Consider the following 144179-nt stretch of genomic DNA (forward strand, 5'->3'; position numbering starts at 1 on the left):
TCCAAGAAAGAGGACTACAAATAACTTAAAGAAGATCGATATAATCAAGTCAGGACTCCTACTACTACTAAAAGTTATCAAAGTAGTCCCTGAAAGAGATCTGACAAAAATCCAAGAAAGAGGACTACAAATATAACTTGGAAATAGACTGCGAAAACAACTCGGAGACCAACTTGAAGGAATCGGTTACGAATCGTCAGAAATAAACCAGAGCGAGAACGAACCAAAAAATTCTTTGTTAGACCTACCTAGCTACAACCACAAAGGATTCAAAATACAAAATACAAAAGCAATCCAAAAGAGGTTAAGCTGTAAGGTTTCAACATTCACAGAAAAAGAAACACCAAGTCAAGCACAAAGACAAAGTTATCATCCACAAGGTTAAAAAGCCTCGGAGGCAACCAAAACCTACCACAAAAAGTAGAAGCATGCTACCATTTTGTTTTTATAAAAAAACAAAAGTTGCTAGGCAAGCAACAAGAAAGTATCAGCAAAACATAAAGAGTTTAAAAAAGCCCACAAGCCGGGCCAACTACATGTCCAGAATAAAAATAAAAAGCTAAGAGTCAGAAGATTTTTTAGCAGCATCAGGCCGAGGAGACGGAGGCCGAGTCTGGAGAGGAACGGCATCTACAGTACCGTCATCCCGATTCAAAATCTGGCAGTCGGGATCAGAAACAGGAGGACCAACCTCGGCAGGGGCAGCAGAAGTTGACACCTTGGTAGAGGTTACAGGGGGAGGATCGACATCATCCTCATACTCGTCATCAGGGACAACCTTGCCATCCCTGACAATGTTCTCCAAACTAAAGAGGCTCAGGTCAGCCTCGGGAGCAATAACCCGAACTTGTTCCTTCAGGTTCTCATAGGCAGCAGTTACACTGCCAACAAGGTGACCTTGGAGTTCGGAATAATTCTCCTGGGCACTCTCCAATTCTTCTCTTAGACGCAACACCTCCCGGTAAGATATCAAATAACTATCCTTATGCCGCATAGCCGTGTCCTCGGCCAGTTTCAGAGAGCCAGCCAAGGAAGTAGAAATAGCTTTTTCATTTTCCAAATCTTTCTCCAACCTGGCCACCCTTACTTCAAGCTCCCCCTTCAAATCCTTCATCCGATCAAACTCCTATTTGGCCTCCTCCATAAAAGCTTTAGTGGCATGGAGAGGAAGACTTTGAGCAGTCCGATATAGGGCCACCCCCATGTGTGCCAACTTGATACCACTCCGGGTAATATAATCAAAATGATGAAAAATCGACACGTCGTCCATAGGAAGAACACCATAAGGGCCGATTTGTTGATCTACAAACTCAACTGCATCAAAGTCAGGAGCATCAAGGTTGAAAGGTTCAGTTGTTCTTTGCTTCTTACTTGGAGGGGGACCGGAAGCAGCAATGGAAGATTGGGGAGGATCGACCTGACGGACCTGAGGAGTAGGAATTGCTCTCCTCGGCCCGGGAGAACTCGGTATAGGAGGTTTAACTAGAGGCTAAGAAGACCCCTCTCCGGCCGCTTTGGCCGAGAGGTTTAGTGCTGCGGTCGCCTTCTTCGCCTTCTTATAGGCTCTCATAGAATCGTTATTCTTCGACATCTCTGAAAAACACAAAAAACAAAGACAAGTTACAACACAGGAGAAACAAAGCCCGGCAGCAAGTATAAAAACAAATCAGGCAGTACCCAAAGCAGCTCGAACTAAAGATGGATCACTCAAAAATCTCTTGGTGTCCAGGCGGGGTGGCTTCCCCCACAAATCTTCAAGAACGACCACAAAGGCCCGCTCAACCTCACTAAGCATTTCCCACGTGTAACGTGGCACTCTTACATTCTTTTGCCACTCCAGAGGAAAAGCAGGTTCATCATTTTCATCAAGAAAAAATGGGCGAACCCCCTCAATGGCACAGACTCGGAAGAAATAGTTCTTAAAATCTTTAAACGACTCATCATACATGGCAAAAACTTTATGCCCCTGGGCCGACCTGAAAGAAACCCAGGAAGCTTTCTTTTTGGAGGAACCCCCAGGTTTGGCCGAGACAAAAATATAAAGAAAAAGAGTTTCAGAAGGTGTTATATCCAACTCCTGACAAAGAATTTGAAATATTTTGATAAAACCCCAGGAGTTTGGATGCAGCTGGGATGGGGCAATGTTGCAGGACCACAACAAATCATTTTCAAAGGCAGTAAAAGGGAAAGTAACGTTCAATTGGCTGAAAAAGTATTCATAAGCATAGAAAGAGGGGCGCTCCCCCTCGATGGAAGTCGGAAAACAAACTCTCTCATCAGAATCAGGAGCAACAAGCTCATAATCACCCTCGCAGGAACTGTTAGCACAAATCCTATGGCGCTTCTTCAGCTCTGTGCAAAATTCAGCATCCACAATAGAAACACACAACAAAATAAGGGAGTCCAGCCAATCAGACATCCCCTCGGGAACTCTGGAAGACATCTCTACAATGTTATTGCGAGAAGACATGAGGCCAACTAAATCCTACAAATAAGAAAAGAAGAGGGGATTACTAAAAACATCTCAGACAAGGGAGAAAACAACTCAATACGATGCAGGAGATCACGCAGAAAAGGAAAAACCCCAAGACTCAAACCAAAATCTTGGGGCATCCTTTGGAGGCAATAATCAGGAAAAGTTTCCAGGAAAAATCTACAGCTCGCACCCCAGCATCTCTCAGAAAGAAAACAAAAGAAAGCGAAAATACAAAAAGGATCACCCTCATACAGTTTTTCAGAAGAAAGCACTATTTCTACAGTTTAGTAAAAATGGCCAAGCGGAAAGGCGCAAACTTTTTTCGAAATCAAACAAAAAGCAAGCACCAACACCGAGCATACCAGACAAGAAATCATCAAAGACACCAGCCTTTTTTCCAGAATCAAACGCATTACCATCAAAAGCACAAACGAGAAATAACATGCAGAAGCCCTAAAGCACTAGGAAAGGCGAAAAAGATTCAGAGCACGCATTACGACTATAACCAGGCACAGTAGAAGTAGAAAGATCCAAACTTCCCTCAAAGCAAAAATCGCAACTTAATCACAAAAAGCCAAAAGCAGCGAAAAAGAAAGAAAATGCGAATAGAACTCACCTGGAGAAGAGAAAAGCTTCAAAGGAAAGAAGGAGATGTAAGTTGTCCCGAGAATCGCCAAGCAACGCCGCCACGAAGGAAAAGAAGAGACAAAAACAGAGAACGAGAAAAACAGAGGAAAATGGTGAAGAAGTTACGAAAGAGTAAAGAAGAGAAACCGTCTCTAAGCTTTCAAAAATCAAAATAAAGAGCCAAAGGAAAAACGGAGCAATTAATACTAATTAATTAGGGTATTAAACCCTCGCACGTTCCCCAGGACAAAGCGCTAATACAAAAGGGCGCGCTTTTAGAGGAAAACGTTTCTACATTCAAAAAAGCTTCTGCAAAGGAATCGACAAAATGCTTGAGTTCGGCTTCACTAAAGAAGGACCAAAGTCGAGAACTCGACCCCAAAAGGAAGACCAAGCTCAAGCAGGGGCACTGTTCATACCCGGGGTCGAGCTGTCCGAACCGGGATGTTCAGTAGCGAAGCGACCGACATGTTCAGGTCAAGCGGACCGACTTCTTTACGAAGAACTCGACCAAATCGACAGCAAAGCCCAATAAAAGGGCCCAAATAGAGGAACACGACCCAGAATCCACAGGCAATCCCAGCCTATAGAGATAAAGGCGGTTCCCTTGAAGATAAGCTGACTTCACTCAAGATAAGATAAGATAAGATAAGATAACTAACTTATCTTATCAGAAAGGTCAGCCCATGCTACTATAAATACACTGGAGCACCCAGGTATAACTCATACTCTAATTTTACATAAAAAGCCTGCTTAATACCCGTGCTAACTTAAGCATCGGAGTCTCTTGCAGGTACCCCCCACCCTCCGGTGGCCAAGGATCAACAGTGCAGCAAGTCCAACGAGTCGGACCCAACAGCTCCGGCCGTCATCAGTCAGCCGGACACGTCATCTCCGACCAGTACAGAAGATCTCATCCGAGATCGACCTCCAGTTTCAAGTAACCCTCGGAACACTTTCCCTTCCTTATTATGTGATATATGTGAAAAACATGTTTTCTATGCTTTGAAAATAATTACTTTAATTACCTTTTATTACCATTCAATGCCGTGATTTGTGTGTTGAGTAGTTTCAGATCTTTTAAGGCAGGAATGACTTAAAGGATGGAAAAGGAAACATACAAAAATGGAAGGAAAGCACAAAATGGAGTTTTTAAAGAAACTTGTGATGCCAGGGCATTTTGGCCAGTTTTACTGACCTTTTCTTTATTGTTTTAGGGTAGTTTCATGCACTTTCTTAGGAAATAAGCAAGTTTTAGATAAATAATCACTTACATCTTGATTCAAGCAAACATTGTGAATTTTATATGATTTTATGAGAATTATGCATGAATTGAATGATAAAATGAATGATACATGATCTCATGGGTTAGAACCTAGCTTTGATGCACTTTATTTGCTTGATTTCAAGACAGAGGAAGCAAGGAAGAGCCACATTAGTAGTCACGTTAGTCTAACTAACATGACCACTAACGTGGAATGGGAGCTAGCTTGCAACGTTAATGAGAAAAGTGATCGCCAATAACGCCTTCGTGAGCCATCATAGCCCACGTTAGTTGCCACATTAACTACGTTAACGTAGAAGCTAATGTGGAAGAGAAGTAAAACTCCAACGTTAGTGGTAAAAGTGAATGCCACTAACGTTCGAAAAAGGGGCACACCTAGCCACGTTAAGAGTCACGTTAAGTACATTAACGTGAGCTCTAACGTGGAAGGAACAAAGAAGTGCCAACGTTAGTGACACTCACCTTTGTCACTAACGTTGGACTAAGCCACTATTAGCCATGTTAGTTGCCACGTTAATTGCATTAACGTGGAAACTAACGTGGAGGAAAGGAATGATGAGCCAACGTTAGTGACACCCACCTTTGTCACTAACGTTGGAGATGGCTACCACTACCACATTAGAAGTTACGTTAACCTAAGTAACGTGAACTCTAACGTGGGAAGAAGGGGTGTTTGGAGCGTTAGTGACAAAGGTAAGTGTCACTAACGCTCTCGAGGCTAAGGCATGCCCACGTTAAGAGCCACGTTAGTTATACTAACGTGGACTCTAACGTGAGAAAAGGGGGCTAAGAGCAACGTTATTGAAAAAGGTAAACCCCAATAACGTTCACGAAGGATCAAGAGGCAACATTAGTGGTCACGTTAGTGCCACTAACGTTGAAGTTAACGTGAACCATCTTGGGCTAGAAACGTTAGTGAAAAAGGTGATTGTCACTAACATTCTCGAACCCACATTTCACTTAAACGTTAACACCACTAACGTCCTAGCTAAAATACATGCCTACTTCACACTTTCTCTGCAAGTAAAGCTGAGCCCACTGAAGACTCCAAGCTGCTTCAACTCAAGATCCAAAGGCCCATATTCAAGACTTGAAGAGCCAACTAGAAGAGCAGAAGAGTAGTATATATAGGAGTAGTTTTGAACTAGAGGAAAACTTTTGGGATTGGGAGAACCACTCTCTGTAAAATTTTACTTTCTCTACAACTTCTATTTTTACTTTCAGAATGCATTCTTCATCTTTGTTTTCCATTCCCAGAGCTATGATCTCCTAAACCCAATGACTTCCCCATTTCTGATCTCACCCATTTTCTTTAATTTCTGCAATTTACTTTTATGCTCATCTTCCCAAATCCCCATTTAACATTCTGCAATTTACTTTCTGCCATTTACATTCATCTCTTTATTTCCAGTATTTACATTCTATGCTATTTACTTTCCCGCCATTTAATTTTCTGCAACTCTCACATCAAATTCTGCTTAGCTCAACTAGAACATTCCTCTAATTATAGTTGATTGACCAATCAATCCCTGTGGGATTCGACCTCACTCTATTGTGAGTTTTTACTTGACGACAATTCGGTATACTTGCCGAGGGAAATTGTTGAGAGACAAGTTTCCGTGCATCAAGTTTATGGCGCCGTTGCCGGGGATAGATTTTGTATCAACAATGATTAAATTGGTGGATAACTAGATTGAGCATTCTTTGTTTTGTTTGATTTAATTTCATTTGAGTAATTCACTTTCAGTTTAGCTGTTTTCTTCCTTTTCCCCTACCCTTTTCTTAGTTGTTTACAATTCAGCTCACTAACCCACTAACTATTTGATATATTGCATCATTCACACTAACAGCATTTCTAACAAGAATACTCTCTGCATCTAACCCCTTTTTGCTTTTGCCTTGTTGGTTGTATGACAAGTAGAAGAAGTGGGACTTCAACTTCCTTTGATTCTGAACCTGAGAGGACCTTCCTTAGATTAAGGAGGGAAGCAAGAGGAAAGAGAGTAGTTGGTACGGAGAAAGAAGAGGAGTATTTTGAACCAGACATGGATGAGAATATGGAGAACCATCATGAAGAAGAAGCTCATAACCATGGCAGAGAAGGCCCAGTGCATCATGCTGGGCAAGAGAGAAGAGTTCTGGGATCTTACATCAATCCAAACCTAGGAAACTGTGGAAGTAGCATCCAAAAGCCAACCAGACATGTCAATAACTTTGAACTTAAGCCACAGCTCATCACCCTTGTTCAGAACAACTGTTCGTTCGGAGGAGGTGTCCAAGAAGACCCCAATCAATATCTAACCACCTTCCTGAGGATCTATGATACTGTGAAGTCTAATGGTGTTCATCCTGAAACCTATAGATTGCTCCTATTCCCCTTCTCATTCAAGGACAATGCATCTAAATGGCTGGAATCCTTCCCGAAGGAGAGCTTAACAACCTGAGAAGATGTGGTGAACAAATTCTTGGCGAGATTCTATCCTCCTCAAAGAATCAACAGGTTGAGAGCTGAGGTTCAAACTTTCAGGCAACAAGATGGTGAGACTCTCTACGAAGCATGGGAGAGGTTTAAGGATCTGACAAGAAGGTGCCACCAGATATGTTCAATGAATGGGTATAGTTACACATTTTTTATGAAGGCCTTTCTTATGAATCAAAGAAGGCAGAAGACCACTCATCTGGGGGATCTCTGAACAAGAAGAAAACCATTGAAGAAGCCATAGATGTCATTAAGACTGTAGTCGAGAATGACTACTTCTATGCCTCTGAAAGAGGCAACACAAGATGAGTAATGGAGCTAATCAACGTGGATGCACTGCTGGCCCAGAACAAGCTGATTACCAAGCAGCTGGCTAACCTTACCAAGAAGATGGAGAGGAACCAAGTAGCAGCAATCACCACCTCATCAGCAACTCAAGAAGGAGTAAATGCAGAGGTAGAGGGTGATCAGGAACAATTGTGATCATCAATGAGGCCAATAACTTGGTACGCACAGTTGTAATCTCAACTCTTTATCACAACTTCACACAACTAACCAGCAAGTGCACTGGGTCGTCCAAGTAATAAACCTTACGTGAGTAAGGGTCGATCCCACGGAGATTGTCGGCTTGAAGCAAGCTATGGTCACCTTATAAATCTCAGTCAGGTGGATTCAGCTAGTTATGGAGATTTGATAATTAAAACATAATTGAAATATAAACTAGGATAGAGATACTTATGTAATTCATTGGTGAGAATTTCAGATAAGCGTATAGAGATGCCTTTCGTTCCTCTGAACCTCTGCTTTCCTACTGTCTTTATCCAATCATTCCTACTCCTTTCCATGGCAAGCTTTATGTAGGGCATCACCATTGTCAATGGCTACATCCCATCCTCTCTGTGAAAATGGTCCAATGCGCTGTCACTGCATGGCTAATCATCTGTCGGTTCTCGATCATACTGGAATAGGATTTACTATCCTTTTGTGTCTATCACTATATCCAACACTCGCGAGTTTGAAGCTCGTCACAGCCATCCCTTCACAGATCCTACTCGGAATACCACAGACAAGGTTTAGACTTTTCGGATCTCAGGAATGGCCATCCATGGGTTCTAACTTATACCATGAAGATTCTAATATCTCGGACTCGGTCCTCTGTATTAGATATCTAAGAGATACTCATTCTAGCTTGTTTGCATGTAGAACGGAAGAGTTTGTCAGGCACGCGTTCATAGGTGAGAATGATGATGAGCGTCACATAATCATCACATTCATCATGTTCTTGGGTGCGAATGGATATCTTAGAGAAGGAATAAGCTTGAATTGAATAGAAAAATAGTAGTACTTTGTATTAATTCATGAGGAACAACAGAGCTCCACACCTTAATCTATAGAGTGTAGAAACTCTACCGTTGAAAATACATAAGTGATAAGGTCCAGGCATGGCCAAATGGCCAGCCCCCTAAACGTGATCAAAGGATCAAAAGGTAATCCAAAAATGATCCAAAGATGATCCAAAGATGTAAATACAATAGTAAAAAGTCCTATTTATACTAAACTAGTTACTAGGGTTTACAGAAATAAGTAAATGATGCAGAAATCCACTTCTGGGGCCCACTTGGTTTGTGCTTGGGTTGAGCATTGAGCTTTACACGTGTAGAGGCTTCTCTTGGAGTTGAACGCTAATTTGTAACCTGTTTCTGGCGTTTAACTCCACTTTGCAACCTGTTTCTGGCGTTTGACTCCAGAATGCAGCATGGAACTGGAGTTGAACGCCAGTTTGCGTCATTAAAACTCGGGCAAAGTATGGACTATTATTTATTGATGGAAATCCCTGGATGTCTACTTTCCAACGCAATTGAGAGCGTATCATTTGAAGTTTTGTAGCTCCAGAAAATCCACTTTGAGTGCAGAGAGGTCAGAATCCAACAGCATCTGTAGTCCTTTTTCTGCCTGAATCTGATTTTTTCTCAAGTCCCTCAATTTCAGCCAGAAATTACCTGAAATCACAAAAAAACACATAAACTCATAGTAAAGTCCAGAAATGTGATTTTTTGTTAAACACTAATAAAAGTATAATAAAAACTAACTAAATCATACTAAAAACTATGTAAAAACAATGCCAAAAGGCGTATAAATTATCCGCTCATCACAACACCAAACTTAAATTGTTGCTTGTCCCCAAGCAACTAAAAATCAAATGGGATAAAAAGAAGAGAATATACTATAAATTCCAAAATATCAATGAAACTTAGCTCCAATCAGATGAGCGGGACTAGTAGCTTTTTGCCTCTTGAATAGTTTTGGCATCTCACTTTATCCATTGAAGTTCAGAATGATTGGCATCTATAGGAACTCAGAGTTCAGATAGTGTTATTGATTCTCCTAGTTCAGTATGTTGATTCTTGAACACAGCTACTTTATGAGTCTTGGCCGTGGCCCTAAGCACTTTGTTTTCCAGTATTACCACCGGATACATAAATGCCACAGACACATAACTGGGTGAACCTTTTCAGATTGTGACTCAGCTTTGCTAAAGTCCCCAATTTGAGTTGTCCAGGGTTCTTAAGCACACTCTTCTTTTGCTTTAGACCTTGACTTTAACCACTCAGTCTCAAGTTTTCACTTGACACCTTCACGCCACAAGCACATGGTTAGGGACAGCTTGGTTTAGCCGCTTAGGCTAGGATTTTATTCCTTTAGGCCCTCCTATCCACTGATGCTCAAAGCCTTGGATCCTTTTCATTACCCTTGCCTTTTGGTTTTAAGGGCTATTGGCTTTTTGCTCTTGCCTTTTGGTTTAAAGAGCTTTTGGCTTTTTCTGCTTGCTTTTTCTTTTTCTTTCTTTCATTTTTTTCGCCAATTTTCTTTTCTTTTTTTTTTTTTTTGCAAGCTTTTGTATTCACTACTTTTTCTTGCTTCAAGAATCATTTTTATGATTTTTCAAATTATCAAATAACATGTTTCCTTTTTCCTTATTCTTCAAGAGCCAACATATTTAACATTCATAAACATCAACTTCAAAAGACATATGCACTGTTCAAGCATTCATTCAGAAAACAAAAAGTATTGTCACCACATCAAAATAATTAAACTAGTTTCAAGGATGAATTCGAAACCATGTACTTCTTGTTCTTTTGTAATTAAAACATTTTTCATTTAAGAGAGGTGATGGATTCAGGGGACATTCATAACTTTAAGGCATAGACACTTAGACACTAATGATCATATAGTGAAGACACAAACATAAATAAAACATAAAGTATAATAAATGAAAAATAGGAAAATAAGAACAAAGAGATTAAGGAACGGGTCCACCTTAGTGAGGGTGGCGTCTTCTTCTTCTTGAAGAACCAATGGTGCTCTTGAGCTCCTCTATGTCTCTTCCTTGCCTTTGTTGCTCCTCCCTCATAGCTCTTTGATCTTCTCTAATCTCATGAAGGATGATGGAGTGCTCTTGGTGTTCCACCCTTAGTTGTACCATGTTGGAACTTAATTCTCCTAGGGAGGTGTTGATTTTCTCCAAATAGTTTTGTGGAGGGGAAGTGTATCCCTTGAGGCATTAGTGGTTATGGAAAAACAAAAAAGCAATGCTTTTTCCACACTAAACTTAAAATGTTTGCTCGTCCTCGAGCAAAAGAAGAAAGAAAGGATGAGAAGAAGAAGAGATGGAGGAGATGGAGGTGTGTGAATGGTTCGGCCACTGGGGGTTTAAGGTGGTTATGATGTGTGAAAAGGAAGGAGTGATAGTTTGAATTTGAGTGGGTGGGTGTAGGTGGGTGTATGATGGTTTTGGAGGGGAATTGGAGGTGATTGGTGGAGGTTATTTTGGGGAAGAGAGTTATGAAAAGGTGTGAAGAATAGAGAAGAAAATGTGGGGATCCTGTGGGGTCCACAGATCCTGAGGGGATCCTGTGGGGTCCATAGATCCTGAGGGGATCCTGTAGGGTTCACAGATCAAGTGGGGTCAAGGACTTAACATCCCTGCTCCAATTAGGAGTGTAAAACGCTCTTGCTGTGCAATCCTGGCGTTTAACGCCAGACTGCTGCCTGTTTCTGGCGTTAAACGCCAAAATGTAGCTTGTTTCTGGTGTTTAACACCAGGTAGATGCTTGTTTCTGGCATTAAACGCCAGCTTGGTGCTTGTTTCTGGCGTTAAATGCCAGACAGATGCTTGTTTCTGGCGTTTCACGCCAGCATGCCTCTCCTCCAGGGTGTGCTATTTTCAATGCTGTTTTTCATTCTGTTTTTGATTTTTCAGTAGTTTTTGTGACTCCACATGATCATCAACCTAATAAAACACGAAATAACAAAAAGAAAATAAAATAGATATGATTAAATAACATTGGGTTGCCTCCCAACAAGCGCTTCTTTAATGTCAATAGCTTGACAGTGAGCTCTCATGGAGCCTCACAGATAATCAGAGCAAGGTTGGAACCTTCCAACACCAAACTTAGAGTTTGAATGTGGGGGTTCAACACCAAACCTAGAGTTTGGTTGTGGCCTCCCAACACCAAACTTAGAGATTGACTGTGGGGCTTTGGTTGACTCTGCAGTGAGAGAAGCTTTTCATGCTTCCTCTCCATGGTTACAAAAGGAGATCCTTGAGTTTTAAACATAAGGTTGTCCTCATTCAGTTGAAGGATCAATTCTCCTCTGTCCACATCAATCACAGCTCTTGCTATGGCTAGGAAGGGTCTTCCAAGGATGATGGATTCATCCTCATCCTTCCCAATGTCTAGGATTATGAAATCAGCAGGGATGTAAAGGCCTTTAACCTTTACTAGCACGTCCTCTACTTGTTCATAAGCCTGTTTTCTTGAGTTGTCTGCCATCTCTAATGAGATTCTGGCAGCTTGCACCTCAAAGATTCCCAATTTCTCCATTACAGAGAGTGGCATGAGGTTTATCCCTGACCCAAGGTCACATAGAGCCTTCTCAAAGGTCATGGTGCCTATGGTACAAGGTATTAAGAACTTTCCAGGATCCTGTTTCTTCTGAGGCTATGTCAGTTGATCCAGATCACTCAGTTCATTGATGAGCAAGGGAGATTCATCTTCCCAAGTCTCATTACCAAATAATTTGGCATTCAGCTTCATGATTGCACCAAGGTACTTGGCAACTTGTTCTTCAGTAACATCTTCATTCTCTTCAAAAGAAGAATACTCATCAGAGCTCATGAATGGCATAAGGAGGTTCAATGGAATCTCTATGGTCTCTAGATGAGCCTCAGATTCCTTCAGGTCCTCAGAAGGAAACTCCTTGTTGATCACTGGACGTCCCAGGAGGTCTTCCTCACTGGGATTCACGTCTTCTCCCTCCTTTGTAGGTTCGGACATGATGGTTAAATCAATGGCCTTGCACTCTCTTTTTGGATTCTCTTCTGTATTGCTTGGGAGAGTACTAGGAGGAGTTTCAGTGACTCTTTTACTCAGCTGGCCCACTTGTGCCTCCAAATTTCTAATGGAGGACCTTGTTTCATTCATGAAACTTAGAGTGGCCTTAGATAGATCAGAGACTATGTTTGCTAAGCTAGATGGATCCTGCTCAGAATTCTCTGTCTGTTACTAAGTGGATGATGGAAAAGGTTTGCTATTGCTAAACCTGTTTCTTCCACCATTATTAAAGCCTTGTTGAGGCTTTTGTTGATCCTTCCATGAGAAATTTAGATGATTCCTCCATGAGAGATTATAGGTGTTTCCATAGGGTTCACCCATGTAATTCACCTCTGCTATTGCAGGATTCTCAGGATCATAAGCTTCTTCTTCAGAAGATGCCTCTTTAGTACTGTTGGATGATTCCTTCAATCCATTCAGAATCTAAGAGATCATATTGACTTGCTGAGTCAATATTTTATTCTGAGCCAATATGGCATTCAGAGTATCAATGTCAAGAACTCCCTTCCTCATAGGCGTCCCATTATTCACAGGATTCCTTTCAGAAGTGTACATAAACTGGTTATTTGCAACCATGTCAATGAGTTCTTGAGCTTCTGCAGGCGTTTTCTTTAGGTGAATGGATCCACCTGCAGAATGGTCCAGTGACATCTTTGATAGCTCAGACAGACCATCATAGAATATATCCAGGATGGTCCATTCTGAAAGCATGTCAGAAGGATACTTTTTGGTCAGTTCCTTGTATCTCTCCCAAGCTTCATAGAGGGATTCACCTTCCTTCTGTCTAAAGGTTGAACATCCACTCTAAGCTTACTAAGCTTTTGAGGAGGAAAGAACTTGGCTAAGAAAGCCGTGACCAGCTTATCCCAAGAATTCAGGCTATCTTTAGGTTGAGAGTCCAACCATACTCTAGCTTTATCTCTTACAGCAAACGGGAAAAGCATAAGCATGTGTAGACCTCGGGATCAACCCCATTGGTCTTAAAAGTATTACAGATCTGCAAGAATTTAGTTAAGAACTAAAAAGGATCTTCTGATGGAAGTCCATGAAACTTGCAATTCTGTTGCATCAGAGAAACTAATTGAGGTTTAAGCTCAAAATTATTTGTTCCAATGGCAGGGATTGAGATGCTTCTTCCATGTAAATTGGAATTTGGTGCAGTAAAGTCACCAAGCATCTTCCTTGCATTGTTATTATTTTCGGCCATGCCTCCTTCTTTTTTGAAAATTTCTGTCAGATTTTCTCCAGAGAGTTGTGCTTTGGCTTCCCTTAGCTTCCTCTTCAGAGTCCTTTCAGGTTCAGGATCAGTTTCAACAAGAATATTCTTATCCTTTTTCCTGCTCATATGAAAAAGAAGAAAACAGAAAAGAAAATATGGAATCCTCTATGTCACATTATAGAGATTCCTGTATGTGAGTATAAGAATAGAAGAATAGAAGAAGAGAAATTCGAACACCAAGAGGAAGTGAGGGTTTGAATTTTGAGGTGAAGAGAAGTGTTAGTAAATAAATAAATAATTAGAAGGAGATGAGAGAGAGGGAATTTCGAAAATTAATTAAATTAAAAATAAAATTTAAAGTTAAATTTCGAAAATTAAAATTGAAATCAAATTAAATTAAAAATTAAAACAATTAGTTAATAAAAAGAAATAATTTTGAAAAAGATGGAAGGGATTTTCGAAAATTAGAAGGAGAGAGTTAGTTAGGTAGTTTTGAAAAAGATATGATTGAAACAAAAAGATAAGATTGATTGAAAAAGATTTGAAAATTATTTTTGAAAAAGATAAGAAGTTAGAAAAGATTTTGAAATTGATTTTGAAAAAGATATGATTGAGAGATATGATTGAAAATCATTTTGAAAAGGATTTGAAAAGGAAATTAAAAATATTTGATTTTGAAAATTAAAGTTGATTACTTGACTAACAAGAAACTAAAAAGATATGATTTTAAAATTTAAAGATTGAACCTTTCTTACTAGGTAAGTAACAAACTTAACATTTTTGAATCAATCACATTAATTGTTAGCATTAAATTCGAAAATATGAAACAAAAATAAGAAAAAGATTTCTGAAAATCATTTTGAAATTTTCGAAAATCATAAAAGAAAAATGAGAAAGATTTGAAATTTTTTTTTGAAAAGATTTGAAAAAGATAGAATTTTTAAATTGAAAATTTGATTTGACTCATAAGAAAAAGCTAAATTTTAAAAAGTTTTGAAAAAGTCAACTCAAATTTTCGAATTTGATGAGGAAAAAAAGGAAAAGATATTTTTTTGATTTTTGAATTTTTAATGATGAAAGAGAAAAACATCAAAAAGACTCAATGCATGAAAATTTTGGATCAAAACATGTGATGCATGCAAGAACACTATGAATGTCAAGATGAACACCAAGAACACTTTGAATGTCAAGATGAACACCAAGAACTTATTTTTGAAAAATTTTCCAGAAAAGAAAACATGCAAGACACCAAACTTAAAAATTTTTATTCTTTAGACATTAATGTTTCAAGAATGCGTATGAAAAATAAGAAAAGACACAAAACAAGAAAATATGAAGATCAAACAAGAAGACTGGCCAAGAACAACTTGAAGATCATGAGGAATGCAATGCATGAAATTTTCGAAAATAAATTTTTTAGAAAATTAATAAGATGTAATTGACACCAAACTTAAAACTTGACTCTAGACTCAAACAAGAAACACAAAAATATTTTTGATATTTATGATTTTATAAATTTTTTTTGGATTTTTCAAAAATAAGAATAATAAAAACAAAAAGGTTAAAATTAAAATAAAGTTACCTAATCTGAGCAACAAGATGAACCGTCAGTTGTCCAAACTCGAACAATCCCCGGCAACGGCGCCAAAAACTTGGTGCACGAAATTGTGATCATCAATGGCGCCAACAACTTGGTACGCACAATTGTAATCTCAACTCTTTATCACAACTTCGCACAACTAACCAGCAAGTGCACTGGGTCATCCAAGTAATAAACCTTACGTGAGTAAGGGTCGATCCCACGGAGATTGTCGGCTTGAAGCAAGCTATGGTCACCTTGTAAATCTCAGTCAAGCGGATTCAGATAGTTATGGAGATTTGATAATTAAAACATAATTGAAATATAAACTAGAATAGAGATACTTATGTAATTCATTGGTGAGAATTTCAGATAAGCGTATAGAGATGCCTTTCGTTCCTCTGAACCTCTGCTTTCCTGCTGTCTTCATCCAATCATTCCTACTCCTTTCCATGGCAAGCTTTATGTAGGGCATCACCGTTGTCAATGGCTACATCCCATCCTCCCTGTGAAAATGGTCCAATGCGCTGTCACTGCATGGCTAATCATCTGTCGGTTCTCGATCATACTGGAATAGCATTTACTATCCTTTTGCATCTGTCACTACGCCCAGCACTCGCGAGTTTGAAGCTCGTCACAACCATCCCTTCCCATATCCTACTCGGAATACCACAGACAAGGTTTAGACTTTTCGGATCTCAGGAATGGCCATCCATGGGTTCTAACTTATACCACGAAGATTCTAATATCTCGAACTCGGTCCTCTGTATTAGATATCTAAGAGATACTCATTCTAGCTTATTTGCATGTAGAACGGAAGTGTTTGTCAGGCACGCGTTCATAGGTGAGAATGATGATGAGCGTCACATAATTGTCACATTCATCATGTTCTTGGGTGCGAATGGATATCTTAGAGAAGGAATAAGCTTGAATTGAATAAAAAAAGAGTAGTACTTTGTATTAATTCATGAGGAACAACAGAGCTCCACACCTTAATCTATGGAGTGTAGAAACTCTACCGTTGAAAATACATAAGTGATAAGGTCCAGGCATGGCCGAATGGCCAGCCCCCTAAACGTGATCAAAGGATCAAAAGGTAATCCAAAGATGATTCAAAGATGATCCAAAGATGTAAATACAATAGTAAAAAGTCCTATTTATACTAAACTAGTTACTAGGGTTTACAGAAATAAGTAAATGATGCAGAAATCCACTTCCGGGGCCCACGTGGTGTGTGCTTGGACTGAGCATTGAGCTTTACACGTGTAGAGGCTTCTCTTGGAGTTGAACGCCAGTTTGTAACCTGTTTCTGGCGTTTAACTCCACTTTGCAACCTATTTCTGGCGTTTGACTCCAGAATGCAGCATGGAACTGGCGTTGAATGCCAGTTTGCGTCATTAAAACTCAGGCAAAGTATAAACTATTATATATCGATGGAAAGCCCTGGATGTCTACTTTCCCACGCAATTGAGAGAGCACCATTTGAAGTTCTGTAGCTCCAGAAAATCCACTTTGAGTGCAGAGAGGTCAGAATCCAACAGCATCTGTAGTCCTTTTTCTACCTGAATCTGATTTTTGCTCAAGTCCCTCAATTTCAGCCAGAAATTACCTGAAATCACAGAAAAACACACAAACTCATAGTAAAGTCCAGAAATGTGATTTTTATTTAAAAACTAATAAAAATATAATAAAAACTAACTAAATTATACTAAAAACTATGTAAAAATAATGCCAAAAAGCGTATAAATTATCCGCTCATCACATATGCAAAGAGATTCAAGATAACAAGGTGTTCAAAGAGGAGGTGCGAGCTAATCTAAAAAACCAGGGAGACACCATTCAGAGGCTAGAATTTCAAGTGGGATACCTCTCTGAGAAGATTCCCAAACCCACTGACAGCTTCCCAAGTGACACAGAGAAAAACCCGAGAGGTGAAGCAAAGAAAGTAAGATGGGAAGATGATGCCAAGGCATCTTAGGCTAGTTTCACTAGCATTTTTCTGTTAGTTTTAGTTGTTTTATGCATTTTCTTGAGCTTAAAGTAACCAAAAATGGTTAAATGAAGAACAAAGCAATAAACCATCCAAACAGTATGATTTTAATGCAAATTCCATGAGTTTTAGTGATATTACTTGAATGCTATGAATGGAAGATTTCTCATGAAATTTTGCAAGACTTTGATGCAATTGTTTGGATGATTTCAGGGAAGAAGAGGCTAAGCAAGGAAGCAACAAAATCAATAAAGGAAGCTTGAATATCAAATGTGGAGTTTAAGTTCCAGTTTAAGCCTAAACTGGAGTTTAAACGCCAGAATCATGAAGGCTAAGAAATGCTAGAATTGAAGTTTAACCTCCAGTTTAACCTTAAACTGGAGGTTAAACGCCAGAATGAAAAGCCTCACCAAAGAAGCATTCCACGTTTAACCTCCAGTTTGACCTCAAACCGGAGGTTAAACGCCAGAATGATAATGCCACCCAGGAAGGAGTTCCACGTTTAACCTCCAGTTTAACCTTAAACTGGAGGTTAAACGCCAGAATGGGAAAAGCACCAGGGAGCCATTTCCACGTTTAAGCTCCAGTTTGACCTCAAACTGGAGCTTAAACGTGTTCGACCAAGTTCTCTCCTCCAGGGTTGCTCTCTCCATTTCCACGTTTAAGCTCCAGTTTGACCTCAAACTGGAGCTTAAACATGTTCGACACCTCCAGGGCTACTCTTCTAAGCTTCCACGTTTAACCTCCAGTTTAACTTTAAACTGGAGGTTAAACGTGTTCGACCTCCAGGATGCCTCCTTCCATTCCCACGTTTAACCTCCAGTTTAACCTTAAACTGGAGGTTAAACGTGTTCGACCTCCAGGATGCCTCCTTCCATTCCCACGTTTAACCTCCAGTTTAACCTTAAACTGGAGGTTAAACGTGTTCGACCTCCAGGGCTGCCCTTCCTATATCCACGTTTAAGCTTCAGTTTGACCTCAAACTGGAGCTTAAACGTGTTCGACTACATGACTCTCCAGGTCTGCCTTCTTCCATTTCCACGTTTAAGCTTCAGTTTAACCTTAAACTAAAGCTTAAACGTGCTTCTACAAAAGGCCTCACTGGAAGTGTCTGGCGTTTAAGCTGCAGTTTAAGCTTAAACTGCAACTTAAACGCCACTCTTGGAAAAGGTTTCTGGACCAAAGATATTGTGGTTTAAAGTTAGTATTTGAGCACAAACATTAACTTAAACTTATTCTGGTATGAAACCCAATTGAATATCATGGTTTATGGGATTGGGCCTGAAGGATTGATGAGTCTGAAATTTCAATTTATTGAGTCATGTGCCATTATTTGATTATCACTAAGTTGGCTCAATGAATGTTACAGAATTTGGACCAGCAGCCTCATCAAGATTATGGATCATAAACCCAAGGCAAAAGGAAAGCAGGGAGAGGCCTCAAAGCCCAAGAAACACAACAGAAGCTCAATATAGAAAGTGTATAAATAGGATAGAATTTAAGTTAGAAAGGACTTTTACCTTCACTTTGGGCTAGTTTTCATATCTTTGTAATTGAATTCAGAGCTATGACTCACTAAACCCCCTTTCATTGGGTTAGGGAGCTCTATTGTAATTCAATGAATCAATAATAGTTTATCTTCTTCTTCAATCTTTTCTCTTGAATTTTGTTAGAAAGCTTCTCGATCTAATTCCATTGGGTAGTTGTCTTGGGAAAGAAACTACCCATAATTGGAATCCTTCGGAACCTTGGGAAAGGAATGGAGGATTCATGCTAGAGAAGCTTTCTCACAGTGAATTGGATTGGGGTTTGGATGGATATTGTGACATGTAATCCTACCAAATTGTGGTTCATGAAACTGTGTGGTATAATCAGTGATCGAGCATCATCTCTTCTTATGAACATTTAAACCAAGGGATTGGGAATTTGTTCATTTTTAGAGAGAATTGGTGAGCCAAGGGATTGGGATCCAATCATATAAGATTGCCAAGCAAAATTCAATGAACGCATTGCTTGAGGAAGAGATAAACATGTTTTGATTCGGAGATCTCAATATCTCCTATAACCCAATGAATCCCCCAATTCTGATTTACATCTTCTCTTTACATTCTGGAACTCAATTCATGCAATCACCCCCATTCCCTTTTAATTTCAGCAATTTAGTTTCTGCTCTTAATTTCATGCAATTTAAGATTCCGCTATTTTAATTTCTTGTCATTTACTTTTCCCGCCAATTTTACATTCCGCAATTCTCATCTCAATCTTGATTCCGCTCAACTAGAACACACTTCTAATCCGAATTGCTCACTCAACCAATCCTTGCGGGATTCGACCTCACTCTATTGTGAGTTTTTACTTGACGATAACCGGTGCACTTGCCGGAAGGAATTTTGCCGATCGTGCAATTTCCTAAATCGTAGCATAACTAGTTTATGCGCATCAAGTTTATGGCGCCGTTGCCGGGGATTGGTTTTCGATTGACAATTCTCAAATTGGAAGCTAACTAGATTGAGCAATTTTTTTTGCTTTGTTAATTCTGTTCAAGTTACTTGTTGAATTTTAATTTCTGCACTCGGTTACATGCTTTCTTTCTTTATGCGTTTAAATTCAAGCAACTAACTCACTGACTCACTAACTGTTTGAATTAATTCCTCAATTGCTCTAACCATACTCTTCCATTAACCAAGAGTATTTCACTTGTTTGTGCTTGTGCTGTGTTCTTGTATGACAGGTAGGAGAGGAGAGACATCAACTCCTCCATATACCGAACCAGAGAGGACCCTTCATAGACTGAGAAGGGAAGCAAGAGGGAAGAGAGTACTGGGAGAAGAAGAATCTGAAGGAGAATCTGAGGATAATTTTGAGGAAGCTTTAGATCTCAACATGGATAGAGAAGTTCACAACCATGAGAGAGCTGATGGAAACCATGCTATTCCTGAGAGGAGGGTTCTTAGTTCATACATAAACCCAACCTCTGGGAATTGTGGTAGTAGCATCCAGAAACCACCCATTCAGGCCAACAATTTTGAGCTCAAACCACAGCTAATATCACTTGTGGAGAATCATTGTTCATTTGGGGGAAGTGCTAATGAAGACCCAAACCAACATCTCACAAAATTCCTGAGAATTTGTGACACTGTGAAGTCCAATGGAGTCCAGGAAGATGCCTATAAACTGTTTTTGTTCCCATTTTCACTTAGGGACAAAGCAGCTAAGTGGCTGGAATCATTCCCAAGGGGGAGTCTAACAACTTGGGATGAGGTGGAAAGCAAGTTTCTGGCACGTTTCTACCCCCCACAAAAGGTCAATAGGCTTCGATCTGAGGTTCAGACTTTTAGACAACAAGATGGTGAAACTCTCTACGAGGCATGGGAGAGATTCAAGGATTTGACAAGGAAATGCCCACCAGACATGTTCCATGACTGGGTGCAATTGCACATTTTCTATGATGGACTCTCTTATGAATCAAGGAAGGCTGTAGACCATTCATCAGGAGGTTCATTGAACAGGAAAAAGACTGTGGAAGAGGCCATTGAAGTGATTGAGACAGTGGCTGAGAATGAGTACTACTATGCATCAGAAAGGCACAACACTAAGGGAGTCATGGAGCTGAACCATGTTGATACAATTCTAGCCCAAAACAAGGTGTTTGCCAAGCAACTAGCAGAGCTTACCAGGCAATTAGAAACAAAGCAAGTGGCTGCAATACACACACAAGATCAAGAGGAAGTAAGCATTGAAGGAGGTGATTGGGAAGAGGCCAATTATGTGGGAGACCAACAAAGGCAATCATATGATCCACATTCCAACACTTACAACCCAGGCTGGAGAAACCACCCAAACTTTGGGTGGGGAAACCACAAACCTTACAACCACAACCAACATAACAACCCCACATACCAAAACTCCAACCAAAGATCATACCAAACCACACAAAACACTTACCCTCAACCACCATATCATGGCCAAAATAATCAACCTACCCAACCTAATCCGAACCAACAATTTCAAGATCAATTGAACCGGATAGAAGGAATGCTTGCAACCATGAGTCAAGACATAACCGAATTGAAAGCTTTTAAGGAAGAAGTAAATTCTAACCTGCAAAACCAAGGAGCTGCCATCCTGAAGCTAGAAAATCAAATTTTGTATTTGTCTAAGCAAAACCCTGGGACAAGCGTTTCTCATGCGGCCAAGGCTATTGCAAGGGAAGAATGTAAGGCCATAACCCTCAGAAGTGGAAAGAATCTAAAGGAGATCTCAAAGGAAACCATAGAGGATGAAGCAAGGGAACATGTGAGAGACAAGGAACAAGGACAATCTTTTACACAGTCCGCAACAAAAGAAAAAGAAAAAGAGGTCCTGAAGCCTTATACACCTAAAGCACCATATCCTCAACGTTTGATGAAAAGTGAAAAGGATGGTCAATTCTCCAGATTCTTGGAGATTTTCAAGAAGCTCCAAATCAACATTCCGTTTGCTGAGGCAATAGAGCAAATGCCACTCTATGCAAAATTCTTAAAAGAATTAATGACCAAGAAGAGAAGCTGGAGAAATGAGGAAACTGTGTTGTTAACTGAAGAATGCAGTGCCATCATCCAGCACAAACTGCCTCAGAAATTGAAGGATCCAGGCAGTTTCCAAATCCCCTGCATCATAGGAGAAGTCATGGTGGAGAAGGCCTTGTGTGACTTAGGGGCCAGTATCAATTTGATGTCTCTAACAATGATGAGAAGAATGAAGATTGAGGAAGCTAAACCAACAAGAATGGCACTCCAATTGGCAGATCGAACTTTTAAATTCCCTCATGGGATAGTTGAGGATTTGTTGGTGAAAGTGGGAGATTTTATATTTCCTGCTGATTTTGTGGTGTTAGATATGGAGGAAGAAACAAAAACTTCAATAATTCTGGGAAGACCCTTCCTAGCTACTGCTGGAGCCATCATAGATGTACAAAAGGGTGAACTCACTCTTAGACTACATGATGAGAAATTGGTGTTTAACGTATTCAAGGCAATGAGCTATTCATCAGAATCACTAAGGGAATGCATGAGGGTTGATGTAGTGGACATTGCAGTACAAGAAACTTTTGAGGAAACAATAAAGGAAGTGGCAGAGGAGGAGTTCACCAAGGATATTGAAGATAGTGACATCAAGGCTGCTGAAACAACCATGCTAAGCATGCCAGAGAGAGTGAAAGAAGAGAAGGAAGCACCAAAACCTGAGCTCAAAGCATTGCCCCCTAATCTCAAGTATGCATACTTGGGTAGTGATGAGAGTCACCCTGTTATCATTAGCTCTGCCCTGAGCCAAGAACAGGAAGAAGAATTGATCAAGGTGCTGCAAACTCATCAAGATGCCATTGGATGGACCCTAGCTGATTTGAAGGGGATAAGTTCATCCATATGCATGCATAAAATCTTGTTAGAAGAGGATGCTAGACCCTCCATTCAAGCTCAGAGAAGATTGAATCCCGTCATGAAAGAAGTGGTACAAAAGGAAGTCATGAAGTTATGGCAGGCAGGGGTAATCTACCCCATTTCTGATAGCCCATGGGTTAGTCCCATCCATGTAGTTCCCAAGAAAGGTGGCATAACTGTGGTGCCAAATGAGAAGAACGAACTCATACCCACAAGAACCGTCACTGGGTGGAGGATGTGCATAGACTACAGGAAGCTCAATGAAGCCACCAGAAAGGATCATTTCCCACTCCCATTCATGGATCAGATGCTTGAAAGGCTTGCCGGACATGCTTACTATTGCTTTTTGGATGGATATTCAGGCTACAACCAAATAGTAGTTGATCCTAGAGATCAAGAGAAAACATCATTTGTTTGTCCTTATGGAGTTTTTGCTTATAGACGCATGCCCTTTGGATTGTGCAATGCACCTGCCACTTTCCAAAGATGCATGCTGTCCATCTTTTCGGACATGATTGAAAAATTTATTGAAGTCTTCATGGACGATTTTTCTGTGTTTGGAGATTCTTTTCCTAGCTGCCTACACCATCTTGCCTTGGTGCTTAAGAGGTTCCAAGAGACTAACCTAGTATTAAACTGGGAAAAGTGTCATTTCATGGTCACAGAAGGAATAGTCCTTGGCCACAAAATCTCTAATAGAGGCATGGAGGTGGACAGAGCTAAAGTAGAAATCATTGAAAAACTACCTCCACCAAGTAATGTCAAGGCAGTTAGGAGTTTTTTGGGACACGCTGGGTTTTACAGAAGGTTTATTAGAGACTTTTCTAAAATAGCCAAACCTTTGAGTAACTTGCTTGTCTCTGATACACCCTTTGTATTTGATAAAAATTGCATGCTAGCCTATGAACTTTTGAAGCAAAAACTTTCCTCTGCACCTATCATTGCCCCACCTGATTGGAACTTACCTTTTGAACTGATGTGTGATGCATCAGACCTTGCTATTGGGGCAGTGTTAGGACAAAGGAAAGACAATTTGGTACATGTGATTTATTATGCCAGTAAAGTCTTGAATGCTAACCAAAGGAATTACACAACCACTGAAAAAGAACTCTTGGCAATAGTCTTTGCATTTGACAAATTTAGATCCTATCTCATTGGATCTAAAGTCATTGTCTTCACTGATCATTCAGCTTTAAAATACTTACTTGCTAAACAAGAATCCAAACCAAGACTCATTAGATGGGTTCTTTTGTTGCAGGAATTTGACATTGAAATCAAAGACAAGAAGGGTGTAGAGAACAAGGTGGCAGACCATTTATCAAGGATACCATGTGAAGAAGGAAGCGCACAAAGCACACATATAAATGAGTGCTTCCCTGATGAACAACTCATGGTAATTCACAAAGCACCCTGGTTTGCAGACATAGCAAACTTCAAGGCCACTGGGAGTTGGCCGTTGGAATTTAACAAGCATCAAAGGAAGAAATTGGTAAATGATGCCAAATACTTCATCTGGGACGAACCTTACTTGTTCAAAAAATGTTCCGATGGCATACTCAGAAGATGCATATCAGAGGAAGAAGGAAGGGAAGTCTTATGGGACTGCCATGGCTCCACTTATGGAGGACATTTTGCAGGAGAAAGAACAGCAGCTAAGGTGTTGCAGTGTGGTTTTTATTGGCCCACTATTTTCAAAGATGCAAAGGAACTAGTGAAGCACTGCCATGAATGCCAGAAAGCGGGGAACCTGCCAAGAAGAAATGAAATGCCACAACAATTCATTCTGGAACTTGAATTGTTTGATGTATGGGGGATAGATTTCATGGGACCTTTTCCCTCCTCATACTCAAATAATTACATTCTTGTGGCAGTAGACTATGTCTCCAAATGGGTTGAAGCAATAGCAACTCCAACCAATGATAATAAGGTAGTCATGAACTTCCTCAGAAAACACATTTTTTGCCGTTTTGGAGTTCCAAGAGCAATCATCAGTGATGGAGGAAGCCACTTCTGCAACAAACCATTAGAGGCATTGCTTCTAAAATATGGAGTCAAACACAAGGTAGCCACACCATACCATCAACAAACAAGTGGGCAAGCCGAAATATCTAACAGAGAACTCAAAAGGATCCTGGAAAAGACTGTGGGAACTTCAAGGAAGGACTGGTCGATTAAGCTAGATGATGCTCTTTGGGCATATAGGACAGCTTTCAAAACACCAATTGGAATGTCTCCTTACCAACTAGTATACGGAAAAGCTTGCCATTTGCCACTGGAGTTAGAGCACAAAGCATACTGGGCCTTGAAACTTTTGAACTTGGACAGCAAAGCTGCTGGAGAAAGAAGGATGTTGCAAATTCAAGAGTTGGAAGAATTCAGAGCTGAAGCTTATGAGAATGCCAAAATTTACAAAGAAAGAGCAAAGAAGAAGCATGACAGCAACATAGCCCCAAGGAAATTTGAAGAAGGACAAAAAGTATTGCTCTACAATTCTAGGCTGAAGCTATTTCCAGGGAAGCTAAAATCAAGGTGGTCTGGACCATTCCTTGTCACCAAGGTCTCCAAATATGGACAAGTAGAAATCATGGAAGAAAAGTCACAACGAACCTTCATTGTGAATGGTCAAAGACTCAAACATTACTTGGGAGATGTGGAGGAGAAGGACAAGGTTAAATATCACCTCAACTAAGGAAGCTGACCGTCAAGCTAATGACGTTAAAGAAGCGCTTGTTGGGAGGCAACCCAACCTGAGGTAATATCCTTTTGCTGTTTCTTTTATTTGTTTCAATAAAAAGGGTGAAGTAGTTTCTGTGCATTGCAAAGAAATAAGTTTGGTGTTTCACACCAAACAATGAATTCGTAGATCTATAATTCAAAGGGGAATGTGTGACTCTAAGTTTGGTGTTCCACCATAAAGATCAACTGAACACAACAACCTTTGAATTATATGAAAGGAACAACCATTCTAAGCAGTCACAGAAATGCTTAGAACCCTTAGCAGCAACTTCATTCCAAAGAGAACTCAAGGACTCAAAGAATAGAGAAGTAAGTGGGAGTCTAAGTTTGGTGTTCACACACCAAAACTCGGATACTTACCCACACATAGTTGAGCTAACCACTCAAGTACTTGAGAAGCAAGCAACTTCATCACTCTTTGCAGGAAAGGAAACAAGGATCTTAAAGCATGAAGCAACATTTAGGAGAAGAAGGAGAAATCAAATTGTTTCCTAGCAACAAAGAGAAAACAAGGAATTTCACAAGGTGGTATTGTTCCTTGATAATTCTTTAAAAGGGCAAACAAAAGCATGCTTGTTCTGGTTTAAACTGTAAATGTTGAATCTTTCTGGAATGTGCAGTATTTAGTATATTTGTCTGTTTATTGCTTTGAATAAAGTGAATGCCTAGATGTTTGGATATAACTTCACCTTCTTAAACGAGTGCTTGCCATGCTTGTTCTGTTTCCAAAAATAAAAGAAAAGTTTGAACAAAAGTAACTTGGCTAAATTAGTGACAAATCAAGTAGAATTAAGTGGTGGTATGCATGCTTGATTGTTTAGTCAGATCACTGGAATTAGAGTGTAGAATTATCATGCTTTGTGTAGAAATTGAAAACTGTCTATGGATCTTGATGAATAAATGTCTTTGGCCATGAAAAAGAAAGAAAAAGAAGAAGAAAAAGCCACTGAAAAAGGGCAACCAAAAAGCAAAAAAATTGAGAAAATAAGCTAGGTACCAATGGTTTGAACTTCTGAGACAAATGCCTGTGGTGTTTATGTATTAAGGATATGCTTGGATGAATAGGTTCTGAGGAGTGTTTCAACACTTGGTAACTTGGGTTAACTAACCCGGGATTATCAACCAAAAGTCCATTATCAAGAGCAACCTAAATACAAAACATTTAGTCACACAAAGAGGTGCTGGGCACCAATGTCTCAAGAAGAATGTGAACTAAAGTGCCTAAAGTGGATATGTGTAGTGCACTGATAAGAAAAAGAAAATGCCAAAGGCTTGTGCAACACATGACACTAAGCAAACAAGTAGCAAAAGAAGCTCTAAGAAAAAGAAAAGAAAAACAAAGAAGAGAAAGGTGCCAAGGACATAAGAATAACAAGAGGCCATAGCAGTGTTTGATGGATGCAATGAAAAAGTGATAATCTTACCTGATAAGTATGAAAAAGTGATGCTGCAACTTTCTGCATAAAACCCTTCTGATGAACTTCAAATGCCTGCTAATATAGCCAATGTAATTGCTTTCTGTTTCATACTTTCTTCTCAAATAACTCAGGACTTGCTTAGGGACAAGCAAGTATTAAGTTTGGTGTTGTGATGCCAAGGCATCTTAGGCTAGTTTCACTAGCATTTTTCTGTTAGTTTTAGTTGTTTTATGCATTTTCTTGAGCTTAAAGTAACCAAAAATGGTTAAATGAAGAACAAAGCAATAAACCATCCAAACAGTATGATTTTAATGCAAATTCCATGAGTTTTAGTGATATTACTTGAATGCTATGAATGGAAGATTTCTCATGAAATTTTGCAAGACTTTGATGCAATTGTTTGGATGATTTCAGGGAAGAAGAGGCTAAGCAAGGAAGCAACAAAATCAATAAAGGAAGCTTGAATATCAAATGTGGAGTTTAAGTTCCAGTTTAAGCCTAAACTGGAGTTTAAACGCCAGAATCATGAAGGCTAAGAAATGCTAGAATTGAAGTTTAACCTCCAGTTTAACCTTAAACTGGAGGTTAAACGCCAGAATGAAAAGCCTCACCAAAGAAGCATTCCACGTTTAACCTCCAGTTTGACCTCAAACTGGAGGTTAAACGCCAGAATGATAATGCCACCCAGGAAGGAGTTCCACGTTTAACCTCCAGTTTAACCTTAAACTGGAGGTTAAACGCCAGAATGGGAAAAGCACCAGGGAGCCATTTCCACGTTTAAGCTCCAGTTTGACCTCAAACTGGAGCTTAAACGTGTTCGACCAAGTTCTCTCCTCCAGGGTTGCTCTCTCCATTTCCACGTTTAAGCTCCAGTTTGACCTCAAACTGGAGCTTAAACGTGTTCGACACCTCCAGGGCTACTCTTCTAAGCTTCCACGTTTAACCTCCAGTTTAACCTTAAACTGGAGGTTAAACGTGTTCGACCTCCAGGATGCCTCCTTCCATTCCCACGTTTAACCTCCAGTTTAACCTTAAACTGGAGGTTAAACGTGTTCGACCTCCAGGGCTGCCCTTCCTATATCCACGTTTAAGCTTCAGTTTGACCTCAAACTGGAGCTTAAACGTGTTCGACTACATGACTCTCCAGGGCTGCCTTCTTCCATTTCCACGTTTAAGCTTCAGTTTAACCTTAAACTAAAGCTTAAACGTGCTTCTACAAAAGGCCTCACTGGAAGTGTCTGGCGTTTAAGCTGCAGTTTAAGCTTAAACTGCAACTTAAACGCCACTCTTGGAAAAGGTTTATGGACCAAAGATATTGTGGTTTAAAGTTAGTATTTGAGCACAAACATTAACTTAAACTTATTCTGGTATGAAACCCAATTGAATATCATGGTTTATGGGATTGGGCCTGAAGGATTGATGAGTCTGAAATTTCAATTTATTGAGTCATGTGCCATTATTTGATTATCACTAAGTTGGCTCAATGAATGTTACAGAATTTGGACCAGCAGCCTCATCAAGATTATGGATCATAAACCCAAGGCAAAAGGAAAGCAGGGAGAGGCCTCAAAGCCCAAGAAACACAACAGAAGCTCAATATAGAAAGTGTATAAATAGGATAGAATTTAAGTTAGAAAGGACTTTTACCTTCACTTTGGGCTAGTTTTCATATCTTTGTAATTGAATTCAGAGCTATGACTCACTAAACCCCCTTTCATTGGGTTAGGGAGCTCTATTGTAATTCAATGAATCAATAATAGTTTATCTTCTTCTTCAATCTTTTCTCTTGAATTTTGTTAGAAAGCTTCTCGATCTAATTCCATTGGGTAGTTGTCTTGGGAAAGAAACTACCCATAATTGGAATCCTTCAGAACCTTGGGAAAGGAATGGAGGATTCATGCTAGAGAAGCTTTCTCACAGTGAATTGGATTGGGGTTTGGATGGATATTGTGACATGTAATCCTACCAAATTGTGGTTCATGAAACTGTGTGGTATAATCAGTGATCGAGCATCATCTCTTCTTATGAACATTTAAACCAAGGGATTGGGAATTTGTTCATTTTTAGAGAGAATTGGTGAGCCAAGGGATTGGGATCCAATCATATAAGATTGCCAAGCAAAATTCAATGAACGCATTGCTTGAGGAAGAGATAAACATGTTTTGATTCGGAGATCTCAATATCTCCTATAACCCAATGAATCCCCCAATTCTGATTTACATCTTCTCTTTACATTCTGGAACTCAATTCATGCAATCACCCCCATTCCCTTTTAATTTCAGCAATTTAGTTTCTGCTCTTAATTTCATGCAATTTAAGATTCCGCTATTTTAATTTCTTGTCATTTACTTTTCCCGCCAATTTTACATTCCGCAATTCTCATCTCAATCTTGATTCCGCTCAACTAGAACACACTTCTAATCCGAATTGCTCACTCAACCAATCCTTGTGGGATTCGACCTCACTCTATTGTGAGTTTTTACTTGACGATAACCGGTGCACTTGCCGGAAGGAATTTTGCCGATCGTGCAATTTCCTAAATCGTAGCATAACTAGTTTATGCGCATCAGAAGACTACAAGATGGTCACTACAAGTGATAAGGAGACTGAGGAAGAGCCAAATAAACCATTAGAACAACCTGGAGATACATCAGCAGAGAAATAGGAAGAGGATCACCAAGAAACCAAAATTACACAGAAGGAGTTGCTGAGGCTCTATGCACCTTTTCCCCAAAGACTCAAGGGTGGTGTAGAAAAGAGAATATACTCAAAGTTTTTTGACATGTTTGCATCTCTCCATATGAACATACCATTCATCAAGGCTCTCCAACAAATGCCCTCATACATTAAGTATATGAAAGAGTTGCTGACTAGGAAAAGCTCACTCAAAGGAGGGCAAACAATAGTGATGAATAAGGAGTGCAGTGCTCTCATTCAACCAGAGTTGCCTACAAAAAGGAAGGACCCAGGGAGTTTTCACATCCCCTGTGCCATAGGAGAAACAATATTTGATAAAGGACTCTGTGACCTGGGGGCAAGCATCAACTTAATGCCTTTATCCCTTATGAAGAAGCTGCAGATTAATGAGCTAATGCCCACAGACGTAGTCATCAGGCTGGCCGACAAAACTCAAAAACAAGTAGTAGGAGTGGTTGAAAACGTGTTGGTGAAGGTTGGAAACTACTTCCTTCCCACAGACTTTGTCATATTGGAAATGGAAGATAGTCACCTCCACCCAATCATATTGGGAAGACCATTCCTAGCTACAGCCAGAGCGCTCATAGATGTGGAGCGAGGAGAGCTAATATTAAGGATACATGACGAACAACTCGCATTCAATATCCTCAAACCCTCACAAGAAGCAGATCAGAAAAGCAAGGAACCAAGGGGAGAGCACGACAAAGAACTGGTGGAAGAAACAAGTATTGAAGCACAAGCTGTACACCTGGGAATCCCTTTGGTTGATGAACAAGACAGTCAGTAGTTGTCACAGCAAAAAGAAAACCAGGAGGAACCTAAACCACCAGATTCATATGAGACCAGCAACAAAATTTCATTGGAAAAAGAGGTCACAAAGAGCAGGGCAACAGTAAAAAAAATAAAGAAGAAGGCACCAAAGAGGTGGAGGAACAAGAAGATCCCTACAGAGGATTTTTCTCCAGGGGATAAAGTGATCTCAGCTTATTCCCAGTTATCCCATCTCATCTCTCCACCATCCCATCTCAGCTATCTAAAGTTTTCACCATCAACAGAATTCTCTCCCTAGAACATGTGGAGATTCTTGATAAAGCCAATGGAGATATATTTACTACAAGGGGGGAGGATTTGAAGCATTACCAACCACCCTGACGAAGTCAGAACGTCAAGCTAGTGACGCTAAAGAAGCACTTCATGGGAGGCAACCCATGTTTTATATGCTTTTAAAGTAGTTAATAATGCAAGGCTCATGAATTCCAAATCAACTTTGACACATACTTGAATGAATCTTTTATACAGCACATAGTGAAGAACAAGTTTGGTGTTCAAGGCATACTAAGAGAGCATAAATGCAATTCATATCATGTCACACTTAGAGCCTTGAACAAAAAAACTTTTTACACCACAGTGTCACAAACTAAGTTTGGTGTCATCAATGTTACATACATGAACAATTAATTAGTCAGTTGGTTTATATTCATGAATAGCACTTACCATTTAGAAACAAAAATTTTAAAAAGTAGTTATTCTTTTCTTTTAAATTTTGCCGCCACTATCCACAAATTCATTAATCACATTTCTTTTGTTTTGTAGGAAAATTGATGGGACAATTGAAGGAGGAAGGGTTCGGCCACTTCAAAAGAAGAGGACTATACACGTGTCTTCAAGGGGAATGCATTGGGAAATGTTGCCATGCAACATTGGAAGAAGAACACGCTTGGAAATTGAACCAACCCCATCATAAAGTTGATGATCATTGTGCCCATCCCACACTAAACCCCATCCGTTCATCATAGACCTATACATTCAATCCACACCTTTCATCTACTCACCGCTTCTCTATATAAGAGGTTCTTATTCCATACTCCCTTTCACATTCCAATTTTCATCCTTTACACTTCCCACTCTCGGCACCCAACTCCCTTTTTACCCATCAAAAACACTCTCACTCATTCCCTTCACTACACCCCATCTTAACTGGCCGAAGCCCATTATCCACACCCTTTACACCTTCACATATCAAAAATCACTTATGGCATCATCAATCTCTAAGAGAAGAAAAAGGAAGGAGCCTGTGGAGCAACACCCTTTCGATGAGAAGAAATTCAAAACCTTTCACCATGCATTGCAATATAGATGGATGGTTGATAAGGAGATCATATATGAGCTAGGCTTTCAAGTCAGAAAAATTGAGTGCCCCAAAATCACAGAGAAGGTGGAAAAGAGAAAATGGGAGCTCCTTACTGATCCAGTCATAAAAGTAAATGCAACTCTTGTAAGAAAGTTTTATGCAAATGCAGTCAGGTATGATAAGGTAGATGACTCCTATATAAGCTTCGTGAGAGGGGTAACCGTGGACTTCATCCCCATGAGCATCATGAGGACATTAAAGCTACGAGCCATACCATTTGTAGAAGAAAGCTATCACTCCAGAATAGATGGCAGCCCCAATCATGACTAAATTGTACAAGATATTTGCGTGCAAGGAGCTGATTAGGTACGAGATCCTCAGGGGAAACCCAAGTTCATCAAGAGAGGGGACCTCACCCCTGAAGCAAAGGGGTGGTTTGAAATTGTAAGGAGATCCATCCTTCCTGCCGGGAATAACTCAGAGGTGAATCTTAAGAGAGCAACAATGGTTCAATGTATACTTAAAGGGGGAGAGATCAAGGTCCATGAACTTATTGCCCAAGGTATTAGGAAGATGGCTGAAAAGAGCAATTCTGGAGGAAGGTTAGGCTACCCCAGCACTATTTTTCGTCTGTGTGACAGGGATGGAGTGGTGTTCGAGGATGAGGACCCCGAGTGGATAAAAGTGGGCATCCCAATTACTGTTCAACGGATGCATGCGGTTGCATCTCCCCTACCTCAACGAAAGCCAAGAAAGAGGCCAGCCCATCAAGTAGTAGAAGGACAAAACTTAGAGGAGCAAGCCCCTTTAGACATGCACCAGCTACAGGAAGCCATTGATGGCTTATCTAGACAATACTTGGAAAATCAAGGGGCACAGAAAAAGTTGCAACTACAGTTGGTAAGCCGTCAAGAAGAATTACTCTCTGGATGGATGAATCAACAGGGGGAATGGCAAAAGCAATTGATGGAGCAGCAACTGGAACAAGGGAAACATTGGGGTGAATCCTTCCACAGGATAGAGCAAAGGCAAGATCAACAACAAGAAGCCATCCAAAAGCTAATCAACATCCAAGAACATCAAGGTGCACACATACAGAGCATTCACAGAAGGAGTTTACATGAACGAGACTGGACATCATGTAAACACTCAAGCCAGGCTCGGGTACTTAGTTGGACAACTGCCTGTACTGCACTCGGGAATCACAAGATATGAAGAAGTAAAGGATGAATTAGCGCGAAAAGAAAGAGAGAGGGTAGAAAAGAGTCATGAATCAGTAAGGAAGGCACTTGAGGAGTGGAAGAAAGCTAGACTAGCACGGATACGAGGAAACACAAGTGGACACAAAGAGGACAAACAAGAGGGAGAGCATGAGCACCCCCATGAGTAAAAGGTGGTGGAGTTCCCCCTTTGTTCCATCTTTTTCAAGTTTTAAATAAGGAAAATCATGTATGAAATAGAACATGCTTCCATGGTAATTTAGGATTTTAAATTCTACCTTTAAGTTTTTACTGCTTAGGTCTATGCTAGCTGTGCCAAATGATCTGCTGCATTTTCACCTTGCTTACTTGTATGCTTGTCCTTTTGAATCAAATAAAAAGAGAATGTATGCTATGAAAGACCAGAGTGAGGTTCATATTGTGGAGTAAGTTCCTAAGTTTGTGGTGTGGTAATAGATTAGCTAAGTTGGTTCACCAACAAGGTAGGAAGGCAACTATCTGTCCTGAATCATATGCTTGAAACACATCCCATGAGACTAGCTACATAACAAGATCCTAATAAGAAAAGGGGAAAGAAAAATGAAAGTTGAGAAATAAAGAAAAAGAGTAAGAAATAAGGCTAGGCACCAAGGGTTGAATCTTAAGGCATGTGTCTGTGGTGCTCCTGTGCAAGGGATATACTTAGATGAATAAGCTCTCAGGGGTGCCTTATCACTTGGTAACTTGGGTTAACTAACCCGGGATTATCAGCTGAAAGTCCACTATCAAGAGTAACCCTTGCTACAGAGCACTTAGTAACCCAAAGAGGTGCTGGACAACAAGGTCTCAAGAATAAAAATAACAAATCATGTGCCTGTGGTGTGAATGTATGGGGGAAAGAGACTTGAGGGAGTAAGTCCTTAGGGGTGTCTTAATATCCAGCACCTTGGACCAACTGGTTCGGGAGTGCTGGCTGAAAGCTTATCTTAAAGAGTCGCCCCCTTACAAAGCACCTAGTCTAAAGAACACAATCAAACCCTGAAAAGAAAAAAAAGGATCAATAAATAAAAGTCTCATAGGGTGCAATCAAGTGAGTATTCCAGGGCATGGTAAAGTAATGAAAGCAAATAAAGGAATGAACCTAAGTTGCTATGCATGAAACCCCATAAAACCAAGGACATGACTTCCACAATAATAATTCATTTCTCTTGTCATTTCATTCATCATTCTCTTGTTCCAATACTTGCTTAGCGACAAGCAAGCTTTAAGTTTGGTGTTGTGATTCCAGGGCATTTTGGCCAGTTTCACTGACCTTTTCTTTATTGTTTTAAGGTAGTTTCATGTACTTTCTTAGGAAATAAGCAAGTTTTGGGTAAATAATCACTTACATCTTGATTCAAGCAAACATTATGAATTTTGTATGATTCTATGAGAATTATGCATGAATTGAATGATAAAATGAATGATGCATGATCTCATGGGTTAGAACCTAGCTTTGATGCACTTTATTTGCTTGATTCCAGGACAAAAGAAGCAAGGAAGAGCCACGTTAGTAGTCACGTTAGTCTAACTAACGTGACCACTAACGTGAAATGGGAGCTAGCTTGCAACGTTAATGAGAAAAGTGATCACCAATAACGCCTTCGTGAGCTATCATAGCCCACGTTAGTTGCCACGTTAACTACGTTAACGTGGAAGCTAATGTGGAAGAGAAGTAAAACTCCAACGTTAGTGGTAAAATTGAATGCCACTAACGTTGGAAAAAGGGGCACACCTAGCCACGTTAAGAGTCACGTTAAGTACATTAACGTGAGCTCTAACGTGGAAGGAACAAAGAAGTGCCAACGTTAGTGACACTCACCTTTGTCACTAATGTTGGACTAAGCCACTATTAGCCACGTTAGTTGCCACGTTAATTGCATTAACGTGGAAGCTAATGTGGAGGAAAGGAATGATGAGCCAACATTAGTGACACTCACCTTTGTCACTAACGTTGGAGATGGCTATCACTACCAGGTTAGAAGTCATGTTAATCTAAGTAACGTGAACTCTAACGTGGGAAGAAGGGGTGTTTGGAGCGTTAGTGACAAAGGTAAGTGTCACTAACGCTCTCGAGGCTAAGGCATGCCCACGTTAAGAGCCACGTTAGTTATACTAACGTGGACTCTAACGTGAGAAAAGGGGGCTAAGAGCAACATTATTGAAAAAGGTAAACCCCAATAACGTTCGCGAAGGATCAAGAGGCAACGTTAGTGGTCACGTTAGTGCCACTAACGTTAAAGTTAACGTGAACCATCTTGGGCTAGAAACGTTAGTGAAAAAGGTGATTGTCACTAACGTTCTCGAACCCACATTTCACTTAAATGTTAACACCACTAACGTCCTAGCTAAAATCCATGCCTACTTCACACTTTCTCTGCAAGTAAAGCTGAGCCCACTGAAGACTCCAAGCTGCTTCAACTCAAGATCCAAAGGCCCATATCCAAGACTTGAAGAGCCAACTAGAAGAGCAGAAGAGTAGTATATATAGGAGTAGTTTTGAACTAGAGGAAAACTTTTGGGATTGGGAGAACCACTCTCTGTATAATTTTACTTTCTCTGCAACTTCTATTTTTACTTTCAGAATGCATTCTCCATCTTTGTTTTCCATTCCTAGAGCTATGATCTCCTAAACCCAATGACTTCCCCATTTCTGATCTCACCCATTCTCTTTAATTTCTGCAATTTACTTTTATGCTCATCTTTCCAAATCCCCATTTAATATTCTGCAATTTACTTTCCGCCATTTACATTAAGCTCTTTATTTCCAGTATTTACATTTTCTACTATTTAATTTCTCGCCATTTAATTTCCTGCAACTCTCACATCAAATTCTACTTAGCTCAACTAGAACATTCTTCTAATTAAAGTTGATTGACCAATCAATCCCTGTGGGATTCGACCTCACTCTATTGTGAGTTTTTACTTGACGACAATTCGGTATACTTGCCGAGGGAAATTGTTGAGAGACAAGTTTCTGTGCATCAACTGGCAGCGATGCGAATGCATGGACGACGCGGCTGCATGCCTAGCGTCAAAAGGCAGCGACGCGAACGCGTAACTGACGCAGAGGTGCGCCTTAAGCAGAACACAGATGATGCGAACGCGTGACCGAAGCGAACGCGTGATAAGAAAAACTCCAGATGACGCAACCGCGTGACCCACGCGGACGCGTGACAGATGCCACGCACCAGAAACTGCAGAAAACGCCCCGAGTGATTTCTGAAGCCCTTTTTGGCCCAGATCCAAGTTCAGAAAGCACATATTAGAGATTATAAAGTGGGAGAATACATCCATTCATGGGGAGGCCTTCAATTATTCACTTTTCACAATTTAGATGTAGTTTTTAGAGGGAGAGGTTCTCTCCTCTCTCTTAGGTTTTAGGATTAGGATTCCTCTTTAAGGATTTAGAATTTCAACTCTTCATCAGGTTCAATATTTATTTTACTTTATATTTCTCTTTTACTTTCAGATGCTTTAATGCTCTCATTTAATTACTTATGTTGCCAGATTGGCTTATGAACTCCTTATGTTTAGATTGATTTTCTCTTATTAATGCAATTGAGGTATTTCAGATCTAAGATTCTTATTTAGCTTTTTATATTATTGGCTTTAATTGATTAACTGGAAGCTCTTGAGTTATTGACTATCCGTGATTGGTTGTTATGTCGGCTAAATTTGACTGGTATTCCACTAACTCTAGTCTTTCCTTAGGAGTTGGCTAGGACTTGGGAATCTAACTAATTAGTTCACTTGACTTTTCCTTGCCTTCATAAGGGTTAACTAAGTGGGATTAACTTTCATTCTCATAGGAGTAACTAGGATAGGACTTCCGAATTTTCATGCCGTGCCAAGAGTTTATTTTATAGTTATTTATTTATTTTATTTGTCATTTAAATTACTTGTTCCTTACTTTCAAAACCCCCAATCTACAAAACTCATAACCAATAATAGGAACATACCTCCCTACAGTTCCTTGAGAAGACGACCCGAGGTTTAAATACTTCGGTTATCAATTTTAAAAGGTGTTTGTTACTTGTGATAACCAAAACGTTTGTACGATAGGATTTTTCTGTTGGGTTAGAAACTATACTTACAACGCGATTACTTTCATTCTTTACCGATAGAAAAACTGATCGTTCACGCGTCTTTGTACAAACTCCAATCCATGCGTGCGCGTTAGGTATGCGCACGCGTTGCTGCAAATTTCTCCATGTCGCGCGCATGGGTGAGCCATGCGTGCACGTCAATGCTCGCTGGTTATCTCCTTAATTTCTTGTGTTCCTTCTATTTTTGCAAGCTTCCTCTCCATTCTCTAAGCCATTCCTGCCCTATAAAGCCTGAAACACTTAACACATAGATCACGGCATCGAATGGTATAAAGGAGAATTAAAATACACAAATTAAAGACTTCTAGAAAGCAAGTTTTCAACCAAAGAACAAAATTAGGAAAGAATTGTAAAATCATGCAAATCATATGAATAAGTGGGCAAAGGATTGATAAAAACCACTCAATTAAGCATAAGATAAACCATAAAATAGTGGTTTATTATTGCCGAGTGTCTAGGGACGCGTACGTCTATTGTACGCATACGCGTCGATGTTGCACGTGACTCACTGAAGTTCACCTCGTGGCCAGCGATTTCTGAAGCATTTTGGGCCCAATCCAACTCATTTATGATGCTATTTAACCCAAGGATTGAAGAAGTATGACCCACTTAGACACTTAGTTAGTTTTAGTTTAGTTTTATCAAGTGATGAGCGGATAATTTATACGCTTTTTGGCACTATTTTTAGTATGTTTTTAGTATATTTTAGTTAGTTTTTATTATATTTTTATTAGTTTTTATTTAAAATTTACTTTTCTAGACTTTACTATGAGTTTGTGTGTTTTTCTGTGATTTCAGGTATTTTCTGGCTAAAATTGAGGGACCTGAGCAAAAATCTGATTCAGAGGCTGAAAAAGGACTGCAGATGCTGTTGGATTCTGACCTCCCTGTACTCGAAGTGAATTTTCTGGAGCTACAGAAGCCCAATTGGTGCGCTCTCAATTGCGTTGGAAAGTAGACATCCTGGGTTTTCCAGCAATATATAACAGTCTATACTTTGCTCAAGATTTGATGGCCCAAACCGGCGTTCCAAGTCAGCTTAAGAATTCTGGCGTTTAACGCCAGAACTGGCATAAAAGCTGGAGTTAAACGCCCAAACTGGCACAAAAGCTGGCGTTTAACTCCAAAAAAAGTCTCTACACATGAAAGCTTCAATGCTCAGCCCAAGCACACAGCAAGTGGGCCCCGGAAGTGGATTTTTACACTAAACACCCTAGCTTACTCATTTTCTGTAACCCTAGGTCACTAGTTTACTATAAAAACTACTTTTAGTGATTCATCTTAGACCTCATGACACTTTACACATTTCATATTGTATCTTCTACAGCATGAGTCTCTAAACCCCTGTTGGGGGTGAGGAGCTCTGCTGTTCTTCATGAATTAATGCAATTACTACTGTTTTCCATTCTATCACGCTTGCTTCTATTCTAAGATATTTATTCGCACTTCAACCTGATGAATGTGATAATCCGTGACAATTATCATCATTCTCACCTATGAACGTGTGCCTGAAAACCACCTCCGTTCTACATGCAATCAAGCTTGAATGTGTATCTCTTGGGTTTCTGATCTAAGATTGGAACTTTCGTGGTATAGGCTAGAATTACTGGCGGCCATTCCTGAGATCCAAAAAGTCTAAACCTTGTCTGTGGTATTCTGATAGGATCTGGGAAGGGATGACTGTGACGAGCTTCAAACTCGCGAGTGTTGGGCGTGTGACAGATGCAAAAGGATTAATGGATCCTATTCCAACATGATCGAGAACCGACAGATGATTAGCCGTGTGGTGACAGCACATTTGGAACATTTTCACTGAGAGGACGGGAAGTAGCCATTGACAACGGTGATGCCCAACATAAAGCTTGCCATGGAAGGAGCCTTGCGTGCATGAAGAAGAAGACAGTAGGAAAGCAGACATTCAGAAGACAAAGCATCTCCAAAACCTCAACATGTTCCTCATTACTGCATAACAAGTATTTATTTCATGTTCTTTTACTTTTTACAATTAAACTTGAGAATTGTTGATATCCTGACTAAGAGTTACAAGATAACCATAGCTTGCTTCAAGCCGACAATCTCCGTGGGATCGACCCTTACTCACGTAAGGTATTAATTGGACGACCCAGTGCACTTGCTGGTTAGTTGTGCGGAGTTGCAAAAGTGTGATTGTAATTTCGTGCACCAAGTTTTTGGCGCCGTTGCTGGGGATTGTTCGAGTTTGGACAACTGAAGGTTTATCTTGTTGCTTATATTAGGAATATTTTATTTTTGTTGGTTTAGAGTCTTTTATTTGAGTTTAGTTTCATATTTTAAGTTTGGTGTCAATTGCATACTTTTACATTCTTTTAATTTTTCGAATTTGCATACTCTTAGTTGTTTCTTGATATTTAAAAATTCTAAGTTTGGTGTCTTCTTTGTGTTTTCCTTTAATTTTTCGAAAATTTGTGTTTTATTTTCTAAAAATTTTAAGTTTGGTGTGTTTTTGTGCTTCTATTTATTTTAAAATTTTTCAAAAATTTATTTTTGGTGTTCATCTTGATCTTCAAAGTGTTCTTGGTGTTCATCTTGACATTCAAAGCTTTCTTGTTTGTTCTCTTTGTTTTGATCTAAAATTTCTAAGTTTAGTGTCATTTTGTTGTTTTTCTCTTTTCTCATTAAAATTCAAAAATAAAAAAATATCTTTTCCTTATTTTCTTCATAAATTTCGAAATTTTGCATTAAATTAGTCAGAGATTTTCAAAATCATATCTTTTTTTTAGCGAAGTCAAAATTCTAATTTCAAAAATTGATCTTTTCAAATCTTTTTCAAAAAATCAAATCTTTTTAATTTCTTCAATCATATCTTTTTTTTTTAATAAATTGCAGTCATATCTTCTCAATCATATCTTTTTCAAAATAATTTTCAATCATATCTTTTTTATTGTTAATTTCAAAATCTTTTTAATTAATTAATTAATTTAGTTTTCAATTTGCTTTTATTTTCTTTTCTTTTTGTTTTTGAAACTTTATTTTATTTTCCATTTATTTTACTTTATTTTATTCGGTTACTTTTAATTAAATAAAATAAAAAATATTTAAAAATATAATTTATTTGCAATTCATATCAATTCCCTTTTCTCCATCATGGACATAAGTGGAAATGAACAGTCCAGAAGGACTCTGGGGTCATATGCTAACCCCATTACAGCTGCATATGGGAGTAGCATCTGTATACCTCCCATTAAAGTAAGCAGTTTTGAGCTAAATCCTCAGCTCATTATCATGGTGCAGCAAAATTGCCAGTATTCCGGTCTTCCACAGGAAGAACCTACTGAGTTTCTGGCACAGTTCTTACAAATTGCTGACACAGTACGTGATAAAGAAGTGGATCAGGATGTCTACAGATTATTACTGTTTCCATTTGCTGTAAAAGATCAAGCTAAGAGGTGGTTAAATAACCAAACCACAGCAAGCATAAAAATATGGAGACGGTTATCAGACAAATTCCTGAATCAATTTTACCCTCCAAAAAGGATGACACAGCTGAGGCTGGACATCCAAGGCTTTAAACAAGAGGATCATGAATCTCTTTATAATGCCCGAGAGAGGTACAGAGGGATGCTAAGGAAATGCCCCTCTGAAATTTTTTCAGAATGGGTACAGTTAGACATCTTTTACTATGGGCTTACAGAAAGAGCTCAAATGTCTCTAGACCACTCTGCTGGTGGATCTATACACATGAGAAAGTTAATTGAAGAGGCTCAAGAACTCATAGATACAGTTGCTAGAAATCAACATCTGTACTCAAGCAGTGAGCCCTCCATAAAAGAAGAAGTTATGACAGCAACTACTGATCATAATCCTCAAGAACAGATTGTTGAACTTAATTAACAATTACTCTTTATAACAAAACAATTAGCAGAATTTAAAGAGATGCTCCAAGACACTAAAAATGCTAACAAAAATATAGAAGCACAATTAAATCAGACAAGACAGCAGCTATCTAAATAGATAACAGAAGAATGCCAAGCTGTTCAACTAAGGAGCGGGAAGACATTGAATAATTCAGCTCAAAATAGTAAAAAGCCAAGAAAGGAACAACTGACAGAGGGTGACCAAACCACTGCCCAAAATCCCTCTGAGGACAGCAAGAGCCCAGAGAGGAATAATTCTGGCGTTCAAACGCCAGAAAAGGGAGAAAAGTTGGCGTTAAACGCCCATTCCTTGCCCAGTTCTGGCGTTCAAACACCAATGAGGGATCAGACACCTGCAAGTGCTTATAGTAACCCCTCTAAGAAGGCTTCTCCAACCACTTCTGTAGGGAATAAACCTGCAGCAACTAAGGTTGAAGAATATAAAGCCAAGATGCCTTATCCTCAGAAACTCCGCCAAGCGGAACAGGATAAACAATTTGCCCGCTTTGCAGACTATCTCAGGACTCTTGAAATAAAGATCCCGTTTGCAGAGGCACTTGAGCAAATACGCTCTTATGCTAAGTTCATGAAAGAGATCTTAGGTCATAAGAAGGATTGGAGAGAAACTGAAAGAGTGTTTCTCACTGAAGAATGCAGTGCAGTCATTCTGAAAAGCTTACCAGAAAAGCTTCAAGATCCAGGAAGCTTTATGATACCATGCACATTAGAGGGTGCTTGTACCAAGACAGCTCTATGTGACCTTGGAGCAAGTATCAACCTAATACCTGCATCCACTATCAGAAAGCTTGGGTTGACTGAAGAAGTCAAACCAACCCGGATATGTCTTCAACTTGTTGATGGCTCTATTAAATATCCATCAGGCATCATTAAGGACATGATTGTCAAGGTTAGGCCATTTGCCTTTCCCACTGACTTTGTAGTGCTGGAAATGGAGGAGCACAAGAGTGCAACTCTCATTCTAGGAAGACCTTTCCTAGCAATTGGACGAACTCTCATTGATGTCCAAAAAGGGGAAGTGACCCTGAGAGTTAATGAGGATGAGTTCAAGTTAAATGCTGTCAAAGCTATGCAGCATCCAGACACATCAATCGACTGCATGAGCGCTGATATTATTGACTCAGAGCTAGAGGACATCTTTAAGGATGTTCAGCCTGATCTGGAGGAACCAGAGGAAATAAAAGAACCTCTAAAAATCCCTCAGGAAGAGGAGAAACCTCCTAAATCTGAGCTCAAACCACTACCACCATCCCTGAAATATGCATTTCTGGGAGAGGGTGACACTTTTCCAGTGATCATAAGCTCTGCTTTAAATCCACAGGAAGAGAAAGCACTAATTCAAGTGCTAAGGACACACAAGACAGCTCTTGGGTGGTCCATAAGTGATCTTAAGGGCATTAGCCCAGCAAGATGCATGCACAAGATCCTATTGGAGGATGATGCTAAGCCAGTGGTTCAACCACAGAGGCGGCTAAATCCAACCATGAAGGAGGTGGTGCAGAAAGAGGTCACTAAGTTACTAGAGGCTGGGATTATTTATCCTATTTTTGATATCCCCTGGGTGAGCCCTGTCCAAGTTGTCCCCAAGAAGGGAGGCATGACAGTGGTTCATAATGAAAAGAATAAACTGGTTCCCACAAGAACAGTTACAGGGTGGCGCATGTGTATTGACTACAGAATGCTCAATACAGCCACCAAAAAGGATCATTTTCCTTTACCATTCATAGACCAAATGCTAGAGAGACTAGCAGGCCATGAATACTACTGCTTTTTGGATGGCTATTCAGGCTACAACCAAATTGTAGTGGATCCTCAAGACCAAGAAAAAATAGCATTCACATGTCCATCTGGAGTATTTGCTTACAGAAGAATGCCTTTTGGTCTGTGCAATGCACCTGCAACCTTTCAGAGGTGCATGCTCTCTATCTTCTCTGATATGGTAGAAAAGTTCCTAGAAGTCTTCATGGATGACTTCTCAGTATTTGGAAACTCATTCAGCTCCTGTCTTGATCATCTAGCACTTGTCCTGAAAAGGTGCCAAGAGACTAACCTGGTCTTAAACTGGGAAAAATGTCGCTTTATGGTGACTGAAGAAATTGTCCTTGGGCACAAAATTTCAAGCAAGGGAATAGAGGTGGATCAAGCCAAGGTAGAGGTAACTGAAAAATTACCACCACCTGCTAATGTTAAGGCAATCAGAAGCGTTCTGGGGCATGCAGGATTCTATAGGAGGTTCATAAAGGATTTTTCAAAAATTGCAAAACCTCTGAGCAACCTACTAGCTGCTGATACACCATTTGTGTTTGACACAGAGTGTCTGCAAGCATTTGAAACCCTGAAAGCCAAGCTGGTCACAGCATCAGTCATCTCTGCACCTGACTGGACATTACCATTCGAATTAATGTGTGATGCCAGTGACCATGCCATTGGTGCAGTGTTGGGAAAAAGGCATAACAAGCTTCTGCACGTCATTTACTATGCCAATCGTATTCTAAATGACGCACAGAAGAATTACACAACCACAGAAAAAGAGCTGCTTGCAGTGGTTTATGCCATTGACAAGTTTAGATCCTATTTAGTAGGATCAAAAGTGATTGTGTACACTAACCATGCTGCTCTTAAATATTTACTCACAAAGCAGGATTCAAAACCCAGGCTCATAAGATGGGTGTTGCTTCTGCAAGAGTTTGATATAGAAATAAGAGAAAGAAAAGGGATGGAGAACCAAGTAGCTGATCACCTGTCCCGGATAGAACCAGTAGCTGGGGCGTCTCTCCCTTCTACTGAGATCTCTGAGACCTTTCCAGATGAGCAACTCTTTGCCATTCAGGAAGCACCATGGTTTGCAGACATTGCAAATTATAAAGCTGTGAGGTTCATACTCCAGGAGTACAGCAGGGTGCAAAAGAAAAAACTAATTTCTGATGCAAAGTACTACTTGTGGGATGAACCATATCTCTTTAAGAGATGTGCAGACGGAATGATCCACAGATGCATCCCTAGAGAGGAGGCACAGAAGATCCTATGGCATTGCCATGGATCACAGTATGGAGGACACTTCGGAAGTAAGTGCACAGCCACTAAAGTCCTCCAATGTGGCTTCTACTGGCCTACTCTCTATAGAAATGCCCGAAAGTTTGTGTGTAACTGTGACAGTTGCCAAAGAGCTGGCAACTTACCTCATGGTTATGCCATGCCTCAACAAGGGATCTTAGAGATTGAGTTGTTTGATGTATGGGGTATTGACTTCATGGGTCCTTTTCCACCATCATACTCAAACACTTACATTCTGGTGGCAGTAGACTACGTATCTAAATGGGTGGAGGCAATTGCCACACCCACTAATGATACCAAGATTGTACTGAAGTTCCTCCAGAAACATATTTTCAGCAGATTTGGTGTTCCCAGAGTACTAATCAGTGATGGGGGCACCCATTTCTGCAATAAACAGCTTTACTCTTCCATGGTCCGATATGGAATTAACCACAAAGTAGCAACTCCGTATCATCCATAGACAAATGGGAAGGCTGAAGTCTCTAATAGAGAGCTAAAAAGAATCCTGGAACGGACTGTAATTGCCCGTAGAAAGGATTGGAAAAAGAGCTTGGATAATGCTCTGTGGGCATACAGAACAGCATTCAAGACTCCTATAGGAACCTCTCCATACCAGCTTGTGTATGGCAAGGCCTATCATCTGCCCGTGGAACTGGAACATAAAGCCTACTGGGCAACCAGATTCCTAAACCTGGATGCTAAGTTAGCTGGTGAGAAAAGATTGCTCCAGCTAAATGAGCTAGAGGAGTTCAGACTCAATGCTTTTGAAAATGCAAAAATTTATAAGGAAAAAGCAAAAAAGTGTCATGACAAGAAATTGTCATCTAGAGTCTTTGAGCCAGGACAAAAAGTTCTGCTATTCAACTCTAGGCTCAGATTATTCCCCGGAAAATTAAAATCTCGGTGGAGGGGACCATATGTGATTACAGGAGTGTCACCATATGGATATGTTGAGCTTCAAGATATTGATTCTGACAAAAAGTTCATTGTTAATGGACAAAGAATCAAACATTATCTTGAAAGCAATTTTGAGCAAGAATGCTCAAAACTGAGGCTTGAATGAAGCTCAGTAAAAGGTCCAGCTAAAGACAATAAAGAAGCGCTTGCTGGGAGGCAACCCAGCCGTTAGCAGGTTATTTGTTTTAATTAATACTTGTAGAAATTTGATATACATTTTCTTCAAAGGTTAATCATCAAAATTGAAGGAATTCACAGAGTTACAGAAGGATTCAGTGCAAAAAGCAGAGAAAAGGAGCTTGCTGACAAGAAAACGCCAGTAAAGGGCATTTTGTGTGTTAAACGCCAGAATGGGTACAATTCTGGGTGTTTAACGCCAGAATTGCAGCATCTTGGGCGTTCAGCAAAACACCCAATGATAAAGGGGTTTCTGGCATATCTCTTTTAAAATTTTCGAAATCCCTCCCCTCCTTTTATAAATACACATTCGGCCAACCCCTCCTCTCCACCATTCGAATTCGCCTCTTCTCCTCTCTCTCCTCTTTCCTTTCTTTTGCTTGAGGGCAAGCAAACCTCTAAGTTTGGTGTGTTTTTCCGTGATCACTGAGCTAAGCCTCATCAAGATCATGGCACCTAAGGGAAAGCAAACCAAATCAAGAGGCAAGAAAGAGAGTACTCCAAAGAGTCTTTGGAATCAAGAGAGGTTCCTAACCAAAGAACATGCAGACCATTACCACAAAATAATGGGTCTGAGGTCAGTGATCCCGGAAGTTAAATTCAATCTGAAAGAAGATGAATATCCGGAGATCCAAGAGCAAATTCGAAACAGAGGATGGAAAATTCTAGCTAATCCTGAAACAAAGGTTGAAAGAAACATGGTTCAGGAATTCTACTCAAATCTGTGGCTAACAGATAAGCAGAGAATATCTGGAACCGCCTTTCATACCTACCAAACCATGGTCAGAAGGAGGCTTATTTACTTTCATCTGGACAAAATAAGAGAGGTCTTCAAATTGCCTCAACTACAAGATGATCCAGAATCTTTTAATAGGAGAATGGTGAGAGTAGATAAGGGGTTGGATCAAGTTCTAGAGAACATATGCCTCCCTGGAACTAAGTGGATAACCAATTCAAAAGGTGTCCCAAACCAACTCAAGAGGGGAGATCTCAAACCAGTTGCAAGAGGCTGGTTGGACTTCATTGGGCATTCTATATTGCCCACTAGCAACCGCTCTGAGGTCACTATCAAAAGAGTAGTGATGATTCATTGTATTATGCTTGGAAAAGAAGTGGAAATTCATCATCTGATTTCTTGTGAGATTTACACAATTGCAAACAAGAACTCTACTGAAGCCAAACTGGCCTACCCAAGCTTAATTTCTCTACTATGTAAAGATGCTGGGGTAAGGATGGGAGTAGATGAATTCATCCCAATCGAACACCTAATCACCAAGAAGTCAATGGAAGGACAAGTGCAAGACAACTCCATAAAAAGGAGGGCGCAGGAGTTCCTCCCAGAAATTCCTGAAATTGACTACTGGACCCGCCTAGAAGCATCTGTTACCAAGCTGCAAGAAACTATGGAACAACTTAAGGAAGAACAACAGAATCAAAACTGCATGCTCTGCAAACTACTGAAGGAACAGGAGAAGCAGGGGCGTGAGCTACAGGAGCTGAAGCGCCAGAAACTCTCCCTTGAAGGACCAAGCACCCCACAGATTGAAGGAGCATCCACTTCTCAAAATCAAGGTTGTTGAGTCCTAACTCTGTGATAACCTTTATTATTAAGAGTCTATTTTAAGAGTCATTTATTTTTCTGTTTTTTTCGTCTTCTATTATTATTAGAGTGCTCTTATATTTATTTTTGAGTCTTATTGTCATTCTATGATTAATAAAATTTAAATTTTATGTCTTAAAGCTATGAATGTCCTATGAATCCATCACCTTTCTTAATTAAAAAGTGTTTTTAGTTGAAAAAGAAAAAGAAGTACATGAATTTCAAATTTTAAAACAGTTTAATTATTTTGATGTGGTGGCAATACTCTTGTTTTCTGAATAAATGCTTGAACAGTGCATATGTTTGAACTTGTTGTTTATGAATGTTAAAATTGTTGGCTCTTGAAAGAATGATGGAAAAGAAGAAATGTTATTGATAATCTGAAAAATCAAAAAATTGATTCTTGAAGCAAGAAAAAGAAGTGAAAAAAAAGAGAGAGAAAAAGAAAGAAAAAGCAAGCAGAAGAAGCCAATAGCCCTTTAAACCAAAAGGCAAGAGTAATAAAAAGGATCCAAGGCTTTGAGCATCAGTGGATAGGAGGGCCCTCAGGAATGAAATCCTGGCCTAAGCGGCTAAACCAAGCTATCCCTAACCATGTGCTTGTGGCGTGAAGGTGTCAAGTGAAAACTTGAGACTGAGCGGTTAAAGTCGTGGTCCAAAGCAAAAAGAGTGTGCTTAAGAGCTCTGGACACCTCTAATTGGGGACTCTAGCAAAGCTGAGTCACAATCTGAAAAGGTTCACCCAGTGATGTGTCTGTGGCATTTATGTATCCGGTGGTAATACTGGAAAACAAAATGCTTAGGGTCACGGCCAAGACTCATAAAGTAGTTGTGTTCAAGAATCAACATACTTAAATAGGAGAATCAATAACACTATCTGGATTATGAGTTCCTATAGAAGCCAATCATTCTGAACTTCAAAGGATAAAGTGAGATGCCAAAACTATTCAGAGGCAAAAAACTAAAAGCCCCGCTCATCTAATTAATACTGATCTTCATAGATGTTTTTGGAATTCATTGTATATTCTCTTCTTTTTATCCTATTTGATTTTCAGTTTCTTGGGGACAAACAACAATTTAAGTTTGGTGTTGTGATGAGCGGATAATTTATACGCTTGATGAGATATTTTGGAGGAAAAATAAATTTCTCCCAAAACACACAAATCTAACCGGCAAGTGCACCGGGTCGCATCAAGTAATAAAAACTCACGGGAGTGAGGTCGATCCCACAGGGATTGAAGGATTGAGCAATTTTAGTTTAGTGGTTGGTTTAGTCAAGAGAATCAAGATTTGGTTGATGGTTTTATGACTTGCAGAATTAAATTGCATTGAAGTAAAGAGAACAAGAAATAAATTGCTGAAACGTAAAGAACAAGAAATTAAATGGCAGAAACTTAGAGTGCAAGAAATGTAAATTGCGGAATCTTAAAGTGCAAGGAATGTAAATTGCTTGAAATGTAAAGGGGATTGGGACGTGGATTTGCATAAATTAAACAAGAAAAAGTTAAATTGCATCAAACAGAAGAGAAAAAGGGAATTGGGATTGGATCGGATCTTATAGCAGAAAAGTAAATGAACATGGAAAGCAAGAAACAGAATGTAAATTGGAGATTTGGATCTCAGGACCCAGAGACTAGAAAACTAAGTCTAGATCTCAATGCCTTCCTAGATCCAACAAGAACAGTTGCAAGGAAATTGTAAATTGCAAAGAAATTAGATGAGAAGCAAGTGATGGAAACAGAAATTCAAATTCAGTAAATAAACAGAGAGATCCAAGGTTGAGATTGAAACAGAATTTCTTCAATTCTCCAACCCAAAATCCAAGACAATTGTAATTGAAATTGAAAGCAATAAAACTGAGAGAAAGAGAAGTGAATTCTCCTTCCCCAAGACAAAGAAATTAAAGTCACTCAATAACAAAAACTCTCTGAAAACTCTTATGAAAATTCCAAAAGGAAAAGCTCTCCGAAAACTTGAATTCTATCCTATTTATACACTTTCTTCCAATAATCTTCAAGCCTTGAGTTGGGCCTTTGCTCTTGGTGGAATTAGGTTGAAAGAGGCCTTGGTTGATTGCTCTTGAAGTTTGAAGAAGAACCAAAGTGAACCAATTGAACCGGGTTTGAGTTTTGCAAAAGTTGGACCAAAAGTTGGAGCTAAAGTTAGGGGTCTAACTTTGGCTCCAACTTTTCATAGCAGCCCACAAAACTTGCTGGTATGAACGTTGGTGCCAACGTTAGGGGTCTAACTTTGACCCTAACGTTGGCCTTGCCTTGTGTGCTAGTGGCGCCAACGTTAGCCACCAAGTTAGGGGGCTAACGTTGGCGCAAACTTTTGCTCCTCTTCCTTGAATTTTCATGTGCCAACGTTAGCCTCCAAGTTAGGGGTCTAACATTGGCGCAAACGTTGGTGCCCAGGGGAGAAATTCATGTGCCAACGTTAGCCTCAAAGTTAGGGGGCTAACGTTGGCGCAAACTTTTGGTGCCCAGGGGAGAAATTCATGTGCCAACGTTAGCCTCAAAGTTAGGGGGCTAACGTTGGCGCAAGCTTTTGGAGCCCAGGGGAGAATTTTCAAGTTTCAACGTTAGCCTCCAAGTTAGGGGGCTAACGTTGGGGCTAACTTTTCAACCAAAAGTTTGTGCAAAAGTTTGATGCTAACTTTAGGTCCAGCTTCTTGCTTCCTGGTTCAATTTCACTTATTCCATTGTCTTCTCTTTACTCCTAGCTATTCCTTCTTGCTTCAACCCTTCTCCAAGCTTTCTTCACCTATAATTAATCAACCAAACACATCAAAGCTATGCTCAAAATCATGAGATATTCATTCTTTCACAATATGCAACAAATATAGCATAAAACCTCAAGAAATGGCATGAATTCATATATGGTTGATTCAATCAAGGGAAACATGAAAATCTACTCAATTAGCTTGCTTGTAGCTCAAGAAAGTGCATAATTCTAATGAAAACAAAAGAAAAAGACTAGTTAAAATAGGCTAGGATGACTTGTCATCAACGCTTTTTGGCACTGTTTTTAGTATGCTTTTAGTATATTTTAGTTAGTTTTTATTATATTTTTATTAGTTTTTATTTAAAATTCACTTTTATGGAGTTTACTATGAGTTTGTGTGTTTTTCTGTAATTTCAGGTATTTTCTGGTTGAAATTGAGGGACCTGAGCAAAAATCTGATTCAGAGGCTGAAAAAGAACTGCAGATGCTGTTGGATTCTGACCTCCCTGCACTCGAAGTGGATTTTCTGGAGCTACAGAAGCCCAATTGGTGCGCTCTCAATTGCGTTGGAAAGTAGACATCCTGAGATTTCCAGAAATATATAATAGTGCATACTTTGCCCAAGATTTGATGGCCCAAACCGGCATTCCAAATCAGATTAAGAATTCTGGCGTTTAACGCCAGAACTGGCATAAAAGCTGGAGTTAAACGCCCAAACTGGGACAAAAGCTGGCGTTTATCTCCAAGAAAAGTCTCATAACACTTTACACATTTCATATTGTATCTTGTACGGCATGAGTCTCTAAACCCCATTGTTGGGGTGAGGAGCTCTACTGTTCTTCATGAATTAATGCAATTACTACTGTTTTCCATTCTATCACGCTTGCTTCTATTCTAAGATATTCATTCGCACTTCAACCTGATGAATGTGATAATCCGTGACAATCATCATTATTCTCACCTATGAACACATGCCTAACAACCACCTCCGTTCTACATGCAATCAAGCTTGAATGTGTATCTCTTGGATTTCTAATCTAAGATTGGAACTTTCGTGGTATAGGCTAGAATTACTGGCGGCCATTCCTGAGATCCGGAAAGTCTAAACCTTGTCTCTGATATTCCGAGTAGGATCTGGGAAGGGATGAATGTGATGAGCTTCAAACTCGCGAGTGTTGGGCGTGTGACAGACGCAAAAGGATCAATGGATCCTATTCCAACATGATCGAGAACCGACAGATGATTAGCCGTGTGGTGACAGCACATTTGGAACATTTTCACTGAGAGGACGGGAAGTAACCATTGACAACAGTGATGCCCAACATAAAGCTTGCAACGGAAGGAGCCTTGCATGCATGAAGAAGAAGAAGACAGTAGGAAAGCAGAGATTCAGAAGACAAAGCATCTCCAAAACCTCAACCTGCTCCTCATTACTGCATAACAAGTATTTATTTCATGTTCTTTTACGTTTTACAATTAAACCTGAGAATTGTTGATATCCTGACTAAGAGTTACAAGATAACCATAGCTTGCTTCAAGCCGACAATCTCCGTGGGATCGACCCTTACTCACGTAAGGTATTACTTGGACGACCCAGTGCACTTGATGGTTAGTTGTGCGGAGTTGCAAAAGTGTGATTGTAATTTCGTGCACCATCAAGCTTTTAGTTAGTTTCTAGAGAGAGAAGCTCTCTCTTCTCTCTAGAATTAGGATTAGGTTTAGATCTAGATCTACTTCTTCTTCTTCTCTCTTAATTTTCCTCTTTCATCCTTAATTGTTCTCTTGTAGTAGTAGCATTCTACTTCTCTTGTAATTCCTTTGTATTGTTAGTTGTAGTTTATGAACTTTCTTTTGTGGATCTACATTTCTTCTTCAATGCAATTGGTAAGTTCTTTGTTGTTTCATAATTGTTTTACTTTTCTATTGTTGATCTCTTGCTTTTGTAGTTAGATCTCTCTTTAATTCTTGCAATTAATGATGTTTACCTTTATTACCTTCCAAGTGTTTGATAAAATGCTTGGTTGGATTTTAGAGTAGAATTTTATGCTCTTGGCTTGGGATGGTAATTTAGGAACTCTTGAGTTACTAATGTCCAAGTGATTGATGATTGGGAGCCATTAACTCTAGTTCTCACTAATTGAATTAGTGGAAAGTTAGGACTTATGGACTTAGATTGATATAGCTCATTTGACTTTCCTTTACTACTAGCTAGAGAATGACTTAATGGGATTGATCCTTGCCAATTCTCATGTTGTGGTTAGTAATAAGGATACAGATCATTAACCACCAAACCTTGCCAAAACCGTTTTATCATTTACATTTTCATTGTCATTTACTTTTTTTGTCTCTTACCCAAAACCCCATAACATACCTCTAACCAATAACAAGAACACTTTATTACAATTCCTAGGGAGAACGACCCGAGGTTTGAATACTTCGGTTATTATTTTAGGGGTTTGTACTTGTGACAACCAAATTTTTGTATGAAAGGATTATTGTTGGTTTAGAAACTATACTTGCAACGAGATTTCAATTGTGAAATTCTAAACCGTCAAAAATTCTCTCATCAAAATGGTGCCGTTTCCGGGAAATTGTAATGGTGTTATGTTATTGGTTATTGTATATAAGTGAATATTGTGAATAGCTTGATTTTTGGATTGCTTGTTAGTTTTTGCTAGCTTTAAGACTTTGTTTCATTATTTCTTATTGGCTTTTTCTTCTTATATTTCCTTTTCATTATGAATTCTCACTTTGGCTATGAGTTTGGTTCTAACTATGTTGTAGGAAATGAGGGCTACAATGAAGATGTGTATCAAGGATGAGATAGTCAAAGGTGGGAGGAGCCATATGCATATGATCAATCTTCATGGAAACAACCTCCACCAATACAATATGAACAAGAGCCATTCTATGATGCATATCAATCCAATGGCTATGATGAATCTCCTTGTGACTTTCAAGAACCACCACCATATGCCTATGAGCCATATCCTCAACATAACCCTTAACCATACTCACAAGCCCCTTCTTACCAACTACCTTCATATGACCCTAATCCATATCCACCATTCCAACAACCATATGAGCCATATGAGTCACCACCATCCCAATATCTACTTTCAAGAACCACCCCCTCCATATTATTACCAAGATGAACCACCTCCAATGTATAAAAATTTTCAACCATAAGATGAACTCTACTTCCCACCACAACCTCCCATGGAAGAATACTCATGTCCATCAATTCAAGAGCCGTATGATCCTAATTATATTATCCAAGAGGAACAAGATTCAAGGGATCTTCTCAAGGAAACATTGGATCAACTTCAAGCAACCATGGAGCATGTTGTGCAACAAGTGGAAAGAGTGGAAATTATTGAACCACCACAACTCTACCAAGAAGAACCACCTTCCTACTATGACCCCTTCCCCCAAGATCATGAACCCTTCCATCCACCCCAACCTCCAATGGATGACATCCTTGATGTTCTTGTTCAAGGACAAGAGGAGATGAAAAGGGATGTGCAACCATTCACGGCCGCCTTGGACGAGGTGGTAAACCGGTTAGCATCCCAATATTTGAACACTCAATGAACTCCCATGGCTACATGTGGAGAAACAAATGAAGAGCATAACATAAAGGAGAGATTGATGGAGAATGAGGGAAGTTGCTTTGTATTGGAACAATTGGAGGAAGCTACAATTGTTGAAGAAAAGGAAGAAGTGGTTGAAGACTTAGGACATGCGAAACTACCTTGGGAATCTAGAATTGATTAAAACCCCTCCAACAAGATTGAAGTTGATGTTGAGGAGGAATGTGCACAACCTCCAAGGCATATTCCATATGAAGAATTGGATGGGATAGAGCAAGAATTGAGTTCCCTTGGAATTGAAGATCATGCATCAATTCTTAGTGGTGAAGAATCCTTTGAGCTTGAAGAACCTTCTCCCGGTGAATTTGAAGGTAATGTGGAGGTAAATTTTTCTCACCCTCCCATTTATGATTTGAGTAAGGAAAAAGGCTTAGATATAATTGATGAAAAAAGGATTGAAATTAAGAGACCTTGTGAAGAGGTGGGAGTCCCTAGAAATGGAAGGGCAAGGGTTGGTTACGTTTTGTCAAGATCTTTGGAAGCCTCTTTGCCTACGTTGCCATCTACTCCTTCATTTGAGTGGGTGAAATTCATTTCTATTAGCTTTATCATCCCACTTGAATATGGTTTGCTTGAAACGGATTGCCAACTTAGGGAATTTTGTGGGATGAAGCATAAGCGAAAAAGGTTTTCTGGTTGGCGTTGCAAATCAAGGATCATTATGGTCGATGCATCAAAGATGGAATATAAGGGTTGGAACAGTGCTCAATTAGATGGGTCTAGGAGGATTGTTGGGCACTTCATTGAGAATTCATCTTGCTCACCACCCGGATGGATTAATAATGATCAACTTCAAGACGTGTGTGAAAATAAAGTGTGGGATCCCGGATTACAAGAAGAGGATCGACTTTGGGAGCCCCAAGCTTGTGAAGGACTCCATCAAGCCTCGGTGCAACTCATGAGAAATCTTGGAGCACAATGGAGAGCCAAGCATTGGTGGGAGTTCCAAGAAGAATTCAAGCACAAGCCACCTTGAAAGGAGCTCCCAATAAGTCCAACTTAAGGACAATAAACAAAAGTGCTAGGTGGGAGACACCCGCCATGGTACACTATTTCCATTCTCTTGTAGCTTTGATTAATAAGTGATTGAGTTACCATTGTAGGTAGTTTTTCTCTTCATATAGGCTTGTTTTAATAATTTAGTTATTAGTTGCTTGACATGCAAGTTTTGCTTGTTTAGTAGTTGGGAAAGTTTCAAAAGTCAAAAAGATTTTTGTAATTTTTCATTTTTGATCAGTTCTGAGCTGTAGGTACTGTTAGGGAGATTTTTCTTAGCTGTTTTAGTGTTTCAAAAAAAAGGGGGGGACGCGTGCGTGCACCTGGCGCGTACGCGTCGATGGACTTCGCAGCTCCTGGTATAATTTCCAGAGAGTTATGCGAACATTGAGCCAACACTGAGCCTCAGGCCCAACACTACCCCACGTGCGTGCACCTGACGCATACGCGTCCATGATTCTGAACGTGCAATGCACGTGCACGCGTGCATGACGCGCGCACGTCGATTGCGCCACCTGCATACCTGGTACATTTTCCAGAGAGTTAGGCAAACTCTGAGCTGACACTATGCCCTGCGCCTAACCTAACCCACGCGTGCACGCAACTGGCACGTACGCGTCCTTCTGCCAATCTGCGCATCGACGCGTGGGCGTGCATTACGCGTCCGCGTCGGTTAAAAAAAAGAGTTTTTTTTCTCATCTTCCATTTTCTTTTGTTTATTGTATTTGCATACTTTTATTCTTCGCAGTTCAATTTTGTTTTTATAGCCTGTTCTCATTTTATTTTCTAAGTTTCTCATTTTAATAATGGTGTTGAATTCTCTTACTCAATTGTTGAGAATCTCTTGCATTGTTTTGGTGCTTCGTGACTTGTTTAACATTAATGGTCATATTTGTTCCACACACAAGATTAGTGCTTAAGTCCTTCCTCATTCATTATTCTTTGTTTTTGTACTTCATTATCATTGAGTTATGATGGGACCTATTGCTTTCATTCTTATCACTAATCTTATTCGTGTCAATTCTTGTTTGAACTTGATGCTCAACATGCTTCTCATGCTTCAATTTTACTCCTGCATCAAGTATTAGTTGATACGCCCTTTGCCTATATTGCTTTCTCACTTACATACATAGCTAACATGTAGTGAGAACCCTACTTTTATTTGGCATTAGCCCCGCCTACGTTCTATTTGCTTTGATATCTTTGTTGTAGGTTTAATTTTCTTTCTTTTTCACTCGTTTTAGGCTGGCCACTGATGAGCGGATAATTTATACGCTTTTTGGCATTGTTTTTACATAGTTTTCAGTATGATTTAGTTAGTTTTTAGTATATTTTTATTAGTTTTTAAATAAAAATCACATTTCTGGACTTTACTATGAGTTTGTGTGTTTTTCTATGATTTCAGGTATTTTCTGGCTGAAATTGAGGGACTTGAGCAAAAATCAGATTCAGAGGTTGAAGAAGGACTGCAGATGCTGTTGGATTCTGACCTCCCTGCACTCAAAGTGGATTTTCTGGAGCTACAGAACTCCAAATGGCGCGCTCTTAATTGCGTTGGAAAGTAGACATCTAGGGCTTTCCCGCAATATATAATAGTCCATACTTTGCCCGAGTTTAGACGACACAAACTGACGTTGAACGCCAGTTCTATGCTGCATTCTGGAGTCAAACGCCAGAAACAGGTTGCAAAGTGGAGTTAAACGCCAGAAACAGGTTACAAACTGGTGTTCAACTCCAAGAGAAGCCTCTACACGTGTAAAGCTCAATGCTCAGCCCAAGCACACACCAAGTGGGCCCCGGAAGTGGATTTCTGCATCATTTACTCATTTCTGTAAACCCTAGTAACTAGTTTAGTATAACTAGGACTTTTTACTATTGTATTTACATCTTTGGATATCTTTGGAATTATCTTTTGATCATTTTAGATCTCTAGAACTCCATGGGAGGCTGGCCACTCGGCCATGTCTACCCTATTATCACTTATGTATTTTCAAACAGTAGAGTTTCTACACACCATAGATTAAGGTGTGGAGCTCTGCTGTTCCTCATGAATTAATGCAAAGTAATATTATTTTTCTATTCAATTCAAGCTTATACCTATTCTAAGATGTTCATTCGCACCCAAGAACATGATGAATGTGATGATTATGTGACGCTAATCAACATTCTCACTTATGAACACGTGCCTGACAAACACTTCCGTTCTACATGCAAACAAGCTAGAATGCTTGCGTATTTCTTGGATATCTAATACAGGTGACCGAGTCCGAGCTATTAGAATCTTCGTGGTATAAGTTAGAACCCATGGATGGCCATTCCTGATATCCGAAAAGTCTAAACCTTGTCTGTGGTATTCCGAGTAGGATCTGGGAAGGGATGGCTGTGACGAGCTTCAAACTCGCGAGTGCTGGGTGTAGTGACAGACACAAAAGGATAGTAAATCTTATTCCAGTATGATCGAGAACCGACAGATGATTAGCCATGCAGTGACAGCGCATTGGACCATTTTCACAGAGAGGATGGGATGTAGCCATTGACAATGGTGATGCCCTACATAAAGCTTGCCATGGAAAGGAGTAGGAATGATTGGATGAAGACAGCAGGAAAGCAGAGGTTCAGAGGAACGAAAGGCATCTCTATATGATTATCTGAAATTCTCACCAATGAATTACATAAGTATCTCTATCCTAGTTTATATTTCAATTATGTTTTAATTATCAAATCTCCATAACTATCTGAATCCGCCTGACTGAGATTTACAAGGTGACCATAGCTTGCTTCAAGCCGACAATCTCCGTGGGATCGACCCTTACTCACGTAAGGTTTATTACTTGGACGACCCAGTGCACTTGCTGGTTAGTTGTACGAAGTTGTGATACAGAATTAAGAACATGAACGTGCGTATTCAGTTTTTAGTGCCGTTACCAAGGAAGGAACGATCACGATTTCTGCGCACCAGCCACCAAGAAGGGAGAAAGGAAAAGTTTCTAAATGGGGCAACAAACAAGTCATCCGCACAACCTTTTGAAGGAACTCATCAGTTGTTTCAACCCGTCCACCTTGCTCTTCTTTGCATGCACCGAGGACGGAGCAATCTTCAAGTGTATGGAGGTCGTCCGACTGATCTCCATGGGTAACAATTTTCTTTTTCAACACCAATGTTAGCCAGTTGTTGCATTGCATGATAGGTTGCATGTTAGTTAGAATTTGTACATATTTTTACCACTTCTTTCTTATTAGGACTACTTGGTTAGGATGATGATTTTCTTTTCTAAGAAACTGTTTTAGGACACCTTACCAATTTGAAAATTTTTGGTGTTAAGCTTGCTTGAAGAATGTAATTTGGAACATGGTTTTGAGCTAAGAACACAAGCTTGTGAAATTTGAGCCTAATGGTGTGGTTACATCTTATAACCACTTATTTTCCTTCTTGTGTGCAATTATTCTCTTTCTATGACTGTAATTTTTGATTTGTTTGATTTTCTATTTCCATTATTGCCATCATTTTATTAGCTCACTTACCCAAATAGCCTACCTTTTACTCTCCATTATTAACCAATTTTGAGCCTACGCTTAACCCAATTGTTCTTTATTTTAGCATATTACAATCCTAAAGCGAAAAATAATAAAAGTCCTTTGTTTGGATCTTTGATTAGCTTAGGCTAGTGAGAGTGTTTATTATTCAAGTTTGGAGAGATTTGGGAACATTGGTTGGGATAAAAGTGTGTTTTGTATTTCTATATTTAGAAATTGGATGCATGCTCATGTATTGACTAAATGTATAGACCTTGTGCATTGATGATGTTGTATAAAGTTTGAAAGAAAGAAAAATGAGAAAAACAAAGGAAAAAGAAATAAAAGCGAAAAAGAAAAGAAAAGAAAAGAGAAGAAAAGGAAAGAAAAAAAAATATATATATATATAGAAAAAGAAAGAAAAAGAAAAAAACAATAAAATGGGACAAAATGCCCCAAAGTAAAGTTCAATAAGAATCAATGCATAAGTGTTGTGAAATGAAAAAAAATGCATGAGTATGTGAAAAAGTGAAGAATGGGTAGTTAGGTTAGCACTTAATTGTATAGGTTATTATATAGGTTAGGTAGGAAAGTTTAAGTCAATCAAAGATTCAAATTCTAGTCCACTTATCCATATATGATCCTACCTTGACCCTAGCCCCATTACAACCTTTGAGAAAGTCCTCATGATATTTGTATGCATGCATAAAATAAATGTTGATTGTTAGAAGATGAACAAATCTTGGAAAGCATGATTAGGGGAGAATTGAGTGAATCGACCCTAAATACTTGAGCGACTACAGTGCAAACACTTCCGGTGAGGGTTCGATGCTCAATTCCTTGATTCCCGGATTTCATGAGCGTTCTTCTTGCAAGTCTACTTGAACTTTATTTTTATACTTGAATTGGTAGGATTCATGAGTCGTCATATGACCTTAGCCCTACTCGTTTATACATGCTCTTGGAGGATTGATTTATTTTTAACCAAGTAGGTAGAATTATTTTGCATTTAGCTGCATTCATTTAGATAGGATGCATATAGATAGGTTACATTGAATAAATGCCATACCCCTTGCTTCATTCTTGGTTTAGCATGAGGACATGCTATGGTTTAAGTATGAGGAGGTTGATAAACCCCATTTTTAGGGTTTATCTTGTGTTGAATTTAGAGGGTTTTGTTAACTTTTCTCCCATGTATCTAATGAAATAGCATGGTTTTGTAAATTCTCCTTTAATTGTGCTTAAGAGTGAAAACATGCTTTTTGGGTCTCAAAATATCTAAATTTAATTCACCTTGATTCCATTAGATGCCTTGATGTGTTTGCTAAGTGATTTCAGGTTTAGGAGGCAAAGATTGGATTGAGGGAATGAAGAAAAAGTATGTAGAAATGGAGAACTCATAAAGAAATGAAGGAATCCCAAAGCTGTCAAGCCCGACCTCTTCACACTTGAGCTACAGAGGTCCCAATGAGGCGGCTCCAGTTGCGTTGGAAAGCTAACATCTGGGGCTTCAAAATGATATAAGATTTGCCATAGTTTTCGCACGTCTAGAGACGCGTACAGGCACTGTATGCGTATATGCCGATGTTTCACGTGACTCGCTAAAGTGCAACTCATGGCTAGCGATTTCTGAAGCATTTTGGGCCCAATCTAACTCATTTCTGATGCTATTTAACCCAAGGATTAAAGAGGGATGACACACTTAGACACTTAGTTAGTTTTAGTTTAGTTTTATCAAGATTTTAGTTAGTTTCTAGAGAGAGAAGCTCTCTCTTCTCTCTAGAATTAGGATTAGGTTTAGATCTAGATCTACTTCTTCTTCTTCTCTCTTAATTTTCCTCTTTCATCCTTAATTGTTTTCTTGTAGTAGTAGCATTCTACTTCTCTTGTAATTCTTTTGTATTGTTAGTTGTAGTTTATGAACTTTCTTTTGTGGATCTACATTTCTTCTTCAATGCAATTGGTAAGTTCTTTGTTGTTTTATAATTGTTTTGCTTTCCTATTGTTGATCTCTTGCTTTTGTAGTTAGATCTCTCTTTAATTCTTGCAATTAATGATGTTTACCTTTATTGCCTTCCAAGTGTTTGATAAAATGCTTGGTTGGATTTTAGAGTAGAATTTTATGCTCTTGGCTTGGGATGGTAATTTAGGAACTCTTGATTTACTAATATCCAAGTGATTGATGATTGGGAGCCATTAGCTCTAGTTCTCACTAATTGAATTAGTAGAGAGTTAGGACTTATGGACTTGGATTGATATAGCTCATTTGACTTTCCTTTACTACTAGTTAGAGGATGACTTAATGGGATTGATCCTTGCCAATTCTCATGTTGTGGTTAGAGATAAGGATAGAGATCCTTAACCACCAAACCTTGCCAAGACCGTTTCATCATTTACATTTCCATTGTCATTTACTTTTTTGTCTCTTACCCAAAACCCCAAAATATACCTCTAACCAATAACAAGAACACTTTATTGCAATTCCTAGGGAGAACGACCCGAGGTTTGAATACTTCGGTTATTATTTTAGGGGTTTGTACTTGTGACAACCAAATTTTTGTATGAAAGGATTACTGTTGGTTTAGAAACTATACTTGCAACGAGATTTCAATTGTGAAATTCTAAACCATCAAAAATTCTCTTATCACTGAGTTGTTCTCTGGTTTTGTCCAGATACTTTTTCATGGTGGGATCCTTAGCTTGGTAGCTCCCTTCTATTTGTGAGATAACTATTTGTGAGTCGCTGAAGATGGTGAGCTTTTGAACTCCTACCTCTTTAGCTAGCCTCAAACCAGCCAGTAATGCCTCGTATTTAGCTTGATTATTTGAAGCATAGAATTTGAACTTTAGTGAGAGTTCATTTTGGGTTCCCTGGTCACTTTCTATTATCACACCTGCACCACTCCCGGTTTTGTTTGAAGAGCCGTCCACGTAGAGATTCCATCTTGTTGGATTTTCCGGGGTATCAGTGTACTCGGCGATAAAGTCAGCCAGATACTGTGATTTGATTGTGGTCTGAGCTTCATATTGAAGATCGAATTTGGACAACTCAACTGCCCACTGCAAGATTCTACCAACTAAGTCTGCCTTCTGTAGGATGCCTTTTATGGGCTGGTTGGTCCGAACCTTGATTGTGTGCGCTCGAAAGTACGGGCAGAGTCGTCGAGAAGTGAGTATGAGCGCGTAGGTGAACTTTTCTATCTTTTGATAGTTCATTTCAGCCCCTTGTAAAGCTTTACTAATGAAGTAGATGGGTTGCTGCCCACGTTCGTCTTCTCTGACTAGTGCTGAAGCGATTACCTGATTTCCCACTGCAAGGTATAATATGAGTACTTCTCCTTCCCGTGGTCGGGTAAAAATGGGTGGTTACCCCAAGAATTTTTTGAAATCTTGGAAGGCCTACTCACACTCTGTTGTCCATTCAAACCTCTTTCCTTTCCTTAATGTAGCGTAAAAGGGGAGAAATCTGATGGCTGACTCGGCTAGAAACCTGGACAGGGCTGCAAGTCTTCTGTTGAACTGTTGTACTTCTTTGACGTAGGTCAGACTTTTCATGTTGAGTATCACCTGAAATTTATCTGGGTTCGCCTCAATTTCTCTTTGCATGACCATGAAGCCCAAAAATTTGCCAGCTTCTACTGCAAAGGTGCATTTTGCGGGATTAAGTCGCATACCATGCTTTCTGATGATGTCGAACACTTTGGTGAGGTCAGGCAATAAAGATTCCTCACTTTGTGATTTTACCAGCATATCATCCACGTAAACCTCCATTAGTTTCCCAATATGGTCTTTAAAGACTTTTTTCATCAACCTTTCGTAGGTGGCTCCTGCGTTTTTGAGCCCGAACGGCATGACGATATAGCAGTAATTTGCTTTTGGGGTTAGGAACGAGGTTTTTTCTTGATCGGGTGGATACATCGGGATTTGATTGTATCCTGAATAAGCATTCATGAAGGAGAGGTACTTGTATCCGGAAGATGCATCCACTAGAGTATCTATACTTGGGAGTGGGTAGGGATCTTTTGGGAAGGCTTTATTAAGATCAGTGTAGTCAGTGCACATCTGCCACTTCCCGTTTGACTTTTTTACCAAGACAATGTTGGCTAGCCATAGTGGGTATCTGACCTCCCTTATGAACCCTGCCTCCAGCAAGGCTTGTACCTGTTCTTCCACAGCTTGGAATTTTTTCGGTCCGAATTTCCTATGCTTCTGCTGTACTGGCCAAGATCCTGGATACACCACTAGTTTGTGGCACATTAGTTTCGGATCTATGCCCGGCTTGTCTGCGGCCTTCCATGCAAAGAGGTCGACGTTATCCTTTAGGAACTGTACCAGAGATTCCTTTAAGTCTCCCTTTAAGGTTGCCCCAACCTTTGTCGTCTTATCCATGGCATCGCCGATTTAGACCTCTTCAGTCTCGCCTTTAGGTTGGGGACGAAGTTCCTCGTGACCTCGAACTCCCCTGAGTTCGATAGTGTTGATCTCTTCTCCTTTGCTTTTAAGGTTCAGACTTTCGTTGTAACATTATCGCACGATTTTCTGGTCTCCTTTTATCGTGGCGATCCCTTCTGGGGTTGGGAACTTCATGCATAGATGTGGAGTTGAGACTACTGCGGTGAGCTGGTTCAGTGTTGTCCGACCTATCAAGGCGTTGTAAGCTGAGCTCACATTGACTATGATATAGTCTATGTTAAGTGTCCTTGACCAGGTTCCCTTTCCGAAGGTTGTGTCTAGTGAAATATATCCAAGTGGTTATATTGGAGTGTCTCCCAGTCCGAACAAGATGTTCGGATATGCTCTGAGCTCTTTATCTTGTAGGCCGAGTTTGTCGAAGGTGGATTTAAACAAAATATCCGTAGAGCTTCCCTGGTCTATTAATGTTCGATGGAGATTTGTGTTGGCCAGTATGATAGTAATGACCATAGGATCATCATGTCCTGGGATGATGTCTGCTGCGTCTTTTCGGGTAAAGGTGATAGTGGCGAGGTCGGATGACCTCTCTCCTTCCCCAACATGATATACCTCTTTAAGGTGTCTTTTGCGAGATGATTTAGAGATCCCTCCCCTTGCGAATCCTCCATTTATCATATGAATATGTCTCTCTGGAGTGTGAAGTGGTCGTTCAGCCCGTTCGACCTCTTCGTCTCTTCTTCTTTTTCTTGGCTCATCTGCTTTGTTGGCTAAGTATCGGTCTAGTCGCCCTTTTCTCGCCAATATTTCTATTAAATTCTTTAAGTCGAAGCATTTGTTAGTAGAATGTTCGTAAATTCGGTGGTATTCGCAGTACTCTGTCCGAGCGGGGTGGTGGGATCTTTTCCGTGTTGCCTATTTCTCGGTAAACATCCACAAGGGACACCCGAAGAGGGGTGTAATGGTGGTATTTTCTGGGTTTCTCAGTGGGTTGATCTTCTTTTTTCTTGGACTCTTTATCTTTGTCTTGAGAGGGGTAGGAGAATCCAGATTTTGAAGTTCCTCCTAATCGAGAATTCTCCTCCATGTTAATATACTTCTCTGCCCGTTCTTGTACTTCGTTCAGGGATGTTGGATGCTTCTTTGATATGGAGTAACTAAAAGGTCCTTCTCTCAGGCCATTGATGAGACCCATAATAGCTGCTTCTGTGGGCAGACTTTGTATGTCCAAACACACTTTGTTGAATCTTTCCATGTAGTTGCGAAGACTTTCCCGATCTCCTTGCTTGATTCCTAGTAGGCTCGGGGCATGTTTGGCTTTGTCCTTCTGGATGGAGAATCTGGCGAGGACATTTTTAGCTAGGTCGTCAAAACTGGTGATGGATCTAGGAGGTAAGCTGTCGAACCACTTTATTGCTATTTTTGTTAGGGTGGTCGGGAAGGCCTTGCATCGAATGGCGTCCGAGGTGTCGGTGAGGTACATTCTGCTTCTGAAGTTGCTGAGATGATGGCTTAGGTCTGATGTGCCGTTGTATAAGATCATGTCAGGAGCTTTGAAGTCCTTTGGGATTTTAGCTTGCATGATTTCTTTGGTGAATGGGTCTTGATCTCTGTGGGAGTTGTCATCGCGATTGGACTAAACTGTTTTAGCTTTGAGGTCAGCCTCGAGCTTTAGGAGTTTGTCTTCTAACTCTCGGTGTTGTCTAGTTTCTTTTCGAAGGTCCCTCTCGTCTTCGCGCTGGTGTTCGGCTTCTTTTTTGAGCTGTTTGAGGCGTTCCTATTGAGCTTGTAGGGCTTCCAAAATTTCTATATTTGGTGAATGCTTATCTCCGTTTGGTTGAGACGTATCTTTTAGTGTGATGTCCGCATTTTTATGCGGCATTCTGTTTTCCAAATCAAAGTCGTGGTCGTTGTCAAGGTTGTCCGCCATGATAATGGAATGACTTCCAGGTTCCCCAGCAACGGCGCCAATATTCCGGGGGTTACCTGAAACTGTAGGTCGATCTCGGTCGAGATCTGCGGTGGTGGCCGGAGCTGTCATGTCCGACTTGTTGGCCTGGGTAGTACTGCTGATCCGTGTTTACCGGAGGGTGGTGGTACCTGCAAGGGACTCCGATGTCTAAGTCAGCATAGGCTTTAAGCAGGTATTTTGTAAAATCAGAGTATGAGTTATACCTGGGTGCTCCAGTGTATTTATAGTAGTATGGGCTGACCTTTTTAGATAAGATAAGTTAGTTATCTTATCTTATCTTTAAGTGAAGTCTCCTTATCTCTTAGGGGAACCGCCTTTATCTTTCTAGGCTTTAGCTACCTTTAGATTGGGCTGTGTCCCTTCGTTTGGGCTTGTTTTGGGCTTCTTATATCAATTTGGCCAACCTCTTTACAGTAGAGGTCGGGGGATCTGGCCTGAAGAGGTCGGCTGCTTTGTTTTCGATTAGCCCGGGTCGGATAGCTCGACCCAGGGTATGAACACTAGGGAAGAGCAAGTTGCTCGGTACCTATGAGCTCTAATGAAGCTGAATGCCAAATTTTGTGGTTTATCTTGTGCTTAATTTAGGGGATTTTATCACCTTTTCTCACATTTATTCAATGAAATAGCATAGTTTGTAATTCTCCATTAATTTGTACTTAAGTGTAAAAACATGCTTTCTAGTGCTTAAAATAGCTAAGTTTAATTCACTTTAGTTCCATTCGATGCCTTGATGTGTTTGTTGAGTGATTTCAGGTTCATAAGGCAAGTATTGGAAGGAAGAAGTGAAGAGAAAAGCATACAAAGTGGAGAATTCTTGAAGAAATGAGCATTTGGAGAATTGAGGGCCGCGCGCACGCGTCATCCATGCACACGCATGCATTGAAGATTTGCAAGCCACGGGGCACGCATCACCCACGCGTACGCGTGAGTAGGAGTTTTGGCCAGCAACGGGCACGCGTGACGCTCGGCACGTGACTCACTTAAAGTGAATTCGCTGGGAGCGATTTCTGAGCTGCCCAGTCCAAATCCAACTCATTTTGAGGGTATTTCATGCAGAATTCAAGCTGGGGCAAAAGGGGAGCAATTAGTTGTAGCTTAGTATCATGTAGTTTAGTTTCTAGAGAGAGAAGCTCCCTCTTCTCTCTAGAATTAGGGTTCTTAGGATATTTTGCATCTTAGATCTAAGGTTCAATCCTTCTTTTCATCTTGTTTTCCTTCCAATTTCTTGTTCCTACATCTTAATTCTCTTAGTTTGTAGTGTTAATTTCCCTTTTCATGCTTCTTTTAGTTATTGATGAACTCTTGTTGGATTTGGTTTTCTTTAATGCAATTTGATGGTTGATGTTCTTTAATTGTTGATTTGAGTAGTTGTTGTTAATTCCTTGCAATTAGTAGTTGTTAGATTTTACTATTCTTGCAAATTTATTATGCTTTCTTTTTATGCCTTCCAAGTGTTTGACAAAATGCTTGGTTGGTTCTTAGAGTAGATCTTTGAGCATTCTTGGCTTGGAAGGAGGAATTAGGGAATCTTGAATCATGAATACCCAACTTATGTTGGTGATCTAGAGTTGTTAGCTAATATTGTTTCTATTGACGCTAATCATTTGCTAATTCAATTAGTAAATTGATTAGGACTTTTGGATTGAGATTAGCTAGTCTTATTTGACTTTCTTTCATGTGAAGATAACTTTGTACCTTCTTCCATTGCTAAAGTTAACTAGATAAGGCAAATTCTTGTTAATTATTGTTATTAGTGACTAGGATGGAAAGCTTATATTCTCAATCCTTGCCATGAATATCTCTCTTTATTATTTGCTTTCTTTAATTATTTTCTTTATTTTCTTGCCATTTACTTTCTTGCCCCTTTTATAAATCAAACCCCTTGTTCCTTCATAGCCAATAATTGATCACTTCATTGCAATTCCTTGTGAGATGACCCAAGGTTTAAATAATTCGGTTAATTCTTATTGGGGTTTGTACTTGTGACAACCATATTTTGATTGGGAAGATTGTTTGTTGGTTTAGAACTATACTTGCAACGAGATTTCATTGAGAAATTCTTTACCAACACAACAACTTTCTCTTAACATCAAATGGCACCGTTGCCGGGGAATTGCAATAGTGCTATGTTATTGGCTATTGTATATATGTGAATATGTTTGCCTTTTGCCTCTTTGTTAGTTTTTGCTAGTTTTAGGATTTGGTTTTCTTTGTTCCTTATTAGAGTTTATTTTTATTTGCTCTTGCTACTATGAATTCTCATCACTTTGGCTATGAGTGTGGTTCAAACTATGTTGTAGGAAATGGGAGCTTTAATGAGGATTTGCATCAAGGATTTGGAGATCAAAGGTGGGAGGAGCCCCAAGCTTTTGATCAACCTTCATGGCAACAACCTCCACCAATGTACTATGAGCAAGAACCACTCCAAGATGCATACCAATCTAATGTGTGTGGTGACCCTCATTGTGGTTGTCAACCACAATCATCATATGCATATGAACCCACTCCTCAATATAGCCTCCTACCATATTCACAAGCCTCATACCACCATTCACCTCCATATGACCCTAACCCATACCCACCATACCAACCACCATATGAACCATATCTAGAGCCACCACCATTCCAACACCAATACTCTCAAGAACCACAAATTCTATATACACCACCTCAAGACTTTCACCTATATGGACCACCTTACGACTACAATATCTTTCCCTCAAACAATGAACTTTCTCTTCCACCACCACCTTCGTCGGATGACCTAATGCGAGAGCAACAAGAACTTCTAGCTACGTGTCTGAAGCACGAAGGAGAGTTCAAGAAGATAAAAGCCGTGCTTGCCACCGTAGTGGAAGCCGTTCACAACATGGTCTCATCCCGCCTAAGCCTATACGATCAAGGCAATCCCATTGTCGAATGTGGAGAAGCAACCAAGGAGCTTAGTGAGAGAGTGAATTTGGAGCTTCAAGGCGAAGAAGAGGAGTTAAAACAAGAATTGTAACAAGAGGAGGAGGTAGAGATAATTGAACCAAAGGAAGTGGTTGAAGATTTAGAAGATGTTGAACGCAAAGAGGAATCACAAGTTGAAGATTTTGAAGAAATTGATCAAGAAGTGGATTCAATCATTAGTGATTTTTTGTCCACATTGATCAACCTCCTTGATGATCTTGTTGAGCCTTGTTTCATTGGACTAGAAAGTGATGTTAAGGAGGATGTGCAACCTCCAAGGCACATTGTGAGTGAAGAATTGGAAGTGTTCCAAGCAACAAGCCTCCCTATTTATGATGATTCCGCATCAACATATGATCCTTTTGAGCTTGATGAGTCCTTCCCCACTATGCTTGGAATTGACGAAGAGGTAGACTTCACTAAACCTCCTATTTATAATTTGAGTGATGGGGAAGAGCTTGAAGACATTGGTGAAGAAGAATGTGAACTTGAGGAAGCTTGGCAAGAGGTAGAGCCTGAAGAACCTTGCCAAGTGGTGGAAGCCTTTAGAAGAGGATGGATGGGAGTGGAGCGCGCTTTGTCAAGATCATTGGGAACTCCTCCACCTAGGTTCCCATCTCACCCTTCATTTGAGTGGGTAAAACTTCTAACTCCTAGCTTTATTATCCCACTTGAATTTAGTTTGCTTGAAACGGATGGCCAACTTAGGGCGCTTTAAGGAATTAAGTGTAAGAGGAGGATGTTTAGTGGTTGGCGTTGTAAATCTAGGCTCATTATGGTGGGAAGCTCAAAATTGAAGAGCATAGATTAGTGTAGTGCTCAATTGGATAGATCTAAGAGGGTAGTTTGGCGCCCTCATGAGAATTCGGCTTCTCTACCACCCAGAGAGGATTACCATGATCAACTTCAAGACGGGTGTGAAAACAAAGTATGGGACCCCAGATTACAAGAGGAGGATCAACTTTGGGAGCTCATGGTTTGTGAAGAACCCCATCAAGGCTTGGAGATATTGACTTTGAATGATGGAGCTTATTGGAAGTCCAAGCATTGGTGGATGTTCAAGGATGGATTCAATCACAAGTCACCTTGATGAGAGCTCCCCATAAGTCCAACTTAAGGACCATAAACAAAAGTGCTAGGTGGGAGACACCCCACCATTGTAACATCTTTTCATTTTTCTCTTTTGTACATATTAGTAAACTTAGCTTAATTTCATACTTTGATTGGTTAGTTGAGTTTATTTGGGAGTCTAGTAGGTTAAATAAGGTTTTATGGTGTTTTAGTAGCTGTTTGGAAGTTTGGAATGCTTGGTTTGGTGCAAAAACATGAAAAATTTTGAAAAACAGAGCACCTTCCCACGTGTACGCGTCACCCACACGTACGCATGGCCCCTAGCATTTCAACCATCCACGCGTACGCCTCGCCCACACGTACGCGTGGATCTAAAATTTTCACCCCCAGTCAAAAATCCGAGAGTTGTGCAAAAAATGTGCTGGATTTGTGCCTTTAGCACAAAAATCCATCCACGCGTACGCGTCACCCGACGCGTACGCGTCGCCTCTCTAAATAATCCACCATGTGTACGCGTGACCCATGCGTACGCGTTGATCCCCTTTCACCTCACCACGTGCACGCGTACGCGTGGGTTGCCCTATTTCAACCATCTTCTTTTCTTCTCTTCTTTCCATTTTTTCCCTTATTCTCTCTTCTCTTCTCTTTTTTCCACCCTTTAATCATTATCCAGCACTACCATACACCATCAACCATTAGTTAGTATAGTTAGTTAGTTATTTATCTAGATTAATTTTTGGTTAATTTTTGTTTTTCCTTATGGGTGTTAGATTATTAATCTTGTTTACTGTTTACTGCTACTTATTACTAATATGATGTTAGTTTAACATCATTGTTGTTAATTGTCATTGTTGAATTTCTTGGTTGAGGTTGTATTTTGTTACTTGGTTTGAGTTCTTCATGCTTCATGTTTTTGAAAACCAAGTGTGTGACATTGCCTTTAAGCATCTTAAATCTTTTGAATTGCATGTTTTGGCCACCATGCATTCATCATCCATTGCTAGGCAATTGTACATTATCAATGCATTTTTTTAGGTGATACTTTTTTATGATTGACCTTTATTGACACCACCTATTTTATGCATTGAGATTGTGGAATTGTGGAATTGGATCGAAAGCTTACCTAGTGACATATTTTTTAGCTTTCTAAGCTTTGAGGACCATGCTTGTTATATGATTGATTTTCACTTCTATATTCTTTTTCCTAAGTTCCATAGCATCCATGTGCTCCACTTCTATATCACTTAGGTGTTGCAACAACTTCAACATGTGTCATTGTTTGATGTGTAAGCTCTATATTTTATTTTGATCATTAAAGTTACCTTGCACAATCAATCAATGCCCATTCATTATCCAATTTACAATTTCTTGATCAATTGCTTGAATGCTTTTATGCTTCTTCACTACTTGCATGGTTGTCTTAACCTATAAGTCTTTTAAAGCATCTCAAGCATACTAGAATGAGTGAAGTGCGTACTTTCTTTTGTATAATTGTGACATAGCTTTTTATGTCAGTGTGTGGGTTCTAAACCGCGTGCAAACTTATAATTCACACACTTATTTCTCATCAATGTCACACTAATTCACTCACTCAATTTTAGTGATTTACCTCATTCTAACAATGTATGCTTCCTTACTTTTATATTTACTTGTCCTACTATCCTATTTTCTATTGCTCAGGATGTTTTACCATAAGCAAAAAATGGAAGCAAGAAAGAACATGCAGCAACCGATTGATCCACCAGCTGAAGGTGGCAACTTAGAAAGTCGCCGTACTCCCTTGCTCATCTTTGAGTGCATCGAGGATGGTGCAAACTTTTAAGTGTGGGGAGGTCGTCCGACCAGTCGGCACTTTTGGGTGACAAGTTTCTAATCCCAACACTTTTGCATTTCATTTTTTAGGTCTTTTAGGATATTTTGTTGCATTTTCTTATTTTGCATCTATATATAATAAGCTCAATCAAAATAATAAGATTTTTCAAGAATTTTATCTATAGGAAACCCCAATTGATTGAAAAAAAATTTTAGAACTTGCTTGAACTATACACATTGTGAAATATGATTTTTGAGCTAAGAACACAAGCATGTGAGTTTTGAGCCTAATTGTGTGGTTACATCACAGGACCACTTATTTCCATTCTTGTGTGCATTATTCTCTTTCTATGATTGTAATCTTTGATTTTTTTGATCCTTTATGTCCATTATTTTGTGTATGAATGCACTTATATGATTGAGGCCATTGTTTCAAATAGCTCACTTACCCAAACAGCCTATATTTTATCTTCCATTGTTAGCCAATTTTGAGCCTATGCTAAACCCATTTATTCTTAATTTTAGCACATTACAAGCCTAAAGATAAAAATAATAAATGTCCTTAAATTGGATCTATGATTAGCTTAGGCTAGTGACAGTATTTATCATTTAATTTTGGGAGAGTTGGGAATATTCGGTAGAGATAAAAGTGTATTTTTGTATGTTTGTTGAAAATCTTAGGAATTGGGTACATACTCATGCATTGAATGTTAAACCATATGCATTGATGCTCTTGTATATATATATATATATATATATATATATATATATATATATATATATATATATATATATATATATATATATATATTAGTTAGAAAAAATGGGAAAAACAAAAAAAAAGAAAAAGAAAAAAATAGAAAAAGAAAAAAAAGAAAGAAAAAGAAAAATAAAAAAGGGACAAAATACCCCAAAGTAAAGTTCAATAATAATCAATGCATATTTATGGTAATCAAAAAAGAGAATGCATGAGTATGTGAAAAGTGAAGAATAGGTAGTTAGGTTTGTTTAGAATAGTATAGGTTGTTATATAGGTTAGGTGGGAAGTTTAAGCTTATCAAAGATTCAAATTCAAGTCCACTTAACCATATACAACCCTACCTTGACCCTAGCCCCATTACAACCCATGGATAAGTCCTTATGATATTTGTATGCATGCATGAAATAATTGTTGATTGTTAGATGAAAAACAAATCTTAGAAAGCATAATTAGGGGAGAATTGAGTGAATCAACCCCATACACTTGAGTGACTAGAGCGGATACACATCCAGTGAGGGTTCGATTGCTCAATTACATGTTTTCACCTATGATTATCTATTCTCTTGCAAGTTTGTAAAATCTTTCAATAACTCAATTCAATTGTGGGTTTGATTTGATTGCCATTGCTTTAGCCCTTGTACTCATATATATATTCTTGGGGATTGACTTATTTTGACTAAGTAGTTGCATTCATTTAGATAGTTGCATATAGGTAGGTCACACGTAGATAGGTTGCATTGAATAAATGTTGATACCCTTTGTTTCTTTCTTGAGTTTAGCATGAGGACATGCTTGGTTTAAGTGTGGGGAGGTCTGATAAACCCCAATTTTGTGGTTTATCTTGTGCTTAATTTAGGTGATTTTATCTCTTTTTCTCTCATTTATTCAATGAAATAGCATGGTTTTGTAATTATCCCTTAATTTGTGCTTAAGTGTAAAAACATACTTTTTAGGCCTTAAAATAGCTAATTTTAATTCACTTTAATTCCATTCGAGGCTTTGATGTGTTTGTTGAGTGATTTCAGGTTCATAAGGCAAGTATTGGATGGAAAAAGTGAAGAGAAAAGCATGAAAAGTGGAGAATTCTTCAAGAAATGAGTATTTGGAGAATTGAGGGCCACGCGCACGCGTCATCCACGCATACGCGTGAATTGAAAATTTGCAAGCCACGCTCACGCGTTGTCCACGCGCACGCGTGACGCTTGGCACGTAACTTACTTAAAATAAATTCGCTGGGGGCGATTTCTGAGCTACGCAGGCCTAAATCATTTCTGAGGGTATTTCATGCAGATATCAAGCTGGGGCAAAGGGGGAGCAATTAGTTGTAGCTTAGCATCATGTAGTTTAGTTTCTAGAGAAAGAAGCTCCCTCTTCTCTCTAGAATTAGGGTTCTTAGGATATTTTGCATCTTAAATCTAGAGTTCAATCCTAGTTTTCATTTTGTTTTCCTTCCAAATTCTTGTTCTTACATCTCAATTCTCTTAGTTTGTAGTGTTAATTTTCCTTTTCATGCTTCTTTTAGTTATTGATGAACTTTTGTTGGATTTGGTTTTCTTTAATGCAATTTGATGGTTGATGTTCTTTAATTGTTGATTTGAGTAGTTATTGCTGATTCCTTGTAATTGGTAGTTGTTAGATTTTACTATTCTCGCACATTTATTATGCTTTCTTTTTATGCCTTCCAAGTGTTTGACAAAATGCATGGTTGGTTCTTAGAGTAGATCTTTGAGCATTCTTGGCTTGGAAGGAGGAATTAGGCAATCTTGAGTCATGAATACCCAACTTATGTTGGTGATCTAGAGTTGTTAGCTAATATTATTTCCATTGACGCTAATCGTTTGCTAATTCAATTAGTAAGTTGATTAGGACTTTTAGATTGAGATTAGCTAGTCTTATTTGACTTTCTTTCGTGTCAAGATAACTTTGTACCTTCTTCCAATGCTAAAGTTAACTAGATAAGGCAAATTCTTGTTAATTATTATTATTAGTGACTAGGATGGAAAGCCTATATTCTCAATCCTTGCCATGAATGTCTCTATTTATTATTTGCTTTCTTTAGTTGTTTCCTTTATTTTCTTGCCATTTACTTTCTTGCCCCTTTTATAAATCAAACCCCTTGTTCCTTCATAGCCAATAATTGATCACTTCATTGCAATTCTTTGTGAGATGACCCAAGGTTTAAATACTTTGGTTAATTCTTATTGAGGTTTGTACTTGTGACAACCAAGTTTTGATTGGGAGGATTGTTTGTTGGTTTAGAACTATACTTGCAACGAGATTTCATTTAGAAATTCTTTACCAACACAACAACTTTTTCTTAACATCAATAGCCTTTGGAGGATGAACCTCCACTGCTTACCAAGGAACTCCATGCTTTGGTTCAGCAGAGGCTACCTCAGAAGCTTCCAGATCTTGGACGCTTTCTGATTCCTTGCACCATAGGCACCATGACCTTTGAAAAGGCTCTGTGTGACCTAGGGTCAAGCATAAACCTTATGCCACTCTCTGTAATGGAGAAGTTGGAAATCCTTGAGGTACAAGCTGCACACATCTCATTAGAGATGGCAGACAAGACAATGAAGAAGTCATATGACTTAGTAGAGGATGTCCTGGTAAAGGTTAAAAACCTCTACATCCCTACAAACTTTATTGTCTTAGACATTGGAGAGGATGAGGATGACTCTGTCATCCTTGGAGGACCTTTCCTAGCCACTACCAATGCTATCATTTATGTGGCTAAGGGAGAACTGACTCTACAACTAGGGGAGGACCACATCGTATTCAAGATGCCTCATCCCAATTCTCCCTCAAACAAAAGAGAGATAACTGTACAATACCTGGTGTTCCAACCCTCTCTTTCTGTGCAGAGCTCTGCAAAGCCCCCAAACATCAATTCTAAGTTTGGTGTTAGGTAGCCCTCAACAAGCTCTAAGCACAAAGGTACTAAGAAAAAAGTACCTAAAGGCTGGAAGGACAAGAAAGTCCCAACTGAAGGCCTCTCACCTGGCATGAGAGTTGTCTTCACCAAGAAGCCAGTCTTACCACATACAGAGAGTTGTATCCTGTCTCTAGAGCATGTGGAGCTCATTCATGAGAAGACAAGATGAAAGTTCACTGTAAGGGGCAAAAATCTAAGCCTATACTCACCTCCGTAAGGAGCTAACCGTCAAGCTAACGATGTTAAAGAAGCACTTGTTGGCAGGCAATCCAACCTTACTTAATTAATTATTTGTTTTTATTTTTATTTTTAGAGTCATGATCATGTGCATCAGTCAAAACAGAGACAGAATTCACAGCAGTGAAAACAGAACACTATGAATGAAGTGTTAAAGTTGAACGCCAGCCAGGGTATTTGGTGCACGAAATTGTGATCCTTAACAACGGCACCAAAAACTTGGTGCTCGGAACGTAATTCACACACTTTGTCACAACTTCGCATAACTAACCAGTAAGTGCACTGGGTCGTCCAAGTAATAAACCTTACGTGAGTAAGGGTCGATCCCACGAAGATTGTCGGCTTGAAGCAAGCTATGGTCATCTTGTAAATCTCAGTCAGACGGATTTAAATGATTATGGTAAATTGATAATTAAAATATAAATAGGATAGAGATACTTATGTAATTCATTGGTGAGAATTTCAGATAAGCGTATAGAGATGCTCTCGTTCCTCCTGAACCTCTGCTTTCCTACTGTCTTCATCCAATCATTCCTACTTCTTTCTATGGCAAGCTGTATGTTGGGCATCACCGTTGTAAATGGCTACATCCCGTCCTCTCAGTGAAAATGGTCCAATGCGCTGTCACTGCATGGCTAATCATCTGTCGGTTCTCGATCATACTGGAATAGGATTCAATCGTCCTTTTGCATCTGTCAGTACGCCCAGCCCTCGCGAGTTTGAAGCTCGTCACAGCTATCCCTTCCCAGATCCTACTCGGAATACCACAGACAAGGTTTAGACTTTTCGGATCTCAGGAATGGCCATCCATGGGTTCTAACTTATACCACGAAGACTCTGATCTCACGATCAGGAGGCTAAGAGATATGCATTCAAGCTTGTTTGCATGTCGAACGGAAGTGGTTGTCAGGCACGCGTTCATAAGTGAGAATGATGATGAGCGTCACATAATCATCACATTCATCATGTTCTTGGGTGCGAATGGATATCTTAGAGAAGAAATAGACGTTAATTGAATAGAAAACCAATAGTACTTTGCATTAATTCATGAGGAACAGCAGAGCTCCACACCTTAATCTATGGTGTGTAGAAACTCTACCGTTGAAAATACATAAGAACAAGGTCCAAGCATGGCCGAGAGGCCAGCCTCCATGATCTCAGAACTAAACGTCCAAAGATGTCTAATACAATAGTAAAAAGTCCTATTTATGCTAAACTAGTTACTAGGGTTTACAGAGATAAGTAAATAATGCAGAAATCCACTTTTGGGGCCCACTTGGTGTGTGCTTGGGCTGAGAATTGAAGCTTTCACGTGGAGAGGTCTTTCATGGAGTTGAACGCCAGTTTATAACCTGTTTCTGGCGTTTAACTCCACTTTGCAACCTGTTTCTGGCGTTTGACTCCAGAATTGGGCAGAGAGTTGGCGTTGAACGCCAGTTTGTGTCGTTGAAAATGGGGCAAAGTATAGACTATTATATATTGCTGGAAAGCCCTGGATGTCTACTTTCTAACACAATTGAGAGCGCGCAATTTTGACTCTTGTAGCTCCAGAAAATCGACCTTGAGTGCAGGGAGGTTAGAATCCAACAGCATCAGCAGTCCTTTGTCAACCTCTGAATCAGATTTTTGCTCAAGTCCCTCAATTTCAGCCAGAAAATACCTGAAATTACAGAAAAACACACAAACTCATAGTAAAGTCTAGAAATGTGATTTTTAATTAAAAAATAATAAAAATATATTAAAAACTAACTAAATCATACTAAAAACTATGTAAAAATAATGCCAAAAAGCGTATAAATTATCCGCTCATCACAACACCAAACTTAAATTGTTACTTGTCCCCAAGCAACTGAAAATCAAATAGGATAAAAAGAAGAGAATATACTATAAATTCCAAAATATCAATGAAACTTAGCTCCAATCAGATGAGCGGGACTAGTAGCTTTTTGCCTCTTGAATAGTTTTGGCATCTCACTATATCCATTGAAGTTTATAATGATTGGCATCTATAGGAACTTAGAATTTAGATAGTGTTATTGATTCTCCTAGTTCAGTATGTTGATTCTTGAACACAGCTACTTTATGAGTCTTGGCCGTGGCCCTAAGCACTTTATTTTCCAGTATTACCACCAGATACATAAATGCCACAGACACATAATTGGGTGAACGTTTTCAGATTGTGACTCAGCTTTGCTAAAGTCCCCAATTAGAGGTGTCCAGGGTTCTTAAGCACACTCTTTTTTTGCTTTGGACCTTGACTTTAACCGCTCAATCTCAAGTTTTCACTTGACACCTTCATGCCACAAGCACTTGGTTAGGGACAGCTTGGTTTAGCCGCTTAGGCCAGGATTTTATTCCTGTAGGCCCTCCTATCCACTGATGCTCAAAGCCTTGGATCCTTTTTTATTACCCTTGCCTTTTGGTTTTAAGGGCTATTGGCTTTTTGCTCTTGCCTTTTGGTTTTAAGAGCTTTTGGCTTTTTTTGCTTGCTTTTTCTTTTTCTTTCTCTTTTTTTTTTCTATTTTTTTTCACCTTTTTTTTCTGCAAGCTTTTGCATTCACTGCTCTTTCTTGCTTTAAGAATCAATTTTTATGATTTTTCAGATTATCAATAACATTTCTCCTTTTTCATCATTCTTTCAAAAGCCAACATATTTAACATTCATAAACCACAATATCAAAAGACATATACACTGTTCAAGCATTCATTCAGAAAACAAAAAGTATTGTCACCACATCAAAATAATTAAACTAGTTTCAAGGATGAATTTAAAACCATGTACTTCTTGTTCTTTTGTTTTTAGAACAGTTTTCATTTAAGAGAGGTAATGGATTCATAGGACATTCATAGTTTTAAGACATAGACACTTAAACACTAATGATCATATAGTAAAGACACAAACATAATTAAAACATAAAGCATAGTAGACGAAAAACAGGAAAATAAGAACAAAGAGATTAAGGAACGGGTCCACCTTAGTGAGGGTGGCCTCTTCCTCTTCTTGAAGAACCAATGGTGCTCTTGAGCTCTTCTATGTCTTTTCCTTGTCTTTGTTGCTCCTCCCTCATAGCTCTTTGATATTCTCTAATCTCATGGAGGATGATGGAGTGCTCTTGGTGCTCCATCCTCAGTTGTCCCATGTTGGAACTTAATTCTCCTAGGGAGGTGTTGATTTCTTCCCAATAATTCTGTGGAGGAAAATGCATTCCCTGAGGCATCTCAGGGATTTCATGGTGAGGAATTTCCTTATGCTCTTGTTGAGGTTCATGATCTCTTGTTTGCTCCATCCTTTTCTTAGTGATGGGCTTGTCCTCTTCAATGAGGATGTCTCCCTCTATGTCAATTCCAGCCGAATTGCAGAGGTGGCAAATGAGGTAAGAAAAGGCTAACCTTGCCACAGTGGATGACTTGTCAGCCACCTTGTAGAGCTCTTGAGGTATAATCTCATGAACCTCTACTTCCTCCCTAATCATGATACTATGGATCATGATGGCCCGGTCTATAGTAACTTCAGACCGGTTGCTAGTAGGAATGACTGAGCGTTGAATAAACTCCAACCATCCTCTAGCTACAGGCTTAAGGTCTAGTCTTCTCAATTGAACCGGCTTGCCTCTTGAGTCAACTTTCCATTGAGCTCCTTCTATACATATGTCCATGAGGACTTGGTCCAACCTTTGATCAAAGTTGACCCTTCTAGTGTAGGGGCGTGCGTTTTCTTCCATCATTGGCAAGTTGAACGCCAACCTTACATTTTCCAGACTGAAATCTAAGTATTTCCCCCGAACCATGGTAATCCAATTCTTTGGATTCGGGTTCACACTTTGATCATGGTTCCCAGTGATCCATGCGTTTGTATAGGACTCTTGAACCATTAAGATCCTGACTTGTTGAATGGGGTTGGTGAGAACTTCCCAACCTCTTCTTTGGATCTCGAGTCGGATCTCCGGATACTCATTCTTCTTGAGCTTGAAAGGAACATCGGGGATCACTTTCTTCTTGGCCACAACTTCATAGAAGTGGTCTTGATGGACCTTTGAGATGAATCTCTCCATCTCCCATGACTCAAAGGTGGAAGTAATTGCCTTCCCTTTCCCCTTTTTTGAGGATTCTCTGGCCTTAGGTGCCATTGATGGTTATAGAAAAATAAAAAGCTATGCTTTTTACCACACCAAACTTAAAATGTTTGCTCGTCCCCGAGCAAACGAAGAAAGAAAGAAAGAAGAAGAAGAAGAAGAAGAAGAAGAAGAAGAGGAATGGAGGAGAGGGAGAGAGGTGTGTATTCGGCCAAGGGAAAGAAGAAAGGGTTGTATTGTGTGAAAATTAAGAAGGAATGAGGGGTTTATATAGGGGTAGGGGGAGGTTTAGGGTTCGGCCATTGGGGTTAGGTTTGGGAGGGAAAAGAGTTTGAATTTTGGAGGTAGGTGGGGTTTATGGGGAAGAGTGGATGGATGTGAATGGTGAAGAGGTGATGGGAAAGAGTGATTGAGGTGATTGGTAAAGGGAATTTGGGGAAGAGAGTTATGAAAAGTTGTGAATAGGAGAGAAGAAGTGGTGGGGATCCTGTGGGGTCCACAGATCCAGTGGGGTCAAGGACTTAACATCCCTGCTCCAATTAGGCGTGTAAAACGCCCTTGCTGTGCAATCCTGGCGTTTAACGCCAAACTGCTGCCTGTTTCTGGCATTAAACGCCCAAAAGTAGCCTGTTTCTGGCATTTAACGCCAGGTAGATGCTTGTTTCTGGCATTTAAACGCTAGAATGCTCCTCCTCCAGGGTGTGCTGTTTTTAATGCTGTTTTTCATTTTGTTTTTGATTTTTTTTTGTAGTTTTTATGACTCCACATGATCATCAACCAAATAAAACACGAAATAGAAATAAAAAATAAAATAGATATAATTAAATAACATTGGGTTGCCTCCCAACAAGTGCTTCTTTAATGTCAATAGCTTGACAGTGAGCTCTCATGGAGCCTCACAGATAATCAGAGCAAGGTTGGAACCTTCCAACACCAAACTTAGAGTTTGAATGTGGGGGTTCAACACCAAACTTAGAGTTTGGTTGTGGCCTCCCAACACCAAACTTAGAATTTGACTGTGGGGGCTTTGGTTGACTCTGCAGTGAGAGAAGCTTTTCATGCTTCCTCTCCATGGTTACAGAAAGAGATCCTTGAGTTTTAAACACAAGGTTGTCCTCATTCAGTTGAAGGACCAACTCTCCTCTGTCCACATCAATCACAGCTTTTGCTGTGGCTAGGAAGGGTCTTCCAAGGATGATGGATTCATCCTCATCCTTCCCAGTGTCTAGGATTATGAAATCAGCAGGGATGTAAAGGCCTTCAACCTTTACTAACACGTCCTCTACTTGTCCATAAGCCTGTTTTCTTGAGTTGTCTGCCATCTCCAATGAGATTCTGGCAGCTTACACCTCAAAGATCCCAAGTTTCTCCATTACAGAGAGTGGCATTAAGTTTATGCCTGACCCTAGGTCACACAGAGCCTTCTCAAAGGTCATGGTGCCTATGTTACAGGGAATTAAGAATTTACTAGGATCCTGTTTCTTTTGAGGTAATTTCTGCCTATCCAATGCATTCAGTTCATTGGTGAGCAAGGGAGGTTTATCTTCCCAAGTCTCATTACCAAATAACTTGGCATTCAACTTCATGATTGCACCAAGGTACTTAGCAACTTGCTCTTTAGTAACGTCTTCATTCTCTTCAGAAGAAGAATACTCATCAGAGCTCATGAAGGGCAGAAGGAGGTTCAATGGAATCTCTATGGTCTCTAATTGAGCCTCAGATTCCTTTGGTTCCTCAGAGTGAAACTCCTTATTGGTCACTAAACGTCCCAGGAGGTCTTCTTCACTAGGATTTACGTCCTCCCCCTCCCTTGTAGGTTCGGCCATGATGGTCAAATCAATGGTCTTGCACTCTCTTTTTGGATTCTCTTCTGTATTGCTTGGGAGAGTACTAAGAGGAGTTTCAGTGACCCTTTTGCTCAGCTGGCCCACCTGTGCCTCCAAATTTCTAATGGAGGACCTTGTTTCATTCATGAAACTTAGAGTGGCCTTAGATAGATCAGAGACTATATTTGCTAAGCTAGATGGATTCTGCTCAGAATTCTCTGTCTATTGCTGAGTGGATGATAGAAAAGGTTTGCTATTGCTAAACCTGTTTCTTCCACCATTATTAAAGCCTTGTTGAGGCTTTTGTTGATCCTTCCATGAGAAATTTGGATGATTTCTCCATGATGGATTATAGGTGTTTCCATAGGGTTCACCCATGTAATTCACCTCTGCTATTGCAGGGTTCTCAGGATCATAAGCTTCTTCTTCAGAGGATGCCTCTATAGTACTGTTGGATGCAGCTTGCATTCCATTCAGACTTTGAGAAATCATATTGACTTGCTGAGTCAATATTTTGTTCTGAGCCAATATGGCATTCAGAGCATCAATTTCAAGAACTCCCTTCCTTTGAGGCGTCCCATTACTTACAGGATTCCTCTCAGAAGTGTACATGAACTGGTTATTTGCAACCATGTCAATGAGTTCCTAAGCTTCTGCAGGCATTTTCTTTAGGTGAATAGATCCATGATGAGCGGATAATTTATACGCTTTTTGGCATTGTTTTTAGTATGTTTTTAGTAGGATCTAGTTACTTTTAGGGATGTTTTCATTAGTTTTTATGTTAAATTCACATTTCTGGACTTTACTATGAGTTTGTGTGTTTTTCTGTGATTTCAGGTATTTTCTGGCTGAAATTGAGGGACTTGAGCAGAAATCAGATTCAGAGGTTGAAAAAGGACTGCTGATGCTGTTGGATTCTGACCTCCCTGCACTCAAAGTGGATTTTCTGGAGCTACAGATCTCGAAATGGCGCGCTTCCAATTGCGTTGGAAAGTAGACATCCAGGGCTTTCCAGCAATGTATAATAGTCCATACTTTGGCCAAGAATTGACGACGTAAACTGGCGTTCAATGCCAGCTTTCTGCCCAAATCTGGCGTCCAGCGCCAGAAAAGGATCCAAAACCAGAGTTGAACGCCCAAACTGGCACAGAAACTGGCGTTCAACTCCACAAATGGCCTCTGCACGTGGAACACTTAAGCTCAGCCCAAACACACACCAAGTGGGCCCCGGAAGTGGATTTATTCATCAATTACTTACTCATGTAAACCCTAGTAACTAGTTTATTATAATAGGACCTTTTACTAGTCTTTTTGACCATCCTGGATTGTATTTTGATCCTGTGATCTCGTTTAGGGGGCTGGCCATCTCGGCCATGCCTGGACCTTCCACTTATGTATTGTCAACGGTAGAGTTTCTACACTCCATAGATTAAGGTGTGGAGCTCTGCTGTTCTTCAAAGATTAATGCAAAGTACTACTGTTTTCTATTCAATTCTTCTTATTTCTCTTCTAAGATATCCATTCGCACCCAAGAACGTGATGAAGGTGATGATTATGTGTGACGCTCATCATCCTTCTCCCTTATGAACGCGTGCCTGACAAACACTTCTGTTCTACATGAATTAAGCTAGAATGAGTATCTCTTAGATCTCCTAACCAGAATCTTCGTGGCGTAAGCTAGAATGATGGCGGCATTCAAGAGAATCCGGAAGGTCTAAACCTTGTCTGTGGTATTCTGAGTAGGATTCAGTGATTGAATGACTGTGACGAGCTTCAAACTCGCGAGTGCTGGGCGTTAGTGACAGACGCAAAAGGAGGGTGAATCCTATTCCAGCATGATCGGGAACCGACAGATGAATAGCCGTGCCGTGACAGGGTGCGTGAGCATATTATTCACTGAGAGGAGGGGATGTAGCCACTGACAACGGTGATGCCCTTGCATACAGCCAGCCATGGAAAGGAGTAAGACTGATTGGATGAAGATAGCAGGAAAGCAGAGGTTCAGAGGAACGAAAAGCATCTCCATTCGCTTATCTGAAATTCCTACCAATGATTTACATAAGTGTCCCTATCCCTATTTTATTATATAATATTCGAAAACCATATCACTTTATATCTGCCTGACTGAGATTTACAAGGTGACCATAGCTTGCTTCATACCAACAATCTCCGTGGGATTCGACCCTTACTCACGTAAGGTATTACTTGGACGACCCAGTGCACTTGCTGGTTAGTTGAACGGAGTTGTGTCCACACATAGAGCCACAATGAGGATTCAATACAATTATATATTGTTACTCTCACACAAGTACAAAGAACATGGAACACAATTTCGTCCACCAAGTTTTTGGCGCCGTTGCCGGGGATTGTTTGAGTTTGGACAACTAACGGTTCATCCTGTTGCTCAGATTAGGTAATTTTCTTTTTGTTTTCTTTTCAAAAAAAAAAAATTTTCAAAAACCTTTCAAAAATTCCTCACTTGTTTTCGAAAAAAAAAATATATAAAAAAAAATTTGTTTTCAAAAATTTTATTCAAAATTTTTAAGAATGAATTCTAGTGTTTCATGAAGCATGTTGAAGCCTGGCTGGCTGTAAAGCCATGTCTAAATTCTTTTGGACTGAGGCTTCAACTAATCACTTCAATGCATGTAATTCCATATATCACAGCTTGGCTGGCCATTGGCCATGTCTAGTGTTTTGGACTGGAGCTTTCATTGAAAGCTTGGCTGGCTAGTGAGCCATGTCTAATTCCTGGACTGAAGCTTTAACTAACATGGCAAGATTCCTAGAATTCATATTAAAAATTTTGGAATCCTTATTTTTTCAAAACTATTTTCGAAAAATATAAAATAAAAATCCAAAAAAATTTAGAAAATCATAAAAATCAAAAATATATTGTGTTTCTTGTTTGAGTCTTGAGTCATATCATAAGTTGGTGTCACTTGCATATGCATCTTGCATTTTTTTCGAAAATATCATGCATTCATAGTGTTCTTCATGATCTTCAAGTTGTTCTTGGTAAGTCTTCTTGTTTGATCTTGATGATTTTTTGTTTTGTTTCTTTTCATGTTTATCATATGCATTCTTGAATTCTTAGTGTCTAAGCATTAAAGAATTCTAAGTTTGGTGTCTTGCATGTTTTCTTTGCATTAAAAATTTTTCAAAAATATGTTCTTGATGTTCATCATGATCTTCATAGTGTTCTTGGTGTTCATCTTGACATTCATAGCATTCTTGCATGCATTCATTGTTTTGATCTAAAAATTTCATGCATTGCATAATTTTCATGTTTTTCATAAAAATTTCAAAAATCAAAAAAATATCTTTCCCTTTTTCTCTCATCAAATTCGAAAATTTGAGTTGACTTTTTCAAAAATTTTTAAAATCAAAGTTGTTTCTTATGAGTCAAATCAAATTTTCAATTTGAAAATCTTATCTTTTTCAAAATCTTTTTCAAAAATCAAATCTTTTTCAAAATTCTTAGTTATTTTCGAAAATTTCAAAAATATTTTTCAAAAATCTTTTTCTCATTTTAAATCATAATTTTCGAAAATAACTTAAACAATTAATGTTTTGGTTCAAAAATTTGAAGTTTGTTACTTGCTTGTTAAGAAAGATTCAAATTTTAAGTTCTAGAATCATATCTTGTGATTTCTTATGAATCAAGTCATTAATTGAGATTTTAAAAATCAAATCTTTTTCAAAACTAATTCCTATCATGTCTTTTCAAAAAAATATCTTCTTATCTTATCTTTTTCAAAAATATCTTTTCAAAATATCTTTTCTAACTTCCTAACTTCTTATCTTTTCAAAATTTGTTTCAACTAACTAACTAACTTTTTGTTTGTTTCTTAACTTTTTCAAACTACCTAACTAACTCTCTCTCTCTCTATTTTCGAAAATATCTTCCCCCTTTTTCAAAATTTCTTTTTAATTAACTAATTATTTTTAATTTTTATTTTTTATTTCAAAAAAATTTTCGAAAAAAAAAATTACTAAACATTTTTCAAAAACTATTTTCAAAAATCACTAACTCTTTTTCAAAATAATTTTCGAAAAATTTCCCTCCCCCATCTTATTCTATTTATTCATTCATATACTAACATCTCATTTCACCTCCTTCCATCCTCACAGTTGTGTTTCTTCCTTTATATTACATTCTTTGTCTCCCCCTTTTCTTCCACTCACACAGGGATCCCTATACTGTGGTATAAAGGATCTCTATTATTATTATTATTTTTCTGTCCATTCTTCCTTGTCATATGAGCAGGAGCAAGGATAAGAACATTCTTGTGGAAGCAGATCCAGAACCTGAAAGGACTCTGAAGAGAAAATTAAGAGAAGCTAAAATACAACAATCCAGAGAAAACCTTTCAGAAATTTTTGAACAGGAAGAGGAGATGGCAGCCGAAAATAATAATAATATAAGGAAGATGCTTGGTGACTTTACTGCACCTAATTCCAATTTACATGGAAGAAGCATCTCTATTCCTGCCATTGGAGCAAACAACTTTGAGCTGAAACCTCAATTAGTTTCTCTGATGCAGCAGAACTGCAAGTTTCATGGACTTCCATCTGAAGATCCTTTTCAGTTCTTAACTGAATTCTTGCAGATATGTGATACTGTTAAGACTAATGGAATAGATCCTGAAGTCTACAGGCTCATGCTTTTCCCTTTTGCTGTAAGAGACAGAGCTAGATTATGGTTGGATTCTCAACCTAAAGACAGCCTGAACTCTTGGGATAAGCTGGTCACGACTTTCTTAGCCAAGTACTTTCCTCCTCAAAAGCTGAGCAAGCTTAGAGCTGATGTTCAAACCTTCAGACAGAAAGAAGGTGAATCCCTCTATAAAGCTTGGGAAAGATACAAACAGTTGACCAAAAAGTGTCCTTCTGACATGCTTTCAGAATGGACCATCCTGGATATATTCTATGATGGTTTATCTGAGCTATCAAAGATGTCACTGGACACTTCTGCAGGTGGATCCATTCACCTAAAGAAAACGCCTGCAGAAGCTCAAGAACTCATTGACATGGTTGCTAATAACCAGTTCATGTACACTTCTGAAAGGAATCCTGTGAGTAATGGGACGCCTATGAAGAAGGGAGTTCTTGAAGTTGATACTCTAAATGCCATATTGGCTCAGAACAAAATATTGACTCAGCAAGTCAATATGATTTCTCAGAGTCTGCATGGAATGCAAGCTGCATCCAACAGTACTCAAGAGGCATCTTCTGAAGAAGAAGCCTATGATCCTGAGAACCCTGCAATAGCAGAGGTAAATTACTTAGGTGAACCTTATGGAAACACCTATAACTCAACATGGAGAAATCATCCAAATTTCTCATGGAAGGATCAGAAACCTCAACAAGGCTTTAACAATGGTGGAAGAAACAGGTTTAGCAATAGCAAACCTTTTCCATCATCAACTCAGCAACAGACAGAGAACTCTGAACAAAATGCTTCTAATTTAGCAAATCTTGTCTCTGATCTATCTAAGGCCACTGTAAGTTTCATGAATGAAACAAGGTCTTCCATTAGAAATCTGGAAGCACAAGTAGGTCAGCTGAGTAAAAGGATCACTGAAATCCCTCCTAGTACTCTCCCAAGCAATACAGAAGAGAACCCAAAAGGAGAGTGCAAGGCCATTGACATAAGCGCCATGGCCGAACCTCTGAGGAGAGGAGAGGACGTGAATCCCAAGGAGGAAGACCTCCTGGGACGTCCAGTGATCAATAAGGAGCGTCCCTCTGGGGAACCAAAGGACTCTGAGGCTCATCTAGAGACTATAGAGATCCCATTGAACCTCCTTATGCCCTTCATGAGCTCTGATGAGTATTCCTCTTCTGAAGAGAATGAGGATGTCACTGAAGAACAAACTGCCAAGTTTCTTGGTGCAATCATGAAGCTGAATGCCAAATTATTTGGCATTGATGCTTGGGAAGTTGAACCTCCCTTGTTCATCAATGAACTAAGTGATCTGGATCAACTGACATTGCCTCAGAAGAGACAGGATCCTGGAAAGTTCATAATACCCTGTACCATAGGCACCATGATCTTTAAGGCTCTGTGTGACCTTGGTTCAGGAATAAACCTCATGCCCCTCTCTGTAATAGAGAAACTGGGAATCTATGGGGTGCAAGCTGCTAAAATCTCATTAGAGATGGCAGACAGCTCAAGAAGACAGGCTTATGGACAAGTAGAAGATGTATTAGTAAAGGTTGAGGGCCTTTACATACCTACTGATTTCATAGTCCTGGATACTGGAAAGGAAGAGGATGAATCCATCATCCTAGGAAGACCTTTCCTGGCCACAGCAAGAGCTGTGATTGATGTTGACAGAGGTGAAATAGTCCTTCAATGGAATGAGAACTCCCTTGTATTCAAAACTCAAGGATCTCCCTCTACAACTATGGAGAGGAAGCAGAAAAAGCTTCTCTCCAAGCAGAGTCAACCAGAGCCCCCACAGTCAAACTCTAAGTTTGGTGTTGGGAGGCCACAACCAAACTCTAAGTTTGGTGTTGAACTCCCATATCCAAACTCTAAGTTTGGTGTTGGAGAGTTTCAACAAAGCTCTGCACATCTGTGAGGCTCCATGAGAGCCCACTGTCAAGCTATTGACATTAAAGAAGCGCTTGTTGGGAGGCAACCCAATGTTTATCTAATTCTTATTTTTATTGTTTTTCGTGTTTTCTTAGGTTCATGATCATGTGGAGTCACAAAATAAATAGAAAAATTGAAAACGGAATCAAAAACAGCAGAAGAAAAATCACACCCTAGAGGAGCATCTGTCTGGCGTTCAGCGCCAGAACAGAGCATGGTTCTGGCGCTGAACGCCCAAAATAGGCAGCATCCTGGTGCTGAACGCCCAGAACAAGCATGGTTCTGGCGTTCAACGCCAGAAATGGCACACAAATGGGCGTTGAACGCCCAAAATGGCCACCAACCTGGCGCTGAACGCCCAGAGTTGGGTACAAAGGCATTTTTACATGCCTAATGGGTGCAGGGATGTAAATCCTTAAACACCTCAGGATCTGTGGACCCCACAGGATCCACTCAAGATCTGTGGACCCCACAGGATCCACTCAGGATCTGTGAACCCCACAGGATCCCCACCTACCTCCACTCACTTCTTTTCACCACTCTCTTTCACACAACCCCATAAACACTCTTACCCAAAAAACCCTTCACCAATCACCTCAATCTCTCTTCCCCATTAAACCTTCACCACTCACATCCACCCACTCTTCCCAATAAACCTACCTCATAAACCCCACCTACCTTCAAAATTCAAAACCAATTTCCCACCCAAACCCACCCATATGGCCGAACCTTAACCCCCCCTCCCTTCCCTATATAAAGACCTCCATTCTTCATCAAATTCACACAACACACCCCTCTACACCCTCCTTGGCCGAAACACATCTCCCTTTCCCTCTCCATATTTCTTCTTCTTCTTCTTCTATTCTTTTGATTATTGCTCGAGGGCGAGCAATATTCTAAGTTTGGTGTGGTAAAAGCATAGCTTTTTTGTTTTTCCATTACCATTGATGGCATCTAAGACCGGAGAATCCTCTAGAAGAGGGAAAGGGAAGACAAAAGCTTCCACATCCGAGTCATGGGAGATGGAAAGATTCATCTCCAAAGCCCATCAAGACCACTTCTATGATGTTGTGGCCAAGAAAAAGGTGATCCCAGAGGTCCCTTTTAAACTCAAAAGAAATGAGTATCCGGAGATCCGACATGAAATTCAAAGAAGAGGTTGGGAAGTTCTAACAAATCCCATCCAACAAGTCGGCATCCTAATGGTTCAAGAGTTCTATGCCAATGCATGGATCACCAAGAACCATAATCAAAGTAAGAACCCGGATCCAAAGAACTATGTTACAATGGTTCGGGGGAAATACTTAGATTTTAGTCCGGAGAATGTGAGGTTGGCGTTCAACTTGCCATACATGGAAGAGAACGCACGCCCCTACACAAGGAGAGTCAACTTTGATCAAAGGTTGGACCAAGTCCTTATGGACATATGTGTAGAAGGAGCTCAATGGAAGATTGACTCCAAAGGCAAGCCGGTTCAACTAAGAAGATTGGACCTCAAGCCTATAGCTAGAGGATGGTTGGAGTTTATTCAATGCTCAATCATTCCCACTAGCAACCGGTCTGAAGTTACTATAGACCGGGCCATCATGATCCATAGTATCATGATTGGAGAAGAGGTGGAAGTTCATGAGATTATACCTCAAGAACTCTACAAGGTGGCTGACAAGTCCTCCACCATGGCAAGGTTAGCCTTTCCTCACCTCATTTGCCACCTATGCAATTCAGCTGGGATTGACATAGAGGGAGATATCCTCATTAAAGAGGAAAAGCCCATCACTAAGAAAAAGATGGAGCAAGCAAGAGAGCCCAGTCATGGAGCTCAAGAGGCGCAAGAAGCTCATCACCATGAGATTCCGGAAATGCCTCAAATGCACTTTCCTCCACAAAACTATTGGGAGCACATCAACACCTCCCTAGAAGAATTGAGTTCCAATATGGGACAATTAAGGGTGGAACATCAAGAGCACTCCATCATGCTCCATGAAATAAGAGAAGATCAGAAAGCAATGAGGGAGGAGCAACAAAGACAAGGAAGAGACATAGAAGAGCTCAAGGACATCATTGGTTCCTCAAGAAGGAAACGCCACCATCACTAAGGTGGATTCATTCCTTGTTCTTCTTTCTTCTGTTTTTCGTTTTCTATATTATGTGCTTATCTATGTTTGTGTCTTCATTACATGATCATTAGTAGTTAGTAACTTTGTCTTAAAGATATGAATGTCCTATGAATCCATCACCTCTCTTAAAAGAAAAATGTTTTAATTCAAAAGAATAAGAAGTACATGAGTTTCGAATTTATCCTTGAACTTAGCTTAATTATATTGATGTGGTGACAATACTTCTTGTTTTCTGAATGTATGCTTGAACAGTGCATATGTCTTTTGAAGTTGTTGTTTAAGAATGTTAAATATGTTGGCTCTTGAAAGAATGATGACTAGGAGACATGTTATTTGATAATCTGAAAAATCATAAAAATGATTCTTGAAGCAAGAAAAAGCAGCAAAAAAACAAAGCTTGCAGAAAAAAAAAAATAGGCGAAAAAAAAATAGAAAGAAAAAGAAAAAGCAAGCAGAAAAAGCCAATAACCCTTAAAACCAAAAGGCAAGGGCAAATAAAAAGGATCCCAAGGCTTTGAGCATCAGTGGATAGGAGGGCCTAAAGGAATAAAATCCTGGTCTAAGAAGCTAAACCAAGCTGTCCCTAACCATGTGCTTTTGGCGTGTAGGTGTCAAGTGAAAACTTGAGACTGAGCGGTTAAAGTCAAGGTCCAAAGCAAAAAAAGAGTGTGCTTAAGAACCCTGGACACCTCTAATTGGGGACTTTAGCAAAGCTGAGTCACAATCTGAAAAGGTTCACCCAATTATGTGTCTGTGGCATTTATGTATCCGGTGGTAATACTGGAAAACAAAGTGCTTAGGGCCACGGCCAAGACTCATAAGGAAGCTGTGTTCAAGAATCATCATACTGAACTAGGAGAATCAATAACACTATCTGAACTCTAAGTTCCTATAGATGCCAATCATTCTGAACCTCAATGGATAAAGTGAGATGCCAAAACTATTCAAGAGGCAAAAAGCTATAAGTCCCGCTCATATGATTGAAGCTCTGTTTCATTGATAGTTTGGAATTTATAGTATATTCTCTTCTTTTTATCCTATTTGATTTTCAGTTGCTTGGGGACAAGCAACAATTTAAGTTTGGTGTTGTGATGAGCGGATAATTTATACGCTTTTTGGCATTGTTTTTAGTATGTTTTTAGTAGGATCTAGTTACTTTTAGGGATGTTTTCATTAGTTTTTATGTTAAATTCACATTTCTGGACTTTACTATGAGTTTGTGTGTTTTTCTGTGATTTCAGGTATTTTCTGGCTGAAATTGAGGGACTTGAGCAGAAATCAGATTCAGAGGTTGAAAAAGGACTGCTGATGCTGTTGGATTCTGACCTCCCTGCACTCAAAGTGGATTTTCTGGAGCTACAGATCTTGAAATGGCGCGCTTCCAATTGCGTTGGAAAGTAGACATTCAGGGCTTTCCAGCAATGTATAATAGTCCATACTTTGGCCAAGAATTGACGACGTAAACTGGCGTTCAACGCCAGCTTTCTGCCCAAATCTGGCGTCCAGCGCCAGAAAAGGATCCAAAACCAGAGTTGAACGCCCAAACTGGCACAGAAACTGGCGTTCAACTCCACAAATGGCCTCTGCACGTGGAACACTTAAGCTCAGCCCAAACACACACCAAGTGGGCCCCGGAAGTGGATTTATTCATCAATTACTTACTCATGTAAACCCTAGTAACTAGTTTATTATAATAGGACCTTTTACTAGTCTTTTTGACCATCCTGGATTGTATTTTGATCCTGTGATCTCGTTTAGGGGGCTGGCCATCTCGGCCATGCCTGGACCTTCCACTTATGTATTGTCAACGGTAGAGTTTCTACACTCCATAGATTAAGGTGTGGAGCTCTGCTGTTCTTCAAAGATTAATGCAAAGTACTACTGTTTTCTATTCAATTCTTCTTATTTCTCTTCTAAGATATCCATTCGCACCCAAGAACGTGATGAAGGTGATGATTATGTGTGACGCTCATCATCCTTCTCCCTTATGAACGCGTGCCTGACAAACACTTCTGTTCTACATGAATTAAGCTAGAATGAGTATCTCTTAGATCTCCTAACCAGAATCTTCGTGGCGTAAGCTAGAATGATGGCGGCATTCAAGAGAATCCGGAAGGTCTAAACCTTGTCTGTGGTATTCTGAGTAGGATTCAGTGATTGAATGACTGTGACGAGCTTCAAACTCGCGAGTGCTGGGCGTTAGTGACAGACGCAAAAGGAGGGTGAATCCTATTCCAGCATGATCGGGAACCGACAGATGAATAGCCGTGCCGTGACAGGGTGCGTGAGCATATTATTCACTGAGAGGAGGGGATGTAGCCACTGACAACGGTGATGCCCTTGCATACAGCCAGCCATGGAAAGGAGTAAGACTGATTGGATGAAGATAGCAGGAAAGCAGAGGTTCAGAGGAACGAAAAGCATCTCCATTCGCTTATCTGAAATTCCTACCAATGATTTACATAAGTGTCCCTATCCCTATTTTATTATATAATATTCGAAAACCATATCACTTTATATCTGCCTGACTGAGATTTACAAGGTGACCATAGCTTGCTTCATACCAACAATCTCCGTGGGATTCGACCCTTACTCACGTAAGGTATTACTTGGACGACCCAGTGCACTTGCTGGTTAGTTGAACGGAGTTGTGTCCACACATAGAGCCACAATGAGGATTCAATACAATTATATATTGTTACTCTCACACAAGTACAAAGAACATGGAACACAATTTCTTCCACCAATCCACCTATAGAATGGTCTAATAACATCTTAGATAATTCAGATAGACCATCATAGAACATATTCAGGATGGTCCATTCTGAAAGCATGTCAGAAGGACACTTTTTAGTCAGTTACTTGTATCTCTCCCAAGCTTCATAGAGGGATTCACCTTCTTTTTGTCTGAAGGTTTGAACATCCACTCTAAGCTTACTCAGCTTTTGAGGAGGAAAGAACTTGGCTAAGAAAGCCGTGACCAGCTTATCCCAAGAGTTCAGGCTATCCTTAGGTTGAGAGTCCAACCATATTCTAGCTCTGTCTCTTACAGCAAACGGGAAAAGTATAAGCCTGTAGACCTCGGGATCAATCCCATTGGTCTTAACAGTATCACAGATCTGCAAGAATTCAGTTAAGAACTGAAAAGGATCTTCAGATGGAAGTCCATGAAACTTGCAGTTCTGTTGCATCAGAGAAACTAATTGAGGTTTAAGCTCAAAATTGTTTGCTCCAATGGTAGGGATTGAGATGCTTCTTCCATGTAAATTGGAATTTGGTGCAGTAAAGTCACCAAGCATCTTCCTTGCATTGTTATTATTTTCGGCCATGTTTCCTTCTTTTTCAAAAGTTTCTGTCAGATTTTCTCCAGAGAGTTGTGCTTTAGCTTCCCTTAGCTTCCTCTTCAGAGTCCTTTCAGGTTCAAGATCAGCTTCAACAAGAATGTTCTTATCCTTGTTCCTGCTCATATGAAAAAGAAGAGAACACAAAAGAAAATATGGAATCCTCTATGTCACAGTATAGAGATTCCTTATGTAAGTATAAGAAAAGAAGAGTAGCAAAAGAAAAAGATAAGAATCCAAACACAGGGGAGAGGAGTGGGTTCGAATTTTTGAGTGAAAGAGGGGTGTTAGTAGATAAATAAATAAATAGAAGGGGATGAGAGTTGAGAGAATTCGAAAATAAAATAAAATAAAATAAAAATATTTTTGTTTTTAATTTAAAAATCAAAGTTAGAATTCGAAAATAAAAAAAAATTAAAATTTAAAATAATTAGTTAATTAAAAATGAATTTTGAAAAAGAGGGAAGGGATTTTCAAAAATTAGGGAGAGAGAGAGTTAGTTAGGTAGTTTTGAAAAAGATAAGAATCAAACAAAAAGTTAAGTGGTGAATTGAAAAAGATTTGAAAATCAAATTTTGAAAAGATAAGGAGCTAGAAAAGATTTTGAAATAAATTTTGAAAAAGATGTGATTGAAATTTATTTTGAAAAAGATTTGAACAAGAAATTTAAAAAGATTTGATTTTTGAAATTAAAGTTGATTACTTGACTAACAAGAAACAAAAAAAGATATGATTTTAAAATTTAAAGATTGAACCTTTCTTACTCTGCAAGTAACAAACTTAATATTTTTGAATCAATCACATTAATTGTTAGCATTATTTTCGAAAATATGAAATAGAAATAAGAAAAAGATTTTGAAAATAAATTTGAAATTTTCAAAAATTATGAAGGAAAAGATGAAAAAAATTGATTTTTGAAAGAGATTTGAAAAAGATAGAATTTTTAAATTGAAAATTTGATTTGACTCATAAGAAACAACTAGATTTTAAAAATTTTTGAAAAAGTCAACTCAAATTTTCAAAAATTTATGAGAGAATAAGGGAAAGATATTTTTTATTTTTGAATTTTTAATGATGAGAGAGAAAAACAATAAAAAGACTCAATGCATGAAAATTTTGGATCAAAACAAATGATGCATGCAAGAACACTATGAATGTCAAGATGAACACCAAGAACACTTTGAAGATCATGATGAACATCAAAAATTTATTTTTGAAAATTTTTAAGAAAAGAAAAACATGCAAGACACCAAATTTAGAAATTTTCGAACTTTAGACACTAACAAATTGAAAATGCATATGAAAAACAAGAAAAGACACAAAACAAGAAAATTAAAGATCAAACATAGAAAATCATCAAGAACAACTTGAAGATCATGAAGAACACATTATGAATTTTTGAAAAATGCAAGAAAATTATAAAAACATGCAATTGACACCAAACTTAAAAATTGACACAAGACTCAAACAAGAAACACAATATTTTTTGGTTTTTATGATTTTATTAAAATTTTTTTGGTATTTTTCGAAAATTATTTGGAAAAAAGAAAAATAAGGATTTCAAAATTTTTAATAGGAATTCCAGGAATCTTGCAATGTTAGTCTAAAGCTCCGGTCCAGGAATTAGACATGGCTTACTAGCCAGCCAAGCTTTTAGTGAAAGCTCCAGTCCAAAACACTAGACATGGCCAATGGCCAGCCAAGCTTCAGCAGATATTGCCTACCTCCCATGTATACAACAACTATGTGTGTAACTGCCAAATGGGTGAAGATCAACAAGCTCTTGTGATGATAAGTTGAAACCCCGGTCCAAAAGATTAGACATGGCTTACAGCCAGCCAGGATTCAATAAATCATCATGAAACACTAGAATTCATTCTTAAAAATTCTGAAGAAAAATATATTTTTGAAAATATTTATTTTTATTTTTTTTTCGAAATTAATAATAATAAAAACAAAAGCTTAAAATTAAAATAAATTTACCTAATCTGAGTAACAAGATGAACCATCAGTTGTCCAAACTCGAACAATCCCCGGCAACGGCGCCAAAAACTTAGAGCACGAAATTGTGATCCTTAACAACGGCGCCAAAAACTTGGTGCTCGGAACGTAATTCACACACTTTGTCACAACTTCGCACAACTAACCAGCAAGTGCACTGGGTCGTCCAAGTAATAAACCTTACGTGAGTAAGGGTCGATCCCACAGAGATTGTCAGCTTGAAGCAAGCTATGGTCATCTTGTAAATCTCAGTCAGGCGGATTTAAATGGTTATGGTAAATTGATAATTAAAATATAAATAGGATAGAGATACTTATGTAATTCATTGGTGAGAATTCCAGATAAGCGTATAGAGATGCTTTCGTTCCTCCTGAACCTCTGCTTTCCTGCTGTATTCATCCAATCATTCCTACTCCTTTCTATGGCAAGCTGTATGTTGGGCATCACCGTTGTCAATGGCTACATCCCGTCCTCTTAGTGAAAATGGTCCAATGCGCTATCACTGCATGGCTAATCATCTGTCATTTCTCGATCATACTGGAATAGGATTCAATCGTCCTTTTGCACCTGTCACTATGCCCAGCACTCGCGAGTTTGAAGCTCGTCACAGCCATCCCTTCCCAGATCCTACTTAGAATACCACAGACAAGGTTTAGACTTTCCAGATCTCAGGAATGGCCATCCATGGGTTCTAACTTATACCACGAAGACTCTGATCTCAGGATCAGGAGGCTAAGAGATATGCATTCAAGCTTGTTTGCATGTCGAACGGAACTGGTTGTCAGGCACGCGTTCATAAGTGAGAATGATGATAAGCGTCACAAAATCATCACATTCATCATGTTCTTGGGTGCGAATGGATATCTTAGAGAAGAAATAGACCTGAATTGAATAGAAAAACAATAGTACTTTGCATTAATTCATGAGGAACAGCAGAGTTCCACACCTTAATCTATGGTGTGTAGAAACTCTACCATTGAAAATACATAAGAACAAGGTCCAAGCATGGCCGAGAGGCCAGCCTCCATGATCTCAGAACTAAACGTCCAAAGATGTCTAATACAATAGTAAAAACTCCTATTTATGCTAAACTAGTTACTAGGGTTTACAGAGATAAGTAAATGATGCAGAAATCCACTTTTGGGGCCCACTTGGTGTGTGCTTGGGCTGAGCATTGAAGCTTTCACGTGGAGAGGTCTTTCTTGGAGTTGAACGCCAGTTTATAACCTGTTTCTGGCGTTTAACTCCACTTTGCAACTTGTTTCTGGCATTTGACTCCAGAATTGGGCAGAGAGCTGGCGTTGAACGCCAGTTTGCATCATCTAAACTCGGGCAAAGCATAGACTATTATATATTGCTAGAAAGCCCTGGATGTCCACTTTCCAACGCTATTGAGAGCGTGCCATTTGGACTCATGTAGCTCCAGAAAAACGACTTTGAGTGCAGGGAGGTCAGAATCCAATAGCATCAGCAGTCCTTTGTCAACCTCTGAATCAAATTTTTACTCAGGTCCCTCAATTTCAGCCAGAAAATACCTGAAATCACAAAAAAAACACACAAACTCATAGTAAAGTCCAGAAATGTGATTTTTAATTAAAAACTAATAAAAATATATTAAAAACTAACTAAATCATACTAAAAACTATGTAAAAACAATGCCAAAAAGCGTATAAATTATCCACTCATCAGTATTCCTGCTGGGCGTTCAACGCCCCTCATGGGCAGCACTGCTGACATTGAACACCAGCGAGGGAGCAGCCCCTGGACGTTCCATCATCCTCAATGAAATAAGAGAAGATCAAAGAGCCATAAGGGAAGAACAACAAAGGCAAAGGAGTGACATAGAAGAGATCAAGCATCACATAGGATCCTCAAGGAGGAGCACTAGCCACCGCCACCATTAAAGGTGGATTCGTTCTCTTTTACTCCATTCCTGTTATTTTTCTGTTTTCTGTCTGTTTATTTATATGTTCTCTTGTTCTAATTTCATAATCATTTGCATTGATGTCTTAAAGTTGTAAAATATTCCATATATTTCTCACCTTGCTTAAACGAAAATTTTATTGAAAAGAATTGAGAGATGTATGAATTTCAAATTTAAAATAAGAATAGTTTAATTATGTTGATGTGGTGGCATTGCTTTTGTTTTCTGAATGCATGATTAAACAGTGCATATTTGAAGTTGAAATTTTAGCATTTTGGCTGTTGAAAGAATACGGAAAAAGAAAAAATATTATTGATAATCTGAAAAATCTAAAAAGTTGATTCTTGAAGCAAGAAAAAGCAGCAAAAAGAAAAAGAATATATATATATATATATATATATATATGCATGCAAAAAAAAAAAGAAGAAAAAAAATGGCGATAAGAAAAAAAAATAAAAAGCAGAAAAATCCATTACTGCCCAAAAATGCAGGAAAAAGAGGGCAGATTGAAAAAGCCAATAACCTTTTAAACCAAAAGGCAAGGGTAAAAAGGATCCAAGGCTTTGAGTATTAATAGATAGGAGGGCCTAAAGGAATAAAATCCTGGCCTAAGCGGCTCAAGCAAGCTATCCCTAACCATGTGCTTGTGGCGTGAAGGTGTCAAGTGAAAAGCTTAAGACTGAGCGATTAAAGTTGTGGTCCAAAGAAAAAAAGAGTGTGCTTAAGAACTCTGGACACCTCTATCTGGGGACTCTAGCAAAGCTGAGTCACAATCTGAAAAGGTTTACCCAGTTAAAGTGTCTGTGGCATTATTGTATCTGGTGGTAATACTAGAAAAAAAGGTGCTTAGGGTCACGGCCAAGACTCTGAAAGCTGTGTTCAAGAATCAAAAAGAGCTTGACTAAGAGAGTCAATAATATCATCTGGATTCTAAGTTCCTAAAGATGCCAACCATTCTGAGTTCGAATGGATAGTGAGATGCCAAAACTATATAGAAGCAAAAAGCTACTAAGTCCCGCTCATCTAATTATAACTAAGCTTCATTGGAAACTTAGAATTTTATTGTATCTTAATCTTTTTTTTATCCTACTATGTTTTTAGTTGCTTGGGGACAAGCAACAGTTTAAGTTTGGTGTTGTGATGAGTAGATATTTTATACGCTTTTTGGCATCATTTTCATATAATTTTTAGTATGTTTTATTTAGTTTTTATTAACTTTTTATAGGTTTTAGTGTTAAATTCACATTTTTGAGTTCTACTATTAGTTTTTGTGTTTTTGTACAATTTCAGGTATTTTCTGACTTAAATTGAGGAGCTGGAGCAAAAGTCTGATTCACACAGAAAAAGCACTACAGATGTTGTCTGGATCTGACCTCCTTACATTCGGAAGAGCTTTTCTGGAGCTACAGAAGTCCAAATGGAGCGCTCTCAATGGCTATGGAAAGCTGACTTCCAGAGCTTTCTCGCAATATATAATAGTTTATACTTTGCTTTGGATTAGAAGGCCGAAAACTGGCGTCCAACGCCAGCAACCTACCCCCTTCTAGGCGTCCAGCACCCACGGAGTAGAGTCCAACATCCAAACACCCAGAGAGGACCTCCTAGCCACCGTTCAACACCCGAGGAGTCTTATAGCACGTGGATCTCATTAAAGCTCAGCCCAAACACTCACCAAGTGAGACCCAGAAGTAGATTTTAGCACTAAAAAGACTGTTTTACCCTTACTAGTTATTTGTTTAGTATTTAAAGTGTATTTTACATTTTCCATAGGGAGGACAGCCATTATTTTTTATTTTCACTTTGTATTTCACATCAGTATGAGTTTTTAAACCTCCTAGGCTGAGGAGAGGAGCCCTGTTGAGTCCTATGAATTAATAAAAGTATTACTGTTTCTTCTTCGATCCATATTTGATTAATTCTAAGATGTATATTCGCACTTCAACATGGTGAATAGGATGATCAGTGACAATCAGCTCTATTCATCATACTAAGATGAACGTGCCTGACAAACACCCGTATCTACTTGGGTTCGTGTGAATACGTGGCCGGAAAGTACGAACCAATAGCTATGTTTATACATCTCTCAGACGGCTAATCCACGACTTCGTTGGGGACTTATCGAGACATCATTTCAGCCGATTTTTTGGGAGATTAGGGTTTCTGTGGTATAGGCTAGAATCCAAAGAAGCAGCATTTTCTGATCCGGAAGATTCGACCTTGTCTGTGACATTTTGTGTAGGATCGCCAAGAGAATAAACTGTTAGAGCTTCACCCTCCGTCAGATTGGATGACCACGGGCAATGGCGTTTGATCTGGAGCAGAGGAGATCAATGACCACGGGCAATGGCTTTGATCACATACAGCCTTCCATAGAAGAGATCATTCACAAGCAAAGAAGACAGTGATACCAGAGATAATTCAGAAAGGCAAAGCAACTCCAATCCTCAACTATATCCTTAAAGTATTAGCACCCAATTATAATAATCCTAAATTATGTAATCCTGCAACCTCTTGATCTGCCTGACTAAGACCTGCAAGATAACCATAGGTTGCTTCAAACCACAATCCTCGTGAGATTGACCCTAACTCACTCAGGTATTACTTGGACGACCCAGTGCACTTGCTGGTACAACAGTACAAAGGTGTGGGGATTCGTGCTACTAGTCCACCATACACTTCAACGTTCATCCAACATCTACATGTCCACATGTCCACCATAAATGAGTGCACCGCAAGTCCACTATAGTCAACAACAAAAATCCCAAAATTTCAAAAAGTATGGTTCAGACTCATGACCTCCAAATTATAGTGTTTGATCAAACAACTAACAAATCGGATCCTAAGCTGGTTTGGTTCAACTCCAAGACCGTTTAAAGTTGAAAATAGGTGTGAAAGTTGAAAAATAGGTGTGAATCGGTGAAAACAGGCAAGAATCGATGAAAATAGGTCAAAATTCGGTTCGTTCGAGTTTCACTATGGTACTCCCATATTCTCATGGTCCACCATACACTCCAGTGTGCATCCAACGTCTACATGTCTGCATGTCCACCATAAACCAGTGCACCACAAGTCCACCATAGTCAACAAAGAAAATTCCAAAACTTTAGAAAGCATGGTTTGAACTTAGGATCTCCTGATTACTAAATGTTTAGCTTGTTACTAGGCTGTGATGCTTCTTATCAATTAATATGCTATTCAATTGATATATAATAAAAAGTATAGTTAATTAAATTATTTTATATTATTTTAATTTTACACTCACTTATTTTTAAATTAATTATATTTTTAATTATGAATAATTATTATTATAAATATATATTTTATTAACAGCTACCATTAAATAACAAATATTTTTATTAATTATAACAATTTTTTTAATGATTATATTATATTTATTAATATTATTTTTCAATAATTACACATGGTATATAACATATAATAGGTATAGAATAATCAATTTAGTTATTAAAATTTAAAAAATAATAGTTACTTTGGTATAAAAATAAAATAAAAAATATGTTTATTGTGAAGAAAAAAATATTAAAATTTTATATAATTATTTAATAATATCCATATTAACTAGTTCAAGTAGTGCGGTTAAAGTAGTGAAAGTGAATCATTAATGGTGCACGAAATCACAATCACACTTTTGCAATTCCACACAACTAACCAGCAAGTGCACTAGGTCGTCCAAGTAATACCTTACGTGAGTAAGGGTCGATCCCACGGAGATTGTCGTCTTGAAGCAAGCTATGGTTATCTTGTAACTCTTAGTCAGGATATCAATAATAATTCTCAGTTTTAATTGGAATGAGTAAAAGAACATGGATTAAATAATACTTGTTATGCAGTAATAGAGAACAGGTTGAGGTTTTGGAGATGCTCTGTCTTCTGAATCTCTGCTTTCCTACTGTCTTTTTCTTCACGCACGCAAGGCTCCTTCCATGGCAAGCTGTATGTTGGTGGATCACTGTTGTCAATGGCTACCATCCGTCCTCTCAGTGAAAATGGTCCAGCTACGGGTTTCGTAGGGCTAATCATCTGTCGGTTCTCACTAGGGTTGGAATAAGATCCATTGATCCTTTTGCACACTGTCACTGCGCCCAACATTTGTAAGTTTGAAGCTTGTCACAGTCATCCCTTCCCGGATCCTACTCGGAATACCACAAACAAGGTTTAGACTTTCCGGATCTCAAGAATGCTGCCAATTGATTCTAGCTTATACCACGAAGACTCTGATCTCACAGATTTGAATGCTCTGTTGTCAGGAGAGGCAATCAAACTCGTGAACCAGGAACCAAAGAGATACACAATCAATCTAAGGTAGAACGGAAGTGTTTGTCAGGCACGCGTTCATAGGTTGAGAATGGTGATGAGTGTCACGGATCATCACATTCATCATGTTGAAGTGCGAGTGAATATCTTAGAATAGAAACAAGCGTGATTGAATGGAAAACAGTAGTAATTGCATTAATCCATCGAGACACAACAGAGCTCCTAACCCCCAACCATAGAGTTTAGAGACTCATGCCTTAGAAGATACAAAATTCAAATGTAAAAATGTCATGATGATCAAAATAAATCTCTAAAAGTAGTTTTTATACTCAACTAGTAACCTAGGTTTACAGAAAATGAGTAAGCTAAGATAGATAGTGCAGAAATCCACTTCCGGGGCCCACTTGGTGTGTGTTTAGGCTAAGCACTGAAGCTTTCACGTGCATAGGCTATTCCTGGCATTGAACTCCAGCTTTTGTGCCATTTTGGACGTTTAACTCCAACTTTTATGCCAGTTCTGGCAATTAACGCCAGAAAAGGGTAAGGAGCTTGCGTTTAAACGCAAGTTTGCGCTACCAAATCTCGGGCCAAGTATAGACTATTATATATTGCTGGAAAGCCCAAGATGTCTACTTTCCAACGCAATTGAGATCGCATCAATTGGACTTTTATAGCTCTAGAAAATTTATTTCGAGTGCAGGGAGGTTAGAATCCAACAACATCTGCAGTCCTTTCTCAGCCTCTGAATCAGATTTTTGCTCAGGTCCCTCAATTTCAGCCAGAAAATACCTGAAATTACAGAAAAATACACAAACTCATAATAAAGTCCAGAAATGTGATTTTTGCATAAAAACTAATAAAAATATAATAAAAAGTAACTAAAACATACTAAAAACTACATGAAAATATCACCAAAAAGCGTATAAAATATCCGCTCATCAATTAACCTGACCAGTTTGGTTCTAACAACTATATATATAGTATTTTTTTGTTTTTTAAATGAAAACACGCATGTTAATTTTTGTTATAAAAATTTTATATAGTTAATTAAATTTAAAGTTTAACTATTTTCAAGATTGAAAATAATAAAATCAATGAGTAATAATTTTACTTGAGGGTAATCGAGTTAGATCTTGAATATAAAATTTTCAATTACATTTGGTAGTATTTTGAATCTTCAATGTATCTCATTCTTCTATTATGAAGGAGTAAAGATGCAATGCCACTTGAATTAAAATTTAGTACATTTCACCCTTTGAGTAAATGTCAACTGAAATAAAAGTCTAAAGCAATATCGTTCTTGTACCTCATGACTGTAAGACCCAAGACTTTTGAAATTCTTATTATGAACTAATTTCAAATTATTTATTTATTGACAGCTTTAATTTCAGAAATTATTTTATTAAAGATAATTAAAGCAAGTTTTGATTAATTGAATTTGGAATAAATTAAGATTTTATCCAATTTTATAATTATTGAGTATTTTTCTATTTACAATTTAAACTTTTAGAAATTCGAAAATAATAAGATTTGACTATTTAAATTAGAACTTTTATCTAAATTTTGCAATTGTTGAATTATTTTCTATATTTAAATTATAAAGTTAGTAGTTATAAAATAATAAGAATTTTATATGATTTGGGTTAAATAATTAATATTTTTTTATAATTGAATACTTTATGTTTTAGGAATAAAAAAAATTAATTATATTATCTTATTTTTTCAATTAGAGTATTTGATTGAAAATCAATTAGTATTTTGATAAAACAAATAATATTTTAAAATAATTTTAAGAATTAAATTAGATTTCAAATTAATACTCTTTATACCCTAATTTTTTTAAAATTATCCTACTCTAATTAAACTCAAAATTTCTAATTCCATATACAAACCCTAACTCTAATTAACACATAAATTTTTTCTTTTACCCCAAACTCTGGCTGCAGCACACCAGCAACACACAACAGCAACAGCTATGAAAAGGAAGAAAGAAAGAAAGAAGGAGGGAGAAAGAAAGTTGCGGTAAGGAGAAGAAGAAGAGAAGAGGGAGAAGCGTCGGAGCCACTGAGCCGTCGCCGTTGACGCCATTGAGGGGAGGAGGAGCGCAAGCTAGGGAGCTGTTGTAAGACCCAGAAATTTTAGAAAATCCTATTATGAGTTAATTTCAATTTATTTATTCATTAAAGATTTTATTTTCATAAACTAATTTATTAAAAATAATCAAATCAAGTTCTAATAATTAAAATAGAAATTTTACTGAATTTTTTAATTATTGAATAATTTTCTATATTTAAACTATAAAGCTTAGTAGCTATAAAAGAATAAGAATTTTATATGACTTAGTTTAAATAATTAATATTTTAGAATTTAATAGTTTAATTTTTATAAGCAAAGAAAATTAATTATATTATTTCTAATGTTAAATTAAAATACTTGATTAAAAGTTAATTAACAAATTGATAATCAAATAATATTTTTAAAGTAATTTTAAGAGATTAAATTAGATTTTTAATTAATACTCTATACCCTAATTTAATTAAAATTACCAAATTCTAATTTACCCAAAAATCCCTAATTTCACATTTTTTCCAAAAACAAACCCTAATTCTCAAATTAAAAACCCTAACCCTAACCCTTTTACCCCAGCACCTCATCGCCACTCACCTCTCTCATCCCCACGCCCCACATACGAATGCAACACACAATAGCATTAGAAATTTAAAAGAAAGAAAAAAAGAAAAGGGGACAAGGGAACGAGAAAGGAAGGGAAGAAAGAAAGAAAGAAAGAAAGAAAGAGAGGGGGGAAGGGAGAAAGGAGATATCGGAGGAATAAGAAGAGGAGAGTGAGGGAGCTGCCGCTCAAATGATCTCCACCATTCATCCTCACTGTTGCCAACTGCGCCGTCCCCACCGAGCCGCCGAACTTGCCACACCTCGTCGCCGTCCAGCTCGTGTTGCCACTGTTCCGTCGAGCTGCTGCCGTCATCACACGAAATAGAGGGAGAGACAGATGGAGAAGAGTGTTGCGGAGTGAGGGGAAGAAGTTGCTGGTCACCGTCGTCGTTGGGTCCTTGTTCCTTGCCGCGGAAGGAGCTGCTCCCAGCCACGGTCGTCGCTATCGTTCGAGTCACTGTTGCCAGAGAAGCCTGAGGAGAGAGAGAGAGAGAGAGAGAGAGAGAGAGAGAGAGAGAGAGAACACGATGGGAGAGAAGGGGAAAGCCACCTGCGATGCTGCCAGAGCTCCTATCACTGGCAAAAGCTGTCGCTGCCCTCCCAGCTGCTATAGTGGCTGTCACCCATCATGTATGGCCACTGGAGAAGTTGTTGTTGCCGCCAGAACCACCGCCGAAGCTTCAGTAGTTTGGTTCAGTCTTTATTCCTTTGTTACTATAAGCATCTTTGTTCTAGAACCCTTGAAAATCAATATTTTGTTATGTTTGGTTAGAGATTCTGAGGTTTTTGTAATGTACGGTCGAGTTCTGGTTATTGCGAGTTGCGATTGAAGCTACCGCTACTTGGTTCAATTTTTTCTTAGTTACGGTAAGCATTTTCATTCCAAAAGGTCCTTTTGTCGCTGTTTTGTTATCTTAGCTGAGGTCCTGCGGCATTATTATTATATGATTGAGCTTTTGTTATTACATATTGCGATTAGTATTGCCGTGGTTGCTGCGAAAGTGGTATAGAGCTGTGGTTATGGCTGCCGCTGTTGCAGGCCAGGAGAAAAATGAATTTGTGATGCATTTTAGAGTTTTTGAGTTTCGAATATTCGAGGTAGGGGCGCTTTCCTTAAACTCATTTTATTTCCGAGAATTGTTATAAATCGATATTGATGTGAAATGTATATTTTTGTGATTTCGTAAGTCTTATAGATTGGTTTGAGTTGCTTTGGACGATTGTAATTGTTTATGTGGTTGAATGATTGATTGTTTGTGGAGATTGAATAATTTGGGTTATTGATTGATTTTTGGTAAATTGGCGGTTGCTGAATTGATTTTCTTGAGATTTGGAAATGTTTTGATATTGGAAATAAGTTTGATTTATTGAAAAGAATTTGAGACATTGGATTTGGATTGTTGATTTATCAGGAATGATTTTTGAGAATTGAAAATGATTTGAGATATTGGAATTGGTTTGATTTTGGAAATGTTTTAAAAGAGTTTGAGGAATATTTGGATGGGACCCGAGAAGGGTGGCAGAGTCCAAGTTTTAGAGGGGATGCTGCTGAAATTTTATAAAAATTAGAGATTTTGTTTGGATGGTTATTTAAAAAGATTTGGATTTAAGGGTTATAAGGTTTGATTTTGAGTTATTCAAAAAATGATTACGTTTTGAGTTTGATTTACTTAGAAAGGAATGAATTATATTTTGAATTGGGATTGTTGATGAACGGAATGAGAGGATGGATGATGATGATTGAATTTGAGTGAAGGATGATGAGGACTGATTTTAAAGTATGATTTTTGAATGAATTTGGAAATGAGATATGAATTTATGATAATATAAATTAAAAGTAAACGAGACTTGTAAAATCGAGACAAATTGTTGACCCTTTATACATAAGATGTGACCGGGCACTGTAACTCCCTAGGTTCCCCCATGGGCATGTATATAACTGACAGAGGGACTGTCCAATGGTTAGGTACCAGGACATGTCGAGTTGGCTGTATAACTGACAGATGAGCTCATTAGCCATAGGACAGGCACACATCATATGCATTTGTATGTTTTGCTTGGGTGTGCATTGTTTTGGTTTGCCTATTTGTTTAATTATACTTATCTGTTATTTGGCTTACTTGCTGTATTTGCACTTTATCTGTATTTTTCTTGTTTGTATTGTATGTGTGTGCAACTGAGAAAAAGTATGAAAAAGTATGCACTTTATCTGGTGGTGGTGAAGCTGTGGGTTATTTTCCTGATGTGATGATTTGATTGCTGATTTGGTTGAGTTGGGGGCTATGATTAGTTTCTGATTGAGGTATTAGTAAAGTAGGAAAAATCAAGCTGGTTTAGCATAGACTTAATGAACCTATGCTTGGAACAGGTTGTTCATTCATACAGCCTAGGAAACTAATTAAGATTTTCTTATAAGAAAAAAGGTTTAGATTTCTGAAAAATTAAATATTGTTTCTTTGAAAAGGTTTTGGATGATTAACCATTGGTTTTTAAAAGATTCATAGGACGAACGATAATCACTTCCTTGAAATCAATTCTTCTCTTAAAACGTATATTCTTATAACAACTATTAAACCCTCTATTGAGAATCCTTTCGAGGACGATGTTCTCACTCCCCTACAGAATTTCTCTTTCAGTGACAGGTTCAGGAAGATTCGGCACGAAGCCGCGATCGAACTATGGAGTTTTATGTATATATATGTTTTCATTTTCTATATTTGATTTAGTCTTAGATTTTATGTTACCCATCGTCATTTGTCATTTTGAAATTTTAGAGGGACAGGATTTGTATATTAAGAAGTATTGAATAAGTCTATGTATTTATTATTACGTGGATATAATATGTGATTTTGTGATTTTAAAATAAAAATTTTTCATTTTCATAATAAAAGATTCGGTTCATATTCATGAAGAATCAATATTAAATAAATATAGTATTAAATTAATAGATTAGAGGTAAGTAACGCCTGAACTTTTAGTACGATCATGAGGTTTAAGAGTAAGGGTGTTACAGCTGTCTCCGACGTCCAGCGCCGTCGCGTCTGACTCGCTGTTACTGTCCGTCACTTCCAGTTGTCACTGCCACCACAGTGCCATCAAGAGGGAAGCTGCCGTGTCACACAGAGAAGAGAGAGAGAGAGCACGGGGAGTAGAGAAGAGAGAGGCGAGAGCCGCACCCTATGCCATCGCACCCTGCCACGTCACCGTCGCTGTTGGTCTGCCTTGGAGCCGCCATCGAACAGAGCGCAGAGAAAGAAGGTTCACGAGTGAGAGAGAAGGTTGCAGGCCTGGCACCGCCGCACCCAACCACCGCCACTTTTGCCATCGGAGAACGCCGTTGCCGATGACAAAAACACTACTAGTAAGGATTTTGTGTTTGGTTTTCTTTCTTTTGAATTCCTGGGATATTATCGTCACTGTGTGGTTGTTATAATCGCCATCACCAGATTTCTGGACGTGGCTGTCACTTGAGGTGGCTGTCGGAGCTGCCGCCAAATCGGTTCAGAGACCGCTACTGCTTCGTTCTGTCTTTCCAATGGGTATCTCTGTCTCAGAATCCTTGCTGTTAATATTTTCGTTATGTGTTTTAAGGTTTTCATGATATTAATGTTTTAGGGTTAAGTTATTGGGGCCGCATGTTGCGATTAAAGTTATTTCTGCTGTTGCAGAAGTGAGTGGAATTGTGGTTGCGGATGTCACTAATGTCAGACCAAGAGAAAAGAATTCCTTTTACGCGTTTGGTTTATCGGTTCGACTTTTCGAGGTAGGAGTTTTTCTAAAAACTCAATTTTTTTTAATTTGGAATTGTTATAAATGGATATTGATATGATAAATACATTTTTGGTGATTATGCAAGTCTTATGAATTGTCTGCCTTGATTTGGATGAATATAATTGTTTGATTGAATTATTGTTTGGTTTTGTTAAACGGACGGTTGCTGAATTTATTTCCTTAAAGTTTTGGAAATGAGTTTGATTTGTTGAAAATAATTTGATTTTGGATTGGTTTGATTTGGAAAAGGTTTAGTTGGGACTTAAGAAGGGTGGCAAAGTCTGAGTTTTAAGACAGATGCTACCGAAATTTTATTATAAAATTTAGGACTTTGTTTGAGATGCTATTTGGAAAAGATTGGATTCGAGAAATTGTATTCTTTGATTCTTGATTTATTAAGAAAATAGTTATGTATCGAGTTCAATTTATTTAAGAAAAGTATTATTTTCAGGTCAATTTGAATATGAAAAGGCTTATGTCTTGAATTGGAATTAAGAATTTCATTCGAAGAAGTTTTAGTGAATTTAAGAGAAATTAAATTTTTGATTGAATAATTCTGTTTGTGACATTTTGGAAAGAGTCAAAGAATTGGTTTTAAGAGTGAACCTGAAAATGGTTTTGGTTTAAATGGATTGGTTTTTGTTTTAGGTGATTGGGTTTTGAAATTGGTTTGGGACTTTTGACTTATATAACTCGGTTTGATTTAAATTTTATTTGATTGATTTAAACCAAGAAGCTATGACTTTAAGGATTTTCAATAAATTTAAGGAAATGAGATGGGTTATTTTTTCCGTAAAATCTTGAGACTCTACTGCGGAGTTTTTATTACCAAGTTTTGATTTAGAATGAATGATTTTTGAGTCTGTTAAAGGAGATTTTAAATCTGGTATGGTTTTGAAGTTGTCTAGAAGTTTTGGAAAATGTTACATAAAGTGACTCCGTTTCGAAAGGAACTTGATTTTTGAGGAAAAATGATTCTTGGCAAGATGTGAATTTAATACGCTTGTTATTGAAAGTAAATGGGCCAAGAATGATTTTGATATATGATTTGAGCCTGATTGATTGTGGTTATTACAGAGATTGTTGATAAGTCGCTATGCGCTTGGCAAGCAGGTTGATGTGGGATCCCTGCGGAAGCACTAACATGCTGAGTCAATTGATATGGGATCCCAATAGTGCTGTTAGGGCTGCCTTTGTAGTTTGCTGTGCGCTTGGCAAGCAGGCTGATATGGGATCCCTGTAGAAGCACTAGTATGCTGAGTCGGATGATGTGGGATCCCGATGGTGCTGTTAGGACTGCCTTTATAATTCGCTATGCGCTTGTCAAGCAGGTTGATGTGGGATCCATGTGGAAACACTAACATGCTGAGTCAGTTGACGTGAGATCCCAGTGGTACTGTTAGTACTGCCTTTGTAATTTGCTATGCACCTGACAAGGCATGTTGATGTGGGATCCCGCTTTTCCAGGTAATGGCGTCGGCGTGGGGGCAGATTGATGTGGTATCCCGTCTACGTTCAAATGTGAGTAGTTGATGCGGGATTGATGAGCGGATAATTTATACGCTTTTTGGCATTGTTTTTACATAGTTTTTAGTATGATTTAGTTAGTTTTTAGTATATTTTTATTAGTTTTTAAATAAAAATTATATTTCTAGACTTTACTATGAGTTTGTGTGTTTTCCTGTGATTTCAGATATTTTCTGGCTGAAATTGAGGGACTTGAGCAAAAATCAGATTCAGAGGTTGACAAAGGACTGCTGATGCTGTTGGATTCTGACCTCCCTGCACTCAAAGTGGATTTTCTGGAGCTACAGAACTCCAAATAGCACGCTCTCAATTGCGTTGGAAAGTATACATCTAGAGCTTTCCAGCAATATATAATAGCCCATACTTTGCCCGAGTTTAGATGACGCAAACTGGTATTCAATGCCAGCTTCCTGCCCTATTCTGGAGTTAAACGCCAGAAACAGGTTGCAAAGTGGAGTTAAACGCCAGAAACAGGTTACAAACTGGCGTTCAACTCCAAGAGAAGCCTCTACACGTGTAAAGCTCAATGCTCAGCCCAAGCACACACCAAGTGGGCCCCAAAAGTGGATTTCTGCATCATTTACTTATCTCTGTAAACCCTAGTAACTAGTTTAGTATAAATAGGACTTTTTACTATTGTATTTATGTCTTTTGGATCATCTTTGATCAGTTTTATGCTATCTTAGACCTTTATGGAGGCTGACCAATCGGCCATGCCTGAACCTTCATCACTTATGTATTTTCAACGGTAGAGTTTCTACACACCATAGATTAAGGTGTGGAGCTCTGCTGTTCCTCATGAATTAATGCAAAGTACTATTGTTTTTCTATTCAGTTCAAGTCTATTTCTTCTCTAAGATATTCATTCGCACCCAAGAACATGATGAATGTGATGATTATGTGACGCTCATCACTATTCTCACCTATGAACGCGTACCTGACAACCACTTCCGTTCTACATGAAGATGAGATAGAATGAGTATCTCTTAGGTATCTAATACAGGGGACCGAGTCCGAGATATTAGAATCTTCGTGGTATAAGTTAGAATCCATGGACGGCCATTCCTGAGATCCAGAAAGTCTAAACCTTGTCTGTGGTATTCCGAGTAGAATCTGGGAAGGGATGGCTGTGACGAGCTTCAAACTTGCAAGTGCTGGGCGTAGTGACAGACGCAAAAGGATAGTAAATCCTATTCCAGTATGATCGAGAACCGACAGATGATTAGCCATGCAGTGACAGTGCATTGGACCATTTTCACTGAGAGGACGGGATGTAGCCATTGACAACGGTGATGCCCAACATACAGCTTGCCATGGAAAGAAGTGGGAAGGATTTGATGAAGACAATGGGAAAGTAGAGATCAGAAGGAACAAAAGCATCTCCATACGCTTATCTGAAATTCTCACCAATGAATTACATAAGTATCTCTATCCCATTTTATATTTTAATTATACTTTAATTATCAATTCACCATAACCAATTGAATCCGCCTGACTGAGATTTACAAGGTGACCATAGCTTGCTTCAAGTCGACAATCTTCGTGGGATCGACCCTTACTTACGTAAGGTTTATTACTTAGACGACCCAGTGCACTTGCTGGTTAGTTGTGCGAAGTTGTGACAAAGTGTGATTCACGTTTGAGAGCACCAAGTCTTTGGCGCTATTGTTGATGATCACAATTTCGTGCACCAAGTTTTTGGCGCCGTTGCCGGGGATTTTCGAGTTTGGACAACTGACGGTTCATCTTGTTGCTCAGATTAGGTAAATTTTATTTTAATTTTAAGTTTTTGCTTTTATTCTTTTTTATTTTTTATTTTCGAAAAAATTTTTCAAAAAAAAATATATATAAAAAATTAAAAACTTTTCAAAAATAAATTATTTTATGGCTTCAGAATTTTTAAGAATGAATTCTAGAGTTTCATGAGATATGTTGAAGCCTGGCTGGCTGTAAAGCCATGTCTAATTCTTTTGGACCGAGGCTTCCACTCATCATCACAAAAGCAAGTTGAATGAAGTATCAGCTGTTATATGTCTGATATGTATGTTGAAGCTTGGCTGGCCATTAGCCATGTCTAGTGTTTTGGACCAGAGCTTTCACTGAAAGCTTGGCTGGCTAGTGAGCCATGTCTAATTCCTGGACTGGAGCTTTAGACTAACATTGCAAGATTCCTGGAATTCTTATTAAAAATTTTGGAATCCTTATTTTCCTTTTTCAAATCAATTTTCGAAAAAAATCAAAAAAAAATTTAATAAAATCATAAAAACCAAAAATATTGTGTTTCTTGTTTGAGTCTTGTGTCTAATTTTAAGTTTGGTGTCAATTGCATCTTTCTAATTTTTTTCTTGCATTTTTCGAAAATTCATAATGTGTTCTTCATGATCTTCAAGTTGTTCTTGATGATTTTCTATGTTTGATCTTTAATTTTTCTTGTTTTGTGTCTTTTCTTGTTTTTCATATGCATTTTAAATTTGTTAGTGTCTAAAGTTTGAAAATTTCTAAGTTTGGTGTCTTGCATGTTTTCTTTTCTTAAAAATTTTCAAAAATAAATTCTTGATGTTCATCATGATCTTCAAAGTGTTCTTGGTGTTCATCTTGACATTCATAGTGTTCTTGCATGTATAATTTGTTTTGATCCAAAATTTTCATGCATTGAGTCTTTTTATTGTTTTTCTCTCTTATCATTAAAAATTCAAAAATCAAAAAATATCTTTCCCTTAATCTCTCATAAATTTTCGAAAATTTGAGTTGACTTTTTCAAAAATTTTTAAAATCTAGTTGTTTCTTATGAGTCGAATCAAATTTTCAATTTAAAAATTCTATATTTTTCAAATCTCTTTCAAAAATCAAATTTTTTTTCTTTTCCTTCATAATTTTCGAAAATTTCAAATTTATTTTCAAAATCTTTTTCTTATTTCTATTTCATATTTTTGAAAATAATGCTAATAATTAATGTGATTGATTCAAAAATATTAAGTTTGTTACTTGCCTAGTAAGAAAGGCTCAATCTTTAAATTTTAAAATCATATCTTTTTTTGTTTCTTGTTAGTCAAGTAATCAACTTTAATTTCAAAAATCAAATCTTTTTAAATTTCTTGTTCAAATCTTTTTTCAAAATAAATTTCAATCACATCTTTTTCCAAATCAATTTCAAAATCTTTTCTAACTTCTTATCTTTTCAAAAATTGATTTTCAAATCTTTTTCAATTAACTACTTGACTTTTTGTTTGATTTTAAAAGTTTACTATTTCAATCGTATTTTTTTCAAAACTACCTAACTAATTTTCTCTCTAATTTTCGAAAATCACCCTCTCCTTTTTCAAAATTCCTTTTTTAATTAACTAATTGTTTTAAATTTTAATTTAATTTAATTTCTTTTTTTTATTTTCGAATTTTAACTTTGATTTTAAATTAAAAACAAATTTTTTTTTTAATTTTCGAAATTCTCTTCCCCTCACCTCTTTCTAATTATTTTATTTATCTATTAACACTTCTCTTCATCTCAAAATTCGAACCCTCTTTTCCTCTTGATGTTCGAATTTCTCTTCTTCTATTCTTTTCTTCTTCTACTTACATAAGGAATCTCTATACTGTGACATAGATGATTCCATATTTTCTTTTCTATTCTCTTCTTTTTCATATGAGCAGGAACAAGGATAAGAACATTCTTGTTGAAGCTGATCCTGAACCTGAAAGGACTCTGAAGAGGAAGCTAAAGCACAACTCTCTGGAGAAAATCTGACAGAAATTTTTGAAAAAGAAGGAGACATGGCCGAAAATAATAACAATGCAAGGAAGATGCTTGGTGACTTTACTGCACCAAATTCCAACTTACATGAAAGAAGCATCTCAATCCCTGCCATTGGAGCAAACAATTTTGAGCTTAAACCTCAATTAGTTTCTCTGATGAAACAGAACTGCAAGTTTCATGGACTTCCATCAGAAGATCCTTTTCAGTTCTTAACTGAATTCTTGCAGATCTGTGATACTATTAAGACCAATGAGGTTGATCCCGAGGTCTACAGGCTCATGCTTTTCCCGTTTGCTGTAAGAGATAGAGCTAGAATATGGTTGGATTCTCAACTTAAGGATAGCCTGAACTCTTGGGATAAGCTGGTCACGACTTTCTTAGCCAAGTTCTTTCCTCCTCAAAAGCTTAGTAAGCTTAGAGTGGATGTTCAAACCTTCAGACAGAAGGACGGTGAATCCCTCTATGAAGCTTGGGAGAGATATAAGCAACTGACCAAAAAGTGTCCTTCTGACATGCTTTCAGAATGGACCATCCTTGATATATTCTATGATGGTCTGTCTGAGTTATCAAAGATGTAATTAGAACATTCTGCAGGTGGATCCATTCACCTAAAGAAAACGCCTGCAGAAGCTCAGTAACTCATTGACATGGTTGCTAATAACCAGTTCATGTACACTTCTGAGAGGAATCTTGTAAGTAATGGGACGTCTCAAAGGAAGGGAGTTCTTGAAATTGATACTCTGAATGCCATATTGGTCCAGAATAAAATATTGACTCAGCAAGTCAATATGATTTCTCAGAGTCTAAATGGATTGAAGGAATCATCCAACAGTACTATAGAGGCATCTTCTGAAGAAAAAGCTTATGATCCTGAGAACCCTGCAATAGCAGAGGTGAATTACATGGGGGAACCCTATGGAAACACCTATAATCCCTCATGGAGAAATCATCCTAATTTCTCATGGAAGGATCAACAAAAGCCTCAACAAGGCTTTAATAATGGTGGAAGAAATATGTTTAGCAATAGCAAGCCTATTCCATCATCCACTCAGCAACAGACAGAGAATTCTGAGTAGAATCTATCTAGCTTAGCAAATATAGTCTCTGATCTATCTAAGGCCACTTTAAGTTTCATGAATGAAATAAGGTCCTCCATTAGAAGTTTGGAGGCACAAGTGGGCCAGCTGAGTAAAAGGGTCACTGAAACCCCTCCTAGTACTCTCCCAAGCAATACAGAAGAAAATCCAAAGAGAGAGTACAAGGCCATTGAATTGACCATCATGGCCGAACCTACAAGGGAGGAGGAGGACATAAATCCTAGTGAGGAAGACCTCCTGGGACGTTCAGTGACCAATAAGGTGTTTCTCTCTGAGGAACCAAAGGAATCTGAGGCTCAACTAGAGACCATAGAGATTCCATTGAACCTCCTTCTGCCCTTCATGAGCTCTGATGAGTATTCTTCTTCTAAAGAGAATGAAGATGTTACTGAGGAGTAAGTTGCTAAGTACCTTGGTGCAATCATGAAGCTGAATGCTAAATTATTTGGTAATGAGACTTGGGAAGATGAACCTCCTTTGCTCACCAATGAACTAAATGTATTGGATAGGCAGAAATTACCTCAACAGAAACAGGATCCTGGTAAATTCCTAATTCCCTGTAACATAGGCACCATGACATTTGAGAAGGCTCTGTGTGACCTGGGGTCAGGAATGAACTTAATGCCACTCTCTGTAATGGAGAAACTTGAGATCTTTGAGGTGCAAGCTGCCAAAGTCTCATTAGAGATGGCAGACAACTCAAGAAAACAGGCTTATGGACAAGTAGAGGACGTGTTAGTAAAGATTGAAGGCCTTTACATCCCTACTGATTTCATAATCCTAGACACTGGGAAGGATGAGGATGAATCCATCATTCTTGGAAGACCCTTCCTAGCCACAGCAAATGCTGTGATTGATGTGGATAGAGGAGAGTTAGTCCTTCAACTGAATGAGGACAACCTTGTGTTTAAAACTCAAGGATCTCCTTCTGTAACCATGGAGAGGAAGCAAGAAAAGCTTCTCTCACTACAGAGTCAACCAAAGCCCCCACAGTCAAACTCTAAGTTTGGTGTTGGGAGGCCCCAACAATGCTCTGATTATCTGTGAGGCTCCATGAGAGCTTACTGTCAAGCTACTGACATTAAAAAAGCGCTTGTTGAGAGGCAACCCAATTTTATTTGATTATATCTATTTATTTTCTTGTTATTTCGTGTTTTATTAGGTTGATGATCATGTGGAGTCACAAAAACTACTGAAAAATCAAAAACAAAATGAAAAACAACATTAAAAATAGCACACCCTGGAGGAGGAATATTCTGGCATTTAAACGCCAGAAACAAGCATCTGTCTAGTGTTTAACGCCAGAAACTAGCATCTACCTGGCGTTAAACGCCAGAAACAGGCTACTTTTGGGCGTTTAACGCCAGAAACAGGCAGCAGTCTGGCGTTAAACGCCAGGATTGCACAGCAAAGGCGTTTTACACGCCTAATTGGAGCAGTGATGTTAAGTCCTTGACCCCACAGGATTCCCACCACTTCTTCTCTCCTCTTCACACCTTTTTATAACTCTCTTCCCCAAATACCCTTCACCAATCACCTCAATCACTCTTCCCCATCACCTCTTCACCACTCACATCCATCCACTCTTCCCCATAAACCCCACCTACCTCCAAAAATTCAAACTCTTTTCCCTCAAACAACACAACCCTCTCTTCTCCTCCTTGGCTGAATACACCTTCTCCCTCCATCTCCTCCATTTTCTTCTTCTTCTCCTTCTTCCTTTCTTCTTTTGCTCGGGGACGAGCAAACATTTTAAGTTTGGTGTGGTAAAAGCTCTGCTTTTTGTTTTTCCATAACCATTAATGGCACCTAAGGTCAGAGAATCCTCAAGAAAGAGGAAAGGGAAGGCAATTGCTTCCACCTCTGAGCCATGGGAGATGGAGAGATTCATCTCAAAGGTCCATCAAGACCACTCCTATGAAGTTGTGGCCAAGAAGAAAGTGATCTCTGAGGTTCCTTTCAAGATCAAAAAGAATGAGTATCCGGAGATCCGACTTGAGATCCAAAGAAGAGGTTGGGAAGTTCTCACCAACCCCATTCAACAAGTCGGGATCTTAATGGTTCAAGAGTTCTATGCAAACGCATGGATCACTAGGAACCATGATCAAGGTGTGAACCCGAATCCAAAGCATTGGCTTACCATGGTTCGGGGGAAATACTTAGATTTTAGTCCGGAAAATGTAAGGCTAGCGTTCAACTTGCCAATGATGGAAGAAAACGCACGCCCCTACACTAGAAGGGTCAACTTTGATCAAAGGTTGGACCAAGTCCTCATGGACATATGTGTAGAAGGAGCTCAATGGAAAGTTGACTCAAGAGGCAAACCGATTCAATTGAGAAGACTGGACCTTAAGGCTGTGGCTAGAGGATGGTTGGAGTTTATTCAATACTCAATCATTCCTACTAGCAACTGGTCTGAAGTTACTGTAGACCGGGCCATCATGATCCATAGTATCATGATTGGGGAGGAAGTAGAAGTTCATGAAATTATACCTCAAGAACACTACAAGGTGGCTGACAAGTCATCCACTTTGGTAAGGTTAGCCTTTTCTCACCTCATTTGCCACCTCTGCAATTCGGCTGGGATTGACATAGAGTGAGACATTCTCATTGAAGAGGATAAGCCCATCACTAAGAAAAGGATTGAGCAAACAAGAGATCATGGACCTCAACAAGAGCATGAAGAAATTCCTCACCATGAAATCCCTGAGATGCCTCAGGGGATGCACTTTCCTCCACAAAACTATTGGGAGCAAATCAACACCTCCCTAGGAGAATTAAACTCCAACATGGGACAACTAAGGATGGAGCACCAAGAGCACTCCATCATCCTCCGTGAGATTAGAGAAGATCAAAGAGCTATGAGGGAGGAGCAATAAAGACAAGGAAGAGACATAGAGGAGCTCAAGAGCACCATTGGTTCTTCAAGAAGAGGAAGACGCCACCCTCACTAAGGTGGACCCGTTCCTTAATCTCCTTGTTCTTATTTTCATGTTTTTCATTTACTATGCTTTATGTTTATGTTTGTGTCTTATTACATGATCATTAGTATTTAAGTGTCTATGTCTTAAAGCTATGAATGTCCTATGAATCCATCACCTCTCTTAAATGAAAAATATTTTAATTACAAAAGAACAAGAAGTACATGAATTTCGAATTCATCCTTGAAATTAGTTTAATTATTTTGATGTGGTAGCAATACTTTTTTGTTTTCTGAATGAATGCTTGAACAGTGCATATGTCTTTTGATATTGTGGTTTATGAATGTTAAATATGTTGGCTCTTGAAAGAATGATGAAAAAGGAGAAACGTTATTGATAATCTGAAAAATCATAAAATTGATTCTTGAAGCAAGAAAAAGCCGTGAATAGAAAATCTTGCGAAAAAAAAAGAAAAAAATGGCGAAAATAAAAGAAATAAAAGAAAAAAAAGAGAGAAAGAAAAAGCAAAAGCAAGCAGAAAAAGCCAATAGCCCTTAAAACTAAAAGACAAGGGAAATAAAAAAAGGATCCAAGGCTTTGAGCATCAGTGGATAGGAGGGCCTAAAGGAATAAAATCCTAGCCTAAGCGGCTAAACCAAGCTGTCCCTAACCATGTGCTTGTGGCGTGAAGGTGTCAAGTGAAAACTTGAGACTGAGCGGTTAAAGTCAAGGTCCAAAGCAAAAAAAAGAGTGTGCTTAAGAACCCTGGACACCTCTAATTGGGGACTTTAGCAAAGCTGAGTCACAATCTGAAAAGGTTCACCCAATTATGCGTCTGTGGCATTTATGTATCCGGTGGTAATATTGGAAAACAAAGTGCTTAGGGCCACGACCAAGACTCATAAAGTAGCTGTGTTAAAGAATCAACATACTAAACTAGGAGAATCAATAACACTATCTAAAATCTAAGTTCCTATAGATGCCAATCATTCTGAACTTCAATGGATAAAGTGATATGCCAAAACTATTCAAGAGGCAAAAAGCTACTAGTCCCGCTCATCTGATTGGAGCTAAGTTTCATTGATATTTGAAATTTATAGTATATTTTCTTCTTTTTATCCTATTTGATTTTCAGTTGCTTGGGGACAAGCAACAATTTAATTTTGGTGTTGTGATGAGCGGATAATTTCTACGCTTTTTGGCATTGTTTTTACATAGTTTTTAGTATGATTTAGTTAGTTTTTAGTATATTTTTAATAGTTTTTAAATAAAAATCACATTTCTGGACTTTACTATGAGTTTGTGTGTTTTTCTGTGATTTCAGGTATTTTCTGACTAAAATTAAGGGACTTGAGCAAAAATCAGATTCAGAGATTGACAAAAGACTACTGATGCTGTTGGATTCTGACCTCCCTACACTCCCTACTGATGCGCTTTCAATTGCGTTGAAAAGTAGACATCCAGGGCTTTCCAGAAATATATAATAGTCCATACTTTGCCTGAGTTTAGACGATGCAAACTGGCATTCAATGCCAGCTTCCTGCCCTATTCTGGAGTTAAATGCCAGAAACAGGTTGCAAAGTGGAGTTAAACACCAGAAACAGGTTACAAACTGGCGTTCAACTCCAAGAGAAGCCTCTACACGTGTAAAGCTCAATGCTCAGCCTAAGCACACACCAGGTGGGCCCCGGAAGTAGATTTCTGCATCATTTACTTATCTCTGTAAACCCTAGTAACTAGTTTAGTATAAATAGAACTTTTTACGATTGTATTTATGTCTTTTGGACCATCTTTGATCAGTTTTATGCTATCTTAGACCTTTATGGAGGTTGGCCAATCGGCCATGCCTGAACCTTCATCACTTATGTATTTTCAACGGTAGAGTTTCTACACACCATAGATTAAGGTGTGGAGCTCTGCTGTTCCTCATGAATTAATGCAAAGTACTATTGTTTTTCTATTCAATTCAAGTCTATTTCTTCTCTAAGATATTCATTCGCACCCAAGAACATGATGAATGTGATGATTATGTTACGCTCATCACCATTCTCACCTATGAACGCGTGCCTGACAACCACTTCCGTTCTACATGAAGATGAGATAGAATGAGTATCTCTTAGGTATCTAATACAGGGGACCGAGTCCGAGATATTAGAATCTTCGTGGTATAAGTTAGAATCTATGGACGGCCATTCCTGAGATCCGGAAAGTCTAAACCTTGTCTGTGGTATTCCGAGTAGGATCTGGGAAGGGATGGCTGTGACGAGCTTCAAACTCGCGAGTGCTGGGTGTAGTGACAGACGCAAAAGGATAGTAAATCCTATTCCAGTATGATCGAGAACCGACAGATGATTACCCATGCAGTGACAGCGCATTAGACCATTTTCACTGAGAGGACGGGATGTAGCTATTGACAACGGTGATGCCCAACATACAGCTTACCATGGAAAGGAGTGGGAAGGATTGGATGAAGACAATGGGAAAGCAGAGATCAGAAGGAACAAAAGCATCTCCATACACTTATCTGAAATTCTCACCAATGAATTACATAAGTATCTCTATCCCATTTTATATTTTAATTATACTTTAATTATCAATTCACCATAACCAATTGAATCCGCCTGACTGAGATTTACAAGGTGACCATAGCTTGCTTCAAGCCGACAATCTCCGTAGGATCAACCCTTACTCACGTAAGGTTTATTACTTGGACGACCCAGTGCACTTGCTGGTTAGTTGTGCGAAGTTGTGACAAAGTGTGATTCACGTTTGAGAATACCAAGTCTTTGGCGCCATTATTGATGATCACAATTTCGTGCGCCAGGGATCCTACTTGCATCCCTTCGCGTATCACAAGAGTGAATTTGGGCACTATATCCGCGAAGCGCATATGACATACATGAATGGAAGTGTCATCTTTAGGAGATGTGTCGGGTTTGGCAAGATAACCGATGATCTCACTGCCAATTAGGACATACATTCATCATATGCATCTATGTGACATTGTTTGGGTGTGCATATTGTAATTGGTTTGCTTATGTGAATAATTCTGTTTAACTGCTAATTGCTATACTTGTTGTAATTGTTCTTGATTGTGTTTAAATCTCATTACTTGTGTTTGTGTCTAAAATTGGTCGGATTGTGGTGAATTGAATGTTCATTGAATTGTTTGGTCCTGAGGCCGTGATTGATTATGTGATGGGACGGAGGCCGTGATTGATTATGTGATGGGCTAGAGAACGTGATTAGTTTGTGTTTGTGGTTTAGTAAAGTATCAAAAATCAAACTGGTTCATCATAGAATTAATGAACCTTTGCTTGGAACAGCTTGGTCATTCATACTGTCTAGGAAAACTTTTAAGATTTTATAAGAAATGAACAGGTTTTGGATTTTAAAGAATTAACCAATTTCTCTTTTAAAAAGGATGTTGAATTTTTTAATGTAAACCTTTGGTTTTTGGAAAGATACATAAGATGAGCAACGATCACTGTATCTTGAAAACAATTTTAATTTATGTATCTTATTATAGCAATTTTCTAACCCTCTACTGAAGAACTAACAATGACGATGTTCTCACCCCCTACAGGTTTACCTTTTCAGGATATAGACGAAAAAATCATAAAGAGTTTATTTCGTTTTTTGTTTATATGATATTTTGTATTGCTTCAGATGCTATGCTTTCCTCGCTTTTATTTTTACAAATTTTGTAAGAGAGATAGGAGTTATGAGAGTTAATACTCAAAATGGCCCCTGAAATTTGGGGACAGACTCAATTTGACCCTCGAAATTCCAATTGACTCAATTTGAACCGTCAATTTTTAATAAGTGACTCATGTTAGCCCTTCTGTTAATCTCATTTAATGGCACGCTTACCTGGAACATTAAGTGACACGTGGGCCTGACACGTGGCCTGATAAAACTTTGCTGACATGGGAAAAAATTTTTTAGACTCAATTTAGCTCCCCTTTTAATGAATATAAAACCCTAATAAGTGCCAAGTTCCCAAATTGATATCGTTGTTTGGGTGTTGGAGAAGACGATGAGGAGCACCAGCCAAGGTTCCGGAAGCTGCAACAGGTCTGATTCACATGAAAGTTTGGGAAGAAATCCAAATCGAGCTAGATCTGGAAAGGTTCCACACTGGTGTGGTTGTAGAATGCGTCCCGTTCTTCGTTGGTCTGGAACAGAAGCAAATCCAGAGAGACCATTTTTTGGATGTCTAAACTATAATGTAAGTTCATGAATTGCTTCCTTCTTGAATTTACATCTTCTTTTTGTAATACATGCATAATTTATTTTGTGGTTCTTGTGAAAGACCTCTGGGAATAGATGGTGTGGACTTTTTTTGTGGGCAAATGGCGAGGAAGAAGAAGACATGACTGACGGACATGAAAATAAAAATAGCATTGAGCATTGGAATATGAACGTGGGTTGGAGGATTAGTGCAATAGAAGCTGAAATTAGGATTTTAAAAGTATGGAATAGTATTTTGAGTTTTTCTCTTATTTTGTTTGTAGTTGTAGTCATTGGCTATTCCAAAACAAAGTCCTATACAAGACATGACAAAAGACATAAATAACCACTGACACAAATTTCAGCCACAAAATAACCTCAAAACACACAACTTCGAATTACATTTATCAATTCATCCACAAAAGACAATATAATTTAATCTCTATTTTTTCCTTAGTGGTTTGAAGCCCGGAGTGGGGACAAATTTCATAAATTCTGTAAACTTTGACACTGTTCCAGAACTAGCTCCTTGTATTAGGTCCACACTTGGAGTTACTCTTCTCTTATGCGGCAGCTTATCCAACCTTGTGAGTGGAGGTGGAGGTAGAGGCACCTACATGTAATTGGAAATATTTAATAGATGATGAATAAACACATGATATTTTCATAAATGTAATTAATTAATGCGTTATATAATGGTACTTGCTCTATAATTTCTGGCTGTGAACAGCAAGAGCACAGGCAATATCATCAGCTTTTCTATAAGCACAGCTTCTTTTAGTGTGTCCTTTAACACCACAGTAGATACAAGTAAATTCTTTGTAGAATCTCTTTAATTTTGTTGTAGTTTTAGACTTCTTACTGCTCGAAGACTCCTCATCAGCATCCTTTCTCCTTTTCTTCTTAAGGTTTTCTGGCCTTCTCCTAGTTTTAGGTGCTTGAGGTTTGTTGTATTCAGATTTTTCCCACAGTTCCTCACCTGGTATTGGATTTAAGGAATGCATATATGTACTCCTATATGCCTCCATAGTCAACCTATGATGACAAATGTCTTCAGGATTTTTATTTATCCTTGAAATTGCTGCACATGCATGGACACACGACATGCCTACAGATACAAATTTTAATTAGTCATAGCCTAAAACTTTTTAATGCCATACGGTAAAAATGTTAATTAAGATATCATGTTGGACCTGTTATCTGCCAGAATCTACAAGTGTAGATGCTTTTGCTTAAATCAACTGCCATGTTAGTAGGCCAGCCGTGAATTTCAAACCTTTGTTAGCCACCATCTCCACACCATATAGGTGTCCATTTTTGCGAGTCTTTCTTGATCTTCTGCAGCCGACTTTGTTGAATTGGGGGCAACTTGCCAATATGGTGAGATAATTTTACTTTGTTTTTGGCAATTGACATCATTGCAAACATCTGAACCTTCTCTAGTAGTGTTATAATTGGCTTCACTCTGAACTCCTTGATTCTTGAGTTAAATACCTCACAGCCATTCTTACAAATGTTGTCCATCTTTGGTCCATGACTGAAAAATGATCTTGTCCATGACTCTTTAGGCCACTTGTCCAAGTATGCTCATGCTTCTTCATTTCTCCTCTTTAGCCTAAGCATCTTCTGTTCAAACCCGTGGCGAGTGGTTTTCCTAGCACAGTCCCATAACATTCCTCTCAACTACAACTCCTTCCATTGTTTATTGAAATTCTTCCATAAATGTCATACGCAAAATCTATGGTGAACCATAGGCAACAATTCCTTGACAGCTGGTATCAACCCCTAAACCAAATACTAAGAACAACTTGGAGCATAAATTCTTTAATGGTAAAGTCTCTCACAGCTTCCATAAATTTTTGTTTAGTGTTAAATTTCATTCCAACTTGGAGCATCAGCTGTCCAAACCGAGCACCTTGTGAGAATATTAGAAACATGTCATCACTTTCTTCGTCACTAAGTTCATCTTTAGTATCTGGGGGGGGGGGGGTTTTAACTCTTCCGATTGCCAAGAGTCTTTTTCATCAGAGTTGTCATGCATTGGATCATAAGTATCATAATGTGAACCATGGTTCTTCCCTAACACTTGTAACCAGTCCACTTTCTCATCAGAATTCTCTACTATAATTCCATCATCTTCCACTAACATTTTCTCTTTCCCTTTTTTCCAGGCAAACCCTGGTGTATGCTTGAACTTTAAATCACTCTTTCTTGCTTTGAAATTTCCACCATCAATATCAGAGTCACTTGAGCTTTCAAATGGGTCAGGCCTATATAAGCTGTCCTCTACAGAATCATATAAGTCACTACTACTGCTAGTTTGATCTCCACCATCCCGACTTTCCACTATTTTACTTACTGATCTAGCAGATGATCTGGTAATAGGTTTGGTCTTGGCAGAATTTATTGAAGTGGATTTGGGTTGAGGCTTGTTGGTACTTGGTAGGCTTAGTAATTGTGACTTTAGATGATGAGGATTTGTTCTTGGGTTTGGGTTTGTTTGTAGATTTAGATGATATGTGGTTGGTCTTGGCAGTGTTAGATATAGAGAGCTTGGGTTTGGGTTTAGGTTTAGCCTTGGGTTTGGGTTTGATGTTAGTGGTGGTGGATTTGGTTGAGGTGGGATTGGGTTTAAATAAGTTGTGCTTGGCTGGTGGATTAGGTTGGGCTTGGGTTGGTGATTCGGGTTGGGCCTGGGTTGGTGATTCGGGTTGGGCCTGGACTGGTGGATCTCCTTAGGCCTGGACTAGTGCTTCAGGTTGGGTCTGGACTGCTGGTTCTTCATTGGGCTTTGTAGTTGAGACATCATTTGAGCTTCTTGTTGGATTTGGTGTGGTGATAGGTGCATCCTTGTCTTCTTCAGAAGCAATGGGAGTAAACACTATTAACTCAAGCACTTCATCATCATGAGGTTGGGAAACTCCCTGCTCAAAATATAAGTGGACTCTTCCTTGATTTATTCTTGCAAGATAGCACATCTCTAACAATTTCTTGTCATGTGAAAGTGCTCTCAGTCCACTCTTTAACGGTCTCCCAGGAATAAGCCACCAACATTCAACAATAATGTCAGCATAACCGAGCTCCTTGTAGTAATTTCTCAGTGAAAATACATCCAATTTATCTTCATCTAGTCCAGTTAGTTCATCCGTATTGTTTGTTTCGTAAACTACACTGCCATCATTCTTAGTAACAAAGCTGCCTCCGCGATGATAGACAATGGTTATCAAATCACTCATCTACAAATATAATTCAAACAATTAACAACTTAACTTCAACATCCAATGCCTTTTATATCATGCATCAGATGACTCTACATTAACATGCCCATCAATCTTTTTTCAGAATAGAAAGTATAAAAAATCATATACAAAAGTTATCCCTGTAACAACAGTTACACAATTTTTTGTTATCTATAATTAACAGCTACCCATTATCACATTGACAAGCATAATCTATTTACTCATTCATGAATTTCTCATTTTATATTTTCAGAAAAAAATATCGTTACAGAAAACTTAACCAAGTAATTTGTCAAAGAAACACAGTTAATACTAATCACAGTAAAAGCTTAGCTATTGAAATCATCTATAAGGAGGAACTAGTACATAAAAGAAGTGGTAGACTTCACTAACTTTGGATGTGCTTTCTTCTTTGTAACACAGTTAACATTAATCATAACTAATCTTTTAAAAAAAAAAACCCTAACAGAAGAGGATCAATAACTCAAACTATCTTCTTTCACAATGCACCCAATCCATTTGAGCATCAAATAGAGCACCAATCAATGGCCTGTAAACCCCAACCAAGAGAAGACACAAAACATAACATTGAACCCAAACATAAAATGCTTGCATTACTAACCTTTCTCGGAGAAATAGTGGTGCGCAACTTCTTCTTCCTCGTGCTAGCAAACGGGAATGCGTGTGACGAGCTTTGCTGGTGACCTACACTAGCAGCAACATTGATCTTCCACAGTATGGTGCATGCGAGAGAATGAAGAAGAAGAAGAAGAGTTTTCCTGTTTTGAGTGGTTTGATCAATGGGTAATCCAGTGTTGTTGAATTTTAACCTCAAAATGGATAAAATGACGTCGTTTGAAGAGAGATTACCCGCCAAGGAGAAAACGACGTCGTTTAATAAGGCTTGGTGTCAAGCCCACATGTCACTTAACGTTCCAGGTAAGCGTGCCGTTAACGGAGATTAACAGAAGGGCTAACGTGAGTCACTTATTAAAAATTGGGGGTTCAAATTGAGTCAATCCCCAAATTTCAAGGACCATTTTGAGTATTAACTCTTAATATGCAATGCTTGTAAGCTAATATTATGTATATATATATATATATATATATATATATATATATATATATATATATATATATATATATATATATATATATATATATATTCGTTGTAAGTGTTGTATATGGGTTGTAAGTATTTATTTATGTTTTCAACTAAAAAGTCTTTTGAAAGGTTATACGATTTTAAGTTTTAAATAGGCTCCTATCATAGTATTAAATATATTTAAAGTCGTCGTAATATCCAAACTATCAGAGTGGCACAGCCGAAAACATGACATTCTGATAGTAACGACGTTACAATGACCATAGACAGAACCAAAACTCTTTCTCCGTAACCATAATAACTTTATCAAATGTACATTTTTTTTCTTAGATGTGTTACAAAGACAATGTAATTGAGATTATTTGTCTTAACTCATCTTTCTCAAAATTTGTCCTTCTATAGCTATTCTTTTAGCTAATAAAAAACTATTTACTTCAATTGCTAAAGACATAAGAAGATAATCTTTTAGAATTTTATCACATGATTATAAAATTTTATCTAAATCAAACAAGAATAATTGTTTAATCTCATTATCTCACATGGTTAATTCTATACATAATACATAATAGTGTTAAAATTGAATCAACTTAAAATAATCAATAATTAAAAATTTATATTATTATAGTTAATAAAATTCATCCTTCATGTTTACTATTATTCTTCATTGATATAAAATATCATTAAAAGTTCATGCTAATAGCTATCCTATACAATAATACATGTTTTGGTCTTAAGATATTGTTGGGAGGTAGTTGAATGACAAACAAAGCAAAAATCATTAAAGAGAATCATGAAGTTATCGAAATAATGTATTGTAGGAGGGAAAAAATATTACCTAATGGAGGAGCAATTGGTAAAAATATGAGATTCTCTTTTAGCATATATGGCCTTTTACATTGAATAAGTTATAAAATACAAAAGTAGGTAAAATAAAAAAAAAGAAGAAGGAATGCAATTGAATTTTTTAATAAATTGAAGAAATATTCACTACCATGTAATTGATGGTAGGCATATAACGATTAAACAATAAATTGTAAGAAAATATTAATAGAAATAAATATTGACTTGATATTAAAATAAAAAAAATAAAAATATAAATAATGAATAAACATATAAAATTTAAAATCAAAATATTTAAGATCAAAGAAGGAAGGAAATGAAGATGAACTTTTGGTAAACAACGACTCAAATATTAACGCGACAATAAATTGAATCAAATAAGATATATTTGAAGTGATTAAATTAAATAATCAACATAATAAAATAATTATGATGGTTTGGCTCAATAAAATAAGTTAAATAAATAAAAATATATTATAACTAGACCATGTAAAAATTATAACATTTTTAAAAATAATTAATTAAAACACATAAAATAAAAAAAATTAATAAAAATTAAAATAAAATCAATTTATTTATTGCAATAAATTAAATAATTAATATAATTGATTAGTTATAATTAATGTGGTCAAATAAATTATTAAATAATTTGATATTTATCTCAATTAAATTAAATAAATGATTAATTATGATATTTTTAAAATTCATTAATCAAAATACATAAGATGAGAAATTAATAAAATTAAAACAAAATTAATTTATTTGTTTCAGTCAAATCAAATAATTATTGTAAATTAATTAGTTATAATTAATACAGTCAAACAAAATATTAAATAATTTAATATTTTTTAATTAAATTAATTAATTAATTAATTAATGTATTTAAATAAATCAAATAAAATAAATTGAAAATATTTTCAAGAACATACAACATCAGTTATGTTATTAATTAAATAAACTCGATTTTAATAATAGAATAATAGATATAATAGATAATAAATAATATAATAGATAATAAATAATAGATAACACTAACAAACTCTAATTTTTTTAAATTATTTATAGTAGTTTCTAACTCGATAGACTAAAGACTAATTTATAAGTTCTATTTAAGAATTTATTGCCGATCAATAAGTTGCTGCATATACAAACCAGTAAAATCTAAGACTTAGTTTGGTAAAATTTTTTAAAGAGGTGCTTGTGTTTTTAAAAAGCATAAATACCTCATTTTATATCAAAAAGTTCATGAATTTGTATTTGCAACTTTTAAAAGATAGGAGTACTTTTAAAAATAGTTCAGAAAAAACTTTTTAAAGTTGGCTTGTTCTTATTAAAATTAAAAAGTCTAATATAACCTCATTTATTAATTAATATTTATATTTAATTCTTATATTAATGATTATTATAATATTTTTAAATTTTAAAAACTATTTTACCAAATACATTTGTTGTTGTTTATGCTTATTAAAAGTTATTTTTAATTTAATTTATCAAACAGAAATACTACAATTTTTAAAAAGTTAATTTCTAAAAATTATTTTTTTTTGATAAATTTAAAAATTAATTTTTATAAGATATTTTTGAAAAATAAAAATATCATCAAACTATATTTAAAACTAATAAATCACTTTATACACCAACGAGTTATTTATTTATTTTTGTTTAACAGGCATTGACTTCTCGCTGCCACAATCAACTGAATTCCCAAACCAAACGGCAAACCAGGAAAACCAACTAAACCCAATCAATATGCCTTCACCTCCCTCATCCTTCGCAACCATTTCTCGTAACCGCACTGTCTTCTCTAGAAAATGGACCAACAAGGAATACGCAATCGCATTCACAAGCTTCTCCTTCACACTCATCCTCTTCTCCCTCACTCGCCGCCCCAACCTCCAAGAACCTTCTAGAATCTCTTCTTCCAATCACCTTGTTCCCTTGACCCTCCTCTCGAATGCCACCCAAAGAGGCGCACGTTCGTAACGTTAACGTTCCCACATCTTAGAATTACAACGCGTTCAACTTTCTCTCTTCATTGCGTAACTTGAATTTTTATTGTATTGCTTGTCCAGTTTGCTTGGATGGGAGTGCCCCTGGGTACCACTTTCAGAAGGGATTCGGGTCCGGATATCAAAATTGGCTACTTCACATTGAGGTTTCTTATTTTTATTTCTTTTATCTCTGTTTTTTTCTTTATGAATTTTGTTTTTTCTAAAAAAAGGAATGTTGATGTTGGTTCTGGCTGATTTTCAATTGTGGGGTTCAGGGAGGTGGGTGGTGTGAGTCGGTAGCTTCGTGTTATCAGCGAAAAATGACTGCGTTGGGTTCGTCCAAGCACATGGAAACAGAGGTTCCTTTCTCTGGAATATTAAGCTCTGACCCTTCTCAAAATCCTTGTAAGTTTTTCTATACTTTCAAGTAGTAGCATTTCAGTACTTCAGTCGCACTATGATAACTTCGTACTGTTACTGATTACTAATGTACAAATATCCTGATGTTTCTATATGGATACGGTGATGGTGATTATGGATATGGTGGCTAAAAAATTGTAACAACACTTTTTAAGTGTTGCTAAAATTAAAGTCACATTTATTTTTATATTTTGGTAACACTTTTATTTTTAAAAAATATTGTTAAATAGTAAATACTCTTTCAAGTGTTGGTAAAGTTCTATAGCCACTGTAGTCACCGTAACTACAAGCACAATAGCATGCGTCATATATATATTTTGTTTTAGTTTTGTAGTATTTGCAAGTTTTATTAATAAGGGATTTTAATTTTTCTGAACAATGTAAAACTCTTCTATGCTAACATCAAATCAGGTTTACCACGAACATAGAAGTGGTTTTTGTCCATGTCTTCAGGAACACCTGATCGGAATTTGGTGTTGCTGTGTATGTGCATAGAAATTAAACTCATATATGGATCATAAGCATCTGTTAAAGTTGTGTTCTTGTTTTGACATTTGATATTAATATAGGGCCTGTGGAGTATAGTAGGGAAAATATGGCCGTGGTTGCTGGATTTAGAGATTTTACCTCAAACCTGGCTTATTGTGTTTTAGGCTATGGATTTTTTATATTTTTAATAAGTGATGTTACTTAGTTTGATGTGTCAAATTTATTCAGATTTCTTTAACTGGAACAAGGTGAGGATACGCTATTGTGATGGTGCATCTTTTGCTGGCCACCAAGAAAGTGAGATTAAGGTTGACCTTTTCTTTTTTGACTTTAGGGGCTTTAGGTTTCTTTGGTATTAGTTGATGTTAGCTCTTAACCCTCTTGCATATCAAGATAAGATACTCATGTATTCGTTTTGTGAAAAAATAAATTATAATATATTGTAGGATGGAAATGGCTTGTTCTTCAGAGGCCAGATCATTTGGGAAGCTATTATGGATGAACTCTTATCAATTGGCATGTCTAAAGCAAAACAGGTGATACTTTCATTATGTGCCAGTTGGTGATTTGTTCTGCAGTTATTATCCTTAGTGGATGTTCACTTGAAAAGATTATCTATATCTGATGTGTGTGAAACATTTTAATACCTGGTATTATGCAAGTCTATGTAAGGAAAACAAAATGGGGGCAATGGGCCCTGTGATCGCCATTACAATTTTTTTTCTTAATTTTTTATTTTATTTTATATTTGTGTGTGTGTGTGTGTGTGTGTTTTTTTTTCCCGCGGGGGAAGGGGGGGGGGGTGTTGATTATTCTAGAGAGAAAATTATGTAGGGTAATCACATTTTGGAAGGAAATTATTTTGTTGGGGGAAGTTTGTTACAAATAATGACGACATTTGTATACTTGTGAGATTGCGGAGAGGGGCTTTCAATCACATGCTCCATACCTGTTTTACTCTCTTTGGTTTCCAAGGAGTTCCCATGTGATTGGACATCAGAAATATAACAGGAGGTGAGCTTTGACAAAATTGTATGAGCCCACCCTATCATTTAAGGGGTACTAAAATCAATGCCTCAATCATCAAAATCTTGTTTAGAAATCAAGATGGGATGAACACTATTTAGATATCCCCCTGTTTTTGGTCATGAAGGTGTTACTGGCCCTACTGAAACTGGTCTGTCTGTACTAACCATTCCAATACCTTTCCTGGCTTGGTCAAGAATCACAATAGTCAGTAATAGTGTTCTTTAACTTTTTGTACCTTTCAGTTTGCTATCAAGTCTCATCACAGTGAAAGTTATATCTTGTCATATTTCTGTTGGGTTATAATTGTAGGAAATTTTGTTTTTTTCAACTATTGGTTGAGTTGCTTGATAGGAGACAGTTGTTGTAAGTGATAATTAAACTTACTTGGAGATAGACTGTATCTATATTATCATATCAAATAATTTCAATTGACTAATCAATAATCCTAGTATGAAATTGTACAGATGGTAATGTGGAAGCTTAGATTTTTTTTATTGCTGTTTCAAGTGAGGGAAAAAAATGCAGTTTAAATGTTCATTTATCTTCTATTTGACATTTAGATGCAATTTGCCCCAGAGAATATGCTTTGGCATAAACAGTTGTTGGTGAGTTTTGATGCATCAGACTTGCCCTATAACCTTCTATGTATTATGATAAATAGGCTACTTTTGCAGGCACTGCTTTCAGGATGCTCTGCTGGAGGGTTGGCAACTCTAATACATTGTGATGACTTCCGAAAATATTTTTCGAAAGACATAAATGTTAAATGTCTTGCTGATGCTGGGTTTTTCCTAGACGAGTAAGTTTGTATCCAGTATCTCATTTGCTTTTCTTGCCATGATATTTTCTGTTAAATTGAATGGTGCATGAGGTACCTCTAGCATACCGGGTGATATTTCTTCAGGACAGAAGTTTGTTACTGAAATATTTTAACATTTTCTTTTTAACTGCTACCAGAGGTTTATAAACTATGGACATGGTGCATTGACTACTTTTATGTACTTGTTTGTTGCACTTTATCCATCTTTCATGGTTTGTGCCACCACTTACTAATCAAAACAAATAGGTATAATCTTTATATTATAAATTTCAGGGAGGATGCTATTCGAAATAGGACAATGAGATCTTTCTATCATGACGTTGTTCAGCTTCAGGTAATGCATTCCTTGCTTAAATGGATGCATTGTCTTTAGATTATTGAGTTTGATGATCACATTTATAGATTGAAGAGAGAATTAATGTTTTCAACACTATCCTATATATTTTATCGCATAACACTTGCCAGGGTGTTGCAAAAAGTTTACACAAAGATTGCATTGCTAGAATTGAACCATTTAAGGTAGGTTTTCGGTTTCTCTAGCCTTTTTGCTGCACCCTCCTCTGTTATAAGTTACATTGTAAATTTTTTCATGTATTTCAGCTGAAACAACCAACTATTGATTTGTATTGCAGTGTCTTTTTCCATTAGAAATTGTTAAGAACATAAAGACTCCAGTGTTTTTTGTCCACCCTGCTTATGATTTTTGGCAGGTAAGTTTCTTCAGTAGGCTTTCATTATTTTCAGGTGTTTGTTATTTAACCTATTACATGCATCTTATGTTAAATTATATTTAGATACAAAATATTTTGGTACCTCATGGTTCAGACCCCCATGGTTACTGGAAAAGCTGCAGATTGAACATTCCCAATTGCAATGCTGATCAGTTTGATGTACTTCATGGTATGTATAATCCATCTTTCCAATTTTGACATCAATCTAGAATTGAAATTTTTATAATTTAGATTCTTTAGAATACTTCTATACACCTTCAATGGGATTACGTTTAGATGTTGGATTAAAATTGAACATATGATGATGACAATCCAACCCAAGCGAATGTAGTAGATTGTTAGCTTTAAGGATTAAGACCCCGAAGGGCTTTAGGCATATAGGCGCAAAAGGTTCAGGGACCATTTTGGAGTTAAGCAGAATCAGGAGTGAAGAAATTCAGTGGGTCCTCAAGTCCTAACTTGTGCAGAAATCAACTATTGAGAGCAAGGGAATGTGATGTTGGCATGTGGGTGTGCATATAGCACTTGTGTAATTGTTGTTAGGGGAAAGAGGGATATAAGGGGTAGAGAGTGAGGAAAGGAAAGGCAGGTTGAATTTGCTAATTGGCTTGGGAGAGTGGGGCTGCTATTTCCCTCGGTTGGTTGCTAATTCTCTTCTATTTTCTCTTCAATTGTAAGTTGAGATCTAGACTCATTAGTGTGAATAATACAATAATACTACTCCTTCTAGTCTGTGTTTGGTTTCTTACAAACTGGCATTAGAGCTCTCATTTTTGGGAGTTCTGTGAGCCTTCTTGCTGCCACTGCCATCGTGGAAAGGGTGGATAGCTTGGAGAGGAAGTTCGATGAGATGATGCGACTTGGGAAGGGTTGGCGACAAGGATGTTACCCTACTCAGAGGGCAACCAAAAGGGTGAACTCGGAGGACCAGTGGAATAGGGTCCAAGGCACTTGAGGGAGGAGGTTGACTCCACACATCACCTCCAAAGAGCACCGCGACTCTCACTCCCATCACCGAGAGGAGTGGCACTCCCCCCATTCCCGTGGAGGCCAAATGTTGTACTCATTGCCCTCATTGTCGGCAACACAAACAATATCGAAAGATGGAGTGCCAATTTTTGTTGGTGAGGACACATTAGGGTGGTTAGTGAAGATTGAATATTACTTTGTGGTAAAAAGCTTGAATATCTTGGCTACATCATATCCGATGAGGGGGCAGCTGCAGATTTGGAAAAGGTTGAAGCCATGTTAAGGGGATGAGAGGGTTCTTAGCTCTAATGCGGTATTATTGAAGATTTGTAAAAGGGTATGGTAAGATTGCATGGCCGCTGATACATTTGTTATAGAAGGACCAATTTCAGTGTGGTTTAGAGAAGCAACTTGCATTTGACAGGTTGAAGGAAGCCATGACAGCTAGACCTATCCTTGCCGTGTCTTTTATTAATGAGGAATTTGTAATCAAAACTGCTGCGTCAAGGAAAGGCTTGGAAGCTGTACTTTTGCAAGTAGGGAAACTCATGGCATACATGAGTCCTACATTATTTGACAGGGATCAGTTAAAATTAGTGTATGAATGAGAACTAATGGCAATAGTCCTCGAGGTTCAGAAGTGGAGGCACTAAACTTCTGGGTAGGAAACTTGTAGTACACTGATCAGAAAAGTTTGAAATTCTTCATTGACCAGTGATTAACATGGGATGAACAAAAGTGGATTGCAAGCTACTGGGTTTTGTTTTCAAAATTAAATACAAGCCTGGAGAGGACAATAGAGTGGCTGATGTACTCTCTTGGAAGGCTTATTTTGGTGCTATCTCTGCAGTCACCTTGTATCTGTGGGAAGCATTAGATGCTAAATTGCAGCATGATGTTAAGCTAAAGTCTATTATGCAAGAATTAATTCAAGGGAATATTTCCCATGATGGCTTTGGGCTCAAAGGTGGATGTTTGTACTATAAGGGAAGGCTGGTCTTACCCAATAATTCATCAAGCATTCTATGATTCTGCAAGAATTAGACAGTTCAATGTTAGGGGAATATTTTGGGTTTCTCAGAACATACAAAAGGATTTCTGCACTGCTATGGTAGGAGGGTATGCAAGGGGCCATCTAGAGGTTGATCTGAAGTTGTGATACGTGCAACTGGAACAAATATGAAACTCTATCTTCTACGGGTCTGCTGCAACCACTTCCCATTCCTTTACAAATTTGGGAAGACATTCCAGTGGATTTCATAGAAGGGCTTGACACTAGCTTTGTAGGGGTTGATAGGCTCACCAAATATTCCCACTTTCTTGGCTTCTCACACCCATAGAATTGTGGAATGGCATGGCAGATTTTGCATCCACAACCGTTTGGGGATGCTGTGTTGTAGAAATGGCGGTGGCCGCAATTCTGGCAATGCCATGCTGTTCCGCGCGTGAATGGAGGAAGTGGCCTGTCTGGGTGTAATATTTTTTGCATTTGAGGGTTATTTTGGTTATTTAGAAAATCCTAATAGCCAAGTTAAGAGCTGACATTCTCCCTTACATTTGCAGTTTTTTTGCATGTTTTTTGTGCATATACATGTATTGTCAGTCCATCCGCCATTTCCGCCTTTTTCCACAATGTCATACGGCATAATCCTGTGGCAGATTTTTGGCTCTCTTTCATGAGCCGCCATCCGCAATAAAAAATTATGCATACAAAGCAAAAGATGTGGCTTCCTTGTTCGTTTCGAGAGGTGGTTCAGCAGCATGGGTTCCCAAAGTTTATTGTCACTGATTGTGATAAGACACTTTTGAGTTCGTTCCGGTTGGGGTTGTTTAAGCAAGTATGAACTAAGCTAAAATACAGCTCTGCACCACCCTCAAACTGGTGGCCAAACCGAAAGGGTGAATAAGTTCTTCTAGACATGTTTACAGTGTTTTTGTGGGTATAAAACCCAGGCAGTGACCCAAACTTCTCTGCTGGGCAGAATTGTGGTTCAACATCACCTACAATGCTTTTGCTAAGAAAACTCAATTCAAGGCCGTATATGGAAGAGTCCCTTCCATTCTCCTCAGAAAGGGAGATAAACCCTCTGTGATAGAGGAAGTTAACGAAATGATGGTAGAAAGGGATGTTGTCCTGGATGAATGAAAGTGGCTGCTGACTCAGGCGCAAAACTGCATGAAGAATCGTAGGGTTGGGGTCAATCAGAAGAGTCAATCAGAAGCTTAATCCTATAGATTGGAGTCCCTTTCCACAAGAGTCAATCAGAAGCTTAATCCTTGGTTCTATGGCCCGTTTAGGGTTGGGGCAGTGGCACATAAGTTACAACTCCCTCACGGTGCAAGAATACACCATGTTTCATGTATCCTTGCTGAAAAATTGCATTGCTGAGAATGTCCACTGCCATCCCTTATCCAAAGATCATGCATAGAATTGGGAATTGCAAGTCTATCCTGCTGAAATTTTGGTAGTGTGGCAGAACACTCAGAGTGAGGTAGAGGTTCTAGTGAAATGGCAGAGCAGGCCAGAGTTTGAAAGTTCTTGGGAACTGGCAGCTGATATTAAACTCAGTTTCCCTGCAAGGAGGAAGTATTGTTAGCTTTAAGGATAAATACCGCAAAAGGCTGCATGTATTAGGCGCAAAACGTTCAGTGACAGTTTTGGAATTAAGCAGAATCAAGGAGTGGAAAAGTTGAGTGGGTCCTCAAGTCCTAACTAACTAGTGCAGAAATTGAGAGCAAGGGAATGCCATGCTGGCATGCGGGTGTACGCATATAGTGCTTGTGTAATTTCTGTTAGAAGAAAGAGGGATATAAGGGGTAGAGAGTGAGGATAGGGAAAAGTAAGCTGAATTTGGGAAGCCTGGAAGAGTGGGGCTGCTATAGTGCCCTGTTTCTCTTGGCTTGTTGCTATTTTTATTCTATTTTCTCTTCAACTTGAGCTGAAATCCAGACTCATCAGCATGAATAATACAATCGTACTACTACTTCTAGCCTGTGTGTTTGGTTTCTTACATAGACAACATATGAGCTTGAATGACTTGAAAAATTGTCACTTCCAGGTTTCCGTAAATCATTGCTGAAGAGACTCAACGAGTTCCAGCAACGAAAGGAGATTGGAATGTTCATAAATTCCTGCTTTATTCATTGCCAGACAGCGATGGGAGAGACATGGCACTCCCACAATTCCCCTAAAATAAATGATAAGGTAATTAAAGTTTGTGCTTCTCATATGTACTTTGGAGATCATAATTATTCAATTCAACTAACTGCATGAGTTTGAGTAAATTAACCCTTCTCCACTTTGCTTCAAGGTCATAGTCTAAAACTAATTGAGTAAATTGCGTCCCTTCCCCTAAGAAATGCTTCAATTACATTGTCCTCCCAGCTCCTTCTCTTGAGAGATGATATTCCACTACAATTAGTCCAGTTTAATGTGAATAAACCTCTCAGCGTTGCAGAGCAACTATGTGGGAGCACGAGGGATGGTTCTCTTTCTGCTCCTTATAACTCCTAGTATAAATGGTAGCTAGTTTTGGATATTGAACCAATGTTTTTGGTTAAATCCTGAAGTTGATAGTGGGTGTGTTCAAAGTTCAAATATTCATTTCATCTTCGAAGTCCCGAATTGAATAGACAGTAGGGAGTATTCAAAACTAACTGTGGAAGATAGACCACCCCTTAGAGGCTTTTACTCACTTCTCATTGCCGCTAAAGATTCATTCACATTAAAATTGATTAAAAGTTTACCACATCTCATCTTTCAAAAGAGGGAAGTGTAATTTTTAAAAAACAGGAGGGGGCTAAGCTTCCTTCATAAGATTGCCCAAATTAGCATGTTCTAGCTGTGATTTTGACAATTCCATTTAAACTCCAAATTGCAGTCCCAATATTATTGAGATGCTTGACTTAGGTAGTCAAGAAGTGATTAATTTTAATATTGTGGTTTTGTTAATGAATGTTTATTGCTATGAATTTTGACGTGTTCTGTATTCTTTACGGATGTATATTGATCTGTACATGTGTAAAAGATTTAAGGTTCATAAAGATGAGAAAATATAGGGATTAATTACGTTGACCTTCCTTGAAGTTAATTATTATTTTGCTCTTTTTGTTGGAGAAAGTACATAAATATGACATATGATAGATCACTTTAGCACCATCTACTTTATATACTCCCATCGCATACTTTATATACTGATACTTTGAAGACCTTCCTTTCCTTAAAAATTATACATAGCTAACCTACTTTATGAAAGTTCTTGTACAAAGTCACTGGAAATAAAAAAGCAGAGGAAACGGGTGTAATTTAATTTACCACAAGGGTATATATACCCTGCAAAGTGCTACCCTCTAGCGAAGTAAGTTTCCTGTAATATAGTTCTGTCAAATTAACATTAATGAATGCTTAGTAAGATATGATGCACATCCAGTTGGTTATGTAACTTGTATGTATATAGTGTATTCTATATCAATCAACCATGTTAGGTGTACACTAGATATCAGCTATGAAATCAGCTATCCGCTTATAATATATATTGGAATACAAAATATTCATTGAAAAGTAAAAATGATTTAAATAATAAATGTATTAATACACAAATATATAGAGACTGATTTTTGTGTGCACATAGCTTTTTCTATTCTTCTATAGTTCTATTGTTACATTTTTATTTATTTATTTATTGAATACTTACAGTTCAATTTTTGTTGTGACTTGAAATTTATGAATTACAACAAAGAATCAGCAAACTCCAACTCCACCATGTCTGGTTGACATGCTAGTTTTCTAATATTCACATCCCTAACCTAATTGTTCTCTTGGCTGCATATCATGTTGCTTCTGGAGCAGACAATTGCTGAAACTGTCGCTGATTGGTACTTTGACCGCAAAGTTCTCAAGCTAATTGACTGCCCTTATCCGTGCAATCCCACTTGCCGCAATATGGATTTCACCAGAAAATAACTATTTAACTTTTCCTTTTATCTTAATGTTTTCGTTTTTGGGATTTTTTTAAATAAATAAAATAAATATTTTAATTATTGTAATAGGTAATTTGGACAGGTTTTCTCGATTTTCGTAACATGGTTTATCTCATTTACAGTGTAAAGAAGATAAGTATAGCCGTATCTCATTTACACTATAAACGACATAAGGCACAAACTCAGGCACACGTGAGACACGTATCACGTGTGCACACATGTTATGACACAGACCTTATAGTAAACGAGATACGACTATACTTATCTCGTTTACACTGTAAATGAGATAAGGTTGGGGCGTGCCTATAAAAACAACTTGTTCATAGCACCACCTGGCCCACATCCCCATTAACCTTCATTTCTCCCTTTTTTCGAACGTTATGGTGTGTGTCGACGCACAGGATCTCGACATCAACTGCCTGAATGATAGTTGGCACATTGCAAAGCCACAACTCGGCAAGTGCAACGAATCGTATCAAGTAATACCACAGTGAGTGGGTTATCGTTCCCACGAGGATTAATGGACTGAGCAAGCAATGGTTAATTGATTATCTAGTCAGAAATTAAAACTTGAATTGTGATGAATTAAATACTAAAACAGAAACGGAAATAAAGGTTGTAGTAAATGAGTAGAAAAAGTGATATAAGTAAAATGTTTAGGTTTCAGAGATGCTAAGACTTTCAAGATAAATGCTTTTCACTTTATATCTTAATTATGCAAAGATGTATCTCACGGTGAACCTTAATTAACCAAATGTCAATTCCTTGGTGATTCAAGTTTTATTTAACCTAATTAATTACTAATTCTTTCGTCAATTATTTAAGAAAAGAGATTAAGCACGTTCACTGATTCAAAAATCACACAATTCTTATGCTTTAACCCTAGTTGATTTGATATCATTTATTAAGCTAGTTTCAAAACCCAGAGAATCATGAGAAGAAGTTTTTAAGCTTATTTCTTAAAACATCTTTTTCAAGATGAATATAGAATTCAATTTAGATTCAAACTCCTTGTTATGGAGAATGAAAACCTTTTTCTTAAGAAAACATCAATGCATGAATCAAGAATAGAAAAGTAATAACATAAATCCATAAGAATCAGCAGAGATCGTAACCTTAACAGAGGATATTAGTTGCTTATGAAGCAAAACATAAATTCAGGCTTTAAAAGTGTACGGAAGTAACTAGGTTCTCAATTCAGGGTTTTCTAAACCCTTAAATACACCAAAATTAAAACCTAATAATCAAACTTAATTAAAACAAAATCAAATAATACTTTTTCTAATTAACTATTAATCAAACAATCATTTTCCATGTGATTAAAGATCAGGCTTTAGTAACTTCATTCATTAACAGGGCCTTAGGTGCACCTCCCAGGGGCCTTGTTGTGTGAGCCAAGTGAGGCACGTGGGATGTGGATGGAGGTTGAGACTTGGTGTGGCTGGACCTCCTTCCACATGGGACGTCTTTCATGAAGCAAGGAGGCCCAACATGGGATGTTGGAGGCTTCTTGTGGGACGTCTTTGTGTGTCTTAGAAGGGGAGCTGCTGGGCACAAGCCCAACGTGGGACGTGGACATGGTGGTGTGTGACACTTGTATATGAGGGAGATGGACATGCGACATGACGACCTCAACATGGGACGTCCATGCATGCAAGGAACCAACGTGGGACGTGGACTTTCAGCATGCGACATCTTCTATGTTTGGAGGCTTGGGGGCTGCTGCCTCTAGGCCCAACGTGGGATGTTGGCTCCTCTACGTGCAACATCTCCAAGGTTAAGAAGTTGGTGTGACTTAACGTGCGATGTAGGAAGCTTGGTGAAGAGGGACGTGCGACGTGAGCTCCTCAAGTGGGACGTCTTCGTGCTAGGTGAAGAAGGACGTGCGATGTGAGCTCCCCAAGTGTGACATCTTCAATGGAAGGAAGGATAAGGCCACTGGCCTTTGGCCCAATGTGGGACATGAGCTCCCCCACGTGCGATGTCTTCATTGAAGAGGAAGCTGGGGCCTTTAGATGTTGGCCTACCGTGGGACGTTGGTTCCCCATGTGCCACGTCCTAGCTTATATCCCTTCTCTGCTTTGAGTGCTTCTCTATTTCTGCCTGTTTTCTGATTTGAGTGCTTCTATATTTTTGCCAATGTTTTTATGAAAATATTTAATAATCTCTTGCAAACATATAAAGTAAATTATTCAAAGTATATTGATGAAAACACAAGAGAAATTGAGAAAAATCACTATCGTTATCAACATAATTAACTAGGAAACTATTAAATGATTCTCATGCATCACAACACCAAAATTAAGTCTTTGCTTGTCCTCAAACAAAAGAAAAGAAAAGAATAGAGTTAAGTCTAATAAAAGGGAATTGAATCTTCTTTATAGTTCATGTCTATGTTAGCTATTGGAGTTTGATAGTCTTGTAGTCAAGCTTTTTCTTCTCAAATGGATCTTGAAATCTTGAAATTGAGGATTCCTTAAAAACTTGGTTCGGATGATATTTTGAGATCCTTCTTTTTGGTTTTTCTTGATCCTTGAATCATTTAATTCACATTTGTGACAAAGAGATTTTTTTTAATTTATTAACTCTTAGTGCTTCGTCTTAAGGCAGCTTTTGGTAGTAGGTTTTCAATCGATAATTCCGAACTAGTTGGTCCAAGTTACCGGGTGATAAAGCACCCCTCAGATCTAATCACCCGAGTCTCTCCTTAACATGGTTGCACCACAAGCATATAGTTAGAGAGTTGCTCCCAGACATCGATGCCCAGAGCCTCTTTGGACTTCTAAATATTTTGTTGCAAAGAGGCTTTTACTTGTGAACTTTTGATCGATAATCTCGAACCAGTTAGCTCAAGTTATTGGGTGATGAAGCACCCCTCTGATCCAGTTGTTCAAGCCTTTCCTTGGAACAAAAACACCACAGGCACATAATTGGCTCTTCACCATTGATGCTTAGAGCTTTCATTAATTTTTGAATCTCTTTTGAGCTTTTCATGTTTCAATTTCTTTTTCTTGTTTTTTTTTCCCTCTCTTTTTCTTTTCTTTTTTAGTTAATTTCAAGGATCTTTTGAAAGTTCAGAGATCTCAGAATACTTCTCTAAAACTTTGTTTATGTGAAATCATTCTCCTTATTCATTCAAGATCATTCATGAATCACTATCTATAGTATATAACCACAAGTCATGGACCACCACTGTGCATAATAACACTTTCTTTGAATGATTCAACTTTCTTTATCATTGTCAACTCTTCAATATAAATATTGATCACTTAAGGACAAGTACACTGAGAAGCTTGTAAAGAAAATGATAAAGGCAATAAACAGAAACATAATGCATGCACGAAACAGAAAAAGAACAAAAGAAAAAAAGAACAAAGAAAAAAGAAACTCAGCCACCTTATTTATCATCATCACCTTCATCTTGATCCTTTTCAACATTATCTTCCTCCTTCTCACCATCATCATGAGACTCTCTAGGCTTCCATATCTGCTGCCGCTTAAGTGTCTCTTGAGTGATGTTGATGTTCCGTTGTAGGAGTTGGTCATGAATCCATTGACCAACCACATGGTGTGGAGCCATTGCGGGGTTTGCCACTTGCATCCGTATGCATAGATAGTTCATTTTGGTGTCCATCACTTGCTTGAAGTTGAGGAATTCCACCCATTGGTTCTCTTGTCCCACCATAATGTGATTAAGGGTTGTAGTAAGCTATTCCCAATTAAACCTTGAGGAAGTGGTTTCTCATGTTGATCTCGAGGAGGTAGAGGTGGAGGTTGTACTTCTTGATGTTGTTGAGGTACCTCCCTTCTTATCACTCTTTCCATGCTTGCGATGGTAATGGGATCACCTTGAGGAACCAGAATACCTTCCTCATTCATACTTATCCCATCATGCTCACAAAGGCGCTAAATTGGGCTTGGGAAACCAAGTATAGCATTGTGATGTGATGCATGAGCATCTTTCCTATCTTTTCCTAGTGAATTTACATTTAATTTGTTGAGTTTAATAAAGAATTAATTATCTTTTAGCCACTATGGATGCTACTTTGAGTCTTGTGCAACTCTGTTTATTTTAGGTAGCATTCGGCTGGATTTGATGGAGTTTCTGCAGAAGAGGAGATAACCAGCGAGGAGCGACGCGTACGCGCACCAGACGCGTGCGCGTGATTTGGAGATTTGCACAGCGACGCGTGCGCGTACCTGACGCGTACGCGTGACACGCGAAGAAGACCATCGAAGCGTACGCGTGACATGCGCCACATGCAGAAAACGGAGAAAACGCTGATTGCTATAATTAATTCTGATTTAAATTTTTATTTTTATTTTAAAAATAGGAAAAGATATTATTTAGTTTTAAATTATAATTTGAATTAATTAGGATTAGATATAAAAGAGAAAAAAACTTCTCTTCGAGGATTATTTCATATTCCATCTCATTCTGTAAATTACAGTTTACCTGAATCCTAGTTTTTCTCTCTGAACCATGAGCAACTAAACCTCCATTGTTAAGGTTAGGAGCTCTGTCTATTTGTATGGATTGATTCTATTATTTTTCTATTTTAATTCATGTACGGATTTATAATTTAAGAATTGCTTTCGTTCTTTATCTTATGAAATTGGGTGGAACGGAAGTATGACCCTCTTTCTAATTGAGTTCTTGTATAACTTGGAAAAGCTCTTTATTTGAACAATAGCTTGAAAATAATTTCTCCTAAATTCTAATTATCTAGACTTAATGGGATACGTGACATATAATCCTCTTATATTTGGATAATTAGAATTTTTGTGGCAGAATAACTAGAATTGAACTTCACCCCCTAATTGGAATTAATTGACCAAGGAATTGGTGGTTGATGAAAGTTAGAGGAGACTAGAAAGGTCTAAGAAATTAGGGTCTAGTCACATATAGTTTGTCATGAATTAAATCTTGCATGTTTAAAATAAATTAATAAGAAAAGTCAATCCGAAAAATAGATAACTCTGAAGCCTTAACTGCTTTCTCCATATTTTATTCCCAACTTATTTACTTGCCTGTCTTTGAACTCTGAATTTACTGTTTAATGCTCTTTGAACTCCCAACACCATTTCCTGTTTGTCTAACTAAGTAAATCACGTAACCATTGTTGCTTAGTCCATCAATCCTCGTGAGATCGACCCTCACTCACCTGAGGTATTACTTGGTATGACCCGGTGCACTTGCCGGTTAGTTTGTGCATTATAATTTTCGCACCAAATTTTTGGCACCGTTGTCGGGGAATGATTGTGATTCACAACTACTCGTTGTTTGATTTCTTAGATTAGATAATTTTTTTTAATTAGTTTTATTTTAATATTATTAATTTTTATTTTTCATTTTTTTCCCTTATTTTTTTTCCGTACCTTTCATTCACCCAGCCCCCTGTTTTCGTTTCTTTTTGCTTCCCTTTTCATTTGTATTTTCGCTTATTAGTTCTTATAATTAGTTAGTTATCGTGCTTAGTTTATTTGTCTTTTATTTTCGTAGCTTTTTTTATTTATATTTCATTTTAATTTTATTTGCTCTTTGCATTATTTTTTATTTTTAAGTTTTTATTTTATTAGTTTTATTTGCTTTTTGGCTCTAAAATTTCATGTTTTCTATCAAGTAGTTTTTTTTAATTTCTGAAATTAAGTTTGGTGTTACCTAATTATTTTTATTTTAATCTTTCTATTCAATTTTATATAAAAAAAATTCAAAATTTTCACTTTAATTTTATTTATAATTTTCAAACTTTTTGCTTTAATTATTTAGTGTTTTTATTTTATTTCTTTACACAGGTTACATCACTGGGAGTTCTCTACAATCTGACGTAGAGAATCCCATCTTTTCTTGTCTTCTGTCTATTTATGCGCAGGAACAGAGACAAAGAACATCTCTTAGACTTGGATCCTGAGTCTGAAAGGACTTTCAGGCGACATTTGCAACAAGCGAGACTTTGCAAGGCTGCAGAATCCACTATGGATCCTAATAATGCTGCTAATGCCAACATGGCTAATCCGAATGGAAATGAGCAACAAAAGAGAGTGCTTGGCTCTTACTCTGCTCCTACTGCAGATCTTTATGGAAAAAGCATTGTGGTGCCTCCTATGCTGCAAACAACTTTGAGTTGAAGCCACAATTGGTCACTCTGATGCAAAAAAACTGCCAGTATCATGGTCTTCCCCACGAAGACCCAAACCAATTTATTTCTAATTTTCTGTAGATTTGTGACACTATGAAGACAAATGGAGTGAACCCTGAGGTGTATAAACTCATGCTCTTCCCATTTGCTCTGAGGGACGGAGCAAAGCTATGGCTAGATTCCCAACCCATGGAGAGTCTGGATACTTGGGACAAGGTTGTTACTGAGTTTCTTACTAAATTTTTTCCACCAAAGAAGCTGACTAAGCTTAAGGTGGAGGTTCAGACCTTCAGGCAGAAGGATGGTGAAACTTTTTATGAAGCTTGGGAGAGATACAAGCTACTGACTAGGCAATGCCCTCTCGGACATGTTCTTCAAATGGACCCAACTAGATATGTTTTATGAAGGTTTAGGTGAAATGTCCAAGATGTGCTTAGAGAATTCTGCAGGTGGTTCACTGCACAAGAAGAAGACACCGGAGGAGACTATTGAGCTTATTGAGTTGGTTGCTAGCAACCAATATTTATACTCATCTAACAGGAATCCTATGAACTCAGAGACTTCTCAGAAGAGAGGTGTGTTGGAAATGGAAGCTGTTAATGCTATTCTTGCTCAGAACAAGCTTATGTCTCAGCAAATAAATTTACTTACTCAACAGATGGGTGGAATGCAAGTCTCAGCTATCAAAACTCAAAATCCACCTCAAGAAGTCTCTTATGACATGACAGGTAATTTTGTACAAAATGAGAAGTATTATGCTCAATCTTTTCTGAACAGGTAAATTACATGGGGAGTGGTCCTAGAAACCCCAATAATGATCCATACTCTAAGACATACAATCTTGGGTGGATGGACCAACCTCAAAGATCTCAGAATTTCAACAATAATTCTCAGGGCAGTTTCCAACAAAACAATCATAATAATAGCCAATTTCAGTCTCATCAACAACAACCACCTCAGCAGACAAACTCTCAATGCCAACAAGATTCTAATTGGGAGATGATGAGGAGTTTTATGCAGGAAATCAGAGCCTCCATTAGAAACTTGGAGGTGCAAATGGGCCAATTGAGCAAGCAAATACCTGAGAGGTCTGCAAATACAATTCAAAACTTGGAGATTCAGATGGGTCAATTAGCCACAAAAGTTAATGAAATTGATAAGAGGACCATTAATAGCCTTCTTGGTAACACAATTCCAAATCCAAGAGAGGAATACAAGGCTATCACCTTGATAAGTAGACAAGTGGCAAGTGTGGAAGCACAAGTTAATGAGAAGCCAGTTGAAAAAGAAGCTCCAGTGGAGAAGAAGAACGAAGTAGAGCACGTCCCTCCAAAGCATGCGGACAACCCATTCCCAGACTCTCTTGACACTTATCCTACATTGCCAAAGGCTCCTGAGTACAAGCCTAAAATGCCATATCCTCAGAGACTTCAAAAGGAGACCAAGGACAAGCAGTTTTCAAAGTTCTTGGAAGTCTTCAGAAAGTTGCAAATCAATATTCCTTTTGATGAGGTTTTGGAGCAAATGCCTCTCTATGTCAAATTCTTGAAGGAATTGTTGTCAAAGAAGAAGCCTTTAAAGGGAGATAAAACAGTGGTCCTGACTAAGAAATGTAGTGCCATAATTCAGAATAACTTGCCAAGGAATATGCCAGATCCAGGGAGCTTTCAAATTTCATGCACAATTGGGAGCACAACATTTGAGAAAGCGTTATGTGATCTGGGAGCAAGCATTAATTTAATGCCCTTGTCC

General features: G+C 38.2%; 2 protein-coding genes and 5 non-coding genes across 10 annotated transcripts; 4 read left to right on the top strand and 3 right to left on the bottom strand.

The window, feature by feature from the left end:
- The first annotated feature begins 12968 nt into the window (after window positions 1–12968).
- On the top strand, window positions 12969–13075 carry LOC148568294 (small nucleolar RNA R71). Its single transcript, XR_015882826.1, has one exon. It is a non-coding gene; the product is annotated as a small nucleolar RNA R71 (small nucleolar RNA).
- A 7285-nt stretch (window positions 13076–20360) lies between these two features.
- On the bottom strand, window positions 20361–20464 carry LOC148568295 (small nucleolar RNA R71). The gene has a single exon (XR_015881525.1). It is a non-coding gene; the product is annotated as a small nucleolar RNA R71 (small nucleolar RNA).
- Window positions 20465–21455: 991 nt separating this feature from the next.
- On the top strand, window positions 21456–107506 carry LOC148568296 (uncharacterized). Its single transcript, XM_088484677.1, has 8 exons — window positions 21456–21639; window positions 22480–24045; window positions 24550–25085; window positions 105388–105735; window positions 105821–105900; window positions 105990–106137; window positions 107223–107258; window positions 107345–107506. Exons 1-8 carry the CDS (start codon window positions 21456–21458, stop codon window positions 107504–107506), a joined length of 3060 nt encoding a protein of 1019 aa, XP_088340803.1.
- LOC148568297 (small nucleolar RNA R71) lies at window positions 84236–84343 on the bottom strand. The gene has a single exon (XR_015882700.1). It is a non-coding gene; the product is annotated as a small nucleolar RNA R71 (small nucleolar RNA).
- On the top strand, window positions 90989–91096 carry LOC148568298 (small nucleolar RNA R71). The gene has a single exon (XR_015882033.1). It is a non-coding gene; the product is annotated as a small nucleolar RNA R71 (small nucleolar RNA).
- A 4327-nt stretch (window positions 107507–111833) lies between the features above and the next one.
- Window positions 111834–111941, bottom strand: LOC148568299 (small nucleolar RNA R71). The gene has a single exon (XR_015882236.1). It is a non-coding gene; the product is annotated as a small nucleolar RNA R71 (small nucleolar RNA).
- A 14573-nt stretch (window positions 111942–126514) lies between these two features.
- LOC107639465 (pectin acetylesterase 5) lies at window positions 126515–136368 on the top strand. 4 transcript variants are annotated; one of them, XM_016342967.3, is made up of 12 exons: window positions 126515–126833; window positions 126931–127013; window positions 127125–127254; window positions 127987–128066; window positions 128205–128294; window positions 129462–129586; window positions 129881–129941; window positions 130073–130126; window positions 130240–130317; window positions 130402–130507; window positions 134367–134512; window positions 136157–136368. In XM_016342967.3, the coding sequence occupies exons 1-12, from the start codon at window positions 126608–126610 to the stop codon at window positions 136268–136270; spliced, it is 1293 nt and encodes a 430-aa protein (XP_016198453.1). In that variant the 5' UTR covers window positions 126515–126607; the 3' UTR covers window positions 136271–136368. The 4 variants fall into 4 exon arrangements, with proteins under 4 accessions (XP_016198453.1, XP_088340213.1, XP_020976962.1 ...); XM_088484087.1 differs by lacking the exon at window positions 136157–136368 and adding an exon at window positions 135564–135756; XM_021121303.2 differs by lacking the exon at window positions 130073–130126.
- Window positions 136369–144179: the final 7811 nt, after the last annotated feature.

Source organism: Arachis ipaensis, chromosome B4 (assembly GCF_059453495.1).
Source record: "Arachis ipaensis isolate K30076 ecotype BB chromosome B4, ASM5945349v1, whole genome shotgun sequence".
In the NCBI taxonomy this organism is placed as follows: Eukaryota; Viridiplantae; Streptophyta; class Magnoliopsida; order Fabales; family Fabaceae; genus Arachis; species Arachis ipaensis.

Coding starts and splice junctions, on each gene's coding strand:
- LOC107639465 (XM_016342967.3), top strand. CDS start 126,608: ATGCCTTCACCTCCCTCATCCTTCGCAACCATTTCTCGTAACCGCACT. Junction 129,942..130,072: donor ATGACGTTGTTCAGCTTCAG/GTAATGCATTCC, acceptor AACACTTGCCAG/GGTGTTGCAAAAAGTTTACA. Junction 134,513..136,156: donor CCCCTAAAATAAATGATAAG/GTAATTAAAGTT, acceptor CTTCTGGAGCAG/ACAATTGCTGAAACTGTCGC.
- LOC148568296 (XM_088484677.1), top strand. CDS start 21,456: ATGAAAAGTGAAAAGGATGGTCAATTCTCCAGATTCTTGGAGATTTTC. Junction 105,901..105,989: donor GACCGCTACTGCTTCGTTCT/GTCTTTCCAATG, acceptor TTAATGTTTTAG/GGTTAAGTTATTGGGGCCGC. Junction 107,259..107,344: donor GCTATGCGCTTGGCAAGCAG/GTTGATGTGGGA, acceptor CTGCCTTTGTAG/TTTGCTGTGCGCTTGGCAAG.